At 42.0% G+C, this 144,179-nt stretch overlaps 3 protein-coding genes across 9 annotated transcripts in view; all 3 read right to left on the reverse strand.

Moving 5' to 3' along the window:
• SC5D (sterol-C5-desaturase) overlaps positions 1-6,314 on the reverse strand; it is a 17,256-nt gene extending 10,942 nt beyond the window's left edge. The window contains exons 1-2 of one of the 5 annotated variants that reach the window (XM_066365310.1): positions 5,751-6,314; positions 5,439-5,554 (exon numbers count right to left, since the gene is read on the reverse strand). The gene's annotated coding sequence lies outside the window, so the exon portion shown is untranslated. Of the gene's footprint in view, positions 1-4,915; positions 4,979-5,140; positions 5,225-5,434 lie in introns of those variants that run through there. The other 4 variants (XM_066365311.1, XM_066365313.1, XM_066365309.1 and 1 more) reach the window with 4 other exon arrangements.
• A 15,683-nt stretch (positions 6,315-21,997) lies between these two features.
• On the reverse strand, positions 21,998-89,592 carry TECTA (tectorin alpha). The gene is made up of 23 exons (XM_066365315.1): positions 89,529-89,592; positions 86,306-86,439; positions 83,578-83,865; positions 79,814-79,951; positions 79,306-79,471; positions 75,839-76,251; positions 70,719-71,289; positions 67,832-68,424; positions 65,579-66,152; positions 61,577-62,178; positions 54,492-55,053; positions 46,974-47,173; positions 39,713-40,096; positions 36,772-37,058; positions 34,931-35,226; positions 33,011-33,121; positions 31,040-31,242; positions 29,597-29,760; positions 28,914-29,162; positions 24,193-24,355; positions 23,018-23,105; positions 22,611-22,727; positions 21,998-22,098 (listed from the first exon to the last, which is right to left on the reverse strand). Exons 1-23 carry the CDS (start codon positions 89,590-89,592, stop codon positions 21,998-22,000), a joined length of 6,468 nt encoding a protein of 2,155 aa, XP_066221412.1.
• An 11,294-nt stretch (positions 89,593-100,886) lies between these two features.
• TBCEL (tubulin folding cofactor E like) overlaps positions 100,887-144,179 on the reverse strand; it is a 59,038-nt gene continuing 15,745 nt past the window's right edge. For 2 of the 3 annotated variants that reach the window (XM_066365317.1, XM_066365316.1), the window contains 7 exons: positions 144,172-144,179; positions 142,626-142,765; positions 135,300-135,481; positions 133,771-134,027; positions 131,003-131,129; positions 129,395-129,511; positions 100,887-104,790 (listed from right to left, as the gene is read on the reverse strand). The exon at positions 144,172-144,179 is cut by the window's right edge and continues 142 nt beyond it. In XM_066365317.1, the coding sequence (XP_066221414.1) occupies positions 104,472-104,790; positions 129,395-129,511; positions 131,003-131,129; positions 133,771-134,027; positions 135,300-135,481; positions 142,626-142,765; positions 144,172-144,179 (1,150 nt within the window). In that variant the 3' untranslated portion in view covers positions 100,887-104,471. The remainder of the gene's footprint in view (positions 104,791-129,394; positions 129,512-131,002; positions 131,130-133,770; positions 134,028-135,299; positions 135,482-142,625; positions 142,766-144,171) is intronic. The other variant, XR_010748980.1, reaches the window with a different exon arrangement.

Here is a 144,179-nt window from a genome sequence, read left to right on the forward strand (position 1 = left end):
CAAGCAGCATAGATGTTATTGAGTTAGCGTGAAGATTTCTGCTTGGGTATTTTGTAAGACCCATTCAAACACTTTAGATGCTGGCTTTTTCTAATCATTGCCAAATGTCTGAAGCACTGGTGTTTCTCCTGTGGTCTAAAGTTTTGTAAGGACATGAAACAGGTATAGAACTATCTCAACACCGCTGCAAGTTTTTCCAGCACTTAGGTTTTCACCAAATATTATCTTACCAAATTCATCAAGGCAATGTTTAGCTACCTCAAGATCAGCAAAATTTTCACCAGACTTTCAGATATATATATTTTTTGTTCACCACACTGCTTCTTAAATTTCCTAATCCTGCTTTCTTAAATTCTAGCTTTCATCTTCTGTAGCAGTTCTTCATGATATAGTCTAGCTTGTTTCATGATCACCAAAGCAACCAGTCGCACTTATTTACTTCCTATTGTCAAGTCCACCTAGTCAAGATAGGGTTAGGATCTCCTTTCTGTCTGGTGCAATGCTTTCTTATTCTGCGTCAGTTCTGTCCTCACTGCCAGTGTAACTTCAGCGATCTGTCTTCCTATTCTTTAAGTCACATATGGTGGTAGTTTCCACACTGTCTTCTTGAGTACGATGCTTCAGACACACCATTCACAAGCTCCAAAAACGGCTCCATGTTCTGTGCTATTACTCATCACAGACGTTTCCCCTCATTCTGTTACTCACAGGGCTAGCTTTAACTACTTTTTAATATTTTCACATGCAATTAAACCAAAGAAACAAAACCGTACAAACAAAAAGTGGAGGCAGGATGCGGGAGATGCACCAAGGCACAATGGGCACCTGGATCAGCTGGAGTCAGGCATTAAATGAGTTTGAGTGCCACATTTTATTATTTTAAAAACCAAAACTAACTTTTGGTTTTCAGGGTTTTCTGGACTTTGGAACTGTGGCTAAGGGACTGTGGGTCTACGTTCCTTTGTGTGACTTCACTGTTGCTTATTCAACCTAAGTACAGATATTTGGATAGAATCTAACCTTTTGCTACTAATAGCAATGCTACAATGACTAACCCTGTTGTTAAACTGCTACAGGAGGAAGAGCTAGGGCAAAGAGAAAAAGCACTGATAACTTTAGTAAATATTGCTAAATCGCTCCTCAGAGGGGTTGTGCTACTTTGCAAGTCCACAGGAATGTAGGCTAGTGACTATTTCCCTACAACTTTAACAGCAGAGAACATCACCAAACTTTTGGGTATTCATCAACCTGATAGCAAAGAAATGATATCTTGGTGCATATTTACTTTAAACTTACCTTATGATGAGTAACACTGAACATCATTTTATCTATCTAGGATAATTTATATTTTTTTGTGACTTGATGAGAAGCAGGGAGACTAGTTTGGTTGCTCTGTAGTAGACTAAACCAAAGAAGATGAGAGAACAGACATATCCATCCAAGACATAGCAAATAAAAAATCCAGTAAGGTTTGATAACTGATTAGATAACTGAAATGTGAGAGAGAGAAAAATCTAAGATGCCTGAGTGGATGATAGTGTCATTATAATGTTATATAGGAGTAGATATACACAAAGCTGACTCCATCTTTGTGTGCCTCTGTGTCTCTCTAGTTTACATGTTCTGAACCCTGACCTAACTGGTCTCAGCCAGCACCGAAGCCTCATAGTTAATAATTAGTTGTGTCCTGCAACCTTATATGATACAATGCAGCCATAAAGATTTCTGTCAGTTAAAAAAAAAAAAAAAAGCCAGCAAGTAAAAGCCAGAATGACATAGCAACAAATAAATATCAAACTAGGTGCTGACGTTAATTGTAAGCAGTTCCCGTCCCATCCTACCTTCTTTGTCCTTTTGTCTTGTCAGTCATTGGTAGTTTAGCTATACTATAAAATATTTACTGTAACAACTGTCTAGCAGCAGAGAATAAATAATTTGTACAATGTGCTGGTTGTCTGTCTGCTCCCCCCAAATCTTCCCGCAATTAAATCACCCTACAATAAATTCTGTTATAATCAATAGAGTTGCCTGCTTCATTCTGCAGTCTTAACATACCTTCTTAGTTCAGTGGTGACTGTACCTTCACTCCATCGTCAAACGGAAACAAGGACTATCGGGAGAGCCAGTAGACTCGGTTTAATAGGAATAGGGAGCGTGGGAGGAATGATGGGTTTGGCTTGGGTCTTAAATCTAATCGCCTGTGGCTCATCTGGGCTACTAGACATAAGCAGTAAACTACATACAAATATGAATCTGAAGTTCAACAGTGATCCCACTAGTTGAAGTTTAACTTATGAAAGGTAGAGATGGTCAAGAAGACAATGTAGCAGGGGAAGTACACTAAGTAAGAAATACCAGGAGACATAAACATCAAAGAAAAACCTAACAATTAAAAAGACTATTGCTACCCCACAAAAAGTTGGCAAGGGTTGATGGACTAATCTGCATGTTACCTACAGTGCCACACAGCCCTAAAGCAACACAGCACCTGAGACAGTACAATGCTGCCAGAAAAAGCTCAGATATTGACCAAGAATCTTCTTTACTCAATCTTTAATATCAGATGTAAGTAAAAACTTTCGTAAGATTTCAATCCTTAACTTGAAAAAATTCTTGAATAAGAGCATGCTAATTGCATTCATTGTATCTATTCCCTGTATGTAATTGCTATTGTAGTAAACCAATGCCTTGAAGGGAGGAGGAAATGTACCTCAGTCAACCTACAGGTAATGTAGACACTGTGACATTAAACTGTTTCAAGTAGTTTTAGAATTTTGGTTTCAATTCATTCTATTTGTTGAATATAGTAAGTAGGTATTTATGAATATATTACCGTAATTTCGACATCTAATATAAAATCTTCTGAAATTAATAGCAATATGATTACAAAACTGCAATTCAATTTTGAAGTTTAGATTCAAATCCAACTCTATAAATTGCATATCACATATCTATATTAAAGAATATTGTAAGAGCCTGACCTGTGGTGGCGCAGTGGATAAAGTGTCGACCTGGAAATGCGGAGGTCGCTGGTTCGAAACCCTGAGCTTGCCTGGTCAAGACACATATGGGAGTTGATGCTTCCAGCTCCTCCCCCCTCTCTCTCTCCTCTCTCTCCCTCTCTATCTCTCTCTCTCTCCTCTCTAAAAATGAATTTAAAAAAAAAAGAATATTGTAAGAGTTAGAGACTAAGTACATAATTTTGGGGCAGTCTCTGACACATAGAAAGTAGTTAAGAAACAGGAGCTATTATTATTACTGTAACGGGAGCCAAAACTATCTTAACCTAAAGTAAGAAAAAGGTGCCATTTGATTTTTAAAACATAATTAATAGCCAATTGATCATAGGTAATAATAGAAATATTAATATTTGTTATATACTAGGTACTGTAAATCTTAACTCATTTAACCCTTATAGGAAACCGCACGAGTTAGATACTAATATTATTCTTATTTTACAAATGAAACTGGAAAGAGAAAATTAAAGAAACTTGTTCAGGGCCATGAGGTAAATATATGCTGGAGTTGGATTCAAACACATGAAGTTTGGTTTCAAAATCCATGACTTTAACCAAGTTCTACTGCCTCTTTGTTACTTTCAACTCTTCAGCTCAATTTTTAATATTCTCAGTGATGACCCTACAAGCTCATATAATTTTGCATATAATTTTAAGGGGCTGAACTCAAGAGCTCCACAAACCCTCGGTTAAGGACCCCTTTCTGAAATAGAAGCTTACAGTAAATATTACTTTACCTTTACAAAAACAAAGGAAACTTCTCTTAAAACAGTTTTCAAAAGAACACAATTAGACGGTTAGAATGACTTGTGTCTTCAATTACCTTTTTAAAATTCCTTTGATTGTTTTTAATTACCTTTTTGCTTTACCTTAAAAGTATAGTCAATAGCTAACATTGATTAAGGACCACTTAAAGTAATTTTTTTGTATTCCTTTGCTTAATTCTCATAACCCTATGAGGTAGATACTTCTATAACCCCCATTTCACAGATAGGGAAACTGAGGTCAGGAGTATCTAAATAACTTGCTCAGTAACAACAGTAACAAGTAACAGCTGGATGTATATTCCAGAGCTTGTTCACTTAGCTATTACTCTATATTATCTCTCAAGATCTTATACAGGCAGATGGGGAATTGAGTATCCCATGTTAATTACAATACATAATGAATGTAAAAGCACTCTTTAAATAAAGATCAAGGATCGTGTACTTATTATTGGTAGGTGTCTATCATTACAAAGTTAAGAAAAAAATGAAAGGAAGGTGAAATAAAGACAGATGAGCTACCACGTTTTGGCTAAAAACACCCAGCTACCACAAACTTTCCATTTTGAAAACTTTACCTTCCGAGGTAATTTTTTCTTCTCTGCCATCTCCAAATTTACTCTGCTGTTACTAGGAATGCTAGTAGATATGATTTGTCCTTGTACTTTCGTAATCGATTATTTCCCTTCTCTTGTAATCTTCTCAAACCACGGACTGTTGCCCCACCCCACTACTTGGGCTCACACTAGTCACAGATAATGAACTAAGTTCTTCAGCCTAATTCCTTTGCTCCCTAAAAAATAAACTAAAGTATGTCCCTCCAAGAACACAGGAAAATCCGTCTCAAAGTAACGTAGGAATATTCCGTGGGCAGACTTCCCTTGGATCAGAGATCCGCAACATTTAACAAAAAGTATTTCACTGTCTTCGCGCCTGTCCATGTGTCAATTTCCTTCACGTCCAGGCCACCTGGGCGCCCTGAGATACCTCCGGCCGGACAGCGGCCGGGAACTAGAAGTCTCTGGCCGCAGCCCTCCTCCCTCTCAGCCGGGGCAGCTTGCGCCCCCTGCGCCCCGCACTCGCCCCATCACAGCCCTCGTGGCCTGTGTTTTCAGTCTGTCCACATCTGTATACCTGCCAGTTTCTGCAACCAGTCGGGGCAGCAGTCCTCAGGTCAGTTTCAGCCTATCCCCCCGCGCCTGCCCAGTGCCTGGCATCTAGAAGACATTCAATAAATGCCCGCGGCATGGTGGGAAAGGGCGGGCCAGGTGGGGTCTCAACTTCCCCACCTGGGCCTAACCTTGCTGTTGCTGGTCCGGCTCTGGTCTGCCTCCTTCCCTGCCCTCCCGCCATCCCTACCTAGTGTGGGTCCGCCGCGGATCGAGCTGCTGCCGCGACTCCGAACGCACGGGCTGGCTGATCGCCGCGGCCGACTAGCGGGCGCTGCCGGGAGGGGCGGAGCCAGACCCCAAGCTCAGAGCTGCCGAAGCCGCCAGCCAATCAGGGGCCGGAGTCATAAGCTGATATGACGGCGAATCGCGCGACCCGGCAACGTGAGACCGGGTAGCTGCCCTCCCCGCGGTCACGTGGACGCCGCGCGCTCGGCCACACCCCCTCTCTGCTGACAGAAAGAAGGACGGGTATCGGACTTACGTACTGAGGCAGCGAAGGGTCGAGTCTCCGGCTTTTCGTTTCTTTGCTTTTTAAATGGCACTGCCGTCTATGGCTCGGAGTCTTGTACGAAACACGTTTACTGTAGTTATGGAACCTTTCCTAAAAAATAAAAGAAATAGATGGCATTTCCTTTGAGACGAACGTCGGGGACATTTCGCCTTTCAAGTGATGGAGGCTCAAACATCTGCCCGACAGCTGCTAATGTTTCCCAACCCCGAGCCCGCCCTTCTCGCAGAGCGCCGGATGGCCGGCATCCAACTCAGCCAGTCTACGTAGGTGTGTGAATGGCAGAAACCTCTTCCTGGCACCAGTACAGCCAAACTGCAAGCTCGACGGGAATGCTATTGATTCCTAGAGGTTTGCTTTCCGTGCGAGCGTGCCGGTTCCGTTTCTGCTTTGCCAAACACGGACTGCGCCGGCCACACCTGTGAATCGACCTTCCTGGAAGCCTCGGCGTAGTGATTCTTCACGTCAGACCTGCAGCGTCACATCACCTGACAATCTGCTGGAAATACAAATTCCCCGGAGCCACCCCAGACCTGCTGGATCGGAAACTGTGGGAGGGCACCGGGAATCCGTGTCAGAGTGATTCTAACGTTAGATAAAATTGAAGAACCGCTGTTGTAGTAAACTTGACCAATCAGAACAACATCTGCCTAGTCGTTTAATTTTGCTCCCTCCAGAATGATAAGTAGAAGAAAATACATGAAAATGGAAGATGACTAAATTTAGGAGAAATCATTTCTGATTCCTTGTATGACTGTAAGAAGTGCTACAATGTAAGGGGGAAACTGTTAGACCCTAATCAAAACCTTCTCTATCAGTATTGTTTTAAATATCTGTAGCTTGCCTTCCACTTTTTTAAAAAATTGCCATATAACAAATTAATAATGCCAGATGTACAAAATTTATACTTGTGTACATTGTAAAATTACCTCCTACTTTCTAAATAACATTTCTTCTTTCTTTCTTTCCTTTGCTATTCTTATTTCATTCTTTAATTTTTTAGATAAAGATTTTTATATTAATATCTGGGGATAGTAGAACTGTGGTTTAAAAGATATTTACATAGCACCAAGTTTCCAAATGTCTGTCTGCTCTAAGTGTAAATCTTGTCTATGGGGTTTGTTTAGTCCACAAATATATATTTTCCCTTTACTTGAATTAATTTCATATTAAAAAATAACAGACCTCTTGAAAGATTGGGAACTCTGACATGAAATTATAAGCAACCTTCAAATATATTCTGAATAGAGAGAATTTTATCATTGACTATGTACTGGTGGTTTTTTATTCTTGAAATGAGAAGTTCTCAAGGTTTGAAAATATGCAACCTCCTCCTGGCACCCTGAAGTAGTAATAAGTTAAACCCAAAAGAATAGTCTTTTAGGCCCTGGCTGGTTGGCTCAGTGGTAGAGTGTCGGCCTGGTGTGTGGGAGTCCCGGTTGGATTCCGGGCCAGAGCACACAGGAGAAGCGCCCATCTGCTTCTTCACCCCTCCCCCTCTCTTTCCTCTCTGTCTCTCTCTTCCCCTCCCGCAGTCAAGGCTCCATTGGAGCAAAGTTGGCCAGGGCACTGAGGATGGCTCTGTGGTCTCTGCCTCAGGCGCTAGAATGGCTCTGGCCGCAACAGAGCAACACCCCAGATGGGCAGAGCATCGCCCCCTGGTGGGCATGCCGGGTGGATCCCGGTCGGGCGCATGCGGGAGTCTGTCTGACTGCCTCCCCGTTTCCAACTTTGGAAAAATACAAAAAAGAAAAAAAAGAATAGTCTTTTTTTAAAAAAAATTAATCTTCAATGTGTCAATAGAGCATTCTAGGATGCAGCTTTTCCAGGTACTTTCTCTGTCCAGGAACAAAGATAATTTATTCATTAAAGTTCCGTACTAGCTAGCCACTGCCAAGGAATTTAGAGATAACCTATAATGCCTGCTTACATTTCTTGTTGGAAGTTAAGCATGTTAACAAGCCACTGAACCATGTATTTAATAAATAGTTATGCGATGGCTGGTAAGTGCCAGCCACTGTTCTATGCCTATGAGATATGCTGGGGATCAAGATAAGTAAAAGCTCTGCCTCATGAAGTTTATAAACTAGTGAAGAGACAGGAAACAAACAAATAAATGTATAATACAATGTCAGGTAGTGATAAATGCTATGAAGAAAAAAGAAAAAGGATAAAAGTCAAAATTGATGAGAGCTATTCCTATAGACAGCCTGGTCAGAGTCAGCTTCTCTAAGGGCGGGGGTGGGGGGAACATTGACCTGAATGGAGTAAGGGGGACTCATTCATTTGGAAAATTCTAAACTGAGATACAGAGTCTGAATATTTGTGGGGAACTATGGGACCACTGGCTCACAAATATTTATTTGCATCAATTTATTTTTTAGGAGGAAAGTAGTATTCAAGAAAGTTTGGTACATAAGTATCCTTAAGCAGGTGGTAGGAAGAGAAGAAGGTATTTATCCCTCTACCTGCCCACATGGATTGGGTTTTAATTTATAGTATGGTACTTAACGTTTTAGACATCAGAAATCCCTCTGAAAAGTAAATGAAAGCTATAGTCTAGTTTGCCAGAAAAGTACACATTTGCAAACTGTAGAAGGGAAATGCTTGTAGTTTTTGCCCATTGAGTGTCATGTTGGCTGTGGGTTTCTCATATATGGTCTTCATTATGTTGAGATATGTTCCCACTATTCCCACTTGGCTGAGATTTTTTTTAACATAAATGGGTATGGGATTTTATCACATGCTTTTTCTGCATCTATTGATATGATCATATGATTCATATCCTTTATTTTCTTCATTTTGTTTATGTGGTATATCATGTTTCTTGATTTGCAGATGTTGTACCAACCTTGCATTCCTGGAATAAATTCCACTTGATCATGGTGTATGATCTTCTTAACGTATTGCTATCTCATTTGCTAATATTTTATTGAGGATTTTTAACATCTATGTTCATCAGAGATATTGGCCTTTAATTTTCTTTTTTTGTAGTGCCCTTGTCTCATTTTGAAATTAGGATAATGCTGATCTTGTGAAATAATCTTGGGAGTCTTTCCTCTTCTTGAATTTTTGGGAATAGTTTAAGAAGTGTAGGTGTTAGTTCTTTGAATGTCTGGTAAAATTCATCAGTGAAGCATTGTGATCCAGCTGCCATCTTGACTGGAAGTTCCTAAAATGTATTATAAATTTATATGATTCCCGTATGTGGTTTATCACCATAGCAGACTAGTCTGATGAGCTCCTGTCACGTATCTTACTGCCTACATGGCACCCTTATTTGGTCTTTTTTTTTTTTTTTTTTTTTGTATTTTTTCTGAAGTTGGAAATGGGGAGGCAGTCGAACAGACTCCAGCATGCGCCCGACCAGGATCCACCCGGCACGCCCACCAGGGGGCGGTGCTCTGCCCATCTGGGGCATTGCTCTGTTGCAACCAGAGCCATTCTAGCACCTGAGGCAGAGGCCATAGAGTCATCCTCAGCCCCCGGGCCAACTTTGCTCCAGTGGAGCCCTGGCTGCGGGAGGGGAAGAGAAAGACAGAGAGGAAGGAGAGGGGGAGGGGTGGAGAAGCAGATGGGCGCTTCTCCTGTGTGCCCTAGCCGGGAATCAAACCTGGGGCTCCTGCACGCCAGGCTGACACTCTACCACTGAGCCAACCGGCCAGGGCTTATTTGGATCTTTTATAGACACTTGATACTCCACATGTATAAAATTGAACTCGTGATTCTTTTCCTTGAAACTATTTCTCACTAAAATTTTCTATCTCAGTAAATGACATTATCATCTACCCAGTTGTACAAATCAGAAACATTTTACATTCCCACCTTTTCCTTATCTTCAAATCCAATAGATCACTTTAGTTCCATAGATTCTTCCTCCAAAATACAGCTCAGAGCCATTAATTTACTTTCATATCCTCTGTCCTGGGCTTTTGCCAACACATCACCCCTTGTTCTTCCTGCTTCCTCTCTTTCTCTCTACAAATCCATTCTCTAGATAGTATTTGAAATTATTTTTTCAATGAAAATTGGGAGAGACAAATAGGCAGGCACAGAGGATATTTAGGGCAGTAAAACTATTCTGTATGATAGCATAATGGGGGTACATGTCTTCATACATTTGTCAAAACCTATGTGCAACACCAAGAGTGGACCCTAATGTGTACTGTTGACTTTGAGTGATAATATGTCAATGTAGATTCGTGGGTTGTAACAAGTGTATTCTCTGGTGTGGGATGTCAGTAGTGAGGGACGCCATGCATATGTGTGGACAAGGGGGTATATGGAAACTCTTTATAACTTGTGCTTGATTTTGCTGTGAGCACAAAACTGTTCTAAAATATAGATTAAAAATAAATTGGATAATACCGCTCTGCTACAGACAATCATATAGTGGCTTACAATTGCCACTGGCTGATAAGGCCTGAGCGCATTCCGGCCTAGAAAATTCCACCCACACTTGCTCTTTCTCATCCCTGCCAACATGCCAGTCTCAAGTCTTAGAGTCTAGCGCCTGCTTTCTTCCTTCTTTCCCCTCAAACATGAGCTGAAATGATGCCACCTGCGAAGGCCTGCTTGACCACTGTACTGAAATGAGCGCTCACTCGCATTTTTTTTCATAATACCCTATTTGTTTTCTTCGGAAGACTTTTCTCCATTGGTAATTACATCTTTATCAGTTTGTTAACCTGCTTACTAGTGCTCTGCCCCACCAAACTATAAATTCTATAAGTGCAGGAACTACATCTGTTTTTATTGACCACTGTAAACCTGTATGCAGTAGTCAATCTAGTATTTCATGAGGAAATGAATAAAGTGCATCTGGCTTAAGTGGTGAAACAAGGATTCACACCCAGATCTGTTCAACTCCAAAATCTGTGTTCTGAACTATTTATTATGCTACTTGCAAAATTACTCCATTTCCAGTGGAATTTAAGTGTGAAATTAATTTTAGTATAAAAATATAAAATTATTTTAAATTCTTTTTTTATTATTAAGTGAGAGGTGGGGAGGCAGACAGACAGGCTCTAGCATGCGCCCTGACCAGAATTCACCCAGCAAGCCCCCTGCCAGGGACTGCTCTGCCCATCTGGGGCTGCTGCTCCACTGCTCGACAACCAAGCTATTTTAATGCCTAAGGTGGAGGCCATGGAGCCATCTTCAACACCTGGGGCCAATTTGCTCAAACCATTTGAGCCATGGCTTCAGAAGAAGAATAGAGAAGGGGAGGAGTGGAGAAGTAGATGGTCACTTCTCCTGTGTTTCCTGATTGGGAATCGAACCCAGGACTTCTATACACTGAGCTGATGCTCTACTGCTAAGCAAAATCGCCAGGGCCTAAATTCTTTTAAAATTTAATAGTCCATATGATAACGCTCCAATGTCAATACTCAATTGACCTCTATCTTCCAATAAACAGTGATGCTGGATAACATAAAGTATATAGTATTTGGCATTTTGTTTACTGAGATGCCCAGACTCAATCTTTTACAATGATTCTTTCAACTCTATCAAATAGTCGGTGAATACATATCAAATGACTTTGGACAAGTTACTTAGCCCTTTTAGACCATTGTTTCCCTATCTACAAAATAAGGAAATAACTGTTTCCTAAGCTTATTAAGGGGGAACAAAAGGAATAATAGATGGAAAGCCCTCATCATAGGCAAGTGAATAATAACTATAGTTAAAAAAAAAGTTTTAATTCCTCTGTTGACTGAAAAACTAATCGGTTAACTACTTAGGGATTCTTTTGAAAAACTATTTCTAAATGGTTTGGATGAGCTGGATTGATACAAGGCATCAAAGACTAATGAAAAGGAAGGAAATAGGCAGAGATTTCCTCAGCAGAGAAATCTTGCAAATACATAGGCAGGCTCTCAAATGGCTTCGAGCAAGTTACTTAACCTCTTTTGCAATGATTCTTTTTTTAATTGATTTTAATTTATTGTGTTTACATAGATTCTAGTGTTGCCCTAATGCATCCCCCCTCTCCTGTATTTCCCTCAACGTCTCCCTTGTCCCCTCCCCATGGCGCCCTGCCCCCTTCCCTTCAGGTTTATCCCATTCTATCATCCCCTTTCCCTCTGTTCTCTTTTCCTCTGGTCCCGTTGATCCCTCCTCTGTCTCAATTCCGTTCCTCAGTTCACATTGTTCATTGGATTCCTCAAATGAGTGAGGTAATATGATCTTTTTCTTTCTCTGCCTGGCTTATTTCACTTAACATAATAGTTTCCAGGTCCATCCACGTTGTCGCAAAAGGTACGATTTCCTTCTTTTTCATGGCCCCATAGTATTCCATAGTGTATTTGTACCAAAGCTTTTTAATCCACTCGTCCACTGACGGACACTTGGGCTGTCTCCAGATCTTCGCTATTGTGAACAATGCTGCCATAAACATGGGGGTGCATTTCTCCTTTTGGAACAGTGCTATGGTATTCTTGGGGTATATTCCTAAAAGTGGGATAGCTGGGTCAAAAGGCAGTTTGATTTTTAATTTTTTTTTTAGGAATCTCCATACTGTTTTCTACAGTGGCTGCACCAGTCTGCATTCCCACCAGCAGTGCAGGAGGGTTCCCTTTTCTCCACATCCTCACCAGCACTTATTCTGTGTTGTTTTGTTCATGAGCGCCATTCTGACTGGTGTGAGGTGATATCTCATTGTGGTTTTAATTTGCATTTCGCTAATGATTAGTGATGTTGAACATTTTTTCATATGCCTTTTGGCCATCTGTATGTCCTCTTTCTGGAAGTGTCTATTTATTTCTTTTGCCTATTTTTGGACTGGATTGTTTATCTTCCTGGTGTTGAGTTTTACAAGTTCTTTGTAAATTTTGGTTATTAACCCCTTATCTGATATATTGTCAAATATATTCTCCCATTGTGAAGTTTGTCTTTTTATTCTGTTCTTATTGTCTTTAGGTATGCAAAAGCTTTTTAGTTTGATATAGTCCCATTTGTTTATCCTGTCTTTTATTTCACTTGCCCGTGGAGATAAACCAACAAATATATTGCTCCAAGAGATGTCAGAGAACTTACTGCCTATGTTTCCTTTTAAGATGCTTATGGTTTCATGACTTACATTTAAGTCTTTTATCCATTTTGAGTTTATTTTTGTGAATGATGTAAGTTGGTGGTCTAGTTTCATTTTCTTGCAGGTAGCTGTCCAATTTTCCCAACACCATTTGTTGAAGAGGCTGTCTTTACTCCATTGTATGCTCTTACCTCCTTTGTCAAATATCAGTTGTCCATAAAGGTGTGGGTTTATTTCTGGGTTCTCTGTTCTGTTCCATTGATCTATATACCTATTCTTATGCTAGTACCAGGCTGTTTTGAGTACAATGGCCTTGTAGTATAGCTGATATCAGGAAGTGTGATACCTCACACTTTATTCTTCCTTTTCAAGATTGCTGAGGCTATTCGTGTTCTTTTTTGGTTCCATATAAATTTTTGGAATATGTGTTCTATATCTTTGAAGTATGTCATTGGTATTTTAATTGGTATTGCATTGAATTTATAGATTGCTTTGGGTAATATAGACATTTTAATGATGTTTATTCTTCCTAACCATGAACACGGTATATACTTCCACTTGTTTGTATCTTCCTTGATTTCTTTTATCAATGTTTTATAATTTTCTGAGTACAAGTCTTTAATCTTCTTGGTTAAATTTACTCCTAGGTACTTTATTTTTTGGATTGCAATAGTGAAGGGAATTGTTTCCTTAATTTCTCTTTCTGACAGTTCATTGTTGGTGTATATATTCTGCCACCTTACTGAATTCATTTATCAGGTCCAGTAGTTTTTGACTGAGACTTTAGGGTTTTCTATATACACTATTATATCATCTGCAAATAATGATAGTTTTACTTCTTCTTTTCCAACTTGAATGCCTTTTATTTCTTTTTCTTGTCTGATTGCTGTGGCTAGGACTTCCAGAACTATGTTGAATAAGAGTGGTGAAAGGGGGCACCCCTGCCTTGTTCCTGATCGTAAGGGGATTGCTTTTAATTTTTACCCATTGAGTATGATGTTGGCTGTGGGTTGGTCATAGATGGCCTTTATTATGTTGAGGTGTGTTCCCTGTATTCCCACTTTGCTGAGAGTTTTGATCATGAATGGGTGCTGGATTTTATCAAATGCTTTTTCTGCATCTATTGAAATTATCATGTGGTTTTTCTTCTTCATTTTGTTAACTCAACATTTTATTCCCATGCCTGGCCTGTGGTGGCACAGTGGATAAAGCATTGACCAAGAATGCTAAAGTCACTGGTTTGAAACCCAGACTAGTCAATGCACATACAAAAATCAACTACAATACTATGAGTTGATGCTTCCCACTCCCCCCCCCCTCGTCCTTCTTTCTAAAAAAAAAAAAATCAATAAATGAAATCTTTAAAATATTTATATATTTTTTATCCCTGTGAATAAAATAGTAGATAACCCAGAGACCACATGCAAATAGAAACACAACTAGATATATAGTGAACATTCTTCCTCCACTTGTTTCCTTAGCCGGTAGAATTTGATTGCCAAGTTCTTCATGGAACCATGGGTCTTTGCATTTTATTTTTATCTGTAGCACAGAAATATGTCCCTCTGTCATGGCAATGTTGTCTTACATGAGAGTTTATTCAGCAAACATAGTTAAACCATCACAAACAGAGCCTTCTGTTAGACCAGAGGTATTGCTGTTGAGATTTAATGTATATAAAAGTTAATCAACTTCTGCTAGGGTAAAAAAAAAAAGACTGCTAAATGTTTTATGATTTTTTTTTATCAGACTGTTTCTCAATGTTCTAAAGAGATACTTAGTCTTTTTTTCAACAGCTCTTTTTGGCAACACATTAGAAAAATAGATATAAAGGGTAAAATTTGCATGGGATGCCAAGAACTGGTATTTTCCTGGAACGTGTGCATAAAAATCTCGCACTCTTCTTCAGAAAATGTCCTTGGCATTTGATGTGTTCTCTACGGCTATAGTCTGGCCTTGTTCTGCACCTGAGGTTTCAAGGAGGGAATGAAATGCTCAATATGCCTTTGAATTTCATGCAAAAGTAAAAAAGAACACTAGAGGGTGCTGTTAGATTTTCTTTTTCACGGTTTTCCCACAGGTGACAGTGCCATGGGCTCTAAAAAATGCTGGGACCAAATTGCAATGAAATACAAGGTGTGTAAATACTGAGTTCTAGAAGAGATGCCAGGTTCAGAAGCGGAGTTGATGCTTAATTCTGAATTAGTAAAAAAAAGTAAGTTTTTGTTAGCCGAAACCTGCATGATTATCATCTTTTGATAATTAATTCATTTCTTTGGTGAAACAATTTTTATTAGACTTCATTCAAGCTCTCACTGTGTCAAATAGCTAGAATATTAGACAATGTGAAACAGTGCTTTCAAGTTTTGCCATTAAGATTAGGAATAGAGCACATACCTACTTCTAAAAATAATTTCAGAAAATAATCATAGAATTTCCAATTATCAGAAATACCAGGTCCCAAGGTGTTGCTTCTTTTGCTACCAGACAAATACTAAGTTAATGAGATTTCCAATTAACTTCCTTTTAAACCTTTCCTAAGCATGTGCTCCTCCAACCCTTCCTTGAGGCAAACATTTTTGAGTGACAGATAAAAGAAAATGTTCTGGAATTACCTAAATATATATTATCATGTGGCTTACATTGGTATAGTGTCATTTTAAAACATAAGAATATTTTAAAAGAAGCTTAATGTTATCATTTTAAAGAGAGCAAAGTTAAGGTTTTGTGACATTAAATGATTTGTTTCAGGCAGAGAGGTAACAGAAAAATGAGGCTCACCTTCCAGTTCTGTCTTCCACATAGTCAGCTAAGGGGTCTGTTTGTTTTTAGTCTGTGGATGTATTTCTCTTTCATAGGAATAGGAGTGATTGGCTCAATGACAATGTGTTCTTCTCCCTCCCAGGCTCATGGGAAGTTCAAAATTCCCTGCTCTTTAAATATTAGTTGCAACTATGTAACTTGTTTTTGCCAATGAAATGGTAACAGAAATGACATATGTCTCTTGCAGAGCCTGATCCCTTCATACTCTCTTCCTTGCCAGAGTGAACCCCAAAGCTTTGTGTTGAGGTGGCAGCATTAAAAGATAATGAAGTCTTGACTCTGGCTGGTAGCTCAGTGGATAGAGTGCTGGCCCGGGGTATGGACATCCCAGGTTTGATTCCTGGTCAGGGCACACAGGAGAAGTGACCATCTGCTTCTCCCCTCCTCCCTCTCCCCTTTCTCTCCCTCTTCTTTTCCCACAGCCAGTGTTTCAATTTGTTTGAGCACGACCCTGACCCTGGCTGGGGATAGCTCTGTCAGAGTGTGAAAGCCTCAGGTATTAAAAATAGCTCAGCACTCGAGCATTGGCCCCAGATGGGGTTGCCAGGTAGATCCCAGTCAGGGCGCATGTGGGAATCTGCCTTATTATCTCCCCTCCTTTCATCTTAAAAAAAAAAAAAAGATAATGAAGTCCTAAGAAAGAACCAGTGTTTGTCAGAATGTGAAGAAGAGGGAACCCTCAGGCACCATTGATGGGAATGTAAATTGTTGCCACCACTATGAAAAACCTTATGGAGTTTCTTCAAAAAATTCAAAATAGAATGACCTACAACAGAGCAATTTCACTTCTGGGTATTTATCCAAAGGAAATGAAAACACTCACTCAGAAACATACCTGCCCTTGCATGTTCACTATAGCGTTATTTAAAATAGGCATGATATGCAAACAACCTAAGTGACTGTCAATAGGGGCAGAGTAGGTTAACACCCTGCTTGCCTCCTCCAATGATCACTTCAAAATTACAACTAAATTTTGGAGAATGAACCTGGAGAATCATCTGAAGACTCACTGAACAGAGGTTCTATACTTAAAGATACAAACAAGAAACCACATCAAGACTAGGAGGAAGGGTGGAGATACAAAACCAGGTGACCCCCCCCCCCATGCACGTGTGGCTGTTGAGACCCCAGAGGGGTATCTCAGCTGTAGAGGTCCCCCTCGGAGGGGTAAGGGGGTTCCAGCCCCACACTAGGCCCCGAGCCTGCAGCACCAGTCCTGGGAAGAGGAGACCCCAGTGCATGTGGCTGTGGTTTTCCATCCAGGTGAAAGAAGAGGCTACTGGAAACCAGGGTTCCTCTTAGAGAGCCTGGGCACAGGCTCACTTGCGTGCAGGCTCTTAGCCTGGGCTCTGGTGTAGGGACAGTGGCTTGAGAGGCGTACAGGGAGGCATACAGGGAGTGGCTTGAGAGGCATACAGAGTTGGGTGGCTTCAGGGCGAGGGCTGGAGGGACAGCCGCCATTGTCTGTGTGTTGAGCTCTGCTCCCACAAAGCTGGCTGGTGGATGCCATCTTTCCTGGGTTGAGCCCTCATCCCACATGGACAAACCTGAATATCATTTAGCACAGTGAACCCCACTCACTCCACACTGAGGACTTCCTGAGAGTCCACCTCACTCAGACTGTACACTGCTGGAGGCTGTTATGGCAGCAGGAAGCAGGCTTTGGCCCACACTGCAATCTTTCATAAAAAAATCTCTCAAGGTTCACAGGCTCCAGGTAGGTGGCAGCTGGCTTCAGTGTGCCCTGGGCCTCTTACTAAATGGACCTAGTTTCAGCACTGGTGCCAAATCAGACTCTGTATGAACCTGGTGAACATCGCTGGCCCCACCCTGGTGCCACCCTGAGACCCTGCCTCCCCTAGCTTGTATACTGCCTGAGGCTCTTCCAGCTGTGGAGCATCATGGGAAACCCGCAGGCAGCAGCAGACCTCGGGGTGCCCTGTGCACTTTGCTGAGCTGCCTCAGGTCTGGAATTGGTGGAGCTGGAGTGGATTCACCGCATGGCCTCTTTCATGTGCCTCTGGGTCCAGGACAGGGAGCTAACAACCATGGAAAGGTTAGTAGCCCTTACCGTGTGACCCCAGGGCAGTCATAGACAGAAAGATCTCTGACATGTCTCATAGCAATATTTTTTTCTGACATATCCCCTTGGGCAAGGAAAACAAAAGAAAACATAAACAAATGGGACAACATCACATTACAGAGTTTTTGCACAGCAAAAGAAACCATCAACAAAATGAAAAGACAACCCACTGAATGGGAGAAGATATTCGCCAATGATACATCTAACAAAGGCTTACTATCCAAAATTTATAAGGAACTTATTAGCACTAAAAAAATCACAAACAATAAAAATAAGAAATGGGCAAAGGACCTGAATAGACGCTTCTCCAAAGAGGACATACAGATGGCCAATAGACATATGAAAAGATAGTCAAAGTCACTAATCATCAGAGAGATGCAAATTAAAACCACAATTAAATATCATCTCATAACTGTCAGAATGGCTATCGGCAATAAATCAACAAACAACAAGTGTTAGCCAGAGATGTGGAGAGAGAGAAGCCCTTGTGCACTGTTTGTGGGATTTCAGATTGGTGCAGCCACTATAAAAAACAATACGGAGTTCCCTCAAAAAATTAAAAATGAAACTACCATATGACTCAGCAATTCCACTTCTGAATTTTTACCTAAATAAAAGCAAAAACACTAATTTGGAAAGATATATGCACCCCTCTGTTCACTGAAACATTATTTACAATAGCCGAGATATGGAAGGAACCTGTGTCCTTTGACAGATGTGTGGATAAAAGAGTGGTGGCACCTACATATATGCAATGGAATATTACTCATACATAAAAAAGAATGAAATCTTACCATTTGTGACAGTATGGGTGGACCTGGAGGGTATTACAGTAAGCAAAATAAGTCAGACAGAAGCAGAAGAATACCATGTGATTTCACTTATATGTAGAATCTAAAGAAATGAACAAGGAAAACAGAAAGAGACTCATAGATACAGAGAACAATCTGATGGTGGCCAGATGGGAAGGGGATTTGGGGGCTGAGTAAAAAAGGGGAAGGGATTAAGAAGCACAATTTGGTAGTTACAAAATAGTCCTGAGAATGTAAAGGATAGCATAGGGAATCAAGTCAGTAATATTGAAATAAGTGTATATATGATGTCAGGTTGGTTCTGGACTTATCGGGGGATCACTTTGTAAATTATATAAATGTCTAATCATTACACTGGACACCTAAAACTAGCATAAAATAATATTGAATGTCAATTGTAATTGAAAAATAAAAATAAAATAGACAAATGGGTCATATTGGCTATACACACATTAGAATTTTATTCAGCCATATAAAGGAATAAAATCGTGCCTTTTGCAACAACATGGATGGACCTTCAGGGCATTATGCTAAAATAAGTCTGACAGAGAAGTACAAATATTGCATGATCTTACTTATATGTGGAATCTAAACAAAAATTCATGGATTCATGGAGAACACATTGGTGGTTGCTAGAGGGAGGGGGTGGGAGTGGGTGAAATGAATGAAGATGGTTGAAAGATATGACGATATGAACTTCTAGTTATAAAATAAATAAGTCCTGGGGTGTGTAATACAAAGCATGGTGACTATAGTTAATAATGCCATGTTGTATACTTGAAAATTGCCAAGAGAATGGATTTTTTTTGGTCAAATTAATCACTTTTTATTATATAGAAAGGCAAGATATTAATGTTTGGTCCATGATTTGAAATATCTACATCAACTAATTTGAACATGTTGTCACGGTTATTAGAAAATGTTAGTGGTTGTGTGATCCACATAGAATCTTGAAACCAATTTGCACACCTACTTTCTTGCTAAATATTAAGACAATGTCTTCACGTAACATTTTTCAAGACCATCCTTTTTTTAAAAAAAGGGTTTTGAACAAAACCCAAAATTTTAGAAAATCATGTTTGTTTGTTATCTTACTAGAAGTTAAGAGAATAGATCTTAAAAATTGTAACTGAGAGGTGATGGATATTAACTGAACTTATTGTGGTGATTATTTTCCTAAAATATGCATACATCAAATCATGAATCTGTGCACCTGGAACTAATATATGTCAATTATATCTCAATTTTAAGTGTGTAGTCCTGACAAAGGAACAGCAAAATAAACCAATGGAAAAGAATCAGGGCTCACAAACAGAAGCACAGGGATTAAAACATGATGTATGATGAAGGTGGTACTAACGTCTATGGGGAAGGGATACATTGTTCAATAAATTCTGTTGAGGAAAAAAAAAAGATATGAATTCTCCATCAGTCACTGTCCCAGGTGAGTATAAGGATCAGATACCCCTGGCACAAACAAAGTTTCTTCCTCAGGAACCTTTGTTGTTTAACACTGAGATTCTGGGGTTTTCTGTTATGGGACCACCTCAGTTGTCCTGATGGTAGACAAGTTAAGGATGTGAACCAAGTGAGAAATTCAAAGGCCAAGAATAAAAGTGTGCCAAGAAAGCTTTTAATTAAAAAGCTTTTTTTACAAAACCCCAATAGTCTTTAATATAAAAAATTGTAATGACTTTGACATGAAAATTAATAAAGAGGAGTTATTAAATACAAAAACACTTCCTCCTTGTATGTTTTCAGTTCAACTTCATCTAAGAAAGTCAAGTAAAAAAATAAATGAGACATTACTGTGTTCATTTCAGATTCTGTCTGATCGTGAAAACCTAACTCTTAAACTGTGTAAATGAGTGTAGTGCATTAGCTCATTTGAATCTTCTGATCTTGAAGTGGGAGACACTCTAGAGATTTCCATGTGAAATTTCTATATAAAAAAGAAAAAGAACATGTGTATAACATCAACTTCTACCATAGTAAAGATTTATTATGTCTCATGCAGAATAGTTGGTTTGGTTATTTAATTCATCTCTTTCTTTTCTTCCTTCCTTCTTCTTTTTTTTTTTTTTTTTTTTTTTTTTTGAGAGAGAGAGATAGACAGGGACAGACAGGAAGGGAGAGAGATGAGAAGCATCAACTCGTAGTTGCGACACCTTATTTGTTCATTGATTGCTTTCTCATATGTGCCTTGACCAGGGGGCTACAGCAGAGCCAGTGACTCCTTGCTCAGGCCAGCCGCCTTGGGCTCAAGCCAGCGACCATGGGGGTCATGTCTATGATCCTACACTCAAGCCAGTGACCCTGTGCTCAAGCAGGTGAAGCTGCACTTATGCTGGCGACATCAGTATTTTGAACCTGGGTCCTCTGCATCCCAGGACGATTCTCTATCCACTGTGCCACCGCCTGGTTAAACTATTCAATCTATCTCAATGCACAGTTTCCTAAAAGATCTTAAGATGCGCCAGTTGAAGCACGTGTATATTTTTCTCCATCCATACAGTTGTCCTTTTCGATACATAGCATATTTGACTAAGACAAGCTACAGTTTGTTGACATTCCCAGGGCTGGGAGAACAAAGCGGCTCATTGCAGACTCAGAGACAGCACAATGTGATGCCTTTACGTGTAAGGCAACAGCACTGGTGCCCACACTCACCGTTAGGGATGCTGATGATTTCTGCTCAGCTTTTCACAGGGTTCCCAGGACAATTCAAAATTGCCATCAGTTTAAATCCAAAACAACTTTAAAGTTAGCTTGGGATGGGTTTTACCTTGTGTTCAACCTTCAAAAGAGAGGCATTTCAGGGATATATGTAGTAGGCCCTCCACTTGGTAGTTAATTATAATAAATGTGTGTTCGTGTACTACTTAAAAAGAGGGCATCGCCCGCTTCTCTTATTCACAGCTACCTTAATGCCCTGCTAATTACCCACACACAGTCATAACAAAACACATTACAGCTCACCTGGTCCCTCTGCTGCTGCTCCTGCATCGCCTCTTAAATCAGGACATGCTATTTAGTGTGCAAGGCTTAAATTAACATCAGTAAGAATGGTTTCAGCCAACAAGTCATGAGAATACTTGAACACAAAGTTTATTTAAGCATAAAACACATTACAAATTATTTGGTTGATTTGTAAAAGAGAAGGAATTGGGTCTGAAGGGATGGGAATGGGGGGTGGGGTTACCAAAGGTCTGCAAACAATATACCCAGTGACCAAGCTGCCCGGCAAGGTTGAAGGACACGAGGTGGGGCAGGAATTCACCACGAAGAGAAGGGAGCGACGCTTGCACATCCGAGCTCAGACACTTCCACAGCGCGGAAGGATTCCTCAGAGGGCATCAGGCCTGCCCGGCACTGCTTCTCAGGACTGTTCCACCGGCCCCTCTTCGTAAAAGCTGTGATCCAGAAACAGCCCCGGTTTGACACAGATCTCTGATCAGATTTCCAGTCTGCCTTTTCTAACCAGATTTTTTATTTTTTCCTGTACTGGTTATTTCTGTGAATCAAAGTTTTTAGGGACGACTATTTGGAAATTTAAGGCAAGATATATGCGTTCCACAACCGGCTTTAGAAGCCTTGTTGCGTATTTTGAAAAAGGAGCTTGGAATCTCACTCATTTCCAGGTCTCTGGCCGTCTGAGGCAGGTGGCACTGTGTAGAGATTCTGGACACGTTCAAATAGGTCTGGACTTAAGGGCACACACCTTTTATCCTACAGGGAGTCGAAAAAAGTAAATTACAGTACTTTATATAGCAACCTTGAGTTAATTATGAGGTCATGACTGATTTATACACAAAATGCCATAATGAAATCTGAGTCACGATGAGAAGGAGCGTCCAAACTTGAAGTTCCATGGAAGAATTGGAGGCTGTGAAGGGAAAGGAACAGAGTAAATGCCTGGTGGACAGAGATCAGACATTCTTGCAGTTCTCCACTACTGTAAATAAAGGAAATGGCATCGCCAAAACCCCACTTTATCCAAATGGCCGCAAAGGAGCAGAATTAACACAACTTTCGGAAGACTCCTGCTAATCTCCATGGGCACCACGGAAACCACGAGCCCAGGTTACTGCAGGAAATCTTGTTTGTTGAATCACACCGTCCAATCCCAACCACAGCCCAAGTAGACTTGGCGGCCAGACGTCAGGCTAATATTTGGTCCTTAAATGGTTGGATAACTTATTTTGAAATCACTTTCATCTTTTCGATAAAAGAACAGGGACCCCAAGCTTTAAATAAAATGTTAGAATTTCTTGAGAGTTTCCCAGTCTTGTCTACTTTGTATCTGAATTGCTATAGGTCAGTTGCTGACTGGCTGGGACTCAGTCATGAATGAGGTCCCCGGGCCCCGCTGCCGGCCCGGACGGGAGGGGTGTCTACCTCTGCAGCTCTTGCCGTCCTCCTGCAAGGTTCCCGTCACACAGCTACACAGGGGCCCGTCTACCCGGCTCGTGCAAATCTGCTCACACCCTCCATTGTCCTCACACCAGTCCAGCCCTAAAAAAAGGAGTAGATAGTCAAATGAACTGCAGACAGTCTAACTCTTCAACTCACGGCCAAGGGCAAGGCTTTCACAAGAGGAGAGGAAAATGAAAAGCCCAGTGTGGCTGTGAGTTTTTAGTAAGAAAAAGATTTCATTGTGCAAGTGGGTAGTCTTCTCAAACGAGTATCTTCAACCCCCTCATTCAGCCGGATGCACATTATAGGGAAACAGAGGCAAGCGTTTCCTCAGCCTTCCAACCCCATTGTTTTCCTACTTGATAGTGTGTTTTAGGAAACATACATACTTTTTCTCCTAATAGGTCCCACCGAAATGATCTGTTCTTTAGGTTCTTTCGTATAATCTGTGGCAATCCTGGAATTTTGTGGGCAGTTCTGAAAGACAGAACACCAGAGGGAACATTTCACACAACAAGGCCAGTAACTATGTTCCCCACCATGTTTCCACCTCCAAAGCGGGAGTGGTTCCAGCCTCGGACACGACTGCTACTCAGATTCTTTAGGACCAATGTCGTCTTGATCATCGAGCCCACTGGGACTCCAGGCTTTAGGTTGAAGAGAATGGAATATATGCTCCCCACTAGAATTAGATGCTAACAGGTTCCCTTCCTTGGAATAAGGATTGCTGTATCTCATCAGACAATAACATATGCAGCAGCATGTGTAAGTAGCTCTGACTATAACTCACATCTCAATTTTGCAAATGGGGAAAGCAGAGGGCTGAAATATTAAAAGTTAGGGAGCAGGGACCAGTGCAATAAACTCTTAGTGTCATTAGCCACACCTGGCGGGGATGGGCACCTGCCGCCTCATCCCACCAGCCCTTGCAGAGCCGCAGGCCCCGGGAGGGCTCTGCACGAGCTGCAGGACAATCCTGCGTGAAGACCAGCTGGCTCACGTGCTTCCTGAGCCCAGGAGGTTGCTTCTCCAGTGGAGTGGCGCTGGGCCCCACTATCCACTTCAGATTCAGATGACTTGGCTCCTGAGACCCTAGCGCAGTTGTGCTCAAACAGGCCGCTTTGAGCCTCCAAGGCACAACTGTCAGGAGACATTTTCAGGTGTTGCAACTGTGGGGGACGAGTGCGCCTGACATCTATTGGGCAGAGGCCAGGGAAGCTGCTAAACGTCCTAGAGTGCACAGAAGAGTCCCCACACAACGAATGATTTGGTCCAAAATGTCAATAGTGCCGAGGTTTGAGAAACCCTAATCTAGTGCTACACCAATGACAGATGACCTTTCAGAGATAGAGAAGCACATACGGACATCATTCCACTGTGTTCTCTTTCTACTGTCCCGCCAAAGACGCGTGCCGCTTCTGAGCACCTGAGGACACTCCCCTCCAGCCCCTTCCAGGTGCTGCGAGACCTAAGGAACTCTCCAGGTCATTTGTGATTCCCACGCTGGGAAACGCGAGGCAGCGAGAAACAAGGCCAAACGTTTACTTTCCACACGCTCACTTACGATTTTACAGGAGTACTTTTCTGAATCACAGAGTGACACGGCGCAGTGAAGATGCACTTCATCATAATCCCCAATGAACTTGAAGACTGTGACGTGAAAGCGACAGGTTAGGGAGACACCGTTCTCCTCGATGCCAATGGTGTTATCTTTAATGTTCTGACACCTATTCAGAAAAAAATATCTTTGCTTCTTACTTTCATATTTCATATAAGAACCACCGTAAATGGTAAAAATGCCTTTGCATTTGAAAGTGACCTCTGGTACTGTGTGTGCTTGTCACTTGTTACCACGCCCTTATAGTCACATAGTTTGTTTCAAAAGCACCAAATAGCACCTCCAGTTAGTACCCTAACTGCAACTGAAAACAATGACTGTGGGGACGGAACTGAATTCCCCCAAGTTCAGTTTCTCATTCTGTTTCCTCAGAATGCTGTGTGTTACTGCTATCAATTGAACAAATGCAAGATTACTTCTTCTGTACTTAAACTATCAAGTTTGGGAGGGGTCCCTGATTCAAACCCTGCTGAGAAATCCTCCCATGTGTTGAAAAAGCCGGGGAGTGGAGGAACAGAAAAAGCTATCAAGGAGGAGCGGAGGAATTGTTTGAAAGCAGATGACAGCTTCTCCTCTCACCTGCCTCTCCCGTGGTATCGAGCCAATAAGCAATGACAACTCCAGCCCTCCCTCGGGCACAGATATCTTGCCTCCACCACTTACAGTTCCCCAAATGTATCAGTTTCTTATGCCCCAGGATCTTTCCACACAATGTGTCCCCACCGGAAAGTCTTTCTGCAGCTCACAGGCATGACTCCTGCTCTTTCTCCAACACCAGTCTCTGGCTCCCCTTCCTTTATAAATATTTCCTGGTCCTGCCCTGGCCAGGTAGGACTAAGCAGCTTTTCCTGAATTTGCCAACAGCACCCTATTGAACCTCGAGAGTACAAGAATCAACTCAATCCTCACTGTGTCTCCAACACACTGCAGGGCACGGTGAGACTTTGTTGAATGCATGAATTAGTGAATGAATGAATGAATAAATAAATAAATGAATGGTGCTGCCATGGTCAAGGGTGGCTCATAGGAGCTAAGAAGTTCTTTAAAATAATAAAGATAAAAGGTGACTCTTTTTCTTATGTTCCTTCTCCTAGCCCACTGACTTAAATAGCTTAGTTAATAGGAAAATTATAAATGGAAGTAAGCCTTCCGCATTCCCACACCAGTAAGTCTTGTAATTCATCTTCAAAGCAATAGTCTCTTAAACGCTTTGAAACAAAAGCCTCACTGTTTCTCGTCACTGTTACTCAGTTGAGTAATCTGCATTGGCTCAGAGAGTCTAAAATATTTCTGGCCCTTGATCTTCAAGCCCTTCTCTCCTAACCAGACCCCCAGTGACTGGAGAGATTGCTTTCAGGTTTAGGTACCAGAAAAACATAGAGCAGAAGGAAGGGGCCCCGGGAAGCAGAGACAGGCTTTCTGAAAGCCTGCCTTCGTGGGAGCAAACAAGCCAAGCACTGGAATGTTTTGTCCACTCTCAGAGGAAAACTGTCTTTTCCTCTGTCTAGGCACAGGAGGAGGAAAGAGAAGTGACTTGCATGTTTCCAAGCTTCTGTGTCACTAATAGATGCTGGTGCTGTCTCTGCCCTCTACAGAGCTGAAGAGAAACAATGGTCCCATGTGGACCCATTTTGCTGCTCAGTCATTCAGCACTGAGCATCATTTTTCCTGTAAGTTCGCTGGAAGAAAAACAATTTCCGCCTGCCTCCAAGGTCAGAGGGACTCATGAGTTAAAACTCTCCCCCATGACAAAAATTGGTTTGCACCTAATAACAGTTTAATTTGAAGGCCTTTATTCAGACCCTGAAGGAAGCCGAGATTTATGAACATGCTCACTTTGCTAGCTCTCCCTCTTGGGGTTAAGTCTATTAACTACTATTTTAAAAATGCTCAATGCCACAGCGACCTTCAAGGGAGGCACGAGTCGTGTTGTTATCCCCTGGGTTTGCATCTGGCAGTGGCTCAGATCTTAGTCCTTTCGTTTTGGGAAAGGACCATGACAGGGGAGAGAAGACACATGGAGAAAAGGAGAATGGTGATGATAGCTCAAGCGGCTGGGCCTGCGAGACACCAAGTCCTTTCCTTTGCCCCTGAAGAAGTTAAAAACCCGTTCAGAAAAATCAAAGGCCTTAGTGAGATCTTTGCTGAAACTTCCACAGTGTGCCTCAGAGACCCATGCCACAGGCTCCACCTGGCCAGCTGGGGAGTCTATGGGTCTTGACACCTGGAAGGGTCTTTCCTCCTTCCCTTGCTGGTCGGGTAGCCTTGGGTTAGCTGTGTACCGACCCTCTCTCAGCCCGCTGCATCTGCAAGGTAGGAGCCTTTTATTGTCTGCCTGCCTGGACCACACCCTTCTGCAGAAGCATTCCCAACCGTAAAGCTAATCACAGTATACACAGCACTTTCTGACCACCATACGGTGCTAACCCCAAATGTGGCACCTTGGCATATTGACAATTTTAAGGTGAATGAATGAGTGTGAGAAAATGGCAGAAGCAGGAAGGTCATCCTGACTTTCTCCCTGACCCTTTTCACCTGAAACAGGTCATGAAACCTTCATGGGAGAGGTATCCCCCTGTACCCCAAGGAGAGAGCATCCTAACCCCCAAAGACAAAGGGACTCAGAGAAGCACCTGATGCCAAGTGTCCCCAGGCCACTACAATCACTTCCTACTCTTTGACTTATCACCCTGTTCTGTGACTGTTCACATTTCCTCAAACTTAGCATGAAACACTCACATTTAACCAGTTCTTTGGGCCTTCAGTTCCCTGTGAAGTCTCCCGTGTCACATAAAACTTGTATTAAATAGATGGGGATGTTTTTCTTCGGTTAATCTGTCTTTGTACATTTCCAGACCCAGTCAGGGACCCTAAGAGGGCTGAGGAGAACTCTGACCTCCTCAGCACCAGCAATTTCATGTTGCATCCCCTCCAATCAAAGGAGGAGCAATGATCTAAGGAGGGTGACCGCATTCCTTCCTGGGGAGTCCCTGAAGGAATGCTCGCTCTTTCGTGGTTATGACAATGCCATGAGAATGTGAGTTCAGGATAGCCAATGTCTAACAAGCACATAGAAACAGACAGAGACAGGGATAGAGGGAGGGAGGGAGAGCTTCGACTGCTTCTGGCCCCTTGGATACAATCATCCCTGAAGCCTCATCCACTCCTGTGATTCGTTTTGTAATCATTACATGCCTTGTTTTTTGCATGAGCTGCTTTGAATTGGTCTCTACAACATCTAATAGGAATTTTGATTAATCAGTTGTCTGCTTTAAGAATTATTGTATCAGAGTGATGGAAATGTTCTAAAATTAGGTTATGCTGATGGTTGCACTCCTCCTGTAAATTTACTAAAAATCATTGGATTTTACACTTAAGGCAAGTACATTTCATTACATATAAGTTAGGTATGCAATAAAGCTGCTAAAAAAAAGAATTGTTGTTGCTTGGTACAACCAGTGCTTTTTAAAAAATAAAGATACTTATCACTATTGTTGTTTGATCTATAGTCTTTTTTTCTTTTTCATTTATTCATTCATTCATGCAATAAATTTTATTTCATAGCCACTATATTTCAGAAAATATACTAGGTGCTAGGCATGCAGTGGTGAGGAAAAAGAACTTCTTTGACTTCTATCGGCTATAATTCTATTCTTTAAAAATTTTAATAGATGTCCTAGTCACCTTTAGTTATTCATGTTACATTCTTTCATTTGTAGATGACCCACATTTCTCTCAAATGGGAATTTAAAGTAGGCAGGATAGAATGCCCTCTTTGATCACATTGAGAATATTATGTGTAGCTAATGCCATAGGGACTGAGAGACCTACCACTGAATTGCTGTGTGACTTTAAGCAAGTTGTTTGCTCTCACTAAGCCTAAGCCTTCTCTCTCTCTTTCTCTTTCTCCCTCTTTTTGTGAGAGAGAGAGAGGGAGAGAAAGAAAGAGAGAGAGAGAGAGAGAGAGAAAGAAAGAAAGAAAGGAAGGAAGGAAGAAAGAAAGAAAGAAAGAAAGAAAGAAAGAAAGAAAGAAAGAAAGAAAGAAAGAAAGAAAGAAAGAAAGAGAGAGAGAGAAAGAAAGAAAGAAAGGGACAGGCAGACAGGAAAGGAGAGACATGAGAAGCATCAACTTGTTGTTGTGGCACCTTAGTTGTTCATTGACTGCTTTCTCATATGTGCCTTGACCAGGGGCTTGAGCTGAGCCAGTGACTTCTTACTCAAGTCAGCGACCTTGGGCTCAAGCCAGTGACCTTAGGCTCAAGCCAGAAACCTTGGGCTTCAAGCCAGCAACCTTTGGGCTCAAGCTGATGATCATGGAGTCATGTCTATGAACCCACACTCAAGCCAATGAACCCACGCTCTAGCTGGTAAGCCCCTGTTCAAGCCAGCAACTTCAGGGTTTCGAATCTGGGTCTTCAGTATCCCTGGATGACGCTCTATCCACTATGCTACTGCCTGGTCAGGCAAGCCTAAGCCTTCTCATCTATCAGATGAAGCTTCTAACATCTCCCCTATAGGTTGTAATGAGAATTTGATAATACATGGATGCAAGATGTCAGCCCTGCAGATAGTCAACAAATACTAGTTCCTATTCCCTTCGCTAAAATATGTGTAGACTCCTATTACACGAAAGGCTCTGAGCTTGTTCTGAATAAGAGGCCACGCACCCTTCTTCAATGATGAAGTATCGAAGCTTGTCATTGCTGTCGCGGGAGGGCGTCGCATAGCATTTGTTCAGCGTCAGGATCAAATGCGTGGCATCGGCTCCCACCACAAAGACCCCTACGTACAGCACGTCACGCGTTGTCAGCACCACTTCCCCCTGGCGATAAGGATGCTTGTAGGAGGCATTTTTGTAGAGGGCCATCTTGGTGGTGAAGCTGCCTTCCTGGGTTGGCACTGTCAAGTTAATGACACTAAAAGGGAAAAAAATCATGGGGCAGGGAAACCCAAACAATTATATTTATTCAATCGCTTACTGTTTTCCAAGCTGAAAATGAAGAGGGAAGGTGAAGCAGATCATAGTCAAGTCTAAGGCAGCACAGTCCAAAATGGGACCCACTAGCCACACATGGCAATTACAATTACTGTAAATTAAAATTTTAATTCCTCAGCAACCCCAGCCATACTTCAAGTGCTCGATAACCATATAGAGCTATGATACTGGACAGTATAGATACAGAACACTTCCATCATTAAAGAAACTTTTATCAAACAGGCATTTAGATGCGGAAATATGAATTCTTTTTTCCCTAGTGCTTCAAAGAGAAAAGCTAGCGATGTTGATTATGCTAAGCTTAACCACCAACAAAGAGGCAAAGCCATGTGCACAGCCCGTGAGATGCTTTACCTTAACATGGGTTTCACAACAGAGTCTAAGGAGATCTTGATGTCCAGCTCATACGCACACGAAAATTCCACATTGATCGTCCGGTCCCTGGTGATGATGTTGCCAGTATTGTTGGCACTTTCTATCCAGATTGTGTTCTTATACATGATATGAGTGCCATTGGACTGCAGAGCAAAGGGAGGTCAGATATCATTAAACCTGACAGTGAGGATGTGGCTTGCATTGCAAATCCAAGCCCTGAAAGTAGAGAAATGGCTTCATTTCATACATAACTTGGAGGCCGGTGTAAATCAGTGTGGAGCTACCCTCAGGACTTAGTTTAAAAAAAAATTATTACAATAGATGTCAACAGTTGGAATGCCGAGGTCGCCGGTTCGAAACCCTGGGCTTGCCTGGTCAAGGCACATATGGAAGTTGATATTTTCTGCTCCTCCCCTCCTTCTCTCTCTCTCTCTCTCCCCCCCCTCTCTCTCTAAAAGTAAATAAATGAAATATTAAAAAAGAAAAAAAATATGGCAATAGCACCCTTCAGTATGACAACCTTGGATGCCCACAGAAGGCGATTCTACAACCAGCATCCAGGTATCTCTGGGACATGGCGTATTGCTATCACAAGGGACTATAAGTTGTCATTTCAAATTCCTAATTAAAAATCTCTCCTCCACCAAATCTCCTTCTTTTTAAAAATGTTTATTTAATTGATTTTAGAGAAATAAAGGGAGAAAGCATGAGATAGACAGTAATAACATCTATTCTTCTATGTGCTCCGACTGCGGACCAAACCGGCAACCTCTGCACTTCAGGATGATGCTCTAAGCAACCTGAGCCATCGGCCAGGGCATCCTCACCAAATCTTTTACCAGACTTGCTCACAAGTACCAAGATGAACAAATTCAGTTTCACCTTCTTACTCCTTTTACTTCCTGATAAAAGTGTTAATAAAAACAGTTAAAACACACAGAGAGAGAGAGAGAGACAGACAGACAGCAGGAAGGAACAGGAGGAAGAGATGCGGCAAGAGGCTTTGCTAACCTATAAATTGGATAATCTGACACCAAAAGATGGGACCTCGCTGTCTTTCTCTTCAGTGATGCCTGGATCACCCTGATCACCTGAAATAGCTAATCCCAGCTGCATTTCCCTGGAAGAACAACAGAAGGGTAACAGAGGTAACATTTCGCCAATGTGCAGGGCAAAGGATGACAGCAGACAGAGAGAGCCAAGGAAAGAAGCCTGTTACCTGTTGTGTTTTTTTAGTTCAATCAACCATTTGGTGCTAAATGATCATTCTCCTTGATATCTTTCATTCTGCATGTCTTTTTCTGTTTTCCAAGGAGGATGTTTCTAACTAAACCACCCCGACATTGCTTTGAGGACAATCAATGTGCAAACACCCAGATAGGTACTACCTCTGCCAGGTGCTCTGTCCGGCCCGTTTCTCACCTGTACAATGTTTCCACAATTGCCTTTGGTGTTGTTGATCTGAAAGGAGATAAAATCTTCCCCTTCAATGCCGGTGCATTGTCTGTCATTGACTCTCACGCCCTCTCTCTCAAAGCCGAGCTGGAAGAGTTTGCACTTGGAGATGGACACTTCCATCTGGGATGCCTTGCAGGTCACCTCTGCATCAATGATGTCATGCGAGTCTGTGGGAAACAAGTCAGTGGGAGTTGGTCTTGCAGCAGAGGGCAGGGTGAGGCATCCGTGACATTTTCCTTTAGGAAAGGCTAATCATCTGCACACAGACTGAGGTACTTCAAAGCTTTGATCGAACTAAATGAATAAATGAATTCATTCAAAGGAGTAACTGGGACATTATAGAACCTTTTTTATTTTTATTTTATTATTATTATTATTATTTTTTTGTATTTTTCTGAAGCTGGAAACGGGGAGAGACAGTCAGACAGACTCCCGCATGCGCCCGACCGGGATCCACCCGGCACGCCCACCAGGGGCAACGCTCTGCCCACCAGGGGGCGATGCTCTGCCCCTCCGGGGCGTCGCTCTGCCGAGACCAGAGCCTCTCTAGCGCCTGGGGCAGAGGCCAAGGAGCCATCCCCAGCGCCCAGGCCATCTTTGCTCCAATGGAGCCTCGGCTGCGGGAGGGGAAGAGAGAGACAGAGAGGAAGGAGGGGAGGTGGGGGGTGGAGAAGCAAATGGGCGCTTCTCCTATGTGCCCTGGCCGGGAATCGAACCCGGGTCCTCCACATGCCAGGCCGACGCTCTACCGCTGAGCCAACTGGCCAGGGCCTATAGAACCTTTTTTAAAAGATGCAAATACTAATCAAGTGTCTTTCCTTTCTCAACACAGGACTTTCCCCCCACTTTGGCGGCAGCTGCTTTTCTGTACGCTACATAGTACATCTGGCTCGTTGTGGAGAGGCTACAGAGCCTGTCCCAAGTGAGAGCATCAGTGGCCAGGCCACCCCAAAGCCCTAGCTTGTGCCCAGGTGAGCACTAGGAGCTCTTGTTTTTTGACAGTGATACCCCACTTGACATTCTCTGTGAGTACACGAATGCGAGCTATAGAGACATAAACATTTTTATCTGCTTCGGGGAAGCACTTGAACAACACATGTTGTCTCCTCCTACAGAGCCTCTTAGTCGATTGGGCTTTCGCTGTCTAATAATGTTCAGTTTAGCACAAGCCTTCTGCATAGTTTGGTTCAGCCGAGGGCGGGGAGCTGGGAGGCAAAGCAGCTCCTCTTTAGTAACATCATGGGTGCACCCCTACTGTAAGGAGACTGGGGTGAGGAGCCGGACTAGTTGTTTACTGTTTGTTTCAAACATTTCCGTTGTTTGGGACTCACCTAAAACCGCGGCCAGATAAAGCAGCTCTAGACAAGTCTGAAAGCACCCGGCTCTCTCACCCTGATTCTACCACGGTTTCACCAAACCACCTTATTCCCCTCTAATCTCAAAGATCAAGGTGGATCGCTCTAATGTTGAATGTGGCCTCAGACGGAACTGGCCGATTCCATTCATGGACAGATTTTTTTTTAATTAATTTTAATGGGGTGACATTGATAACTCAGGGTACATATGTTCAGAGAAAACATCTCTAGGTTATTTTGACATTTGATTATGCTACATTCCCATCACCCAAAGTTCAATTGTCTTCTGTCACCTTCTAACTGGTTTTCTTTGTGCCCCTCCTCTCCCATGGACAGATTTTGATGTTATAATTTATTGCAGAAAAGGGTGTAGCTATGAGCAAATAAACATCAGCCTACGTTGAAGTGGTCAGATTGCTTCCTTGTTCTGATGAAATGATCATTACAGCTTTGCTGTTTGAGTTTGTAGCCTGCAATGTGAGACATACGGGTTCTAGTCCTGGAGCTTTGCTACGGGGCTGCCGGGCCTCTCCCGTGGGCGTGGCTGGGTGGTGGGGGCGGGGTGGCAGGCGTCACTCACTGTTTCCGTAGGGGGGCGGCTCGATGCAACCACACAGCTCTCCTCCGTTGTCTAGCTCACAGGTTCGGTTGGGACAGTCTGCCCCCACACAGGGATCTTCAACCACTCCTGCTAAAAAGCAAAACAAACGGAAACACGCACAACTTGATTTTCACACCAACGCACAGTCGCATGTGGTTACACTCTAGATTTGCTGCTTTCATGGTCTCGGTGATGGTCAGATAACAACCACAGATGAACACATAGGGCAACTTTCCAGAAAATAATGACAGCTAGTTCATTAGGCCCTTGCCATGGGCCCGACACGATGCTTCATGCTTTACTTCCTTATCTCCGCCAACCCTCACAAATGCTCTGTAAGTATTGTGATCCCCATTTCACAGCTACAACTTGCCCACGGTCACACACAGGTGAAGCCACGTGGTGAAGATGGAATGCACAGACAGTCTGAATGGCCGAGATACACCACGATTATTACCCTTACTACACTGCACTACAACGATGTGCATTTGTATCTTTATAAAGAGTAAGATACAAGTCATTCATTTCTATGTTCCCAACACCCAGCCACCTCATAGTAGGCGCTCAATGAGTATTTGTCAAGAAAGAAAATTTTAGGGCCAGGTCCCTTAAACCAGGACTTCTTAGTCGTTTTGATTCATGGTTCATCACCTTCCCCAGAAACTTCTACTTAATTTTAGAAAAACAGATAAGCCCAAACCTACACACAACTCACACGCATCAACTTAGATTAATGGTACTGTTTTGCCAAAACAGTAAAACTATAAGTAAAATATAAATGTCTGTGAACTGCCACCATCATAATACTATGAAAACTATTCCTGTGGCATTGGAGACCACAGACCACCTTCAAGACCATCAACAATTCAGTCTGAAATTGTTCACTGAGATAATTTTCTTTGAGACACTCACTTCTTTAGTTAGAGACTCTTTCCCCTTACCCAGATGTAAGAATTCTTCTATTGGTCATGGTGTATAATGGTAAGAACTAAAGGAACAACAACCATTCCATCCCAGCATGCATTTAAAAATGAAACCAAAGAACGAAGCTGTCTCACAGCTGTCATGCTCTCATACATATACATACATGACATATTTATGTATGCTTATATGCATATTTTCACCATGTATTTGATCAACATAGCAAGAAAATGAACAAACAGAATAATGGATATATACATCAAATAATGTTCCTAGTAGAGAAAAATATAAGAATCCATAGATCTTTATCACTAATTTAAAATATCTACCTGTACTCCCTTTACACACCCAACCACAGCTTCCTTTCAGCCCAGGCAGATACAACCAGCTCAATTCCAACCCAACTTGTCATTTGCCACATGGATGCCCTTTCTGCTTTGGGCTCTGAGCCACATTAAGGGAGCTGAGTTTGGGAAGTGAAGTTGATCAGGAGGCCTATACTCTGTTCCTCCACCTCATAAGTCACTGAATTGGTTCTCATCCAACCCAGAAAGCCTCATCTTCCCAAGTTGGTGTTCCAAGTTCCAGCACTGGAACAGAACGACAGAGGAGTCAAGCTCTGCTGAAAATGCCCCTCATCAAATCTCCACGGCAATTCATGACTCGCAATTTTCTAATCCTGGAAAAGACGAAGACCAGCCAGCCAAAAAAGACAAAGCAATGCCATCAGCAAAGCTATCCTTTTAAATTCTTAGAAATATAGCCCTGGCTGGATAGCTCGGTTGGTTTAAAGCATCATCCTGAACCACAGAGTTTACTGGTTCAATCCTCGGTCAGGACACATACAGGAATAGATCGATGCTCCTGTTTCTCTCTCTCTCTCTCTCTATCTCCCTTCCTCTCTTGCTAAAATCAATTAAAAAATTTAAAAATGTAATCCTTAGAAAATAATCTGCAGAAATAAAATAATTCTCTTACAGCAATTCTCCTTCTCAATCCACTCAGTGCTGAGGATCCCGAAGGAACGACAGGACTCTCCATAGGCGGCCAGGGAGCCGCACAGCTGGAACTTCTTGTGGTTGTAGCAGCCATCCAGGTAGCAGGACTCGTAGAAGGGGAGGGGGTCCAGGAGCCCATAGCAGGGCTGGAAGAAGCCCTTCATCTCTGTGAGCTTCAGGCAATAGCCATCGCCCTGCATCATCTGGATGTGCACATTGTCGCATGTGGCTGCGTACTGGGAGAACTGTAACTCGTTACAGCTGGGGGCGAGAAGTCTGGTCAGACTAAGTGAAGCAAAAACAATGGTCTGAGCTCTCCAGCGGAAGGGAAGACCACGGCTGCTCCCTCTTTTGCTAACCCATAAGTCAATGCAGTAGGTCTGATGCCAACACTAATTGGCCATCTGACCTTAGAAAACTTAGGTAATTCCTATTGTCGATGTCACTGAGCTAACTGAGCATAAAATAAAGTAAGGAATTGGTAGCCAAATGTCAGATAAAAGATAGATATTGACATAATAACCATTAACCTTTGACAAAATTGACTGATCTCATCGATACAATAACCGTTACCAGGTATGGTTATAACAAATAATAATAATCATCACTATAATTTTAATGACAGTGGGTAGAATGAAAGATTTGGAAGGCAGTGCAGCAGCTTCTAAAGCAGTTCCAGTTTAGCTATCAGAGACCAGAAGAAAACCTTAATGAGAAAATTGATGTCAGGCTGAAATCGTTTCTAGAAGAAGGAAGGAAGGAAGAGACAGAAGTTCAGACAGAACCATAATTCCTCAAGAGGAACTGAACCTCGCTCATCTTTGGAAGCCTCGGGACAGCTTAAATGTCCAAAGTTGTCACTTTTATAACTGTGGGCTGAATAAATGACATTTTAGAGAAAGCATCCGATTAGGAATTATGGAAGGTGATCCTGGCTCTTAGAGGGCCTCCTCCTGTAAATCATTCTACACCAGCCTCCACTTTACCCAGAAAAGAAAGAGATTGAACTGGACTAGAGTTGCCCAAAGTTCTGTCTAGGTCTGGGCCCCATAATTCACAAAATTGTCTACTTCAGTTTACCTGCAGAAGGGTCAAAAAAGGTTTGAAGTTTCATTTCCACATCTGGGTATTTAGCTGATGTTTGGCATGTTGAAGCACAGGGTAATTGAGCCATTGTACAAAAAAAAAAAAAAAATAGTACCAGGAAAGAGAATCATATCTATAGATCCAGAAAGATATGACTATAATTTAGCAGCCCAGAGGGGCCCTAAATCAAATGCTTTTGAAATAACTTGTATAGCTCATTCTATCTAAGTTGGATAGCCAAGAACCTGATAATAATCTTGATGACTTCTATATTAAAAAAGGCTTTTTGACTCCTACCAACTTCTACCTGCATAACCACAACTCAGCCTTCTGGTAAGAGTCACAAATGTACAATGAGACCCCGTACTTGGGGGCAAGGGGTATCCTTTTCCCCGTGGGTCAACTTTGAACCCCACCCACACAAGGGTGTTCAGGTCCCTGTTGGGCAGCTGGTGAAGGCTCCAGAGTTTTAACCCTGGGCAGACTCTGCTGCTTAGCCTCCGCTGTGTAGCCCAAGGATGAATGACATGAAAATTTAAGCCCAGTTTCTTCCTTTGCCATTCAAGAAATTCTTGAGACCTCTCCTGTGTCTCTTTGTGTCATGAAAACTCCATAGACCTTTGGCTCAGCTCTGCAGGAGAGAAAAATGATGCTAAGGGAAGTACCATTTTTATGACCAGCTCCCGTGGATGTGGGATGATTTGGGCCACTGGGTCCAGTGGCTAGAATTCTCACCTCTTCTGCATGCCATTTGTCTTCCAACTCTGGGCCAGGACCACGCTGCTTACCACTGGTTTTCCCCTCAACGTCACATAATCATCAGTTAAATCCCCATTGAAGTTGCCACAGAGACCACACACTTTGTTCTGCAGCCTCTCACTGATGCTGATTTTTATGACATTGTATCCATTGTAGTATATCTGGATGTCAGGACTGGTGTCAATCACCAGGAAGCCCTCACTACTGTAGATTTTGGTTGCCAATCCGGTTATAAATGGAACATTCACTTGTGTGCCATTGACCTAGTGAAGAAAAGAAAAGTAAATGACTCTAGAGCAGAGGTTAGCAAATGTTTACTGTCAAGGGCCAGAGTAAATATTTTATGATCACTATTGCTACTCAACTCTAACCTCAGCAGGAAAGCAGTCTGTAGACAATATGTCACTAAATGAGAGGGATTGTGTTTCAATAAAGTTTTATTTACAAAAACAGGAAGCAAGTAAATTTGGCTAGATCTTGTAGTTTGTTGACTCCTCCTCCACAGTTCAAGGACATTCAACAATCTCACTGCCTACAGTTCCCCCCAAAGAAGCAAAATACAGTGTGTCCATAAAGTCATGTGCACTTTTGACCGGTCACAGGAAAGCAACAAAAAATGATAGAAATGTGAAATCTGCACCAAATTAAAGGAAAACCCTCCCAGTTTCTGTAGGATGATGTGGAAGCATGTGCACATGCGCAGATGATGACGTAACACCGTGTATACAGCGGAGGAGCCCATGGTCATGCTGTCGAGATGTGGACAGTACAGAGGAAAGTTCAGTGTGTTCTGTGGCTTGCTAAATTCGAATCCATGACCAAAGTGCAACGTAAATATCTGCGCATTTATAATGAAGCGCCACCACATAGGAATAACATTACTCGGTGGGATAAGCAGTTGAAGGAAACCAGCAGTTTGGTAGAGAAACCCCATTCTGGTAGGCCATCAGTCAGTGACGAGTCTGTAGAGGCTATACGGGATAGCTACCTAAGGAGCCCTAAAAAATGTGTGCGTGAGCCCACATCGAACTGCACTGAATAGGTATGAAACTGGGAGAGTTTTCCTTTTATTTGGTGCAGATTTCACATTTCTATCATCTTTTGTTGCTTTCCCGTGACCGGTCAAAAGTGCACCATGACTTAACGGACACACTGTATAAAGGCAGACAGATAAGAAAACATTAGAAAAACATAACCCATAGCAAATGGCTGGATTTTTGTATAAAACTTTCCCAAGCACAAAGCAATTACTGAAAATGAAATCCAATCTTGTGCTGAGGAGAGTCTAACATGGTTAAAATGAATCTGAGAATTATTGCTATGCTTATTGTTTTCATGCTTATAGTGTTCAAACAGGAGGTTCACTTCAGAGAGCCTATAGGCACAGTATTTTCTGCATTCATCAATAATAGCTTTTTTTCTTAGCCCTTAGGACAGAACATAACATGCTTTGCTTATACTTACAAAATAAAGTGGGTTTTTTTCCCCCTCACAGGTTACTAGTAAATTTTGTTGCTTAAAAAATCTTCTAAAAAAATGATTCTTTACTATTTTTGGTAGCTTGGGGTATTGTATTTAGCAACAACGTCAATTTTGCTGTGTTAGGTGGTCATTTTCACTTTCTGAATTTAAAATGGGATGTAAGAAACAGTAGAAGCTTGCACTGAAGCTAAAAACCAGTATTATAATTTAAACTTCCTTTTAAGCTTGCAAAATACTGCCAGTCTTTGCATAACTCTGGATACTAAGCTATTCGACGACTGTTCAAATAAAGATAATCTGAACCAAGGATGGAAAGCAGATACATGCAATAATACTCAATTCCAAAATAATGTTAATGTGTATGTCCTGGCTCTAGCTCTGTCCCTCCCTCTCTGTAATCAGAGTATTGAGGTCTGACTCCATCCTTCGGACCTGCTGCTGTGAGCAGCCTGGTTTAACTGAGAGGCTGGGAGTCACTCTCCATAGTTCATCAGAGGAGATTACCTTCTTCAATGGAAAAGGAGGGAGGAACCCAAAGTGGGAACCTCCATTAGTAATGGGGGTGGGCTGGAGATTCATTCATTTATTTATATACACGTCTAACATTCACAAGAAACCAGGCAGCTATCCTAAGGAAGAATCAACCTATGAGAAATTCACCATATTCAGCCTGTTTCTTTCATTGGGTATGACATCATGGGGCCCTCTAATAGTGGGGTTGCTCCATCGGGTTTTTATTTAGGTAGTTGTTTTCTTAGGACAATGTTTGCCTTCTCTTGGCTTCCAGAAGAGATGACAGAGATGAAAGAGTGTGGCTTGGTAGAGGTGGGCAGAGCCAAGAGTAATTTAAAAGGCTCTTGAAAGCAAATGAGATGCTTTTTGGAAATTAATCCAGAGTAAAAGCTGGCTTACCTGCCATTTTATCACCTGAAGCTCTATTAGCACCCATGCTAATAAATTGGGTGGTTTTTTGTTTTTGTTTTTAGCAACGGGTGACCTCAAGGTTTCAAACCTGGGTCCTCAGTGTCCCAGGTTGATGCTTTATCCACTGTACCACTACCAATCAGGCAGCACTGATTTTTTGCCATTAAGATGTTCTGTATAGAACATCACCCAAACTCTGTTCTGTGAAATGTCTTTCTGTATTACTCATGATGGCCCTGTGACACTGTACCTTCCCTTCAAACCTTTGGAGTTGTCAGTAAAGGACTAAATGGGATCCATTCTTACACTTGGAGAATCTTTATACTTTCATTATTTAAAACCTGGTTATCTGTGTATGGTACATATGCAGCAACAACCTCTTAGCCTCAAACTGGGTCACCTGGGAAAACCACAATGAACAGCCCTCTAGCCATGCCTTCCCCAGGCACGTTTCTTAAGAATCAATGACAGAAAGAAAAAAGAAATAAAGAATCAATGACAGGCTTGTCACCTTGACAGTGTTCCGGTCGTTGATGAGAATCTGCTCTTCGTTAATGTAGAAATAGACGGGCGAAATGATGGTGAGGTTGGGGGACGACCACTTGTCGAAGTTAATGATGAGCTGGAAGGAGATGTCGGGCAGTTTCTGGCAGATGGTGGACAGCACGAAGGCGCAGTTGGCTGGGAAGCGGAGGAAGGCACCGTCGAAGGTGCGGAAGACACCCCCGCCGGCCGCCAGGCAGTAGGAGGTCTTGGTGCTGAAGCAGCCGCGCACCCCGTTGCGCAGGGCGCACTCCTCGTCCGACTTGCACTGGCGCGGGTCGCACTGGATCAGGTTGCGCCGGAAGCAGCGGCAGCGCCTGGTGCAGTCACTGTTCCAGAACAGCTGCTTGGGCTGGAAGAGAGGTGCCATTGCCATTAAACTCAGGCTATAGGCAGGTTTGGGGACCGCAAAGCCCAGTCCCTCTGGACCCTTCTGCGGAAGGGGCTAGCCCTTCTTTCATGGAACTGAGCTTAGCAACAGGGAACAGCAGTAAAAAAGCTGCTTTAGTTCACATGGTACATCAGTTCGACACAACTCGGATCTCAAACAATATGCAATTCAGTCTATTGGTTTCAATCAAGAATTTGGGGATCTTTCCAGCTGAATTGTAGAACTACTCATTGCCAAGCTGAATATCCAGCTGCTAGAGAAACATAGTGAAAACGCAACCCATATATTTGGTAAAAAAAAAAAAAAAATTATTCTAACAAGTACCACTTCCACTTCGGAGATGACATTTAAATTTACTCAGGAATAATAAAAACTGGCCCTTCAAATATTAAGTGGGTAAAAAGAAAGTGATAACCAACTCTCATGATGAACCATTTCAATATTTCATAATACAGGCAGTCCCCAGGTTACAAACAAAATAGTTCTAGAAGTTTATTTTTAAGTTGAATTTGTATGTAAGTGAGAACAAGTAGATTTACTTATTAAATGCAACTTAGATGTCTGTCTTAACATAGTATTTATTTGTACCTTTCTATGCATATAAATACTTAAACATTTTCAAACCTATAAAACTAACAAAATATTATAGAGAGCTCCAGAGACTCTACCAAAAAACTATTAAAATTGGTAAATGAATTCAGTAAAGCAGCAGGATGCATCATTAATATTTAGAAATCAGTTGCAATTTTATACACCAACAACAAACTAACAGAAGGGGAAATTAAAAAAACAGTCCTATTTGCAACTGCATCAGAAATAAAAGAAAAATTCTAGATATAAATTTAACCAAGGAGGTAAAAGATCTATATTCAGAAAATGATATGCATTGTACCCGGGGGTTGAGTGGAGGAGAGGATAGGGAGGCTAAATGGTAATGGATAGACTTGACTCGGAGATGGTGAACACACAATATGGTGTACAGAAATGTGTTGTAGAATGGGCACCTAAAACTTGTCTAATTATGTTAACCAGTGTCACTCTAATAAAGTCAATTAAAAAAAAAGCAACTGAAGAAGATACAAATAAATTGAAGGCTACACTGCCCTCATGGATAGAAAGAATTAAAACCATAGCGGCTGTTATCACAGGAAAAGATCTAGTCATCTTCTTTCAGACGATGAGGATTTATGGCACATTATATAAAATACCCACAACACAGGTTATCTGTAGGTGGGGACAGCTTTTATTTTGTACCCTCCCCCAAATGAGCAACACTCTGTAGATACAACTTTATTTGGTAGTGTTTTGTGCTCTTCATCTGGTGCTTTTTTTAGACTAAGAATTCCAGGGAACTGTTGGAAATGGGTCATGATCGGTCAATTGGGGGTGGTCCTGACAAGCAAACTACAGAGACGGGGCGCTCAGCGTGCTAACTCACTTTACCCTGAACAGTGCTATCCGAGATGTCTGAAGTGCACAGGTAGGCCTGTGCTTCTGCCTGGTCACGGCTTTCTGAAAATTTATCAAAATGCTGGAAATGGACTACAGATTGGACTCAGATTTAAAGGTAAACAGATACAGGATGGGACCTTCCAAGATTATTTTCCTCAATGTAATAATACACTTCAAGGTGTCACTGCTGATAACTTTAATCCTCCCAGTGAAGTCGTCCCTGGAACCAAGTCGTCCCTCCTTCTGGAGCTGTAAATATTCTGGGTGCCAGCAGCCTCAGATTGCAGGATAATTGAGTGGGTGATCTGGGCTCTTTCTTATACAAAGTCAGACATCACATGGGTAGAAAGGGGAAATGAACCTGAGGTATGTGGGTATGATCAAGGGGAAGTAACTCATCCTACCGGAGAACTCCATTTGCAGCCAGCACCACAGCGAAGTGACAGAGCCCAAGGCTGCTTTCTTTACCTTGATTAGACACGACAACAGCAGCTGGGTGATTACCCTACATGCTGATGGCTAGATGTGCTCCTTATTTCCAAAGAAATTTGTTGTATTAACAAGCCCCGGAGCTTGTTTAAATTGCGGCAAGTAGATGTGGATTATTTGCTCTGTTAGTTAGCAGGTATAAGTTATTGTCACCCCCCCCCCCCCCCGACTTTCTGATGAAAAGCTGGTAGCAATGTTTAGAGTTCTAATGGCTGCCCAGAGCTGTATTGTGCCTTTCCTGAGTGCTCCATGGTCTTTTATATGCATCATTTTATGAACACAGCTGGGCTTTTTATTTAAAAATGCTTTTCAGGAGAATATCAACAATAGTAACTACCAATTAGTGAACTACTAGGTGCCCCATACTAAGCAGGGCACCCGGCATAGATTATTTATATAAGAACCATACTGAGTTGGTGTTATTAGTCCCATTTCACAGACAGGGCAACTGAAGCTCAGAGAAATGACACGAGTTATTCAATGTCACACCACAAACCATGGTTTAGCTGGGATCAAACCCAAGTCTCATTCCATTATGCCACAGACGGCCAGGATTTCTGCTGAGGGGTGCATGACTCAGTAGCTATAGACTTCCATCACTTGCTACAAAGCAGGATCAGAAGAGTGCTTTTCTTCTTCTAGATCAGCGGTTCTCAACCTGTGGGTCGTGACCCCGGTGGGGGTCACGACCCACAGGTTGAGAACCGCTGTTCTAGATTGTAAGAAAGCAGGATTTATTATTATTACTATCTACCATGGGTTCTGCCTTTTCCTTTCAAATTATCGGTATTTCTAAGAGCTAACTCCAAAACCCACCTCTCCCAAGAAGTCTTCTTTGATTAGCTCTACTATTTAACTCTACTTTTCCTTGTCTTTCTCATATAACATTTAAGCAAATTTCCCACTGAGAGTAAAATTGAGAGTAACGTCAACATTTCTTTTCTTCCCCTTATTCTCAAAGTAAAGTCAACTTAATTGTTCTTTTCTTTCCCTTATTCTCAAAGTAACGTCAACTTAATTGTTCTTGGACAAGTCAACACATCTTTACAAAAAGGAGATAATAGTTATGTTTGCCTAGTTTATTTCCAATTCAGACATTTTAATTCAGTCTTTTGAATGCTGCTATTTTTTCCATTTAAAATGGATTAGTTCTGTGGGGTATTATATTTTACTCGTTATTTTGTAATTGTTTTCTTGTTCTTTAAAGTGGATTCTTTTCTCTTTCTGAAATAGATTTTTAAACTCCTTAAGGCAGGAAACGTGTGTTATCATCCCCATCAATACCATTAGCACAGTGATCTGCAAATAGCAGCTCCTTGTTATTTGCTGTTTTCAGCTGTCTGCTCACCAATGTAAGGTATTGATGTTGTTTAAAGAGAGAATGGGCTTGAGACGGAAGCATAGACCAAATACCTCCAGGCAAGAACCTTCACGCACAGTATAATGGCACATAAAGACTTTACATGGACCAAGATGGTGGTGTAGGTAAATGCTATACTTGCATCCTCCCACAACCATGTCAAAATTACAACTGAACTACAGAACATCATTCAGAACCACTGGAAATCCAGCTGAACAGAGGTCTTACAACTGAAAAAGGATGTACTGAGGAAACCACATGGAGACTGGCAGGAGAGGCAGAGAGATCAAATAGGCTGGTCCCACATCCACAAGTGGCGGATAAAAATAGAGAGGGATAGCTCAGCTCAGGAGGGTCCCCTGAGGAGTGAAGGATCTCAGCTCCACACCAGGCCCCACAGCCAGGTTCCAGGGCCAAGAAGAGAAGTCCCCATAGCTTCTGATGGTAAAAACCAATGGGGATTGTGGCTGAGTGAGACAGAGGGTTGTAGGAGGCCCAGACAGTTTCTCTTAAAGGGCCCACACAGCCTTATTAGGACTCATTTGCTCCGAGCTCCATTGTTTGGGCAGCAGTTTGGAAAGTACCAGGGGCACATGGGGAGGAATGGAATTGTTAGGCATCAGGGCAAGAGCTGGAGGGGTAGCTTTCTTCCAGACAGAAGAGCTGGCAGAGGCCATTGTTCCTTTGCTGAGCACTCTCCCCACAAAGCCAGCAGGCAGGTGCCATATCTGAATCTCTATCAACCTAGCTGTCTCTGTTTGCTCTGCCCTGAGACCCCACCCCACCCAATTTATGGACCCACCCAAATGGTTTCCACTGGCTTTTCATAGGAACAACCTGTCTTGGCTCATGCTGCAGACTTTCCTAAGAAGTACGTGGCCTCCAGGCACCACATACTTCTTGCTAAGTGGCCCCAGGCTCAGCACTAGTGGCAGCCAGCTTTGGTTCTCAGCTTTCCCTGTCTTGGGCACCTCCAAGCCCAGCACAAGTAGCAGCCATCTGCAGATCATTTTGAATCTCATGCCAGGTGGCCCCCTACTGAACCCAGGTGGTGGCTGACCTTGACCTGCCCTCCCAGGAGGCCCCAGAGCCAGTGTACCCAGTGGAAAGCTTAAGACCACACCAAAACACCACCCAACTACCCTCACAAGTGACACATTCAAGGGGAAAACTCAGCGGGCACCAGAGCCCTGCTGAAGGAAGTCCTGCTCTTTGGGATGGGCCCCTGCACAGCAGACCCACCAAGATGACTGATGGCCAGAACCAGTCCTTGCAGTGGACCGGCCTGGGGTAAATTCCTCCCATGGCATGTCAACAGCAATCAAGACTTGTGTACAACAGGAGGGTGTACACAGCTCACATAGGAGGATGGGGCACACCTAGAGTGCCCAGCAAGGGTGGTCAGGGAAGCAGCGCTGCAGACCCTATCAGACACCTATTACATAAGGCCACTCTATCAAGCATGGGAGATATAGCAGCTCTGCCTAATACACAGAAACAAACAGAGGGAGGCTGCCAAAACAAGAAGACAAAACTCATGACCCAAATGAAAGAATAGACAAAACTCCTGAAAAAGAACTAAACAAAATGGAGACAAGTAATCTACTGGATTCAGAGTTCAAAACATTGGTTATAATGATGCTCAATGGACTTAGAACTTCAACGAAGAGATGGGAAACATAAAAACGAAAGTAGAAAATATAAAAAAGAACCAGTCAGGAATGAAGAAAACATGAACTGAAATGAAGAATACATTACAGAGAAACAATAGTGTAGCAGATAAAGCAGAGGATCCAATCAGAGATTTGGAAACTAAAAAAGCAGAAAACACCCAATCAAAATAGTCAAAAGAAAAAGTAATCTAAAAAATGAGGATAGTATAAGGAGCCTCTGGGACAACTTCAAGTTACCAACATTCACATCAGGGGGGTACCGGAAGGAGAAGAGAGAGAGCAAGAAATTAAAAACCTATGTGAAAAAATAATGATGAAAACCTTTCATAACCTGGTGAGGGAAATAGACATACAAGTCCAGGAAGCAGAGAGAGTCCCAAACAAGATGAACCCAAAGAGGCCCACACCAAGACACATCATCATTAAAGTGCAAAATATTAAGACAAAGAGAGAATCTTAAAGCTAGCAAGAGAAAACCAGTTAGTTACCTCCAGGGACCTCCCATAAAACTGTCAACTGATTTCTCAACAGAAACTTGGCAGGCCAGAAGGGATTGGCAAGAACTATTCAAAGTGATGAAAAGCAAGGGCCTACAACCACCATTACTCCAGCCAGCAAAGCTATCATTTAGAATCAAAGAACATATGAAGAGCTTCCCAGACAAGAAAAAGCTGAAGGAGTTCATCATCTCCAAACTAGTATTACCTGAAATGTTAAGGGACTTCTTTAAGAAGAAGAAAAATAATATCAAAAATATGAATAACAAAATGGCAATAAATATATATCTATCTACAATTAACTCTATAAAACAAAACAAATGAATAAGCAGAACAGAAACAGACTCATAGATACAGAGAACATTTCAATGGTGGCCAGGTGGGAGGGGGTTTGGGGGACTGGCTGAAAAAGTGACAGGATCAGAAGTACAAACTGGTTGCTACAGAATAGTCACAGGGATGTAAAGTGCAGCCTAGGGAAGATCGTCAGTACTATTCTAATAACTATGTGTGGTGTCAGATGGGTAGGAGACTTACCAAGGTGATCACTTAGTGAATTACATAATGTCTGATCACTGAGTTGTACCCCCTGAAACTAATATAATATTATATGTCAACTGTAATTGAAACATAAAAGAATATTTAAAGTCAAAATAAATAAAACTTAAAAAGTACAAAAAGTAAACAACTTAGTGAGCTAATACGTTTTACTAAGCGAGATTTCCAAAAGACATTTTCATTAGCTCGATGTTTAAGTTCCTATATAGGGAAGGAAAGAGTAGGATGTGGGAGCATAGCATTAATTAGTTCAGATAGAAGTCTCTGGGGACAGTGTGGACAGATGTGACAGATGGCCACACTTCCACTTGCTCCCACAGAGCCTCAATAGCCAGAAGAGAAAGAGCTATTCCTCCCGGCCTCAAGCCCCATAATTACCAGTTAGAAATGTCCTCAGCTATGACAGCTACAACTGTCAGATTCATAGCCTCTGTATTTCCCAACAATAGCCATATCAGAAGCTTTCAAACTAAGATTAACAAGAGACGCAACCAGAAAGGTTCTAGAGATGGGCATGGTGGAGAGAGGAACGCAGGTGCTAGGGAAGAGGGGAGGCGGAGTGCTGGAGACCTTGCTCAGGCCGAGGAAGGAGCAGAGGGAGGCCCGAATGTGTTCCCAAATCCAAAACTCAGTTAGCAAGAGCCTCTACTGACCTGTCCTTAACCTCTTTGTCCTTCCACTTCCCTGCAAATCGGCACCGTAATCTTCATAAGAAAGTGGGAGGATTGGTCACCTGTGAGGAACCTCTTGGAGCTGGAGAGAAATCTGGAGATGGGCAAGGAGGGAAAGGCAGGGCTGGGCTCCCCTACCTCGTAATATTTGCCATCCGAGTAGCAGCCACAGCTGTGGGGCAGGATGCAGCTCTTGCCATTGAGGACGTAGCCCGTGTCGCACTGACAGCCCTCCACGCAGTAGTGGTTGCAGTCGCTCTTCAGGCGGATGGCGGCACAGCGGGGCTGGCAGACGCTCACGCAGCTCTCATAGTGGCTGTTGGGAGGGCAGGTGACGGCTGCAACAGAAGACACAAGTCAGAACTCGTGCAGGTGCAAGAAGCGTAAGCGGTCTCCTGAGGCCATCGCTCACCCACTCAGGGAGATGGAGGGTGTGCGTGTTGGGGAGGGGGTGGGAGAACTTTACCACCTTTCCTGATCATGACCTGCTCTGCTGATTCAGAGCCCTTGACTTATTAATGCTTAAATAATGGACCAAAGAGCAGATGAAGATAACCAGAGGTTCCTCACACAATCTTTGTCTTCTCTTCAGCTTGTTTTTGAGGTCCTGTAATTGGCTGCCTTTAAACCCCCCTCCCAGCAAGCATCTCGACTTCAGTTAGGCACCCATGCTCATTCCTGCCTTTAGGTCCCCACTCACATGGATCTCCCCAGGCATGCCTTTCTCTCTCCTCTTGGCCCATCCAGATGCCCCAGTCTTCAAGTCCTAGGTGGAGTCCCATCTTACTCATAATGTTCCCCACTCCTGTGCCAGTACTAACAACACCCCTTCATCTCAGAACTTCCACAGAACCATTTTCTAAGCCAGTGGTGTATAAATGGTAGGCTCCTGAGCCCCTTGATGTTTGACAAGGCTAATATGCTGTGTGTGTGTGTGTGTGTGTGTGTGTGTGTGTGTGTGTGTGTGTGTGTTTAGACTGACCCATGTCAACTATGTTCAATGGGTTTCAAATGACCCTGGCCGGTTGGCTCAGAGGTGGAGCATTGGCCCAGCATGTAGATGTCCCGGGTTTGATTCCCAGTCAGGGCACACAGGAGAAGTGCCCATCTGCTTCTCCACCCCTTCCCCTCTCTTTTCTCTCTCTTTTTATCTCTCTCTTCCCCTTCCACAACCATGGCTCGATTGGAGCAAGTTGGCCCTGGGCACAGAGGATGGCTCCATAACCTCATTTCCAGCACTCAAAATAGCTCTGTTGCTGGGCAACAGAGCAGTGGCCCCAAACGGGCAGAGATGGGAGTATACACCCCAAATGGGATGTATGTGGGAGTATGTCCATCTGCCTCCCCACTTCTCACTTAAGAAAAAAAAATTTTTTAACAGGTTTCAAATGTACGCAGATGCTTTTATGGAAAGCAGTTTGGGTCCTAGAAGAGAGTGTGGGCTCTAGGACCAGATGGAAGAGACCAGAGCCCATTTTGTAGCCTCTCTGGTTCTCAGCTCCTCAATCTATAAAGTGCGGAAACCTGTAACACCTACTTCATGACTTGTTGGGAAGGACTGAGTGAGTCTGTGTGCTCAGAGCAGCGCTCAGCACATAAGTGTTCAGGTAAATGCTAGCCAATCATTAGACAGGTTCACTTGAAAGTTTTATGGGAAGTTATTTTAGTAGGTGTATCTAAAAAGCGTAACTACTAATATGTGAAGATGTCTACTCAACACCATATAGCTTTGAATTATTGCTTTTGTAATGCTGCATGATATAGTTTATATGTTATTAATGGTGCTGTTGTGAGTATCCTGTTACATTATCTTTGCCCTCATGAGTAAGTGAAATCTGTACAATAAATTCCTGAAAGGGCATTAGTGGGTCAAAGGATGTGCTTGTTTAAGCTCTTGATAGATGCAACCGAAACGCCCTAGAAAGAGGCTGTGTCAATTTATCCCCCTACCAGGCTATTGGAGGAGGTTTATTTTCTCACATCCTCACTGATTGTTATCAACATACTTTATAATCCTTGGAAATAGGAAAAGTTAAATGCAGTAGCTACCAGGGACTACTACCTAGAATATATGGAGAACTTTATTTTTTTTAAGATTTTTAAAATTTATTCATTTTAGAGAGGAGAGAGAGGGAGAGAGAGAGAGAGAGAGAGCGAGAGAGAGAGAAAGGGGGAGGAGCAGGAAGCATCAACTCCCATATGTGCATTGACCAGGCAAGCCCAGAGTTTAGAACCAGCGACCTCAATGTTCCAGGTCAATGCTTTATCCACTGTGCCACCACAGGTCAGGCTATACAGAGAACTTTAAAAAGAAAAAAACCTGATGAAAAAATGGGCAAAGGACTTGAATACACATTTCTCCAAAGAAGATATGTGAATGACCAATAAGCACGTGACAATATGCTCCATAGCATTAATCATCAGAGAAATGCAAATGGAACTACAATGAGACCTTGTACCCATTAGAATGGCTGCTATTGAAAAACAGGAAAATGACAAGTGTCAGCAAAAAGGCAGAGCAATTAGGACCCTTGTGCACCACTGACAAATGGCAAAATGGTATGATGGCTGTGGAAAACACTAAGGCAGTTCCTCAGAGACATCCCTGTGATATCCCTGCTCACTGCCGCTGGAAGCAGGGGTCTGGTGCACATCTATCCCAGCCATCCTACAGAGCAGTTCAGCCGCACAACCTGGCTACAGCAAAAGAGGGGACCCTTGTAGTAGGTCTCACGAGGAAGCAGGCAGAGTGTCCTTCTTAAAACTCTTTCCTATCCTGCGCCATTCCAAGGCCCCTGGGTCCACAACCTGGTTTTTTGTTTGAAGAAAGGTAAGTTCACTGTCCAGACTGTGCTGACCCTGCTGCACTCAGGGGAGCTCTGGGGATTTATCCAGACCTTGACTTTCTTTATAGGCGTATTTATTTTACTGAAGTCATCAGAGGCCCATTAGTCCAGGCAGTCACCCCTACTGGCATCATTACTCCAATCCCTCACTCAGGGACCGAGCCTGGATGAAACGGTGTCAGCATCTTTCTCTCCCTCTCCCCATTTCCTCCCACGATCTACATGAACACAGTTAGGGGGCATGCAAATGAACTGTGTGAACATTAAACTACAACATTTTCTGGTTTTTCATCCAAATATCCTTTTTCCAGGATGCAAAGGGAGTGTATTCCCTGGGACCACCTGCTGTATCACTTGTTTAGAGCTCCATGCATTTGGCATCAATTTGTAGCCTTTTTATACACTTAGGTCTAAAAAGAAATTTACTATAGCTAATGAGCTTGAGATGGCAAAACAGACTAAGGCCAAAGACCAATAGTGGTTTCTCCTCCCAGTTTTTTCCTGTTGTGACATGCTGAGCGTGGGCCAATTATTTCAGCACGCAGTATAGAGGGTAGGAGTTGAGAACATAAGCTTCGGAGTTGGAAAATCAAATTCAGACCTTGCGAGGAGATCCTATGTCTTTAAGCAAGTTACATAACTCCTCTGAGTCTCAGGTTCTCTCTAACTAATTGCATTATTGAAGAGAATAAGTGAGATAATGTTAATGGAGTGTTCAGCACTGAGATTGGCCCAGAGCAAGCCATTAATGTAACAAGAATACAATTTAGCATGCATAGGATGTGCCGTGTGCTTTCGGCTACCTAATTTTATCCACCTCATGTTGCTGCAGCATAAAGGGTGTACATAGACAATAACATTATCACAGCATTATGGTGGGGGTTGGGGGGAGACAGACTAAGAACCAGGGAGGAAAAGTGTAATGCTCCAAGGTTACACTAATCCTGGTCTAATCCTGATAGATAGAGCCAGCCTGAAATCCAGGGGCTCTAATTCTGTTTCTGATGCTCTTGACATCTTGTTCAGCTTCCTAAGTGTGAAGTCTAATCCATGACGTATGTGAATTAAATAGAATAACACACTTAGAGAAAGCCCATACATCACCGGTACCGTGATGGGCCCAAGAGGTTTTAGAACGAACTAACTCACTCACTCTTGCCCTATCAGTTCTTTGTTAGAATTTTATTGTGTACTTGCTGAGTCCGAATGCCATGGATGGTGCTCTGTGTTTACATAAATGATGGGCTCAAGATGGTGGAGTAAGTAAACACTATGTTCACTGTCTCTCGTGACCACATCACAATTACACGTGAACTACAGAACAACCATTACTGAGAACTGCCTGAAGCCCAGTCCTATAAGTAAGAATATACTGAAGAAGGCACATCGAGACTGGTAGAAGGGGTGGAGAGGTGAAACAAGCTGGTCCCACATCCCCGTCTGGCAGATAAAAGTGAGGAGGGATCTCTCAGCTGCAGAGGTTCCCCTTGAGGAGTGAAGGGTTCCAGCCCCATACCATGTTTCCCAGGCCAGGGTTTCAGGGTTGGAAAGAGGAGTCCCCATAACTTCAGGCTGTGAAAACCAGCAGGGATTGTGGCTGAGGGAGATGGAGGGAGTCCCAGGCATTCACCTTAAAGGGCCCACACATTGACTTACTCACTGATGGACTCACTTGCTCTGAGCTCCAGCTCAGAGGCAGTAGCCTGACAAGTGCCAGGGACACATGGGGAGGAACTGAACTATCTGGTTTCAGGGCAAGGGCTGGAGGAGCAGTTTTCTCCCAGACATCAGAGCTGGCAGAAGTCGTTGTTCCTTTGCTGATCCCTCTCCCCACCCAGCCTGCACACACAGCTGGGCACCATATTTGAGTCTCCATCAACCTAGCTAAAACCTTGGTGATACCCCAAGACCCTGCCTCACCCAACTTGTAAGCCCATCCACGCTGCTTTCGGTGGCTTTTCCATACCAACAGCCTGTCTTGGCTCATGCTGTGAACTTTCCTACAATCTCTCAAAGTTTCACAAACCCCAAACAAGCAACATCTGGCCTCAGCATGTCCCATACCTCTTGCTGAGCAAGTGCCTGAAGCCTGCACTCACGGCAGCCAGCCTCAGTCTGCTGCAGCTTCCGTCTCCAGGCACTTACAAGCCCAACACTGTGGCAACAATCTGCAAATCACTTTGTAGCTCACAACAAGTAGCTGCAGGCAGGGCATAGGGAGCAACTGACATTGGCCTGCATCAAAGTCCCTCCTGAAAGACCCCAGAACCAACACACCTGACGGTCAGCTTTAAACCACACCAGGGCACCACCCAAACACCTCCACAAACAACACACCCATAGGGCAGGCACCAGAGCCCTGCTAAAGTGAATTCTGGTCCACAAGATTATCTCCTGGACAACAGCTCTTCTGCTATAGTCACGGTCAGTCCTTACAATCATCCTGAGCAATCAGCCAACAATGATCAAGCATTAGTTACAACAGAAGGCACACACAACCCACACCAGGGACACATCTGAAACACCCAGCTCAGGTGGCCAAGGAGGCTTTGCCACTGGGCCCCACAGGACACCTACTGTGGAAGGCCACCCTATCAAGACCAGGAGATGTTGCAGCTCTGCCTAATACACAGAAACAAACACAGGGAGTAACCAAAATGAGGAGACAAAGAAACATGCCCCAAATGAAAAAATAGAACAAAACTCCAGAAAAAGATACCAACTAAAATGGAGACAAGTGATCTACCAGACACAGAGTTCAAAACACTGGTTATAGCAGTGCTCAGTGATCTCAGCGAGAGGTTCAACAATGAAGAGACGGTAAACATGATAGTAAATATACACACATACACACACATACATATATATATATATGTATATATATATACATATATATATATATGAACAGTCATAAATGAATACAATAACTAAAATGAAGACTATACTAGAGGGAATCAATAATAGAGTAGATGAAGCAGAGGACTGAGTCAGCAATTTGGAAGATAAGGCAGCAGAAAACCCCAATCAGAACAATAAAAAGAAAAGAGAATAAAAAAGGATGAGGATAGTTTAAGGGGCCGCTGGGACAACATCAGTTGTACCAACATTTGCATCACAGGAGTATCAGAAGGAGAAGAGAGAGAGCAAGGAATTATAAACCTATTTGAAGAAATAATGATGAAAATCTTCCCTAATCTGATGAAGGAAATAGACATATAAGCCCAAGAAGCTCAGAGAGTCCCAAACAAGATGAACCCAAAAGAGGCCTACACCAAGACAAGTAATTAAAATGCCAAACGTTAAAGACAAAGACAGAATCTTTAAAAATCACATAGAAGAAAAAAAAGAATAAAAATATGAATAATAAAATGGCAATAACTACATATCTATAAACAACTACTTTAAATGTCAAGATTAAATGCTCTAATCCAGTGGTAGTCAACCTGGTCTCTACCGCCCACTAGTGGGCGTTCCAGCTTTCATGGTGGGTGGTAGCAGAACAACCAAAGTATAAATAAAAAGACAGATTTAACTATAGTAAGTTGTTTTATAGATTTATTCTGCCAAACTTAGTGAAAATCCAACATAATGTACTTGATAAATAATTATTATTATATGCTTTAGCTTGCTGTAACTCTGCTTTATAAATTTTGGAAAGTAAAGTTACTTCCCCACTTTATAAATCACCATTACTGTGGAACCGGTGGGCGGTTAGAAAATTTTACTACTAACAGAGATACAAAAGTGGGCGGTAGGTATAAAAGATTGACTACCCCTGCTCTAATCAAAAGACATATGGTGGCTGAATGGATAAGAAAACAAGACCCTTAAATATGCTGCTTACAACAGTTTCACTTCAGATCAGAAAACACACACACACTGACAGTCAAATGATGGAAAAATATTTTTCATGCAAATGGAAACAAACAAAAAGAGCTGTGGTAGCAATACTTACATCAGCCAAAACAGACTTTACAACAACATCTATAACAAGAGACAAGGAGGACCCAGCAATTTCTTTCCGGGGTATTTACTCAAAGAAACCCAAAAGACATATACATCATATGTTCATTGCAGTATTATTTACAATAGCCAAGATATGGAAACAACCTAAGTGTCTATCAATAGCTGAATGGATAAAGAAGTAGTGAATATATGCAATGGACTATGACTCCACCATAAACAATAAGGAAATCTTGCCATTTGCAACATGAATGGCCCTAGAGTGCATTATGTTGAGTAAAATAAATCAGACAAAGACAAATGCCATATGATTTTACTTACATATGGAATCTAAACAACAGAATAAATGAGCCAACAAAGCAGAGCCAAAAGCGGAGGAACAGAGAACATCTTGATGTTTGCCAGATGGGAAGAGGGTTAGAGGGGATAGGTAAAATAGGTGAAAGAGTTAAGAAGCACAAATTGGTAGTTACAGAACAGTCATAGGGATGTAAATTACAGAGTAAGGAATATAGTCAATAATGCTGTAATAACCATGTATGGTGTCAGATGGGTAATAGATTTATTGGGTTGATCACTTTAACCTCTATGTTGTACAACGAAAAGTAATATAATATTATATGTCAACTGTGTTTAAAAAATAAAAAATTAAGAAGTAATAAAATATAATTTAAAAGGTTTTTCAAAAGAAAAAATAAATAGTATTAACTCAACTTTATAGGTAAATAAATTGAGGCTCTGGGAGGTTACACATGTTGTGTAAGACAACAAGCTCAATCTGTGGAAATGGAAGACTGACCTGCCCACACCAATCAAGACACAAGGCAAGATAAGGGGGAGGACTCACAGCATGACGTGTAATTCCTCCAGCCAGTCACAGCTATCCCCTGAGTCTGGCAGGTGCTGGCGTAGTTCTGTAGCCAGCTGCAGGCTGTCTGCACTGCGCCCCCATCGATGCAAGAGTCAAACAGGCAGTTCTTGTAGAAAAAGGAAGGGTTAACTTTGCTGTGACACTTGGTGAAGCCAGCATTCTGGTTGGGGATCAGGCTGCACAGCTGCTGCACCTTTGAGAAGCCTTCCACTTTGGTACAGGAAGGGCAGCGGTCCCCACAGCCAACCTGGCAGAAGGTGTCTCTCTTCACCCAGCTCTGTCCAAACTCGTTGACGCTGGAAGCGAGCAGACCCATCGGCATCTCCAGATCATCATCAGGGTTGCCGTTGTAGCGGCCACACAAGCCATAGGTGCTGTTCTGCATGTTCCGCGGGACAGTGATCGACAGGAAGGTCTTCCAGTCATATACTACCTTCAGGCCAAAATCAGTTTCCACCACCACATGGAAGCCAAAGGAAAAGATATTTATCTTCCCTTGTCCCAATTTCAGGGGTAGATACAGCCGTTCATTATTGACCTGCAAGAGAAAGATGAAGAGAAAGTCCAGCGATCTCCCGGATCTTCTCCTAATGATTAGTCTTTAGAGAGATAGTCCCAGAGGGTGATTTGAGCATGTTGAATACAATCTTTGTATTTAGTGTTGTTTATGCCAGTCAACTACCATTATTAAGATTTGAATAGGCTTAATTGACTATCCTTTGTACACTAATATACCCATTTATTTCAGAGACTTCTGTTTACATAGCATTATTTCCCCCGGGAGTTCAGAATATTTCCTCCGATGTAATGAGAGAGTAGTGAGAATTCAATTAAAGCTTAGACTAAAAAACCCAAACCTGGAATGCCTGTGTTTGTATTTCCAGCTCTACTGTAGAATTATTTTAGATAAAGCCCAATTTATTAATTCCTTTGGGATATATATACCTTTTCTCCTGAAGAATTACTTAATTGCTGGTTCCTCTGCCTAGAATACAATTCTTCATCTGTCAACATCCCTCTCATCCTCCAGACCCTGTTCAAATGTCATATCTTCTATTAAGCAAGCTTAATAGAGCCTGTGGTCAGAATTAATCACTCCCTCACGTGGGCAACCAGACCACGCTATTTATACTTCTCCTGTGTTCTTCTCTGCCTTCAGCCCAGATCAAGCATATGTACTCTGTTATTGAAGTACACATCACACTCTGCCTTATATTATAGCTGGTTGTCTACATTTCTAGCTCACCTACAAGATTATGAGCAACTTGAGGGTAAGACCCATACTTTACTGATCTTTATAACCATCGTCCCCTGACTTGACTACATGCTGGGAAGCCAGTACAAAGCCTTACAGAGTGGGCACCTAACACGTTTCCTCCCGGAGACTTTTAAATTCAGAAAACAAGGAAATCTCTTCATGTAACACTCCAGAACTGCACTCCCCTTGAACTATTTTTATTCAGATGAGACAAACCCTATAACTCTAGGTGAGCTAGGTGAGCCAATGATGGAAAACTGAGTCGACTTTGAGGGCTAAGAGGGAGCTGATCTTCCCAGGGGAAGAGGTAGGTGCTGCTACTGTGGGGTGTTCTGAATTGCTCTCCAATCAGAAATACCTTCTCTCCTGACTATTTAATCTCTCTCTTATCTGACATCTCTCCCCCACCCCCACCCCCTTGCTCAAGCCAGAGACCTTGGGCTCAAGCCAGAGACCTTGGGCTTCAAGCCAGTGACCTGTGGGATCAAGCCAATAACCACGGTGGTCATGTCTATGATCTCAAGCTCAAACCAGTGACTGCGCGCTCAGGCTGGTGAGCCCATGCTCAAGCCAGATGAGCCTGTGCTCAAGCCAGTGACTTCAGGATTTTGAACCTGGGTCTTTCACATCCTAGTCCAACACTCTATCCGCTGTGCCACCACCTGGTAAGTCTTCATTTTTTTAATTGAATTCATTGGGGTGACATTGGTTAATAATTATTTAGAATAAGAATGTGTATTGGTTAAAGGCACAGGAGGGAGAGGAGATGACAGATGGGCAAGGTGCCTGGAAGGGAGGAGTGAAGGGGTCTGTGATGGGTCATTTCGGTGCCAGGGCCCAGGAGAGTGGATGGAGAAGGGAGATCACACCTGGTGAACAAGGCTTTCCCTGTGGGAGACCCAGCAATGGAATGACTTGTGCTGTGTGTAAACACAGAACAAACATATGATGGTCACTGAAGGAAGCGAAGGCCGTGGGGACTGGCACCTGCCTCGAAAACTCACACTAACATCCTAAGTGCTCTGTACCCAGAGGCTCCCACGTGCTTCTCCTCCCAAGCCTTCCCTTCTATGTTCTTGGCTACTGGGTGTCAAGCAGGAGGCGCACCTTAGGGAGACAATCTAATGGGATTCATGCTAAGGGCTTGTGGAGGCTGCCACTGCCCAGGAGAACCCTGAGAAAGACACACCTCTGAAGTCCCATAAATGCCACCTTCATCCTGTCGTCACTGCTCCATCTCTCTGTGAGTGAGAAATGGAGAGGAAGGGGGAACAGAGAGAGGAGGCAGAGAAAGGAAGGGGTCGGTACAGAAGCAAAGCCTTGTGGATGGAGGAGGGAGGCGTGGAGAGGAGAAGAGGGCCTGGGAATGAGTGTGGGAAAATGTATTTTAAATATTTAACTGTTGTAAATAAGGCCGCATATTAGACTTTTTTTTTTTTTTTCATTTTTCTGAAGCTGGAAACAGGGAGAGACAGTCAGACAGACTCCCGCATGCGCCTGACCGGGATCCACCCAGCACGCCCACCATGGGGTGACGCTCTGCCCACCAGGGGGCGATGCTCTGCCCATCCTGGGCGTCGCCATGTTGCGACCAGAGCCACTCTAGCGCCTGAGGCAGAGGCCACAGAGCCATCCCCAGCGCCCGGGCCATCTTTGCTCCAATGGAGCCTTGGCTGCGGGAGGGGAAGAGAGAGACAGAGAGGAAAGCGCGGCGGAGGGGTGGAGAAGCAAATGGGCGCTTCTCCTGTGTGCCCTGGCCGGGAATCGAACCCGGGTCCTCCGCACGCTAGGCCAACGCTCTACATATTAGACTTTTAGTGGAGAACTTCCCTTTAAACAGCTGGTCCTGATTAGCCTGCTCTGGTGTCTGAAGTCCCCTCGTACCCCACACTTTGCTCTTACTCTGGGCCTTCACTGATGCTTCCCTTTTGTGGCAAACCCTTACGCCATTCCTGGCCCAGCTAACGTACTCCTTTGGGGCTCTGTTCTGGGTCATCTTTCCCAGATGGCATCCCCTGAAGCCCTGCCAGCTTAGACAACCTATTCCCTGTGCTCCCGGGACCCTCCATTTTTGTAGCACATGACACGACATCCACATTCCCTGGGAATACATTTGTCTTTCCCACAAGACCCTGAATTCCCTTAGGACAAAAGCCATATTTTATTCATTTTTTCTTTTTCCTAGCAAAACTCGGCACCAATATAATAAGCATCAATATAACCTCCTCAAACTAATTAGAGCTAGAGTAATGGCCAAAACCTCATTCTTCTCGGATGGCTACAGGTTTGGCAATCTGACAAAAACCTGCACTCCGGCTGGACCATGCTGGACTCGGCTAAGAGGTCATCTCTACTGAGCTCTGGCTGAGGCTGGCCAAAATGGGGGCTGCTTCTGTGCCCCCAGACTGACTCACCTTCTGTTGCTCATCCCCAGAACCCTATTTAGTACACAGATAGCATATTTATTTCTAGTTTTTCTTGGCTTAGTGCATTTTCCCATGTCCTCTACTACTGCTAAATTCAGAGAAAGGTCAGAGTCATAGAGCGACCCTGTGTCCCAAAGAATCACTCCTATGTCACTTCTACTTCTGACAGTACAAGCAATGACCCAGGGCTCTGCATATTTTGCTTGGAACTCCACTGCACACTGTCAGTGTGATGGCCATTATTCTTCTCTTAGGGGGAGAAGGTGACTAATAATGGCATGGGAAAAACAAATGGAAATCATTGAACAAGCAGATCCTGTAATGCGTATTAATAATTCAAAGGAAATGCTAAATCTATCTCCCATGCCCCTGAAGAAGAGGAACTTCAATGCATCCTGAACGTGGTCTTATTGTCACAGATTTAAAAGCTATATGCTCTATTCCCAGCTTTGGTGTTTAGTATGCCTGGGTGACTTAGAAAGTTGAGCCCTGGCAAGGAGTCCCCTTATCCATTTAATCAATTTCTCCTTGATGAATAATCCTTCCTCATTATTCTCTAATTACCCCTGTAGTGCGTTAAATTATGTCCACCAAAAGATACATTCACATCTTAACCCCCAGTACCTGTAAATGTGACCTTATTTGAAAGTGGGGTCTTTGTAGATGTAATTGAGTTTAGATAAGATCATATTAGATTAGAGTGGGCTCTAAATCCAATGACTAGTGTCTCAAAAAAGAGAGAGAGAGATTTGTCATAGAGAAACAGAAGACAGAGAAAAAAAATCCATATAAAGACAGAGGCAAGGGACTGGAGTTAGACAAGCCAAGGCTCACCTACAACCACCGCATTCTCGGAAAGAGGCCTGGAACAGAATTTTCCCTAGACTCTTAGAGGAAGTATGGCCCTCCTAACACACTGATTTTGTACCCCTTGCCTCCAGAACTTGAAGAGAATAAGTTTCTGTTGTTTTAAGCCACCTAGCCTGTGATACTTTACGAAGGCAGCCCGAAGAAACTTAGACGCCCTTCCCTTTCAACTCTTTTTGGAGAAAACTTCCTTAACCTGGTGAAAGAAAAAGACACATAGATCCAGGAAGCACAGAGAGTCCCAAACAAGAAGAATCCAAAGTGGCCCACACCAAGACACATCACAATTAAAATGGCAATGTTTAAAGACAAAGAGAGAAGCTTAATGCAGTAACAAAAATACAGTTATCTACAAGGGAGCTCCCATAAGACTGTCAGCTGATTTCTCAATAGAAACATTTCAGGCCAGAAAGGATTGGCATGAAATATTCAAAGTGATGATAAGAAAGACTGCTCTACCCAGCAAATCTATCATTTAAAATTAAATGTGTAATAAAGAGCTTCCCAGACAAAGAAAATCTAAAAGAATTTATTACCACCAAACCAGTATTCCAAGAAATATTAAAGAGACTTCTTTAAGAAAAAGAAAGGAAAAAAAAGGAACATAGTTATAAAGCATAAAATGACAAAAAATACAAACCTACCAATAATCACTTTAAATAGAATGTCAAAAATGCTCCAAGCACAATACTTAGGGTAACTGAATGGATAAGAAAACAAACATGCTGTTTAAAAGTGACTATCTCGGAATGAAAGACAAAGACAGAAAGTAAAAAGATGTAAAAACATTTCATGCAAATGGAAATTTTTCAAAAGCTGGGGTAGCAATACCTCCATCAGACCAAATAGACTTAAAAAAAATGTTTTAAAGAGACAAAGAGGGACACTACGTAATGACAAAGGGGTCAATCCAACAAGAGGATATAACTGTAGTGAACGCTTATGCACCCACCATAACAGCACTAGATACAGGTGGGGCAGAGTCGGTTGGCAGTTGTTTGTATGGAAGATAATACAATAATAAATAAATACCAATACAAGAATAAACTCTGTTTCACATACTCTCAACCATAAACCTACTTCTGCCCCGTTGTGTATATACAGCAAATACTGAGGGACAGGAGAGCAGAGATCAGCGGTGTAGAGGACTTTAACATCTGGCCTCAATGGATAGACCCTCCAGACAGAACACCAGCCAGCAATCAGCAGCCTTAAATGACATGCTAGACCAGAAGGATTCAATTGACATTTTCAGAGCATTTCACCCCAAAGCAGCAGAATATATTATACATCCTTTTCAAGTGCACATGCAACATTTTCAAGGATAGACCACGTTAGGACACAAAACAAGTCTCAGTAAATTTAAGATTAAAATCGTATCAAGCATCTTCTCTAGCCACAAAGATATGAAGCTGGAAATCAATTATAAGAAAAAAACCCACACACAAACACATGGAGACTAAATAACATCTTGTTAAACAATGAATGGATTATCGATGAGATCAACAAAATAGTAAAAAGCTCCCTTGAGACAAATAAAAACGAACACACAACAACCCAAGATCTATGGGCCACAACAAAAGCAGTCCTAAAGGGAAAAAGTGTAACATAACAATAGCCCCACCTCAAAAAAGAAGTGAAATCTCAAATAAACCATCTAACATTACACTTCAGGAAACCAGAAAAAGAACGACAAGTACCAAAGTGAGTAGAAGAAAGAAAATAATGAAAATCAGAGCGGAAGTAAGTGACAGAGAGACTAAAAAGAAGTATATGGAAGATCAGTGAAACCAAAAACTGATTCTTTGAAAAGATAAACAAAATTGACAAGACTATAACCAGACTAATCAAGAAAAAAAAGAGAGAAGGCACATATAAATAAAATCAGAGATGAAAGAGGTGAAGTAAAACTGACAACACAGAAATAAAAAAGATTATGAGAAAATATTCCAAACAACAATATGCCAACAAATTGGACACTGTGGTAAAAGTGGATACATTTTTAGAAAAATAGTATCTTCCAAAACTGAATCAAGAAGAATAAAAAAATGTGAATAGATCAATTATCATTTATAATCCCCAAAGTGGGAAGAAGATGAATTAGACAATAGAACCACCTTAGATGCCTGCTCTTCTCTGGGCACTGCTTTCTTTGACAGATGGAGTGACTGCCCCAGGCCACACAGCGAGAGCCAAGCTGGGATTTGAATCTAGGACTGTGGTCTCTCCAACCTACTCTGCTACAATATGAAAGCTACCATTTTTTAGAGCTGGTGCTTAAATTGCTGCCTGTGACTTGGGAAGATCATTTTTCTCTCTAAGGCTCAGTTTCCTTATCTGTAAGATAAAGAGACAAACTCTCCAGGGACCCTCTGTGCTCCAACATTCTATCTGTTTTTCCTTAGATTCTGAACCAGCCTGATTCAGCTGCGGCCTGGCTTGCTGACCCAGGACCCTTGTCCACATGTCCCCACGACTCCCTCCCTGGGGACTGGCCCGTGACTACTCACCAGCACGGTGTGCTTATAAGCCCTGTGAATCACTATGCTGTAGCCATACACGGTCACATCCACCTGCTTGACCCACAAGGCCAGCGACGGGTCCCGATCTTCATTCTTGGCTGTGACGATGAACTTGGGGAAAGTGTCTGAGCTTGGCCTGTTTCCTGTGGTGCACAGGATGAGCGGGCAGCTGGTCTGGAAGTCGAATGGGTAGCCGTCAAAGGTCAGGTAGTGGCCGTAGCCCGAGACAATGCAGGAGGCGTCGGTGCGGGCCTGGCAGTAGTACAGGCCACCCTCCTCCATACAGTACTCGTCATCCTTGCAGGGGATGGACTCACAGTGGACGCTGTTGTCTGTGCCGTTGCAATAGCAGAAGATCTGGCAGTCCAGGTCCACCCAGAAGGTCTCATTGGTGGCCAGTTGGTGCCCCTCAAAGTTGCAGCCGCACTCGCTCCGGGTGACGCACTGGCTGCCTTGCAGGGCATAGCCCTCGTCGCACTGACACCCCTCAGAGCAGGTGTCCACACAGATGGGGCCCAGGGCCAGCGTCTCGCAGGTCTCCGTACACGTCATGCACTCCTCAAAATGGCTGTTCTCTGGGCATTCCAGAGCTGAGGGTGAGCAAGGAAAAGACAGGCTTGAGAAAGGGGCAGAGGTCACAAGCACTGTGTGGGTGCACTCATTAGCATGCAAGTGTGTACGTGTATGTGCGCCTGTGGGTGTACCGTGTGTATACTCTTACTTGACAGCACAGTGAGCTCGATATATGCCATGTCACCCTCATTTGGGTCATCAAAGGCCCAGTGAACCCCTCACTCATGTGCCCCTCCAGTGCCCTTAGCTTTCAGTGCAGAAGATTCCAAGACTGTAAGCCTGTATGGAGCTCCTGCTACATGCCAGACACTGTTCTAGGCACTTCAGTGTAACTTTGCAATGACCTAGAAAGGAAGGAAAGTCTTATCATCCCTATCTTATAGATGAGGAGACTGAAGTTCAGTGACTTAACTTAATCCTGCTAATAAATCCTGGAGCGAGATCTGAACCCGGATCTCCTGACTCTACGTTTCCTGACTCAAAAACCCCGGAGAGACCACGTCCTGTCAAGAACAAATGCTGTGGATACCATCTCTGAGCTTCAGTTTCTTCTTTTATTAAATAGGGACAATACTTCCGTCGCCCGGCTGCTCTGAGCATCAGAAGCTCATAATAAGTCCACAGTAGAGTCTGAATGCCCTCACCCTTCACACTTTCTTCTTTGACGGATGGGCTTTCTGCAGGGTACTTTTACTCTACAAACTGGTCTTTCCCTTTGACTCTCATTTCTCTCATCAGCTGTGTTCTGGCCTCTTCCACCTCCACACTACCTGCTGTATACGGTCACCTCTGCCGCCTTTGCACACACTCTCCCCCACCTGGACGGTCCTCACAAAGCCACATCCCACCTGTTCTTCAAGTGTCACTTCAAATTGCACTTCTGCCCAGACGCCTTCCTTGAGAGACGGAGTCTCTGCGTCACAGAGCACGGCACGTACAATAATGCCAGCACATGCTGCTCACTGCGGAGCTCTGGGAATCTTCCCATCCTTTGTATTATTTTAGTTTGTCCAAATTTGACACAGGCAGAGAAGAATCCAGGAGCACAGAAGAAATCTACCTACAGGTCTGTGTAGTCTAAAGCCGTGCAAATGTCCCCACCATCTCCCGGGAGGATAAACTCTTGTCTTTAACATTTTTTTTTTTTTTTTTTTAGCTCTTGGGCATACTGTTACTCCTTCATAGTGTTTCCGAATCCAAGGACACAAGGGATGATACAGAGAATGAAACTGCGTGGCAAATAGCTCTGCCCACAAGTGCTGGCTCAACGGTCCTGCTCTGGGTACTGAAAGCAATCATTTTCCCCTGGGCTGAAGGACTACCTCCACCCCCACTGACAACACCACCATACCACACTGGAGTTGAAGGCGAGTTCAGCACTGATTAAATATGTCTGTATGGAGGGATTTTCACATTTGTCTCTAAATTATGAATGTTGTAGCACTGACTGCTGGTTTGCAGTGATAGCAAACAACATGACTTACTTAAATAGCTCTCGCTTCACGACATATTGTGTTGTCTGAGTTTGTCGGAAAGTCTGGGACATACAGCTGTAGGTAATAAACAGCCCCTGGTCCCTGAAATGTCTCTGTGAAATTATTTTAATTGGGTGTCCTGGCTCTGCCAACAAGAGGGCTGGCTCAATATATCTACGCAGAAGCAGTGGTTGTCTCTAAGTTCAAAGAAGACTGTGTTCCTGCTTTGCAACTTGTTGTCCAGTCTCCCCCACCATGCTGCAAGACCCCGTCCATGCACATCAACTCCGTAGCACCCGGTGAGTTGATTAATCAAGTGTGCACGATCCAGTTTTTCTCTCCAGACCCATGTGCAGAAGGTCTGGACAAGACATCCCAGAGGATATCTCACATTTGAGCCCTGGCCCTTCGCCATAAGAAGCCCTGCTTCTGCCTGCATGTCTCTCTATGTAAAAGGCACTTACAAGAGCTTCTTCCAGCTCTGTGGTCCAGATAAGGGGTGGTGAGATGCTATTCTCAGAGGCCACCTCTTCCAGGAAAAGAGGGGCTCATCACCATCCCAGTGCACTTACTTCATACAAACAATGCCACCAAACTATGTTCCAGGCAGTACAGAAAACAATCTAGGGACACTTCCTGCTGGGCAGGGGATCAGAGTCTTAACAGACTGGCACAGACACAGCCTGGCCACAGAATGGATTCGGTATGGGGCAGACAGAGTAATTCCATGCCGTGACTGAGCTCTGCACAGAAGGCTGAGAGCCGGAGCAGGAACAGAGAGCACAGGAGATAAACTGGAGGCGGCACAAAGGAGTAGGAGGGACGTGAATTAAAGGGAAGGCTTTAGGGAAACTCTGTGAGGTCCAACTAGATGCCGTGGTCAGGAGGAGCCTTGGAAACTCTCTCCCTGTAGGTGACTTCGTGGGAAGAGCATGCTCCCAGAATGCCAGCTTTCGGATTCACAGCATCTTCTATTAATTCTTCCCAAGTGTGGTTATTAAGGTTCACCGGGTATATGACTGCCTGTTTTTGAGGTAACAGCCACCAAACACTCCATGTGTACCTCAAACTTCCAGGTTCAGAAGCCAGATTTAAAAAGATGTGTGTGTGTGTGTGTGTGTGTGTGTGTGTGTGTGTGTGTGTGAAACAGAGAGAGAGAGAGAGAGAGAGAGAAAGTTCTTCGCTCTAAGTTGTTTCTTTTGAAAAGGCTTAGAGGTAAAGCAAGAATACTCTAGTAGCAATGGTTAAGCCTCACACAGACCTTGGTTTGTAACACTTTTCCCACCAGAAGGAGTCCAGGCTTCTTGGAGTAATGGCTGATTTTAGTCTGGGACTGGGGAAGGTTAAGAGATGAGTGCAAAACATTTTTTCTTTAATGCTAGAAAGTAAGAAAGTAACAGGCATGTCAAAAGCCCACATAGGAGGCTCCTAGAACTACCACTGCCCTGCTGAGAGGGGTTAGATATTCTGGTACTCTGGGAACAAAATAAAAAACCAGCAATATGAGATTCTTTCGATAGCCATTGTCAAGTTTGCCCCAGGGAGCAGTGCTAATCTCTATGCCATGAAAGGCACCGACTGATCCACTTCCATTCAAATGAATGGGGACTTCTTTGCCAAGAGAGAAGGCACCAAGGGAGGCATCGCAGAGATTTCTAGTCCTTTGACGTGATATGTGTTAGATAAAAGCACCAGTCAAAAGGATGACTAATTGTTCTACAATGAAGAGATATCGTGTAATTAGAAATAAAAACAAAGGGGAGAAACAGTTTGGTGTAGGGTAATAGAAACTTCCAGCAGACACATCAGACGAGGGAAGGTGTGCACAGGTATGAGATTGTCCTTAAGCTCCATTCTTCAGGAAGAGAAGTCCTGAGAATAGTCACTGTCCCATCTAGTCCCACCCCCAGTTGGCCTCCCGCATAATGTAGCCCCAACTTACGGCAGAAGTCATAGGTTCGCCAGGGGCCCACCTCCACGTCGGCATTCTTGCAAGCGCTTGCATACCGAGCCACAGAGTCACAGAGCTCCGACTCGTTGCCTCCGCTCTGGCAGAGGCGAAAAAGGCAGGTGCGGTAGTAGGCGGTGACATTGACCACCCCGTGGCACTCCAGAAAGGAGCTGTTGGAGGGGTCGTTGATGATGCCACACCTGGAGCGGCTCCGATAAAACTTGAGCAGCTCTGAGTCGTTGTTGCAGGCCTTCAGCAGGTCCCCACACTCCCCATTGCAGATCTCCTCGAAAGTTGTCCAGCTTTCCAGGAACACTGCCAGGTTGTCCGTGCACTTGCCGTTGGGGAGACAGAACTCGTCGCTGGCGTTGGCATTGAAGAAGCCACACAAGCCCCCGGTGCAATTGAAGTAGGTGGTGGAGAGCCGGATGTAGAGCAGACCTGTGTCTGAGTACTGGACGCTCACGATGCCCTTGGACTCCACTGTCGTGCTGTTTTTGCTTCGGTAGATTTCCAGCTTCCCCGAAAGATGGAAAAAAGGTAATTCCACTTCCTGACCATTCAACTGAAAAAGCAAATCACGACCATCAGTTCCAGCTACACACAGGGGGCTCACAATTCTCCAGGCTGGGAACAAAGGCACGACTCTGCCCAAGGACTGGCGCTTTGAGAAGTGTCAAGAAGCTGACGGTCTGTAGAATCCACCCAGACAGACACCAACTGTTTTTCCCCCCCGGCACCTCTGTTTTTTTTTACTTCTAGACTCCTCTGATTCAACACATTTGCTGTTTATTTCCATATGCACAAGACTGTAGGCTAGCCCCAAACCAAACTGAAGTGTGAGCAAGTTGTCTTCCATATGTGGCTTCCTCCTACTGCCTGACACTTCTTCACAGACTGAGCCCCTTCCCCCCATGTTTCTGGCTCCTTTCTTTTCCTTTAAATCTTACTTTGCCTGTGTCCGAGCCCCTTGGGGACATAGCATGTACATCTCATTATTCAGCTGCCCATCCTCATATCTATCTCCTACGATTCTTTTAAAAAATTGATCTTTGCCAGTGTGTCAACAGAAAGGAAAACACAGCCCTTACAGTTTGCAAATGTGTGTTTTATTTTGTCCTTGTACAGTGCTGCTTTGATTTTTGTTTTCTAAATTAATCTTCATCCTGGCCCACTGGCTCAGTGGATAGAGCATCATCGGCCTGGTGTGCGGACATCCTGGGTTCGATTCCTTATCAGGGCACACATGAGAAGTAACCATCTGCTTCTCTTCTTCTCCCTCTCCCCTTCTCTCCCTCTCCTCCTCCCACAGCCAGTGGCTTGAATAGTTCAAGCGTGGCCCCAGGCGCTGAGGATAGTTCGGTTGGTCCAAGTGTCGGCCTCAGGCACTGAGGATAGCTGAGGGGTTTCCAGGTGGAGCCTACTCAGAGCAATTGCGGAGGTCTATCTATCTCTCCTCCTCCCACTTAAAAAATATTTAAACTTCATGTGATACTATGAAAAGCATGTTAACCTGGGACAAGGAAGGTCCCCTCGCTCTGTCATCCCAGCTGTACGATGACTTAGCTCTGAGGTCCGCATTCCTAAGGTAGCATACTGTGATCATCATGTGAAGACAAGAAATTGCACTAGATTATTCTTAAGATTCTTTCTAGAGCTAATGATCTATGAGTTTAGATGTGTGATAGTGGGCATTTTAGACCAGGTCAGAGGGGCAGAGGGCACTGTAGTAGGCACCCTTTGCATTACCTTATAAGGATTCCCATTACAGGTGGGAGAGTGGGTATACTACAGGGTGGAGAGCATGGACACTGGAGCCAGCCCACCGGGACCCGACTCCCATTTTATGACTGTGTGTCCCTGAGGTAGTGGCCAAACCTCTCTGTGCCTCAGTGTTCTCTTATTTAAAAGGAGAATAATACTACATATCTGGTAGGATTAGATGCAATATAGAACAGTGCTGGGCTCATAGTAAACGTCCCATGAGTATTTACCATTGTGGAGAGCTAGTCCTGTTATATCTATCCAATTCGAGAAATTTTAGCTTCACTCCATTTCTCCACCCTTTTGGACTCTTATTTGGTGCCTACAGTTAGAGGATGCTCCCATTTTGGAGTTGTTGCCTTTCTAGAATTCATTCATGGTCAGAGGCAAAAAGAGCCTGAAGAATATAGCTTCTTCACCTGAGGGACTCATCAGAACCCCCACCCCCACTCCAGGGCAGCAGGAAAGCAGGGGTCTTACCTTGACTTCAGAAGCCCCAACTCCTCCTATCTTGACTTCCTGGTTAGCCACCAGGATCCGAAGACCTCGTAGCCAGGCAGGCCCCCCATCAGGCTTCTTCTTGTTGATGTCGATTTCCAAGTACTCCGGATGCTCGGGGCAGGTCTTGAGCAGCGTGTAGGAGAACTCAGAGGGGAAGGCGTAGGCGGCCCCGTCGAAGGTGTGTAGCACCTGGTTCTGGCTGAGCAGGCACACGGTCTCCCGCTTGGGGAAGCAGCCGCGGTAGCCGTCCTCCACCGTGCACACCTCCCCACCCCGGCAGGTCTTATTGAAGCAGTACACGTCACCGCCCTCCTCGCACAGGCACTGCACCGTGCAGTTGGCTGTGGCCCAGAAGAACTCCCCCATGGTGTAGTAGTGGCCGTCAAAGTCACAGCCACACTTGTGCAGCGGGACGCACTGGCTGGTGCTGAGGACAAAGCCTTCGTTGCACTCACAGCCCTCCGTGCAGGGCGTGGCGCAGTTCTGAGAGGCCGTGAGGTCTGAGCAGGTGTCGGGGCAGCTGCTGGTGCACACGGAGTAGTGGCTGAAGTTTGGACACTGTACCGTGGACACTGGTGTGGGGGAGAGAAGAGAGCATGACAACACCGTCAATGACCCAGGTGCTAATGGCCGGAAGCCACCATGCATGGGGCCTGGAGGAAATGAGCATCTTCCATTTAGCTCCTAGAGCGAGGGCCAAGTGGCCACTCCTCCGGGAAAGAGGGACTTGAGGTTGTGTCTGTGGAAACAAGCTCAACTGCTTTCCTAAAAACTGTTGAGACACATGATTGACTTGGGAACTTTGACTGTCATGCGACCGTTAAACTCCAGGTTGCTTTCCTAACTAGACAATAGATTGTTCAATATAGAGTTAACTGTTTGGTGATCTACAGCCATTATGATGTTTTAAGATCCTCAAGCAATGACATGTAAGTTGTTCTGATTTTAAAGGGGGTGGCCCATTCTTAGGAGGAAATAAATTCAACTTGCAGGAGAAATGAAAAATGTAACCGTGAAAGGAGGAATTTGAAAATACAAAATTTCTAACAAGTAGGTACTGAAAAATACCTGAGTAACCAAAGAACATTGCAAAAATGAATTCACTGGAACATTACAAATAAGAAAGAATCTGGCTATCTGGAAAGAATTGCATGCCCGTTCTTCCAGGAGACTGGATTTGTATAAGAACCATGTGCCTCCGACGGCCTTCTTGCCTAAGAAACCTGTGATTCTTATTTTAAGAACATCCAAGTTTACGTAAAATATTTGGATCTGGTTAAATTCAAAAGGCAAGGGCTCATGGGCCTGGTAAACCAGTTCTCTTAATTACATATGACTCATCTCACTGACGCTAGAGGGAGGGAGAGGGGGGAGAGAGAGGAATGGGGAAGATAGGAAAGCAGTTTAACACTGGGGGAAAAATAGCCACTATAGGCGAGAATTTAGTTAGGCAATTTGGATGCTTTTGGATTATAAAAAAATCAAAGAAAAGTCATATTTAATTTAAACTTGAATCAGAATTTGGATGCTCCAGACATTATAGAGGATGGTCAGTTTCAAGGAGATAAAATAAATACGCCATCTCTTAGTTTGACCAGTACTCTTAGAATTGAATCTGATATGTGATCAGTTATGTGAATGCACCCTATACTGATCAGATAAAAATCTCCCTCTGACCTTGGAACTTAAAGAAATTATTAAGTCTTCTCAACTCTATAACACTCTCAAAAGCGTGGATTATAATTTTCTGTTTACTCATATGGAGAAAACCAAGGACCAGGAAAGAAACAAAATTCCAAGTAGCTGTTTTTTATTTGCTTATTTTAAAATTTTGCATAGCGGCCCTGGTTATTGGTTCAGTGGATGGAGCATTGGCACAGTGTGAGGACATCCCAGGTTCAAACCCCAGTCAGAGCACACATGAGAAATGTCCATCTGCTTCTCTTCCTCTCCCTCTCTCCCTTCTCTCTCTCTTCCCTTCTTGCAGCCAGGGCTTGATTGGTTTGAATGTCAGCCCCAGGCGCTGAGGACAGCTCAGTGGATTCGAGCATCAGCCCTAGACAGGGGTGGGGGGCAGCCAGGTGAATTCCGGTTGGGGTGCATGTCTTACTATCTCCTGTCCTCTCACTTAAAAATAAAAAAAAAATAAAAATGTGCATATCTAAGAAAAAAAAGACAGGTTGAAGTGGGCTAGAAGGAAAAAATGATGAGCTGACTAAATGGGATAAAATGCTGAATCCAAAAGTATAATCCAAAAGAAAGTGGATTTCCCCACGCTGTTGGGGCTTTTCCAAAACACTCAGCATTTCAGAGAAAGGGCTCCTTCCCTGGGCTGCCGCACTCCCTGTCTGCAGCCCCAGCAGCGAGCGGGTCAGTGAAAATGCACAGGACACAAAACCTACAGGGGCTGAAAGTGGAGAAGAGCGATCCAAGGAGCAAATGTTGCTGGTTCCACAGAGAGGTGATTGGCTTGACTAAAGGCTGGTTGTGACGACCCGGGCCAATGTCTGCGTTTACTCAGCCACAAAGATAGCCACCTGCACCCCTGAGAACCCCCCTCCTGGCTCAGCTCTGGCACTGCTTTCCTGTGATAGGGCCATCCTCCGGGCACACGTTTCCCGCCACACGTTCATGTTTTTAGACCACTTCTGCTCATCAGTGGTTTCTTGTTTTCTGGCTAGAATATCAAGTGGGGGATACAAGTAATGGTGCTTTTACGGATCATTTGTTATAATTTGTGATATTTCAGCCTCACCTCCACTGTCGGACAATTTATCCTAACAAGGAGGATTCTGAGGAGCCCGAAACCCTCTCCCTGCCCCCCTGCACAAGAACAGCCTCTCATTTGGATGGGATGTCAGCTTACCACACCCAATCTGGACTCGCCAGTCACCAATCGGAATGCCTAGGGCTTGGCACACAAGGGCATAGGCCTGGATGGCTTGACAGAGGAGTGTCCCATTGTCCCTCACGCTGCACAGGTCATACACACAGCTGTGCACAAAGGCGGTGGGGTCCACGACAGTACCACACTCCCACAGGGGGCCGTCCGTCTTGTTGAGGAAGCCACAGTAGTCAGAGCCGAAGTAGAGGGCCTCGGTGGCAGCATCGCATTGGGTGCAGTTGTCCACGCAGCCTGAGTCACACTTCCACTCGGCATGGTAGACCCGCCAGCTCTCTCCCAGGTCCAGAACAGACATGGCTGGCCTGCCGTCCGGGCGGAGGAAGTCGTCCAGGGGGTTTTTATTGTAGTTCCCGCAGAGCCCACACGTGGAGTTTATATAGGAGCCCGGGATGGAAATGGAGGCATAGTGCTGGCCGTCAAACGTCACTAAGAGCCCAAAATCCGTTTCCACGGCAGTAGACACGCCACTCTGGTAGATTTTCACCGCCCCCAAGTCTAAGGTGACGGGCAAAGAAGTCACTAGATCATTAACCTGCCAACAACAATAATAGTAAAAGGCAGGTAAGCAGGGGCCAGGACAATGGTTCCAGCCAACGTCAGAAAAGGGAGGCAATGCAACTCAGTGCTCCAGAGAGAACAGTGCCCCGCACTGCCGGGGCTCCAGTGGGCTTCCTGCTATTCAGGCAGAGGCCTGGGAACCTCAGGGTCAAGCTGGTGTGGGCCCTCAGAGCTCTGTGTGTGAGAGACGTAGATTGCTGGTGCCACTCTGGACTCCTCTGGGGACCAGGTGGTTGTGAACTCTTCCTGCTGGCTCTTGGGCGAGCCAGCTTCTTGTCTCTTCTGAAAAGTCTAATTACCTTGCTTTTCCTCTTTACTCCTCTAAACCCATTCTTTAAGTCCCAGCTACCCTCGATGCCTTTAGCACTCCCTGACACCTGTTCTCAGCTGAAGTGTGTGCTATAAACTGTTCCCCCACAACTTAGCACTTAGCACAGAGGCTGCCCCGGTATTATTCTCTGAGTGTTTCACCCTGTCACTTCTGATAACAGACCAATGTCATGGAATCATTCAACCACAAATTTGAACTCCTGCTGGGTACCAAGCACTATGGTAGGTGCCGAGAAATAAGGAATAAAAAAATCATTTCTTCTGCCCCTCCTGACCGCTCAGTCTACTGAGGAAGGGGGCCACAAATGATACTGACGATATACTGTGTGCCCCTGGTGTTCATCGGTGATGCAATGGGAAAATGAGGAACGAGCACTCAATCCAATCCAGCCTGGGAAAGTCACATAAAGCTTGTTAGAGGGAATTAAGTCTGACCTGGGTCTTTCAAGATCAACAGAAGAAGCAAAAGGAGGAGTGGGGGGCAAGGAATTCCAGGAGAGAAGAATAGAGGCAGTGTGGGACAGGGTCACTGTGCCGCAGAGAGAAGGCCTGGACAGACGAGTTGCGGACAGGGGCCAGGCCCACCCGTTCAACAAGTACTGATGTGGCCTTTCCTGGATGTTAGGCACTGTTCTCAGAGCCAGGGATTAGTAACAGATAAAAATCCCTGCATCATGGATCTCATATTTTAATTGAGGAGACCAACAGCAAACAAAATAAAGAGGTAAAATATCTAAGCATGTTAGAAAAATAAAGCAGAGAATGTGGACCAAGCATACTAGGAAAGAGGGTTTCTAATTCCAAATAGGATAGTCAGGGAAGACTTCACCGGGAAGGGGACATTGGAGACGAGGGCGCAAACCGTGCTGTTATCGGGGACAGAGTGTCTCAGGAGGAGCCTGCCAGGGAACTCCCGGGACCTCAAGAAGCCAGAGCTTCGGTCACAGAGAGAGCAAGGCAGTGCTAGATGATGTCAGAGAGATAAGAGCAGCCACAACAGGCAGAGCCTTTTAGCCACTGTGAAGACTTTGGCTTTGCCTGAGCCAGATAGTGTGCCAAGAGGGTGTCTAGAGGAAATATTAACGTGATCTGACTTCTATTTTTTAGAAAATTGTGTGGGCTTCTGTGTTGGGAACAGGCCTTGGAGGGCTTTTAAAGCCATGTTTTAAAACAAGACAAAACAAAATCCTACCAAAACAAAAACAAAAACAAAACCCTTTGGATTTCTCTTCTGTAGGGTGAACCCTAAAAGGTTTCAAAAAAGGAAATAACCTAGACAGACTTGCATTCTAGAAAGGCCCGTCTGGCCAGCAAGAAAGACTCATTGAAGTATGTCAAAATTAGAAGCAGAGAACCGGACAGGTAACTGCTGCTAGAATCCAGGAGTGAGGGAGGAGGAAGGCCTAAGTTACATACATAATGACACGGAGGGGACAAATATACGGGGTGCACTCAGCAGGACCTGGTGGGATTCCGCAGTGGACAGTGGGAAATGCGGGGAGAATCCAAAGTGAAGCCCAAGGTCTGGCTCAGTTGAGTAGGTGGCTTGATCAGCCTCCAAAAGAGAGAGTTAATTGTCTTCCTTTTCACACTTAACATGCCTAGCACCCACAGATATCACATTTGTGGGCTGAGGTAGAATGGTTAGTCCTTGGTGGCACTGCCTACAGGACACATAGCAATACTGCACCCACACTGATGTCTGGCACATGAGAAGGACAAGGGACTTTAGTGCCGTTATTATTGCTACTTTCTGAGTCATCTAGGGCCCTGGTCGGCAAACTGCAGCTCGCGAGCCACATGAGGCTCTTTGGCCCCTTGAGTGTGGCTCTTCCACAAAATACCACGTGTGGGCGCTACCTTGATAAGAAATGTACCTTCCTATATAGTTTAAGTTTTTAAAAATTGGCTCTCAAAAGAAATTTCAATCATTGTACTGTTGATATTTGGCTCTGTTGACTAATGAGTTTGCCAACCACTGATCTAGGGAGTGAGATAATAGACTGTGCAAGCATTGCTCCCAAGGTTTACCGTGGCAGATACCATGTGCAAATCTCTGTCTCTAAAGACTGGTAGGACTGAAGGGGGGGAAGCAGGCAAGAAGAATATGCCTGAGCAATAAGCCATCCTGAGATCCAAGAGGAGCTCTTATCGCCATATGCTAATTGGCCTCAGAGCATACTAAATCATTCAGGTTTACTGGGGGAGAAATGTAAAAACTGGTAAGTATTAGCTAGAAGGCTGTGTTACAACATATATATTTTAGCTGGCTTTTGTTGGTCCCCATTGGCATATATAATCCTATCTTGTCTATTTTGTTTCTTGAGAACAGTTCAAAGGGGAAAAATCCATAGACAGAACCCAGTCCCTCCACCTAGCACATGAGGAAGGAGGTCTCTAGTGCAAGAACATATATGAGGGGCCATTCCCATCCTGGCCCAGAGTGTCTGAAGAAGTCAGCTGCCTCGCAGGTATATCAGACTCTCTCCTGTTTCCCAGCCCTCTCCCTGCCTGTCCCCACTTCACCCTGGGTAGGAACCCTGCCATCCCCCTAGTCAACCCCCTCCTCAGAAGAGCAGGTCGATTCAGAGAAACTTGGAAGCCTTTTGGCCAAAGGAAAAGGAAGCCATTGTTAGCCTGCAGTTGGAGTCACAGAACCTTTTCTTTCTGAGACATTTACATTCACGTCCACGTCTCCTTGTTGCTACGGAGCATTGAGGAATCTATGCCCTGCACTTGGGCGATGGGAAAGAGCCACACAGAGTCAGCAGGGCTACAGGGCCTGAAAGGAATGTCCGGGCCCCTTCCTCCCTAAAGGAAAAGCCTGACTGTGAGTGAGAAAAGAATTTCCGTCAAAATGGAAAGTAGGAATAAAGCATGAAGTTTTCTTTTTCAACCACAATTATTATATACACCCCCACAACACAGGAAGTACAGGAAAGCTAGTGAACATTTTTCGAGCTTGAAAATGTTAGTATCTTCAGGGATAAATAAGTATAGTGCTCCATGGCATGATATAAATTTAAAGGGGGAAAGTCTCTGACCTTCTGTGCCTAAACTTCTACCTTTGATTTGATATACAGAACTGTCCCGAGAGAGACTAACCAAATAACAACCAAATTGGAATTTCAACCTCAGTAATAGCTCACCTTTCTCATTATGACACTGAGAAGCTATAGACCCAGGAAGGGCAGAACCAGAGAAAGTGGAATTAGCTCCTCAATCCTGTCTTGTGTTGAACGTGCTGCATCAGTGAAAATGACAACACATTTAAACAGTAAGAAATCCCTGTGTTGGCATCAGGTCTACTTTGCAATCTCTGTGATGAACGTCATACTTGGGGATTAAGGACCGCATGGGCTTGCAGCAATCAACCCCTTGGGGGCCTTGGTTATCACTGCTTGAATAAACACATGGTTGCAATAAGGTCTTCATTCACATTGTGAAAACTGGAGCCTCCAGGTGTTAAGTAACTGCTAGTGGCTTTCTGCTCTGCCTGTTTTCGTCAATGTCCCTACTTGAAGCCAGGTGGACAGTGACAAGGATTATTTGCACATCTGAAACAGAGCATTGGAGAGCCTTATTTCAAAACAGGAGCGAGGGATTCTGTTTGAGGGGGACTGGGGCAAAGCTCTTATAAGCTCTTCCAACCCAGACTTCACTAAAAATGCCACCAAGCCTTCCCCAGGTGCTCCTGAAGACACCAATTGATTTGGGGGTTTCTCTGAGAATTAAGCGGCTGCTCTTGGGAAAACTGGGTGGTGGTTGGGGTAAGCAGGGTGAGAATTGTTCATCAAAGGCTGAACTGAATTATGGGTTTGCACTATCTCCAGGGCCTGGCCATGTGGCTACCACTCTTTCAAGCCATGAGAAACTAAACTTATCTCTTCCCAGTTACTTCTGAGTTTGAACTGTGTGTGTGTGTGTGTATGTGTGAGTATTTGTATGGGAACCAAGAAGATCAATGCACTTTAAGATAAACAGCATGTTAAAGAGCGAGCTTAGGTCAGCTCTAATACCAAGGAAATGTTGCTGAGCAAAGAATTTTACAAAGTATTTGCAAGGCAGGAAGAGTCATGCATCCCTTTGGTTCAAACAGCACCTAGCAGAACCAGTGGGTCTAGGAAAGTCTTCCCCAGGCAGAAGAAGCACCAGTTTCTCCATCTCCCTGTGAAGGATGGAGGGTGTCTCACCTTGACTTTTCCATAGCTTCCTTTGGGAATGAGAATCTTGTAGCCATTCACTTCCACCGAGAGCTCCTTCACCCAGGAGACAGCCGAGCCCCCCCGGTGTTCATTCTTAGCTTCCACACTGAAGAAGGGGAGGCTGGAAGTCTGCAGACACTGCCGGGCCAACAGGTAGGCACAAGAGCCTTGGAAGTGAAAGAGGAAGCCGTCGAAAGTGTGATAGTGTGGCTCCCCAAACACCACGCACGTGCTGGTCTCCACTGGGCTGCAGTAGAAGAATTTGCCTCTGGGTTCACACACTTCGTATGGACTACAAGAGGCCTCCTGGCAGTAGATCTCATTGTTGAAATCCAGACAGCGGCACTTGATGGTACAGTTCAGGTCATCCCAAAACACCTCCCCTCGCCGAAGGAACTGTCCTGGGGAATAACGACATTAGAGCCAGCATTTATTGAGCACTTACCCTCTGGGCCAGGCACTGGGCTAAATGCTTGACTTGCCCTCTACCATTTAATCCACAAAAGAACATTATGAGGGAAGTATTGTCACCCTCACTTGATAAGTGAGGAACTGAGGCTTAAGGGAAATTGAGTAACTAACTCCTCCAAGATCACTCAGGAACTCAGTGGTGGAGTCAGGATTCCAAGCCAGTCTGTCTGAATCCAGCCTGAGCTCTTGGCATGATCCTTTCCATGTTGGTGAGCACACTCTCATTCAAGGGAAGACACGTTGTCTTAATCCATGGGAGAGGCTATGACCCACAGGAGTTATATCCTTCCTGTAAGCCAGAAGAGGGAAGGAATTCCCCAAGAAGGCCCGGCTTACCCAAGTAACTCAGCAACATTGTTCAGTTGTCCATTCATCCACTCACTCAACAAACATTTGTGGGGGACCCAGCATATACCAGAAAAGGCCAACTACATGAACCAGGAGTCAGATGTATTCATTTAAACCCCAGTCTTCCTGGGAAGATTCTAGAAAAGGCTGACCTCCGTCTTGGCACCTTCCAGTGCTCAATAATCCTGCAGACGCTGCTTAGGCAAAACTTACAACTACACTGGTTGTCCTCTCTCACTCTTGGCCCTGTCAAAGTTTCCTACTCTTCTCCCTTTATCTGCTGGGCAGAACTTCTCAACAGGATCTCGGTCAGGAGGAGCAGGAGGTGGAGGGGAAGGGTACTGGTTTGAAGGGATGTGCTAATTTTGAAAGTATTTGCTACTATTTATTTGGCTGACGATCCGTCTTTAAAATCATTTCCCTAAGTCAATGATCTCCCCTCTCAATAATTTTGAAGTTTGCCAGTTGTTAATATCAACCTTCAATGGGAATGGGAGCATCTTGGGGCTGAGGGCTGTGGTCGGCCTTGGTAGGGGGTCGGAGTCAAGAGAGCTGGGCGAAGGTCCCAGCCCTGCAGCCAGCTTTTACAACTACTGACGTCACTTCACCTGTCCCTGCTTTTCCGGGCTTCAGTACATGAGGGGCTATGGCCTCTGCATGGAGGAGGTTAGCCCAAAACAGAAATGCTCTCAGATCATTTTCTTTACAAAATGATGATACAGTAAACCACCTCCATTCAACATCTCCCCTGCTGTCGCCCCGGCCAAACCCCAGCGTCATGACATTGCCGTACGTCCAGTGGCACGTCAAAGGCACTGCCGTCTGTAGGAGGATGCTGAGTGTGTCCTGTAGGTGAGACCCGAACCCGTCACTCAGGAGGAAGAGAATGAGGCCAGAGCGGGGGCCTGGGACACGGCCGGCATCTAACCACCAGAGCTCCACAGGCCGTTTCCCACGACCCCCGTACGTCACTCCCAGGACGCAGCCGAGGGGCTGTCACTGGACACTCAGGCTGCACAGTCAGTTATCTCTGCTGCGGGGACAAAGCGGGGGAGGCTGGGTGGATCTCTAGTCCAGATCAGAAAGGGAGAGGGTGAGGGATAAGGGGTGCTGGTGGGGTCTTTCCCGTGGGCCTTGGGTGCAGCTGCAGGTGCACTAAGGGAGGAGTGGGCGAGCTCTGAAAGTCTGGTGAGCCTTGGCCCAGAGTCTTGTCTGTCTGGTTAATACCAGCCCAGCTCTAAAGCATTTAGCTGGTATTCTGAACATGGAGGACTTTACAGGGTCAGCCGAGGCAAAGGTGTCCAGGCAGATCGTCTTCACAAATGACCTCTCCTTAGAGCAAAGGCAGAGGTTGCTAAGCCTGACCACGGTGCAAGGACCGGGGGCAGAGCGTGTGGGAATGTCAGAGCAGGTGAGTATGGCTTTCTTGTATATTGTACAACTCAAAGAAGTTGAGCCACAAGAGAAAACTGAGGTCCCCTGGGGTGGCCGAGACATGCCGGTCACCAGGCCAGGCTTTCCATCTAAGGAGGGCAGGAGACCTCCTGAAAACTCCACCCCGATTCAAAACTTTTTTATAGATCTGAAAACATTTTCCCGAGAGTCATCCTCTGCACTCCCACAGTACCCTGCGCTCACGTCTATCATAACACATCTTAAACTGTAACATCACCGGTTCTGTGGCTGACTTCTCTACCATAGTGGTGCCATAGGAGGCTCCCTCTTCCTCAGAACCTAAGAGAGTGGCTCGCACCTCACTGGGGCTCTCCAAATACTCTTTAGAAAGACGCAATGGCTGGATGGCGGAATGGATGGGTCGGTAGGTGGCTTGCTAATTCTAGTTGCTATAGCCTCCACTCCTAGGAACAGAAATATCAACAGAAACGCTGTCTTCAGAATACTTTTAGACACATGAGAAGCAGGTATCTATATATCAGGATGTTTCTGTGAGACTCCTGGGCTGTTATGCCCATCAAAAGAGGTTTTGACAGTTCAAAAAAGACCCCAAACCTGGGGTGCCAGAGTAAGGAAACCCACGGGGGTTCATCCACAACTTGTTCTCACAGCCCTAAAGCCGGCTTTGCTTCTCCCCAAATTCTTGTACATTTTGCTACTGCGGGGAGGAGTTTAGGAGAAGCTACCCTCCAGACTCTGACACTATTATTATTTTTTTATTTTTTGCTTTCTTTCTAATCATATGGTCTAATACTGATTTACTATTGTAGAGACTGGGCAATGCTCCAAGTCCGCCCACTCCTGAGGCTCTACAAAGTGCAGCTGGCAGAGCAGGAGTGAAGACGGGAAGAGAAATGTGAAGGGGGGGGGGGTGATAACAATGATAATATTAAATAGAAGGGCTCCCGTCTGTCCTCCGGCTGAGAAATTACTCAAGATCGCCGTCTGTTTCGCAGTTATTCCCAACAAGGAAATGTGTTCACACCTCAGGCGAGAACTTCAGAAACCACAGTGTAGCAAATGCGGGATTTTAGGTCTTGGTCCCATAGATCTCCATTACCCAGCAGAGAGATGTCAAAAGAGTGTATTGACCTGACATATCTGCCCTTGGGGCTTAAAAGCCTGCCTGTCAATCTAAAAACGAAGCAAACTCGGCTGTAGAGAAGAGGAAAAGCCTTTACCTCTGGAGGTGCAGCCGTTGGCTGGGTCGATTTCTTTCCCATCCACTTTAAATGCCCAGCGGCCCGGAACATTGACATTTGTGGTCTCCTGGATGTTCACAATGTCAGGGGTTCTTGACCCCGGGAGGCTGAAGAAATTGGTGAGGTTTCCGCCATTAAATCCTGCCTACAGCACAAAAGGAAGACAGGACTTTTGAGCATGAACACTTACCGCCAGTGGGTCACTTGCCCAAATACCTGATTTTTAGAATCTAGCACACCTGACATCAAGAGACCCTGCAGTCTCTGGGTCACCATTTCAGGTGAGACAGGCCTGCCTATTATGAACTAGGCACCCAGATCAAGGTATCAAAGATGGCCAAGACTGGCCTCTCCGTGTACCTGGAAGATCAGACATACTGCTCTAGTTAAAAGCTGGGGGCAGGACTCCCTCTAGGATGCTGAGGAGCATAAGCAGAGAGTGCAGGGCTTCAGAACGTGCAGAAGGGTAAAATGGAGAGCCACGTACCTGTGCCATCACTCCCCCAAGACCCGTCAGGGGATCGCCACCGCTTGCTGTCCCAGTGGTCCAGTTGATTTCATAATAATTGAAGAGCGTGAATGTATAGGAGCCATCCGACACCAGGACAGCCTGGAAGGTGTTCACCTGCAGGACGAGGATGAACGGGCTCATGGCTCGCACTCCCCGAGCTCCTGTCCCCAGCTGCAGCTAGGTCCCTTTGCTCTGCACCATCCTGGCCTCCAGGCAGCTCAGAGCTGCTGCACGCCAGCCCACACACCCTGCCTCCTCTCTGGATTTGTTCTCGCCTCCAGTGGGAAAAGCCAGCTATATGGGCTAGTACACCTAAAAGAAAGATCGCCTGAGCGTAACCTGGAGGGGGACTCAGCAGCGCCCCACTCATGTCTCTGACCTGCACCAGACAGCAAGTCCAGAGGCTCCGCTCAGCTTGTGATGCTACACAAGCACCTATAGATGGCGGCATGAGAATAAACTATAGGATGTCGTCCGAACAGGGCAAGGGCTGCAAGCACCTGTTCCCACAGCAGATTGGGAGGCGTGTGGGCAGGCGGAGAGAGGACTGGGGTGGTGATGTAGAATGTGCTCTCTTACTTCCCAGAAAACACTGCTAACCTGGGTGACACCTCCCACCTTTATAAAATGATAGCTGAAAAGTGATTTTTATAGAGCACTCTATGGGGGGGGGGGAATTGCTCCTCTAATTGAGCATGTATGCATCACTTTATATCTGCAAGATTCTTACCACCCATCTGTGCCTCAGACCGATACTAAATACTAAGAAGAGCAGTTCTGTGGGGTGGGGGTCATTCTCATCTTATAGCTTAAAAAACTGGGAGCTAAGGGAAGTGAATTGCTGGAGATCTCACAATGACCAAGCAACAGAAACTGGGATTCAAGCCAGAGCTCCTTGTCTCTCTTAGTGCATTGTCTTGGCGGTCAACTTTTTAGAGCAGAGATGTTATACACATTCAGACAAGCCTGGCAAACAGTTCCTGGAAACAAGCTATAGCAAACACTGTTCTTTACAATTTCCCTTTGCAAATCTCTACCACTTGACACATGTTTTCAGGAAATTAAAAGAAAAACAGAGTTAGGAGGAGAGGCTGCTTTGACCTTTTCCATTCAAACCTCGACTTTTCCCCAGCTACCTGATACTATCCCGGTTAACCATCTGCCAGGTGCAGAGGAAGACCCACATCCTTATCCTGTGTAATCAAACTGGGGTAGAGGATCTTGGAAGCCCCAAATCTGCCCATCCTAGATGGTCCCAGGGAGAAACACAAGGTGCAAGGGAAGAAAAGCCCCTTTTGTAAACGAGAGCTTTCTCCTCCAGCTCCGTGGTTGCCGCTGTTGATGGCGTTGAGGATAGAGTCACCCAGGTATACACCTCCATTATTTGGCCTTGCTTGGCCAGACAGGAAAGTGGGACAAAGAGATGAGTGAGCAGCCAGCTCAAGATTGTTATAAGGTCACTGCAAGAGCAGGGGCAAGAGACAGGCACAAAGCCAAGGTCATCCAAGGACTAAAGCTAAACCCTCCTTTAGGATTCTCCTTCAGGAACTAAATTCCTTTTCCTGCAACGAAGTTGGAGATATGTTGGGTCCAAGCAGGTCATGAGAGGAACCCACGTCTGACTCCAGAAGTCACCTCAAAACTAACTGGCCATCACCGAACGACACTGCCGACACTCCCTGGCCCTCACGCACATCCTCGCTGGCTCTCACACACCTCTGCACAGGCACCTCTTCCACATCAGCTTTAAGACCCGTCTGGATATGTTTTGGTAAAACCATGTTTTCAATACTTTAAAAACAAACAAACAAAACACAAATAAACCTCTCTCATAGTCCAGAAGACTTCTAATGATAACTGGAGGAGGCGGCTGAGACAAAAGGTTCAGGATGCAGCGTTAGGGGACCTCCGTTTGAACCCTGCTCTGCCTTCCTCAAGGTCTCCTTTCTGGCTACTTGGGTGAGTTATTAAAGCTCTCTGGGCCTGTCCCTCCGCAGTAAGTGGAGAGAGTGGGTATAGCAGCACGTTCCTGAGGGCTGAATGATACGCAAAAATAGCCCATCAGGGAACTGGGCTCACAGTAAGTCTTCAATAGATATTAGTGTTTTTTTTTTCCTTAAAGTGGACACATCCCCAACCCCCTCACTTTCTGTCGGGCTTGCACGAGACCTTCGGCCTCTTAGAGATCTCTCCTGCCCAGTGTTTGGTTGGCCTGCTGATATATGGATTCCTGTGGAGAAGGGGAGGCTGGAAAGAATGGGCAGATGGGGGTGCCAATTTCAAGATAGGGATGGAAGACAGTTCTATAGCTCTGGGGGATTGTATTATCTTTTTCTTCAAGGCGATCAAAACATTCATCCTTGTTGAAAGAGTTCTCACCTAGTCCAGAAATTTACTTCAAAGTACAAGCCAGAGAGTATCTAAATTATCTTGCCATTTTTATTGCCAATGGGAGTTATATTTTTAAGGGGAAAAAATGGTGGTCAGCATTTGATGGGCATTTTTTCTCTCTCCTTTTTTTCTTTACAGACACTAAAATTTATCAACTGCTGGCATCTTACCTTCTAATGCTGTAAATATGAGACTTAAAGGACACAAACCATCACCCCAGGAGTCGTTAGCAATCCATAACATGACAGAGGAAAATGGAGGCTTCTTTAGAGGTTATTTCTAGCCATAGAATCCACTGTTTAAACTGTGTCTTTCTGCTGTCCAAAACCTCCCAGCGATAAAGTGCATCTCGATGCTCTGGTCAGAAGGTACGAAAGCACAGTGCTCACTGCCTGGCTGCGACTCGCTGGCCCAGCACTTTCTACCTCTGTCTCTAACTCAGGAGTTTCTGCTCCACCCCCAAACAGCTGACTCATTGCCAAGGAAACGGGATAATAGATGGGGTTGGGAATAACCCTAAGAAAGTAGAGGGCAGATTTCTGAGTATCTTTGCTTACTGAAAATTCTACAGAGGAAGACACATCTGCCACTTGAAAAATCTCCACTGCGAAAGTCACCCAAATGAGCCGCGGGCTTTCGTGAAAAGTATGTTCTGTCCCTTCATGCAGGAAGTTGGCCATCGCTACCATAATGCCAGTGATAATCTTTCTTATCTAACTTTTTATTTGACTGCTCATTTGGGATTTCAGAGCAGATGTTAAAACTGGTTTCTTGAAACGCTTGAACTGCCCACTCCAATTAGCATCAAATATGAATGCTAACCCCAGTCACAATAAAAAATATCATAACATAATAAAATGAGTCAGGTCATTTGTGTTCAAAGCCAGCACCTATTTTTCTTGTCTTACCAGGTTTTGTGAAGAAAGACAAAAACAAAAAAAACATTAGCTGATGAAGAAAGGTATTTGTGCCTCTGGTAAGAGAAAAAGACCTTTGGGTTCCTGATGGGTCTCTAACCATGTGGCCTGGGTCGGGTCTCAGTGCCTCAATCTCTCTCCTGCAAAGTAGAAATGCTACCAACTACAAGAAAATTGTGGAGGGTTTCCCCCCACATTTGTAATGATTAGTGCTAAGAATTGAACATGTTCTGAGATGTTATGGCTGACTGCACTGGTTAAGTATAGTAGCTCCCTCTGTTTCCTGGAAAACAGGTAGCAAGACACACTGGTTTAACTCAAGGAAATGGATGGGCCTCCTCTCTAACAAGGAGACTCCTTCACAGCCGTAGAGATAGACAAGAACTAGATGTCAGGATGGAAAAATGGAAAACGGAAAATTTGAATTATTACAGGTGTGGTGCTGCTCCCTCCATAAAACGTGACTTCCTCCCATGTCACAATGAAAACCCAAGTGGCAGAGAAGGTTGCCATGTCTTTGAAGTACTTCCTGATGTCCTTGGTGGCTCTTTTCAAGATGACAGGGTCCATGGTCTCTCTGTAATAGATCTCGCCTCGAATTCCATTGTGCACATCTGCCCAAAATGGAGCAATGAAGGCCCTCCCATCCGTCAGGGGAAAGGATTCCGGCGTGAACTGGCTCACTAGCACATTGAAGGACACAACTCCATTGTTATTGACCTACAAAAATAAGAGAGGTTTTGCACAGTGGATCTGAAACCGTGACAACTTGAGAGCCCTACGCCAAGACAGACATTCGCCCAATCGTATGAATGGGAACAGCTTTCCCTGAATTAGATCTTGCAAACATTGCTCAACCAGGAGGTTTCTTTGCTTGCAGACAAGCTCATTGGTTGTCGTTCACTTTCAATTTGTAGTCAGCTGCATTTCTTATTAATAATCAGTCTCATTTCCATGTTCTTTACCCATCTCTATTTACATGTATCTAATGCCACTCGGTTGTAGTGTGTGTGATGTGTGTGTGTGTGTGTCAGGGGGCTAGACAGGGAATAATGTGGACAATAAAGAAGATCTAGAGTCACAGATGCAGAACAGACAGGAAAAATAAAACATGAAAGCAAAAGGTTAAATTAAAAAATTAAGGAACTCTACAGACTAGACCTAGATTCCTACTACATGACAAGAGAGGACTGTCAGAAAAAGAAGGTTCAAATACTTTGTCATCAAACTCAGATCTCAGGATGAACCATACCCTGCTCTGGATGAGACATTTAAAGAACGCTTATTGATGTTACAACCACTCTACTCTCTTTCGTGGTGATTATTCTCATGATTGGCAAATGGTTTAGTAAACTTGTTAAAGTACAAAACCTTATGGCAACTCATGAGCCAGTGTGTACTGAGCTGACACCGGCTCCGTGAACAGGGTGCCTCTGCCCGAGTCTGCAGCTCTCTGGGTTGGTGGGTGAGGCTGACTTAGCCCTGGGGCTTGTCCGACTTCCGCAGGAGACAAGCTGATGGAGATACCTGCCATTTCTTGACACAGAAAACTTGGAGATGGAGATCACTTTTCTATACATTCTAGTTTTATGTTCATATTAATCATTAATACTATCGCACTAACAAGGACACGGATCCCAGCAGTAAGTTATCAGTACCTGAGTCAAGGGTATATTGATCTGTTTTGGAAGCCAGGGCGTGGCGTTTGGAAAAGAAGCTGCACACCCAGCTACAGGACACCAAGAGTCTACTGTCTGTAAGTTACAGTGAACAATGCAGATGCTTGCAAAAGACTGCACTGCTCAAAGTGCTGGCAACTCTTGAGACCAATTTGCTCTCCAATAAGTTTGCCCCAAATTAGGACCCTGCTTTTGCAAGGACAAGAATATTTTAGACTCTATGTCATGTAGCACATGGGAGAAAAAAAGGAGCTGAACTAAATACATGTACTCTAGCTCTGTGAGACCAAGGCTTCCAGAATGGAAGTCCTGCGCGCCTTGCTCATCTCCCAAATCAGGTCAACACATTCTGAAATTTACAACCAGCTCCTCCCGACTAAGAAAACTCTACTGTGAATAAAGCAGAAAAGCCATTTCAGGGTGCCAGACAAATGTCTTTGCCAGGGAATAATGGGTGCAGTGAAAACACAGGGACTAACAGAGGAAGTGGTGATGACCCAGTTGTGTCTTGATTATAGTCTATATAGTTAAGATCAGTCACTCTCAATCTTTTGTAGGCACCAGAATCACATGGAGGGCTTGTTAAACACGCAGATTGGTGGGTTCTGCTCCTGGAATTTCTGATTCAGAAGGCCTGGAGGGGGTAGGTGTGAGAAGTGATATTTTTAATAAGTGCCCCGGTGATACTGATTAAGTAATGGAACAGGAAACTATTTGCTAATGGGAGTCAGCCCTGAGCTATAAATCAAAAATTGGGGAAAACAGAGGTTCCAGATTCAGAAGTGACCAGAAGTTATAGGTGCTTGGAGTTTCATTTCTTCCTCCAGTGCAGGACACAGAATAGAATAGGATGTGATATAATCTACAAATGCCACACCCAATCCTTAGCCACAACGAATGGATCAAATAAATAACATGAGGACACAGGTGCTCAGGAGGGTTCTGACAGCAAACAGTACCATTTCTTTATGCATGTGTGGGACCCTATGGCATATCTCAGACCGAGTTCTGTGACTGACTTTTCTAAACTAGTTGATTACCCGCCCCTCTACTATGCCTTGACTCTGCTTCAAATTGGTAAGAAGCTGAAGAACAACAAATACTTAAACTTTTCACATCCCCAGTGGAGAAAGAAAAATGATACTTGCTCCTATTGTGCTGTTTATTGCATCTTTTTATCTTATCGAGAAGCAGAAATAATGTTGATGGTGCTGGGGCCCCTGCCTCATGTTTGTGTTTAAATCACCCACCAAAGAACAGATTGTCCTGTACACGATGAACATTAGCCATTCAATATACCTTTGACTTCCTTAATCATAAAATCTATCAGTTCATGATATCTCAGAGCCTGTCATTTGGGCTGCCAAGAAATCCCCCCTCCTCCATTCCTGGAGCCCTGGAAGAAGGTATTTCAAATGTTTTCCTTAATGACAAACACAGGGAAGAGCCACAGACAACAGCTAGGCCGCCTCTCCACTTACGTAGACAGTGCGGTACGGGACGCCAAAGAAGAAGACGGGGATGGCCAGCTTAATCTCCGACGAGCTTCCGTCGTCTACTTTAGGGGTTTTGGTGTCATTCTGCCAGAATGGATACATGAGCTCCCTGGGCTGAACTGTCAAGAGAGACGGTGGTGGTTAGAGCGATGGCAGACCCTTCTTCCGCTGGGCAAGCCGCTTCCCTCCCGCCCACAAAAGCCAGCTTCTCTCTGTAGGCCTTTCAAACTAAACGCCAGCCGGACTCCGTGTTTCCCCTACCCCTGCACTGTCCCTGGTGCGCATGCTCTTCTGCCTCTGGAAAGGGGATAACAGGAACGGTGTCACCTCTCTTTAGGAAGAGTCAGTGCATGCTTCGTTTCCATGCTTTCATACATTTTGGAGAGAGCAATGGTTAAAACAGGCTGGAATTTGTGAAATCGCTCCTGTCTGGACGTGGCCAGCACTGACGTGGCCTCTACGTCCAGCATGGCCTAGACGCGTGCTTCCTGACCAGAAAGCAAGGTGCCGAGAAGGTGGCGTGTGGTGATGAAGCGCCTTCCTATCTCAGACATTTTCCTCTCCTGTCTTTTCCTGAAAAGCATCTTGTCCCTCCTGCTGCATAACAGGAGCAGACACCAGATCCCCAAAGGAGAGGAACAGCCCTTGGAAGTGGGACAAAGTGGGAGGAGAGGGTTTGTCGTAACTGGCCTGTGAACGACCTTGACCGAGTTCCGGCCCTGAGGGAAGGCTCTTTGCCCAGTGCCTGTTTACAGAGAGGGCGTGGGGTCCTCCTGGGTGAGGGCCTTGGGCCTTGGAGAACTCCCAGGAGAGGAGGTTCAGGGCTCTCACTCATCACCCGGGTCAGTGGTGACAGTCAACACACTGACACACAGCTCCCCTCACGTCACTGTGTCACCCCTTCTCCTGGTAACCGCCTTGTTTCTTCTCCAAACTCTTGCAGGGGGTGACCCCGCTTAGCCTCATAGGAATGAGACAGATTCCTGAGGGTCTACATTACTGATGACCAGGTCCAATGCTATCCATGACAATATCTACATTTGAGTGTCACTTTCCCTGCTTCTGTCCTCTCTCCTCTTGAACGAAAAGTGAACATCATCCTTTCTTCCATTTTTTCTTAATTGTTCATTTTCAGGGGCAGTGGCAAAGTCACTTGGGGCTTTAGCTTTAGTTCTTGTGGTACCTGTCTGCAGTCAGATGCTAACACCCCTTCCGCGGGCCGGGCCCTGTGCTTGGGAAAGTCCCTCTGTGCTGATGGAGCTGATAGGCGGCCAGCACCCGGCCGGGACTGGGGACCTTTTAGTGAGCAGACAGCGGCTCTCTACGGGAGAATGCGGAGTGCCAGAAGCGGCACAGAAGCTCCGGGCCAGGTGCCAGCTCTCTCTTTCTGGAGCAAGGAACGAGAGGTGATCTGCCTAGGCAGACATCTCATCTGTTTCCAAGGGCTCACATCAGAGGACAGCAGGAAAACTAGCCCGGTCATTAGCACATACGCATTGTTCCCCAAGCCCCACAAGTCTCTGTGAAGCCAACCACATCTCAACCTTTAGGAGGTGCTGTTGCTCACTTAATCACAGGAGCACTCCGCTGACATGTATTTAATGTCACAATCGGCAGGGAGGGGTGGTTCTTGACGTTCGTATTTACATAAAAGTAACAATTTGAAATTCTTAGAAGGTAGGAATTTTTTAAAAAATCTTTAGAATCCTTATTGTAGCATTATACGCAGTTACTTATTAAGCTTGGAAGGTGTTAAACTTTCTCAAATTCAGAATAATAAATTAAATCATGTCATGGGTTTATCCTTCATGAGGAACTATTTAGAAGTGATGTCTAAGTATGGATAAGGGCTCATATTCCCACTGAAGTGTAATCATTATAATGGAAAGATTCATTGGTGTCTTGGGCAGAGTTGCTCAATCTGCCTAGGAAATGAATAATTCATACACTTCATGGAGGAGACAGGAAACTATGGTCATGAAAATGGTCCCTAACTTCTCTCACTGTCCCAACAGGGAGGTAAATGTGCAAGATTATTCCCTTCAGGAGTGATCCTGACTAGCACATGATTTTGAACAAGAATAAATGGACAGTTAAAATTTTGTTTTTCAATGTGGAGGAGAATACAAAACAGATAGCTAATATTATAAATAGTTAACAAATATTTATGGAATAAAAGCAGGTCCTTAATAAAAGGAAGTAAATTTAAACTACAGTAATTTCCATTATATAAGCCATTAGTGTTATAAAAAATATAACATATTAACAGTGTGGCCTATTTAATACCATTAGAGTTAATAAAAGAAAGAATATCCCTGCCTATGCTAGCTTTGGGTTGGGAATTTCATAATAAACATAACTATGCTCCCTGGGCCAAATAAAGCATACTTCCTTAGAGCAGGGGTAGGAGATTGGAGTCAGTGGGACTCTCATTATTGTGGGGATTCACACCATAGTTTGCATGCTATGAATATTTAAATTGCCTCAACCATAGAAAAATGTTAGGGCTACACACGCCTTATAGATCTGTTCACTCAGACTTGTAATCATGTGCCAGTGAACAAAACAAACAAAGATGCTGTAGCATTTTAGCCATAAAAGTTTCAAAGACATGTAGACCTTCCCACCTCTCTTAAAACCCGAAAACAGTAGAAAGCAATGTTTATGGTTTCTCACCCACCCTGGGCAATGCTACAGAGAGAGAAAGAAGGAATCATTGAGTGATATGATTTTTTTTTTAATGTCACTTATAGTTTCTGATTTTTGTAAAAGGCCACTGACACACAAGTCACCCACACCAGTGCCATTGGAACTCCCTGGTTTGGGATAAGGCAAGTGGATTCTTTAAAGTCTATGCCACGAGTTAAATGCCTTAATAGGAATCAGTAGGCTGCACACACACTTACCCTCTATACTTTGAATGAAAATAATTTGCATTATTTTAAAGACCCAGTCTATTAACACAGGGGCATTCTGGTCTATACAAGTTGTGTTTGCAGTTAAATAAGACAAAGTAGGAATGTAAATAAACATTATTTAAAGTTAATGTTATTTTTGCCCTTGACAACAACATTTAATTTACGTCTTTCTTGTTGTATCTGTAGACACATGCACACCTGCCCTGACAATTATGGTTCCAACAGAAGTGTCTCTTTACAAATTCAAGAGTATGCTAATCAAGAGTTTTACAAAATTCTGTAGTACTCACCTCGGTTCTGTACAAGCGCGAAGATGAAAGAGACCAAAATTCTAAGTAATGATGAATAATTCATCCTGGAATTTTAAAAAGAAAAAGGAAAAAAAAATATCCTCAGCTTGCCAGAGTAAATAGAACACCAGGTGTGTTTAGTGGCGAATCCCATGACACAACACAACCATCATAGAACAAAGTCACAAAGCGACACAAACAGGGTTCTGAATCAGATTGAAACTCCCCGGACGCTTGACAGGTCCTCTTAAGTTCAACATTTCGTGAACAAATTAGACTTCCCTGGGAGAAGCCAGTTGAGAAGTGCAGTGAGAGCATTCAAATGATCAGTAAATGAAACAGAATCAGGGAGAACAGCAAGGAGTCAGGGAAAGCCATCTACTATGCGGCTACTAAAAGGCACAGAAAAGTCGGACCCAGCTTTAAGATGCAGGTCTCACGTCGTGTCTCTAGGACGGACCTGCATCCTCTGTGAGACCTGGATCTTCCGACATCCACAACAGCTTTCGGTGAGGTTCAAATAAAGTCAGTCAAAGCACACGCGTTTCTACAGGTGGGAAAATTAAGAGTTTTCCATCACCTTCTCTGAAGTATGGAGCCAATCCACCATTTTGAAGTTCTGGCCAGTGACTTTCCATAGTGAAATGAATGATAGATACATTGGTTAAAAAAAAAAAAGAATAAAAATTTTTTAAAAAAGAAAAGAAACATGCCAGGGTTGTTCCTTGGAATTACAATAAAAATAGAACCCAGCACACAAGCAAGTAATCAGTCCCAGCACAAATTAGTTGAGGAACATCACAAAAGTGGACTTGTTTTCATTCAGTGACAACCAGCTGAACCGGCTGCTTTACCCTCCGCGAGGAGGATGGACAGTCTGTGTCGCTCCATAAAGCTGAGAGGCGAACACATATGCGAGCCCCAAATTATACATACACCTGCCTAGGAACCCAGTGCGTGGGAAGATTGTGAAGTTTGCTTCTGACAGTATTCTTAAATACGAAAACCCTCCTCTTATTGTTTGAAGCGCTCACCATTCTTCAGCCAAAATGTCGTGGAGAAATCAGTGCATCCACCCAGGGAGGGTCTTATTGTAAATCTTCCGTTGTCAAAGCATGCACATTGAAAGCTCAAGCACATAATAAATACTAGTTTTGCTGCAAAGGGTGCTAAGGCTTTCGCAGAGATCACACGGCTTTAGCAGAAGGAGAAGCCGTGAGCGTGGAAGGCTTGAGCCCTTAGGGAAACAGTTCAGAGAGCAATAAGGAGAATTCGTTTAAATATCTGTATTTATGAAAAAAATGTCACTAACCTGTTCTGTAGAGACTGGAGGAATTGAGTTCAGAAATATTAAGCCAAATCTTGGTAAACCAGGCAAAAATTAGGCAAAACAAGAATTCATGTCAGTTCTCCCCCTCTTGCTGCCAATTATTTCTGATTCCTGAAATGATGTCTGAATCCCTACTCTTAAAACCAAAAATTCAGTTAGTCCCGCGCTAGAGGCAGATAAGTGTTGAGTTGCAATCAAGTTTTTTTCAATTGATTAAGGAAAAGTAAATCTAAAGATCAGTTTCAGGATTGTGTAGAGAGGTTCTTTTCCTGAAAAACTAGACCTTCCCCCCTCCCTTAAAAAAAAAAGTAGATTCAGATGGAAATGTCAGGTACTTGGAGCTGAAACCTTGAGCTTTTCTGATCGGAATCACTTTGCACTGAAAAACACAAAAGAACCCCCCCTTTCTACCTTTGTACCAAAAAAAAAAAAAAAGGCAACTGTATAATGTTACAGAATTAGCATCCACTAGCATGGGATTAAAACGCCAAACAAAGCTGCTGCCTCCAACATTTAAATGCAGTTGGTTTTCTACTTCTAGTCTTGTTGTTTCTCTGATTCTGAACAGCTGCCGCGGATAGGCTCGGCTCAGTTTTTTCACAGGTGTTCATGAAGTATTTAAAGAAACCTTCTCAAACTTTTCTCCGTTGCATTTTTCCCCTTCCCTCTCCGACCCTCCCCCTGCACAGTGGGGTAGTCCAGGGAACTTTCTGGCAAAGCGGAAGCAGGTAAACAGTGCAGGGCAGGATCCCTGGCAAGGGGAAAGGCTAGCCGCACTCTGGAAACCTCCACGGATGCTCAGGCAGGGTCCTCAGAGGCAGATGAGGGAGATAGACTCGTTCTGATGAAATTTACAGTAAGTAGATCATTTAAAAGGTATTGTAAACAAGGGGGAAACCACGGTAGGACAGATGAAGGATGAGAAAATTTGGCTGAGGCATAAATTAAGTTTAGTATTTAAAATATTTAGAGTGAAAAATGTGTTTAAAATGAAATCATTTCAGTGTAGCAGGTGGTGGTGGTGGGGGCTCTATATAAATCAGTGGGAAGATTAAAATTACTCTGAATTTGTCTCTGACCAGACATTAAAATGGCAATTGTACAAAAACAACATCATTCCAGTTTCAAGTAAGTTGTCCTAAAATGGACAAGAGCATTTGGGGAACTAATTTTTTAGTGTAAATTATTGAACATTTTCCTAACAACCCATGGCAAGTCAGTAGGTTTTGCACATTAAACTTATTCTCTCACTAGTAGCGTGACTAGTATCCTGGGTGTCAAATGGTGATTTTGCTCCAAAAGCACATATTCATGTGACAGAAAATCTAAATTTTTGAGTGTCTGATCAATAGAAAATTAACCTTAGACTCACCGAGCAAAACATTCTCCTTGCCCAGTCTTTAGTAAGGTTTTAGTCCCATGGTCAACCATCATGTCTTGAAGCAGAATAGTTGGTTTTATTTAAAAACCTGCTAGGGGCACAGTGATTGCTTTGGTCTTCTTTCTCATGCTCCTGAGGGTGTTTGTATCTCAGCCCTTTGACCCATATTACATGCCCCATCTTCCTTGAAGAAGGACTCCCCGTGAGATGAACTTCACCCGTGCTTAGCCAGGCATGCAAGATGGTGGCATAACTGCATCAGAATCGCCTTGAGAATCCTGGTGCGAGGCATGCCAGGTGCTTGGGGACAGACTGGTCTGGTCGGGCAGGGAAGCCAGTCCGTGACTGTGCGTTGCAGGTGTTCACTCAGTGGTCACAGATGGAGAAATGACAAAAATCTTTTTTTTTTTGCCATTTTTATAATTTCTTTTTTAGATTATTTTTAAATTTTATTTTCAGTTATAGCTGACATGCACTATTATATTCATTTCGGGTATCTAACATAATGATTAGACATGTCTATACCTAACGTGATAATCTGATACATCTACTATCCATCTGGCACTTCACATTACTATTATTATGATGTTATTGACTATATTTCCAGTGCCATCTATTACATTTTTGGGACGATTTTTATAACTGGCAATTTGTGCTTCTTAATCCCTTGCACCCATCCCCCCAACCCCTTCCCAACTGGTGACCATCAGTTTGCTCGCTCTCTCTCTAAGAGTTTGGACAAGAATCTTTCTATGACGTGTTGGCAGGAGGGCTTATTTTGTGGAAGATGCAAAGGGAGCAAAGATTTCTGATGAGACTGAGACCGAAGGTGGTGTGGGGGTGGCTTGAAGCTAGTAACCCAAGAAGCGTGTGCATAGATTGAGGCTGCTTTTAAGGCAGGAGCAAAGGACACCTGAAACAAAACCAAAGCAAACAGAAATGTATAATTCCCTAAAAACAGGTAAGTGGGCTTACACGCTGATGGGTTTTGTTTTATTTGCTTATGTTTCACACACCTTTTCTGTGGGAGAGATTTTGAGCTCAGCAGAGACCCTGCAGTGAGAGGAGTCTTTGGCCAACAGCCTGAGCTGTGAGTTCCTGCAGGCTTGGCTCAGCCTCGGAGCCCAGGGTACACTCTTCTCAGGGCAGCCCTGAGCTGAGGACTGGGCACCGTGACAAGACAATGGCCAAAAACTTTCCAGCCAAAGCAGGACTTCTCAGATGAGCCGCTGATACAACTATGCCAAGTGACCAACTGAGGCAGATCTATTATCCTTAAATCAGGAACTAATTGGGCAAACTATTTATATTTATATTTATATTTATTTTCATATTCATATTTATATATATGTAATTTTATGTATAAAATGTATCATATACACACATGTACATACATACATACATACATATGTGTATGTGATGGCATCATTTGGGTAAATGCCCCTTAAGTTTTTTACTCTTTAAATTTCTCAAGACTACCTCATTAAGAGCTAAAATTTCTCTCAGAACAGGAAGAGAGAGAAAGGACTTTTGTTTCCTACGGCAACAGTCCCCACCCACCTCGGAAGCTGCTCCCACCTCCTCTCCTAGCTGCTAGGCTTACAGTCAGGGTTAAGTTGCATTGTTACCCATCAGGGACCTGCCGGGCTTGATGAGGAAGGAAGGGGGCCAGCTTTGGTGGCTAAGCCGAGCTCTCCCATGGAACACCATCATCAGGTGGTTCTTCCAGAACTACACAATATAGCTGATCCAGATACAAGTGACAGGTGTCTAGAAATTCCCATCCTTGTGTGTGTGTGTGTGTGTGTGTGTGTGTGTGTTTATGACAGAGATAGACAGAGAGAGGGACAGATAGGGACAGACAGACAGGAAGGGAGAGAGATGAGAAGCATCAATTCTTCATTGTGGGACTTGAGTTGTTCATTGATTACTTTCTCATATGTGCCTTGACCTGAGGGGTTACAGCAGAGCGACAGACCCCTTGCTCAAGCCAGTGACCTTGGGCTTCAAGCCAGTGACCTTTAGGCTCAAGTCAGTGACAATGGGGTCATGCCTATGATCCCACACTCAAGCCAGAGACCCCACACTCAAGCTGGATGAACCAGTGCTCAAGCCAGCAACCTTGGGGTATCAAACCTGGGTCCTCTGCGTCCCAATCCTATACTCTATCCACTGTGCCATTGCCTGGTCAGGCTAGAAATTCCCATGTTAAGCTGGGCCCCATTGGACCCATTAAGTCATAAAGTCAGGTGGGCCTAGTAGCAACCTATTATAAGATGGTGATGATGTATCCGGCACTGGCAATGAGCAAGCTGCTTGACTCGGTAGCCTAGACTCTGTCACCTTTCATAGTTGCACCAGTACCCCACCCCCAACCCAGATCACACATAGGGCCATATGAGGGTTGGGAAGGGGTACACATGACAAGGACAAGAAAAATGCCTAGGCTTGGTGTATAGCTGGACCATCTCGGTCCTAAGCCTAAAGCATACGGTGGCTATTATTACAGCCTCAGAGAGTGATAAGGTAGAATCTTCCCAATGTATGGAGCTTTGGGCAATATATCTTGTCATGTATTCTGTGTCAGAGTGGAAGTGTTCTGAGGTTAGAACATGTACAAACTTGTAGGCAGTGGTAGATCACATAGCCATCCGGACAAGGGGCAGGAAAGGAAAAGGGCTGGGAAATCTGTGGCGAGAAAGCTAGGAGTAGACATGTGGATAGACAGATGGGAACAGACACAGAGTGTGAAGCTCTTCATATCATACGTTAACACCCATAAGAAAGCACCCACTACAGAAGAGGGACTAAACAACGAGCGGACCAAATGACATGTGAGGCAGTCTTTGTCCATGTTGGTACTACATGCATATGTATGAAGTGGCCACAGAAGCAGCGACAGAGGTTATGCATAAACCCTAGAGCACACACTCCCATTTAGCAAGGCTGACCTAGTTACCATGACTTCTGAACGTTCAATCTGCCAATAACAGAGACCGGAACTAAGCCCTCAGCATGGAGGAGTCCAGGATGCCAGATCCATAGGCATAGAATTCCATGCAAAGTAGCATCTGACACGGGAACCCACTTTTTAAAAAACGAGATGTGGTTGTTGTCCCAACTATAGTAGGACCTACTGGTTAGAGCACAGTTACGACTCAGAAAATGCCAGCCTGATGCTTCTCTACTGCCTTGGACTCTTTATTGCTGGACATCTATACTAACTCTCACAAAATGGGATGCCCATCATTCTTTTAGCTTTTCATTCTTAAAATCAGATTTTTTAAAAACCTGATGCAATGTTTCTAAAATTTTTCACATTTATTAGTATCATCGTAATAACATTTAAACAGCAAGCTGCAAGCATCAGTTTAAATTTGTGCACAAATGTTCTAGAACCTGTCTTTTTAAAGAATTAATATTATTTGCCTGTATGTTTATTTTTGTGTTGGCCTTAATCTAAACACTGGGCTTGGACTAAGCTCATAAATATGGCTCAACTGTGAGAAAAGTGGCATTGGTGCTCCAAAAATCACATTGATGATACTTTTAAATGTTTATTACTTAGTCAGCAACATTTTCTGGATCTAAGATCTCAATAATAAATATGTTCATCTCTAAAATTTAAACAAGGACTCAAAGGTATTTTCCTATCTACCTCTAGCCAAGGAGTTTGTAATAGCTATTTCTAAGTAGATCAAATAACCAAACAAACCAAACCAAATAGAAAACCTCACAATTAGCTTTAGTCTAACATCATTGCTGGCACACTAGCAATAAAGGTGAAGAAAGAGACTGTGGGGTAGACGCATTATATTGTGTGTGTGACAGAGACAGAGAGAGGGACTGATGGGACAAACACGCAGAGAGAGATATGAAAGCATCAATTCTTCGTTGCGACACCTTAGTTGTTCATTGATTGCTTTCTCATATGTGCCTTGACCTAGGTGCTACAGCAGAGTGAGTGACCCCTTGCACAAGCCAGCAACCTTGGGCTTCAAGCCAGTGACTTTTGGGCTCAAGCCAGGGACCATGATGTCATGTCTGTGATCCCACACTCAAGCCAGCGACCCCGCACTCAAGCTGGTGAGCCCATGCTCAAGCTAGTGACCTCAGGGCCTTGAACTTGGGTCCTCTGCGTCCCAGTCTGATGCTCCATCTACTATACCCACCACTGCCTGGGTCAGGAGACATATTATTATTATTATTATTATTATTATTTTGTGGCAGAGACAGAGAGGAACAGATAGGGATAGACAGACAGGAAGGGAGAGAGATGAGAAACATCAATTCTTCGTTGCGGTTCCTTAGTTGTTCATTGATTGCTCATATGTGCCTTGACCAGGGAGCTACAGCAGACCAAGTGACCCCGTGTTCGAGCCAGCGACCTTGGGCTCAAGCTGGTGAGCATTGCTCAAACCAGATAAGCCCGTGCTCTAGCTGGCAACGTCAGGATCTCGAACCTGGGTCCTCGGCATCCCAGTCCAACACTCTATCCACTGCGCCACCGCCTAATCAGGTGACACATTATATTCTTTTATTTTATTTTATTTTATTTTATTTATTTTTTTCCTCTTTCTGAAGCTGGAAACGGGGAGAGACAAGTCAGACAGACTCCCGCATGCGCCCGACCGGGATCCACCCGGCATGCCCACCAGGGGCGAAGCTCTGCCCACCAGGGGGCCATGCTCTGCCCCTCTGGGGTGTCGCTCTGCCGTGACCAGAGCCACTCTAGCACCTGGGGCAGAGGCCAAGGAGCCATCCCCAGTGCCCGGGCCATCTTTGCTGCAATGGAGCCTTGGCTGCGGGAAGGGAAGAGAGAGACAGAGAGGAAGGAGGGGGGGTGGGGAAGCAAATGGGCGCTTCTCCTATGTGCCCTGGCTGGGAATTGAACCCGGGTCCCCCGCACGCCAGGCCGACGCTCTACCGCTGAGCCAACCAGCCAGGGCGACACATTATATTCTTTATTCACCATGTAGCACCCAGTGGTTCCCCCAGAAAAATTTCCCTGGTTGGTCAGAAGCAGCTCTGATTACTGTGGACAATAGTGGAGAGATTTAGGGCTATTAATCTATCATTTTCCAAGGGCACATTTATCTTCTCCTGCAGGGGTGTAATCTCACTCACCAATGATTAGAAATGACAGATTCCCTAGGAAAGATGGCTCATAAGATCGACGACATGGCTGGCTCATGCGAATCTGTGATGTGTTGAATTCAAATGCATGGCTTTGTGTGCCTAACTGGAAAGAACACTGTCTTGGTTGCACTAACCAGGAATAATATATCAAGCCCAAGATAATAAAGTCTTTGACTTTGCACAGATGTGACAAGTCATAAAACCATAAAAGTTTTTTTTTATATATAACTCCAAAGGAGAATAACTTGACATTAGCAACCAAAATTGAAAACTTTGTTTGACCTTTTGATCCAGCAATCCCAATTCTGGGGAAGTACTCCACAGATTTATTTCAAACATGTAAAAGAATTTGTGTGTGTGTGTGACAGAGACAGAGAGACAGAGAGAGGGCTAGGGACAGACAAGAAGTATCAATTCTTTGTTGCAGCACCTTAGTTGTTCATTGATTGCCTTTTCATATGTGCCTTGACAGGGGGGGGGGGGGCTACAGCAGAGCAAGTGGCCCCTTGCTCAAGCCAATAACCTTGGGCTCAAGACATGACCATGGGGTCATGTCTATGATCCCATGCTCAAGCCAGCGACCCTGTGCTTAAGGTGGCATCCTCAGGGTTTTGCTTTTTTTTTTTTTTTTTTTTTTTTTGCATTTTTCTGAAGCTGGAAACAGGGAGAGACAGTCAGACAGACTCCCGCATGCGCCCGACCGGGATCCACCCGGCACGCCCACCATGGGGCAATGCTCTGCCCACCAGGGGGCGATGCTCTGCCCATCCTGGGCGTCGCCATGTTGCGACCAGAGCCACTCTAGCGCCTGAGGCAGAGGCCACAGAGCCATCCCCAGCGCCCGGGCCATCTTTGCTCCAATGGAGCCTTGGCTGCAGGAGGGGAAGAGAGAGACAGAGAGGAAAGCGCGGCGGAGGGGTGGAGAAGCAAATGGGCGCTTCTCCTGTGTGCCCTGGCTGGGAATCGAACCCGGGTCCTCCGCACGCTAGGCCGACACTCTACCGCTGAGCCAACCGGCCAGGGCATCCTCAGGGTTTTGAACCTGGGTCCTCTGCGTCCCAGTCCAACGCTCTATCCACTGTACCACCGCCTGTCAGGCAAGAACATGTTTTTTATTGCAGCAAATTGAAGTGAGAATGGAATTTTTAAATATATATTTTAAGTTTTGAATTATGTTTTCAATTTAAAATTAAAATTTTAAAGACTTCTTTTTGTAAACAAATTGAAATTTAAATCAAAAACTCTTAGCACAACCAAAGCAATTCAAAACATCCTACTTGCATTTTCTAATCATGGAGTAAAGCTTACATCTGCCCTCAAATGGTGCAGGCATATCAAAAGACATTTTTTTCTCTGCAGTTTTTCTCTGTCTTCCTCCTCTTATTCCCATTCTTATTTATCTAATACCTTAACTGTATTACTTATATTGCCTAAGAAGCATTCAGGGATGAAAAGTCGATGATAGATTGAAACAAACTGCAGTATCAGTTTTTGGCAGCTTTAGATCTTGCTGGTCATAATAGATAACCTGTTTCTTCTATTTTGTCAACAATATTTATATTCTTCTTGAGGCTTTCTCTTGAAGTTTAAAGAGAAACAATAGCAGTAACAACCTCATCCCTTAACAAAGCCTTTAATACAGGCTTCAGTAGATCCTAAACTTATTTTTTCTTCATAAATACCCATTTTATGTTTACCTGAACACGATACCTCCGTGATAAAAGTCTGAGCTGGAACTGAATGACCTCTCTCACTCTTGCTTGTTTACTGAAACAAAGTTTTAAGGCTCTAGAATGTTCTCAGGTTAAACACCAACTTGTTCGTTTTCTTGCATCATGTTACTGGCTCATTTATTCTTGTCAATAGCACCCAAGCGTCCAATGTGGCATTTCAGAGACGTGAAGGATAATAGATACCTGACACAATTTCACAGTCTGGAAACAGCACGAGGGCGAATTGCAATTTGGATTTAGAGCCATCAGACATATCAGTGGTTTTTTATAGAGCGAATCAATTTAGTAAATGGATATTGAGGAACATCTCGTTTTAGGGTTTTAGCGAAACATAAAGACGCACAATAAATGAATGAGGAGCAGAGCGGAGAACTTGAGCAGCAAGTACTGCACAGGGTGGCTGTCAAGTGCTCGCGTTCTCCAGCCAAATGGAAGCAGGAAACAGCTATTAGCAATTCTTATTTTACCTGTTTAAAGAGGGCTTATTTCCTTTATTCTAGTTTGCTATCTGTTAGGCTGAATTATGATTTAGGTCAGTTTCAGTGTTTTGAAATAAAGTGAAAACACCACTGACTCAGCGGAATAATGCCGAACCCTAATGATATGTTGTTTTCTTTAGTTCAGAGTACGATGGAGGAGATATAAGACTGTTCAAGTATATTATATTCATATATGCAGATGTGAGTTCATATATATGAACATTTTAGTAGAGCAGTTTGTTAAAAAAAAACTAAACATTTATAGTATTAACACTCAAACTTTGGAAGGACTCAGAAATACATTATATTTTAAGGAGATACAATATGGGATGTTTTTTCCTTCGTGGATTTACCCAATCCCTAATTCTCAGTTTCATGAAAAACTTGAAGACAAAATTACTAAACTAACGTTAACATCTATAATGACCTATATATGTTTTAAAAGTCATCTGGCTAAATTTGAACTCTAAAGTTCTAAGTTGGAGAACACAGTTATTTCTTTTCCAGAAAAGGTTTGGAAAGAAAAAGGTAACTTCAAAGGTTAACCTTGTTTTATAAGCGTTCCAATGTGGAAGACACAGCATTTTTCAATCCAGTGTGTACTGATGTCTTGACATACATTTACCTTGCAAATACTTAGAGAAGCTAATAATAAATACAAACTAAATCGAATTTACCAAGAAGTTAAAATTACAGTTGTCTGAAATTCGGACGACGTAGAAGTGATTTTTAAATTGAAAGAGATTGTGATACTTATGCAAAGACTCCTCTCTCTGAAGCACCGAGAGAAGTCAACACTCTTTTACATCAAGACATTCAGTACAGTTCTCGGACCTAAATTCATGGCACAAGGTTAATTCCTAAGTTTACCAAGAAATTAATGATAAGCAGGTAGAGGTCAAGTGTCAAAAACTCGAATTCTTATAGAAAATTCCCTCTGAAAGGAAAAAAGAGTGGCACAAATTTCTAAACCACCAAAAGGAGATTTCCATTCTCATTCAAAAAAAGGGGATGCCAAATAGCCCAAGAAAGGAAGAGTGTGGGAAGAGCATGTTAGAAGTATAAAACTTGGTCACAAACCAGTAACACATTTCCTGTGAACTTGGTTTTGCAGTTTTCATTTCTAACTTTAACAAAGTTCCAATTAAGTTCGTTAAAATGGTGATACTCCTACCAGCTTCAGCCAGTTCCCCAGGGAACTCAATCACAGCGCTGAAGTCAATGTTCAGCTATAAGAAAATAAATATACACCGTAATCACATGCCTTCAGAAAAGAACCAGAACACAGAGAGAAAGTGGACTTAGATTTTTAATTTTTTTAAAGATTAACTCTCTCTATATATATTAATAAAAAGTGCAAAGAACATGTTTAAATGATATTCTAAAATAAAATATATATATATATATATTTCCATTAACTGCAGGAGACAACTGGCACGTGAGGCGCCTGAGAGTCTAGTCCCTCTCCGTCACCACAATGGACATATATTTTTAGGAAGCACCTATGGAAAATCAAGTGTTCACAACACTTTCGGTAACACAGAGAGCTTCTGGGTGTTCTTGAAAGCAGGTTGCTTGTATTTTCCACCTAACATGAAATAAAAGGAAAAGCAAATTCATAAGCAGAAATGGCACTGCTCTGAACTGTACTCCTGTTTTATACGTAGCAAGCCAGTCCCACGTGCATTAGTAAAAGCATTACCAGCAAGCCTCCAACGGCGACCCGTTCCTGGGCAAGTGGTCTTTGCTCACAAAACTGCTGGTTTAGCAACACAGCTGAAACAAGTGGTTGAAACGGACCTTTCATTTTGTTAAGGAAACAAAATTTTAAAGCACAGCATAATAACATTAGGGTCTGTTACACATAGCTGATGTTCTGGGTTTTCATCAACAAGTTTTAAAGAAACAAGAGGTTATATTATCTGTTGCTTTCTTATGTATTTATGGCAATGGTGACAACAGGTTGCAGAAACAATATAAACTTTTAATAAAGACACATGACTCTTAACTTTCTTTCCTGTAGAACATTCTGAGATAGTTCAGTAATTCAAGTGCGAAAACTGATTTACATCGTGGCTTTAGTAGCTACCTGCTCACACGTAGGAAGGATCCCCTGGTTTTGACTTGGCTTTTTCTCTCCTTTCCTTTCTCATAACTGAAAAGAATTTCTGTTTTGGAAAGGATATGTTTTGTACACTGTGCGGTAGCAGCAACTCTGTAATACGGGGTATGACAGCATTTTGACTCGTTAAGTGTCAGTAATATGCTTTTACTGAACCTAGATGGAATCAATATTAAAACAGATAAGCAGCAGCAACCAACTATGCATAACGTGTAGACTCAAAGGTCCGTGGTGTCTTCTCTCCTTTTTTGGCCTGTTATAAAAATAATTTTGGTGACAAGTGTCTACACAGCACCAATTTCATTTCAGAAGAAGCCTCTTAGCTCAGCCCCCCCAAATAAATCTACAAGGACACATGCTCAGATAGCTTTTCTCATTTACTTCTGTAACTCTAAAAGATGGGTGATTGTATTAGATGTTGTCTCAACAATTATTCAGTAATTATTAAAACCATCAATTACAATGCCCTAAAAATACCCATGTCCACAGAATTAAATGAGAAGTCCCCCTGACACACAAATGTATACACAGAAGAGTTATACCTGCAGTTGATGGACACTGTGTTCTGTAGTACCAGAAGCAACAGGCCTCAAATAGTAAAAGAGCATTTCATAAAACTTTGTCATATATAAAATATCTTATTAATTGTGACCATTCCACTTTTGATTAAAGCCTTTTGCTGTGGGACAGTCAGGGGTCATACAACCTCAAAAAATAAGAGCACATCTATTTCCCAGGCTGACAAAAGCAAACGGCTCAATTATACTGTTTCTCTCTCAAACTCACCTGCACGCGTGCGCACATTCACAAAGCACCCACAGTTTTCATCTTCACGACACTGTAGCCACACTTTTTTCCCACTTCCAAAAATATGTCAGGAAGTTGTGATTGCAAAATAATTATTCTGGTCTGTATCCAGCCCAGGTCACCACAGCTCATTTTTATGATTTTTAAAGATCAAGTCTGTAGCGGAAGGAGAATAGGCCTCATTCATCTTTCTCAAACCCTTTGGTTTCCACCTTTAATGTTACAGTGAATGTAGATTTGACTCAGTAGGCCTGGGTCAAAGGCTTTACAAATACTGAACCTGAAGTGCATTAAGAGAATAAACATCTGCTATTATGGCATAGGAAAGTTTAAAAAGTAGCAATAATAAACAGAACACCATATACATAAAGAATTTACAAGCCACCTAAAAATTTCCTAAGATATTTGTAGGAGCGGTGGAATCATGTAAAATGGTCCCAACATCAAAAACAATCATAATGATTACATTCTTTGAAAAACACCCCATGTGCATACCTTCTGTCCATTACACTAGGTCCTTCTCAAGTCTCCCATGAATAACACGGTGGACCAAGAAAGACACACATTAAACAGAGGGACTACATTACTGACAAAGGAATAGATGAACAAATAAAAAGATTTCAGAGCAGGTGAGGAACTAGCTTTCAAAACAAAGTACTTTCAGTATGCTAAAACATATGATTTGGAGGCAATTCGGAAGTTTGGACACTTACACTTTACTCACAAACTAGAGTTGATCTTCTGTAGGGGCAACTAAATTAAAATGTAAAGCAAAAAGAATTGTTGCTTACGACATCACAAAATCCCAGGAAAGAAGTGGGAGTCAAAGTTCCCTTTGATGAAAGGTTCCCTCGTTAAATGCAAAATGCAGGAGCAAGGCCTTTGAATGATGACACAGGCAGGAAAGTCACAACACTGCTTACCCCACACTCTCCCCACATGACCCCTCCCACACATGACAGTTCATGAGCTCACTCCCAACTCTCCTGCATGCATATGCATTGCACTACTGGCTTCTTTAAAAAGTCAGGCCTCCATTCCTAATAGTTCAAAGTATTGAAAAAGAAGGAAAGATGTGAGGAAATACATTCAATAAGCAAAAAAAACAAAAAACACTCTGGAATCTGACACATTTTATGTTATGAGAGAATGGTTGCTAGAATATGGGAAGAACATTCAAACTGGGATAGCTACATACAAAGCAGTCAGACTGCTCTGCCAGGCTTTGCAGAATGACAGCCAGTTTTCTTGGAGTTAATTTTAACTCCTCGTCTCCGCTTCTTCAAGATCCTAACAGAGTCATAGGTTCTAACTGAGTACCTGAGATAAGAATCAGGTTGAAAAATGCTTAAAACACTTTAAATTATTTCCAAAGGGAGAGATGGAGAAAGAAAATCACCCAGGTTGAGAAGTAAGTTAATTAGAGACAGAAGAAAACTATTAGTAACTCATGCTGACACAAGTCAGAATGAAAAACTGAACCAAGAAAAGAAAAAGAGGGAGAGGGAGGAAAAGGGGGAGCTGGGAGAGAGAATGCTGGCCCTTCCTGTAAAGACTCTTGTTTCCTGACTTCAGTGCTGTCACACGCCCTTCTGAGGGGTGTGCTGTTCACGCTACCTTCACGAGTACACCTACGTGGTAACGATAACGAAGCGATAGGCAAGACCCAGTGAACACAGTAGGACGGTGATCTCTTAGTCCTCCGTCCATGAAGGAGGACACACGGACTGGAGGTGTGGCCAATGCTGCTGGCTGGGCCCAAGAAATCGTGGTAAAAAATACCCCAAACTGCCCTCTACCCATTCTGGGGGGAGATATACACCCCCCAAAACCTAAATAAAACCGAACAAAACAAAACACAAACAATCTTCTCCCTCCTAAAGAAAATCACATAAAAACAAATGCCCTGCAAGAAGTCCTTATGTGTGTGTGTTTTACAAGTCTGGTAGAGGTTATTTTGTTTTGGATTCCACATAAATTTTATCTCCATCCCTAATGCCAAAGGAATGCAACGCCCGAGAGCTGAATTTCATTTCCTCTGGTCCAAAGGGCGCTTCATGGTCAAAATAGTAGAGAAGCATGTTGCTTGTGGGTAACTGCACTAGAGTTTTTAATTGTTTCTTTAGTTCTGCAACGGTTTGGTCCAGACGAATACTCATTTCTTCCACCTGATCATTAAAGTGGACTTCCACTTTCGCACTGCTCTGGGGCCTTAGATCCACTTCTGCCAAAGGCTCCAACTTGCCATATTTTGTGATCAGTTCATGATACCTAGAAGGATAAAAAACAGTGTCAGCTTAAGCCACTAGCAACTGAAGTTCAAACTCTTTCGGAAATACTGGTAAATCACACTGTTATACTCAACATCTCTCTAACATCCTATTCTATCCATCCGTCTGATGATTACCGTGGAATCTGTGATCTAATATGGTATCCCTTTTTTTTTTTTTTTTTAATTTATTTTATTTTATCTATTTATTTTAGAGAGGAGAGGGAGAGACAGTGAGAGAGGGAGGAGAGACAGAGAGAGAGAAGGGGGGAGGAGCTGGAAGCATCAACTCCCACATGTGCCTTGACCAGGCAAGCCCAGGGTTTCGAACCGGTGACCTCAGCGTTTCCAGGTCGATGCTTTATCCACTGTGCCACCACAGGTCAGGCGCATGGTATCCCTTTTGAGATGACAGTAAAACCATGTCCTTATGGATAGTTTCTCCTACAGACGGTCACCATGCCTGCTGTTAATCACTATGTAAGAGTGGGCTTAGATAGGAAAATAGAACCTAGAAAAGTAGACAACCCAAAAACAAAGAGAAGTCGAATTTGTAAATCTTGTTTTTGGGGGTACTGCTATGAAGAAGGGCAGAGATCTAAGCACACGTTCCGTGGAGGAAGTGGGCCAGCAGTTCCTGAGCCCTGGAGAAGTCATAACTTACAAACAAAAACATCTAGCTGTATATTTAGCTGTTAGTTAACCCCGCTTTTTAAGTGATGCCTGGTTTGAATGCTCCCATCTCGTCTCACTGGTTACAATACAAGGGATTTGTGGAAGATTCAAGAATAAATTATTGTAAAAAAGTGGTAAATGAGGGATACAAGTTCCTTGATTAAGGCAGAGATAAAGATCCAAAGACACCAGGAGGAAAGTGAATTACAGAGGTGAGACTACGGACCCACAGGGTCAAGTTTCCCATGTGGAAAATCGTCTCCACTATCAGCCTTGGAGGATCTAGGTCTGATTTTAATGGAGGAAGCTGAGCAGTGTCCTACAAACCAGAGAGGAAAAATGCTGAAAAGGTCTGAAATCAGCTTTATTATACCCAAGACACACAAGGTTAATTACAATGGACACATAAGATTATTCCCCCACCTCTCCCACCCTACTTTTGGTTAGGGCTCAGTTAGATCAGCATGTAAGGTTGGCAGGAATATTAGAGACATAGTAAGATGTCTGTGGTCAGCGATGGAGGTAATTCTTTCCATTACAGGAAATAACAGGGCATGGTAGAATAGCATGGGCCTCAGAGTCAGAAGATCTGACTTCAGACTCTCGATTCTAACTATGGGACTGGGAACTCACTCAATGCTTTTGGATCTCTGTTTCTTTACTAGTAAAATTGGGATAGTAAATTCTGCCCTTCTTACCTTATAAAGAGTCATAAGAATTATATAGAGGTGAGTAGCACTTTGTAAATTATAATTTCATATACAAATAAAAAAATATCACCATTACATTCCTGCTGTTCTGAAACTTACATTATTAAAACACACACAATCCTTAGAAAATATATAATTAAAATATATTTAGGTAAAAATTCTTCAAAGAGGTGGTGGCATGATGAAGCAGATTATAGAATCTTTCTTCTCCCAGAACTTGAGCCAAAAATAGTAATTTTTAAAAGGATAAAGAAATCACTAGCAGCAACTAACAAAAGAAGAGAGGAATCAACCAAAGGTTGCTGTCACCAATTCAATGCCAACAGGAGTTCCCAATTTTTGGTGTGGCTAAGGGGGAGACTTTATTCAGTGAAAACAGCTCAGTGTGAAAAGGTCAGCTGTAGAACAGCATGGCTGAAGCAGCTCAAGTGTAAAACAGCTGGGCCGTGAGACAGCACAGGCATGAAGCGGGTCAGGTGAAGCGGATGTGGAGAACACAGTCTTGATGGAAACTGAAAGTGTACTTACTACTCCATTAAGACAGAGATAACACTGGCTTATATAGAGAAGAGTGTCTGCATTCAGTCCCTGATTGCTCCATTTCTATGAAAATAATAATTCCAAATCTTTATATTTGTCCAAATAACACTGTCCTGATTGGTTGGAATGGGGCTGCTCTGATTGGAGAGTGAAGATGCAAATGAGGATACAGCTGCACAGCTCTAACTGGACAAGAAAAGTCTCAGTCCTACTGGTTGAATTTCAACCCTAGGCACTCTTTTATAAGGGTCAGACAGCAGGGGCACAGTACAGGAAGCCTAGCAGCCCAGTCTGTGGCTTTTTCCTGAAATGCAGTGTGCATAAGAGGCCTCTGTACACAATGGCTGCTAGACTCTGAATTTGAGTACACAAGGACTACTATTTGGCAGGTATATTCTTCTCAGGTCAATAGAGAGAATAACCTTACTGCCATAATCTTTTAAAAGGAACCAAAGATCTGAACTAGTGGTAACCTGTGGATGCATAAACTGGATGAGCTTCTTCATTATTCTGTTCCAACCTCTTTCTGGAATACCTTCCTGAACTGCAAAGACTAGAACTGAAAATTACATTTCTCACACTCCTTTGCAGGTGATATTTAGCCTCTATCAATTTTATTCAATAGCCCCAGGGAGGAAAAGAATGGCTTTAGCAGGAACAATTTGGGTAGAGGATTCCTAATGACCAGACTTCAGTTCAAGCAGTGCATTCCTGATGTCCAGGAAGCTTGCTGCTCTCCTGATCTTAGCTAAGGTGGTGGGATCCAGACCCAGGACACCAGCTTCCTGAGTCTCTCCTTATATGACTCTAGTGGAGGGAGCAGTGCCCTTGGCTGGCCAGTTCTGTGGTACCACTATAGAGGCAGGGCAATCCCGGGTCAGGACACATACAAGAATCAAGCAATGAATGCATAAATGAAGTGGAACAACAAATTGATGTCTCTCTCTCTCTCTAATCTATATATATTCTAAACACCTGATTGTTACTATTTAATTTCTCTTGCTATAGTATGCTTCTCCCATTATGATATGGTATCATATCATGGCATATAAAAGAAATCTCAACATTCTACAAGTGGGGTTTTACATTCTACTCAGTTTTCTCAAGGTCACCAATACCCTATTTATTACAACATGTAACCCTATTTATTGAAACACATAAACATCACATTTCAGAGGCAGAAACACCTGAGAGATCATCTATTATATATTTTAGAGATGCAGTGTTGAGGGCCAGTTTGTAAGCCCAAAGTCTAATAGCTGGAAAACGGAAAGAGCTCAGGTCTTGCTCTCAGACCCTCATTCTTTCTTTGTTGCAATAACAAATACTGTCCTAGAAATTCTCTTCCCACATGTATATTTCAAATGCCCCCCTTGAATCTCTTCTTATGGGCTCTCATCACTCTCTTTACCATCTACACTTGGGTGGACCTCAAAATTGGCTCTTGCATTTTCCTCCGTGACCTCTTTAGGCTCCTTGATCACAGACCTAATTCTCTTCCTTAGCTGATGCCCCAGAAGCTTCCCACTTGCCTTCCTCAAGCTTCTGTTTCCCCCCTACTTTCAGAATTATTTATTTTCACCATTCATACACAGCAAAGTATCCTAAACTGAACTTAATATTTTCCACAAAGGCTTTTAAGTTATGGAATTTTGTTTCAACTCACTATTTCTTAAATTCAACTCCTCTCAAAATTGCCTAGTGAATGGATAAACAAAATGTGACTATTCAATGGTGGAATACTATGCAGCAGTTAAAAGAATGATTTGGGCCTACAATTATCAAGATGATTAAGGCTTTGGTCAAAATAGTTTCATAAATTCACATTTAAATGCATTTCTGATCCAAACACAGAGTAAAAATGAATTAAATGTGAAAGATTAAATTCCAAGAAGACACAGCCCAGGCTCAAAAATAATAAACATATCTCCATGGACCAGAAATTGTCCAGAAATACAAAGCATATATAACAAAAAACCACAGGACCAGTGGACACCAAATTCAAAGCAGGCAGTGGCAGTCAGGAGTTAAGGTCCTATGAGGCAAAGGAGATTAAAGCATTCCATGGGAGAGACAAGAACCCAAGCCAGGTTCACTGATTAAACCAGGGGTAAGGGTGGGATGGGGGTGATGTGAGGCTGGGCATAAAACATGCAAGAAACTGCTGCAGACCCACAGTCTAGGGCTACCTCTTTACAGCAAAGGGTCTAAGTAAAAGAAGTAATAAGATAGCTCTACAACCAGGAATGGGGTCAAATCACTAGCTGCCCAGGTAATTAGATCTGCACTAACTCTGTAATTCTTATGAGACAGGTTCTCCAAAATCCATCATAAGAGCTTGCTCTGGATCAGGTGTTCAGGGAGTTGATTAGAGAAAATTGCAAAATCATTAGACAGGGAGAGGTAAGCTCAAACAGGAAGACACAGCAATCCTCCATGTATATCTATCTAAGAGCTGTGCTTCAAGATAATGGAGCAAAAACTCACAAAACTAAAAGTAAAACTAGGACAAATCCACAATTATAGTTGGAGACTTCAATACTCCTTTCTCTGTAATTGACAGAACAAGTAGATTAAAAATGTTAACAGTATAAAATACATGAACAACACTGAAAACTTGACCTAATTGACATTTACAAATCACACTTCCCAACAACATCAAAATACACATTTCTTTCTAGTGTATATGGAATAATGACAAACATAGAACATATTCTAGGCCAAAAAATATCTCAACAGGTTTTAAAGAATGAAATAACACAAAGTATGCTTTCTGACTATAATGAAATTAAACTAAAAATCTTTAACAGAAAAATAAATGGAAAATCAGAAAGATAAATAAAAAATCCCCCTAGTATTTGGAAATACACTATGCACTTTTAAATAACCCAAGGGTCAAAGAAGAAGTCACAAGGGAAATTAGAAAATATTCTGAATTTAATGAAATGAAAATAAATATATTAAAAATTATAGAATGCAGCTAAAACAGAGCATAACAAGAAATAGATAGAATTAAATGTTTAGAAGAGAAAAAGACTAAAATCAGTGACCTAAACTTCCACTTAAAGAAACCACACAAGATGAACAAATTACACTCAAAGCAAGAAGAAAGGAACTAATAAAGATATGAATGAAAATCAATGAACTAGAAATCCAAAAAACAAGAGAAAACTCACAAAAACCAAATGATCACCAATAAAGGTGCCAAGACCATTCAATAGGGAAAGGGCAGTTACCTCAACAAATGGTGCTGAGAAAACTGAATATCCTCCACAGGAAAAAAAAGTAAAGGTGGACCTTACCTTATACCATATTTTAAAAAATTAATTTAAAATACACTGAAAACTGAAATGTAAGATCCAAAACTATAAAACTCCTAGAAGCATGGGAAAAGCTTCATGGCACTGAATTTGGCAATAATTTCTTAGATATTACACCAAAAGCACAACAAAAGCATAAACAAATGAGACTTCATCAAACTTAAAAATTTTATTCATAAAAGGATACAAAAAAGAGCAAAAAGGCAGCCTACAAAAGAGAGAAAATATTTGCAAATTAGACATCTGATAAGAGGTTAATGCCCAGGACTTATAAAGAAACCTGACAACTCAACAACAAAAACTTAGTTAATAATGGGCAAAGGACTTGAATAGATATTTTTCCAAAGATGACATACAAATAGCCAACAGGCATATAAAAAGATGTTCAACATCATTAATTATCAAAGAAATACAAATCAAACCCACAACAAGGCACTATCTCAATATCAAAAAGATATATGGCTACTATAAAAAAAATACCAAGCCTTGGTTGGTGAAAAACTGGAACCCTTTTGCACTACTGGTGTGACTGTAAAAGGATGCAACTGGCATGGAAACCAGCATGGCAGTTCTTCAAAAATTAAAAACAGAATTACCATATTACCCAGCAATTCCACTACTGAGATTCAAAATAATTGAAAAGCTGAGTCTTGAGGAGATATCTGCTCACTCTAGTTCCTAAGAACACTATTTATGATAGCCAAGAGGTAGAAGCAACCCAAATGTCTACTGATGGATAAATGGATAAATAAAATGTGGTATACACATACAATGGAATATTATTCAGTCTTAAAAAGAAGGAAATCTATCCTATGCTACAATATGGATGAACCTCGAGAAAATTAAGTGAAATTAACCTGTCACAAAAAGAATAATGTATGAATCCATTTATACAAGGTGCCAAATTCACAGAGACACAGGTAGAATGATGGTTGCCAAGTGGTTTTAGGGGGCTGCAGAGAGGGGTATTGGGGAGTTGACGATTAATGGATCTAGAGTTTCAATTTTGTCAGATGGAAAATGTTCTGGAGATTTGTTGTACAATAATGTGAATGAACTTCACTACTTCTGAACTACACACTTAGAAATGAATGATAAATTTTATGTTATGCATATTTTACCACAATTAAAAATGATTAAGATGGTAAATTTTATATATTTTTTATAATATTAATGTAAATAATAAAAAGTGGAATTAATAGCAATTTTACACAATCTTGTCCAGAAAACAGAAGAGGGAACACTTACCAACTCATTTTATAAAGCCAGTGTTATCTTCACACCAGAAGCACATAAAATAGTTATTAAAAAAAAAATACTACATTCCTATATCTCCCATGACCTTAAACACAAAAATCTTAAAAAGAACATTAAACTAAATCTAACAACATATAAAAAGAAACATACACCATAACTGAGTGAAAATTATTCTAGGTATGCAAGAAAGGTTCAATTTAAAAATCAACCAATATAGCATCCCTGACAACAAGGTAAAGAAGAAAAATCACACCATAGTAATTCACACAAAAAAAGAATTTGAGAAAAAACGTATATCCATTTATTATAAAAATTCTCAGTATATTAGAAATCGAGAGGAACTACTTCAACTTGATAAAGAGCACCTACAAAAAAACCTTGTAGCTAACATTATACTTAGTGGTAAATGACTAAATGCTTTTCCCTAAGATTAGGAGCAAAACAAAAATGTCCGGTCTTACCACTCTTATGCAACATAGTACTGGAAGTTGTAGCCACTGTAACAAGGCATGAAAACAAAATAGGGTCATACAGATTGGAAACACAGAAATAAAATTTTTTGTGTTTGCAAATGACATGAAATACTCAGGTGCAAATGTATCAAAAGATTATAAGACTTAGATGTTGAAAATTACAAAACACTGACAGAAGAAATGGCCTAAATAAATAAAGAGACATACTGTGTTCATGCATTGGAAGATCCTATATAGTAAATATGTCAATCTTCCCCCAAATCATCTATAGCATTAATAAAATTACTGTAAAAATCCCAGCAAGATTTTTTGTAGACAGACAAGCTTAGTCTAAAATTTATATAGAAGGCAAAGGACCTAGAACAGCTAAAATAATATTGAAGAATAAAGTGGGAAGAATCATCCTACATGACATTGAAACTTATCATATACCTACAGTATTCTGACAGAGTGATAGAAGAGAGACAATAGATCAGCAGAACAGAAGAAAACACCCAGAAATATACCCACACAAATATACCATCCTAACTTTTAAAAAAGTTGCAAAAGCAATGCAATAGGAAAAGACAGCTTTTTAGCAAATAATCCTAGAGCAATTACACAACCATAGGCCAAAAAGAAATCCTCAACCTAATTGCACAAACATTAAACAAATTATGAACTTAAATGTACAATGTAAAACTATAAAACTTTTAGAAAACAAGAAAATCTTTAAGACCTTTGGCTAGGCAAAGAGTTCTTGACACTAAAAGCACAATTCATAAAAGGAAAAAATGATAAATTGAATACTCATCAAAATTAAAAACATGAGCTATCAAAATTAATGCTAAAAATAAAAAGACAAGCTACATATTAACAGAAAATATCTGTAAATCATATAGCCAACAAAGGACTAGTGTCTAGAATATAGAAAGAGTTCTCAAACTCAACAGTAAAGAAACAATCCATTTAAAAAATGGGCAAAAACCATGAAGAGATATTTTACTGAAGAGGCTTTAGAAATGGTAAATAAGCACATGAAAAGATGTTCAACATATTTAGACATCATGGAAATGAAAATTAAAATAATGAGGTATTATTATTCATCTATCAGGATGGCTAAAATATAAAAATAGTGACAACACCAAATGCTAGCAAGAATGCAGAAAAGTTGATCGTTTATTGTTGGTGGGAACATAAAATGGTACAGCTGTTCTAGAAATCAGTATGGGAGTTTCTTATAAAACAAAACATGTTAATGATACCACTCAGCAATTATACTAGGCATTTATACCAAAAGAATAAAAATTTATGTTCACAGAGAACCCTACACAAGAATATTCATAGATTATCTTATTTGTAACAATCAAAAACTGTAATGAATCCAAATATCCTAAACTGTGGTATATACATATACCACAGAATATTACTCATCAATAAAAAGGCACAAACCAGTGATACATGAAATAATTTGGGCAATCTCCAAGGAATTACGCTAAGTAGGGAAAAAATACCAATTATAAAAGGCTATATACTGTGTAATTATATTTATGTAACATTTTCAACCCAATTCATTTTATGAAGCTAATATAACCTTCATAACAAAACCAGAAAGGAACAGAAAAAAAAATTTCAGACCAATTTTAGATGGAAACATCCCAAAATAACATTATAAAATCAAATTCTATAGCATTGTAAAGAACACTTAATATTTTACAACTAAGTTAAATATTCCAGAAATATAAATATAATTCAATATCTGAAAATGTTTCATTAAACTTAAGATTAACAGAACAAAACAACATGCTCTCCTGAATATACAAAGAACATTTTATTTTAAAAAATCAATATTCATTAAAAATAAAAGAAACTGTTCAAAAAACAAAAATAGTGACTACCTTAACTTGATGAAGGGCACCTATCAAAAACCTACAGCAAAAGTCATATTTCATATCAAAATATTTCACAGAAACTTTTAAAGTAGTCACTTTAAAGTGAGAAACAAGATAAAGTTGGTCTCTTTTAATGTTCATTTTTATTATACTGGAGAAGTTCCGACCCAAGAAACCAAAAAAAGAGAGGGATAAAAATTATCTGCAGATATAACTGCCTACATCAGTGGTAGTCAACCTGGTCCCTACCGCCCACTAGTGGGCATTCCAGCTTTCATGGTGGGCGGTAGCAGAGCAACCAAAGTATAAATAAAAAGATAGATTTAACTATAGTAAGTTGTTTTATAAAGATTTATTCTGCCAAACTTAGCGAAAATCCAACATAAAGTACTTGGTAAGTAATTATTATTATATGCTTTAACTTGCTGTAACTCTGCTTTATAAATTTGATAAAGTAAAGTTACTTCCCTACTTTATAAATCACCATTAGTGTGGAACCGGTGGGCAGTTAGAAAATTTTACTACTAACAGAGATACAAAAGTGGGTGGTAGGTATAAAAAGGTTGACTACCCCTGGTCTACATGGATCTGAAAGAAAAGATGAATTATTCTAAACATCAGCAAAACTGATATATGATCACACAAAAATAAATAGCATGTTTATACACTGATAGTAACCCATTAGAGGAAGTGGTGAACAAAAAAAAAAAGACTGCATTTAAAATAGCAACAAAACGTAGAAGATGCTTAGAAATAAATTTAAGAAAAATGTGCAAGTCCTTTGTGAGAGAATTAGAAACAGTGCTAAAGGGCAAAAAAGATACTGTGAATTAAATGGAGAGATACCCTGTGTTCACAGATAAGAAGACATAATAGTGTCAAGATGTCAATTCTCCCAAATTAGTGAATTTAATGAAATCAGAATCCAAATTACAGCAGGATTTTTGTGGGATTTAGTTAGCCAATCGTAAAATTCATAGGAAAAATGGCCTACAATAACTAAGATATTCTGAGAGCAACAATTATGTGGGGAAACTTACCCTAATTAGGACTTCAGACTTATAATTTAGCAATATAATATAATTTTGTAATGGTACAAGGATTGACAAATACACCAACAGAACAGAACAGAACCCTGAAACAAACCAGGGATGTATATAGAAACAAGATCTATGAGAGAGCTGGCATGACAGGTCAGCGGTGAATACCAATTATCAACATACAGTGGAGGGAAAAAAACTGTTACATCTCAATTTGACACTAGACATAAAAACAGATTCCAGGTAGGTCAAAGACATAAATGTGAAAATACTTCAAGATAAAAACCCAGGAGATTATCTTAAGTGATCTTTGGAAAGGAAAAGATTCATTTAATAAGATGAAATAAGAATAAACCATATAGGATTGATACATTTGATACTAAATTTTTAAAACTTCTTTTCAAAAAACACAAAGTGAAAAGACCAGATTAAAAAGCTACAGACTGAGAGAAGAAATTGCAATGCATGTTGACAAAAAATGATAAAATCTTTCTTTATATTTTAATGGATATATAAAATACCATAGAATAAATAGACACCAAGGATACACATGCAATTTTCACCAGGGGTTACTTCTGGGAGTAAGGAGGAGAACTGATCATAGAGGCAAAAAGATACTCTAATCTTATCTACAATATTATTTATATTAATTAAAAAATAAACTTGAGTAAAATATTAACAATAATTGGTCTGAATAGTATATGAATATTTGTTTTATCATTCTCAGTATTTTTCAGGATTTTTTTTAAATTCTGAAAAGCAAATAAAAAATATATATTTTTATAAAACTTGCCCCTTGCCCCCAACAAAACACAAGTTCAGACGCTAAAGATAATATCCCTCAAGACGATGATTTGGGAGGACTGGTTCTTACTCTTTCTTTCCTGCGCAGGTACATTCAAATTCTCATATATAATCCCAATCAAGATTAGGAAGGTAGCCTATCTTCTGCTGGGCTGGGAAAGTGGCAAGAAGTCAAAATCAAGTCCAAGGTAATTGGAATGACAAAGGCTGTGAGCAACAGGGGAAGCTAACATTTCAGAGGTTCTCCGTGGTGCGTGAAGGAGAAAGCCCCTTTTGTTTCTCGTCAGACTCACAGCTGAATGTGAGGGGTGCTGTGTCACGGCCCTTGTCAGAGGATGATGGAGCCTGGCAACATGGAGAAGCCCAGGAGACTCATGTCCTGTGTAGGAATGTTTCTTCACAACAGCAGGTCCTCTGTCTGCAAGGAATATGAGGTAACGGAACCAGCACACTAGGATTTCTCCAGCATCCAAGACAAAATAAGCCTTCATTGAGGTGGTGTCCAAATACAGGCTGCTGCCCTGCTCTCACAATAACAGGAAGATACAATCAGTTCTATTTAGAAAAGCCATTAGTCTCAAGCAGGAAAAAACATATTCTCCATATTCTAAAAAGCATACCACTAATGTCTACCAAATAAACATTTGAGGAATGCCTAAAATAATCCTTGACATCATAAATAAGAATCACCCGTAGTTTAGTAATTCCTTGGGACAAACCCCAAGTAGTACCAAAGGACAGTAAAAGCTGAGAAAAGCCTCTAAGAAAACCTATTTCTGGCTTTGCCACTCTGTCTCTGACAACAGCATGTCCGATCAAATAATTGTGCACAGGAGCTATGCCTTTTATAATTCCTCTTTATGAACAACAAAATGTTAAAGACTGAAAAGAGACACCCCAAACCAATGAATTCACTGTCCCCCACTATCCTCAAAAACAGAAAGAAACCATTGAACCCCAAAAGATACATGATACTTCGATTTCTAAAAGAAATGTTACATAGTTTTCCTCTTTGTCTCTCTTTAAAACTATGGGTATCAGTTAAGTGCTAAATAAGCAATTTAAATTCAAACTCTCAGAGGAAATTAAGAGATATAAAACAAACACAAAATAAAGAAAAAACTGATAACCGACAATATGGACAGGTATCTGATAAAGGGCAGGGGAAAAATAAGAAACATGTATACGTGAACACGCACCAGAGTCATAAACGTGGACCTTCTTCTTCTCTAAGTGGTATTTTTAATACCACATGAGAAATCAGGGCTATAAATATCAGAAAAAAGAGTAAAGCTTCACAATATGTCCTCTAAGGACTACTTCACACTGTGGTGAAATTCAGTTCTAACACGTACTTCTGTAAGAGACATACGCAACCTCCAGCACACATATCCTACTTTGCTACAGTCTCAGCTATGTGTGAGGTCTCTGGGTCTCTCTCAGCTTCTTCTTCTAAATATAAACTAAAATCTGCCCATGTTAATTTCCCTACTGAAACCTTTCAATGATTTTTCACTGCCTACAATAAATTAAAAAAAAAATCCTGGTCTCTCGGCACATCATCACAAGGTCTTTAATGGACTGCTCTGAGCCCCAACCTCCCTCCCCAGAAATATCCGCCATACTTCCCACTTACTCCTGTTCACCAAGAAACACAGAACTATTGTAGTTCACACATAAAGAGTTGTTTCATACTTGTGTGCTTCTACTCCTGATGTACTCAAAGCTGTCTGGAATATTCTCTCCGAACCTTCACCAGATCGACGCACTTTCTAGGAAGTACCACTTCTTCTGGCAGAGCTAAGCAGCCCTCCTTAATGCTCCCAGAGCATGATGTGAACATTACATTGTCAGGCACTGCTCTAAGCGCTGAGTACAAAACAGAAGTTCTTGTTTTTACAGAGCAGATAAGACAGTGGGGGCAAGACCTTGGTGCATTCCAAACAGAAGAAAAAATTCAAAGGCCTGAGGGAGAGTGTGCTTGATGTATTTGAGGAATATCAAGGAGGGTGGTTTTGTTTTTATTTTATTTTATTTTTTTTAAATAAACGAGTTCTTATAAAGTGGTGTTCATGTGGAGAATAAGTTAGAGAGGGCAAGGGTGGATTCAGGGAGCCCAAATAGAAGGCTTCTATAATAACATGGATAAGGGATGATTAAGGCTTGAAATAAAATTAATGGTAAGAAGTAGATTACACGTTTTTGATAGAACTGAAAGAAAAAAAAACAAATGGACTAAACACAGGATGGAGAAATATCAAGAATGATGCCAAAGTTTTGTTCTGAGCAACTGGAAAAATGGAGAGTTGGAGGAACACTTGCAGAGCAGCAACTGGTGGAGGCAGAGGTGGGCCACAGAAAGGTAAGGCAGGGTGCATCAAAAGTTTGTTTTTGGCCCTGGCCGGTTGGCTCAGTGGTAGAGCGTCGGCCTGGTGTGCAGAGGTCCCGGGTTCGATTCCCAGCCAGGGCACACAGGGGAGGCGTCCATCTGCTTCTCCACCCCTCCCCCTCTCCTTCCTCTCTGTCTCTCTCTTCCCCTCCCTCAGCCAAGGCTCCACTGGAGCAAAGATGGCCCGGGCGCTGGGGATGGCTCCTTGGCCTCTGCCCCAGGCGCTAGAGTGGCTCTGGTCACAACAGAGCAATGCCCCGGAGGGGCAGAGCATCGCCCCCTGGTGGGCAGAGCGTCACCCCTGGTGGGCGTGCCGGGTGGATCCCTCGGGCGCATGCAGGAGTCTGTCTGACTGTCTCTCCCCGTTTCTAGCTTCAGAAAAATACAAAAAAAAAAAAAAAAGTTTGTTTTTGAACATCACATTGCATTTAAACATCCACCTAGGTCAGTGGTTCTAAGTGGGCACCAGAGCGCACTGGTGCGCCCTAGAAGATTTCCAGGTGCGCCGTATAGTATTCCAGAGAGATATATGCCTGTTGGGGACTAAAAATCCAATAGGGTTTTTGGAGTTTAGATTTTTGGGGAACAGAGGTATGGGGAATTGGCTGTAAGCTGACAGTCTGCCCAACCCCCCACCTCACTTGCTTGATTAGGCGGCAAAAGGCTGTTAATCTGTGGTGCTGGATTGTTTACACTACCCCCCATGTTCCCTGGAAAGACTGGAGGCAAGTTTCTTCTATCCTTTGGTGTCAAGTTAAGATGATATATATGGTGGGGGTTTTCTGCACTCAACACAAGAGTAAAAAGAGAGGAATTCTTCAATGTATTGACAAGGAAATGAGAGTCTGCCTTTCAAATATATGCCCAAACATTGAAGGAATCTCTAGGACACATCAGGCTCATGTTTCTCATAAACACAAGTATGAAAAAACTTAACACATTTGTGCCGGGACCTGCCGAATTTACTAAATCTTACTAAGAATGTATCTATATATATAAAAAGATAAACTTTTTTGTCGTTTTTTTTTATTTTTTAACCCCTTTTTTATGAATCCTAAAAAGCATAACTCAAAAAAATGTAACATAAAAATGTTTTTTAATGTCAGAATAAATTTAATTTTGTTGTATTTATTTCATTTACCATAAAAGCACACTTGGACTTTATATATTTTTTCTTTAATATTTGACTTAATTATTATAACATATTTCTCAGAAATCTGTATATAGTGCGCCTACAATTATTTGTAGGATTTTAAATATGCCCGACTTCAAAAAGTTTGAGAACCACTGACCTTAGGGGATGAGTACAACATAGAAGAGGTCCAAGAACCAAATCTAGGGGATAACTCAATCTTTAGAAGTTGGAAACATGAGAAGAATCTAGCAAAAGAAATATATCTCAAGCCTAGCCCAGGTGGCAAACATCCTGATAGGAGACATTACTTTTTTTATCTTATTTCCAACTTCTGGCCCAGCGCCTCTTGGTTCACAGTATGTACTCAGCAAATAAACTGTCCTTTAAACACAGCTAGAATCTAGTTATTTCCTAGAATCCCTCCTGGATGAACGTGAGAGTCCAGTAATTGAAATATGACCAGCTCAGTGAGGACAACTTTCCTGCATTACATACTGAACATATGTGGAAATAGCACACCACTGCTACACACACCATGAAGAGACAGGACACAGATGAAAGTTTTAAAACCAAGTCCATTGATTGAAAAAGCAAACACTGTGTACAGTTTAAAGGCCAAGAATCAAGAAATGGAGATTTTTCACTTTCTATTGTTTCACAAGGTAAATAAACACATGCGTGATTGCTAAGGTTTTTTGTATTAGTCCATTATCACCATGAACAGCTACAGTCGAGAGGCCAAACTTCCAGCTCCACCTACCAGTACAACGCAAGGAGAAGGGTAACTGAGCCCCTACAGGAAATCACAACATCGTAATAAGGATGTCTGCTTTCGGCTCTCTAATCATTTTATTCTGTTCACCATAAAAAAGTGAAACAATTAAGGTAACTGGCACTTCTATTTTATTCTGAGAGGAAAACAGAATATGTAAATTTTGAATAATCTTTAAAGTCTTCTGTAATCAAAATGACTAAGCACATGAAAACAGATGTGTGTGAATAATCCACATGACTCACAAAATAACCTTGCTACCATTAAAAAAAAAGATTAAACTGATCATAATGGCTTTTTATTTATGTCCTCAGAGACATTTTGGCGAACTTTTTCTATTTACGTCTAAATTGAGTAGAGGTGTTTCATGTTTAAGGACACAGGACATGAAAAGGAAAGGAGGAAAAGCTCAGAAGACCTAACAAGTATGGGACGGGTGTTGTAGAAGTTAGAATTTGCAGGAACATCAAGTTAAATCCTGATTTTAAAAAAAAATCATGGCCAAATGAAAAGGAATGTTTTTTTCCCCAAAATAAACGGGCATCTTCAACCTACTTGGAAACAAAAGCTCAAATGTCATTCTGTATGAAACACAATTTATCCAAGGCCTCCAAATGTTCACCTTTTACTAACTACGCACTGTGCTATTTTACGGAGAGAAAATGCACATAATTTGGAAGAGATAAGTATGGTACTAAAACCCTGTTTATATATCACTATTCTTTTTTTTTTTTTTTTTTTTTTTTTGTATTTTTCTGAAGCTAGAAACAGGGAGAGACAGTCAGACAGACTCCCGCATGCGCCCGACCGGGATCCACCTGGCACGCCCATCAGGGGACGAGGCTCTGCCCACCAGGGGGCGATGCTCTGCCCCTCCGGGGCATCGCGTCGCTCTGTTGTGACCAGAGCCACTCTAGCGCCTGGGGCAAAGGCCAAGGAGCCATCCCCAGCGCCCGGGCCATCTTTGCTCCAATGGAGCCTTGGTTGCGGGAGGGGAAGAGAGACACAGAGAGGAAGGAGAGGGGGAGGGGTGGAGAAGCAGATGGGCGCTTCTCCTGTGTGCCCTGGCCGGGAATCGAACCTGGGACTTCTGCACGCCAGGCCGACGCTCTACCACTGAGCCAATAGGCCAGGGCCTATCACTATTCTTAACTCATTTAATACAAATTCCACTGCACTTATTCACCATTCCATTTTGCATCAATATGAATGCTATTATAGTTCTTTTTGAAATGCCTTCTAGATCCTGGCACATCAAAATAAGTTTTATAAGAAATACTATTAGGGCATGACCAGGCGGTGGTGCAGTGGATAAAGCATCAAATTGGGATGCAGAGGACCCAAGTTTGAAACCCCGAGGTTGCCAGCTTGAGTACAGGTTCATCAGACTTGAGCGCAGGCTCAACAGCTTGAGTGCAGGGTTGCTGGCTTGAGCGTGACATCATAGACATGAGCCCGTGGTCACTGGCTTGAGCCCAAGGTTGCTGGCTTAAGCAAGGGGTCACTCACTGTGCGGTAGCCCCCCCCCCCATCAGGGCACATACGAGAAGGCAATCAATGAACAACTAAGGTGCTGCAACAAAGAATTGATGTTTCTCATCTCTCTTCCTTCCTATCTGTCTGACTCTATCTATCCCTTTCTCTCTCTCTCTCTCTGTCTCTGTCACAAAAATACATACATACATACATACATACATACATACATACATACTACTAGGGAATAGGTACGATAATGGATGCATGTTGACTCTGGCTGTCCAGCATCTGCATGCCCTTCTGATTTGAGGGAAACCCGAGACAGATGCTAAAGAGGAATACTGTCTGATTCCATTCCTTGAAAGCTAGAACAGGAAGGTGACATATACCTGGCCTGTGTAGCTGCAATGTTATATCTCAAGATGTAATGCAAAGATACAAGATCTAATACATGATTATTCACAGCAGATGAATAACAGTCAAGAATTCAAAGGCATAACTGCAATGCCTTTGGGCAATGAGGTCTAGCAGCTTGCTGATGACTGTCCACTGGCTGGTGTAACATGCTGCTTGTATAGTGAGACACAGAAATCTTGGCGGAACGGCTTGCTTCCCATCAATCCTACCTGAGTCTAATTCTCTAATCTTGTCAACTGTGAGCTAAATTTCTAACCTACATCAGTGGGCCAGAGCTTATTTCTGTTCTGTGCACTAAGAAGTGGCTCTACCACCATCAGATCACAGCATGCTCTGTGGGCTTAATTACAAACAAAACAAAAAAAAAACAAAAAAAAAAGAAAAGAAAATTTCAAGACTTTAGTCATTTATATGAACAAAAATGTAGAACATAAGAATAGTAATCAATTCAGAGTATGTTGACCAAGGAAGGAAAAGCAGTTTTAGTCAAAAAGCTAGTTTCAGTGGTTTAGAACCAGTTAGAGAAGTTCTAAATTTTTATGTAGTTGGCTGATTTGAAACTGGACTCAATGGTCGTCTATTTTTTAAAAAGTTGCAATGCCATAAATCCTTTGGGATAATATGAAAGGAGGAATACAAAACTTTCAGGACACAGGAATGATGAAAATCATTGTTACCCATGTTAATCCTTCACCCATTCTCCATCTATGAACACTAAGAGGACCTAGAAGACACTCCGTTTTTCAAGGCCTTAAAAAACACACTAGTGCCTGATCAGGCGGTGGCACAGTGGATAGAGCGTCAGACTGGGATGCGGAGGACCCAGGTTCAAGACCCCAAGGTCGCCAGCTTGAGCACAGGCTCATCTGGTTTGAGCAAAAACTCACCAGCTTGGACCCAAGGTCGCTGGCTTGAGCAAGGGGTTACTCGGTCTGCTGTAGCCCCACGGTCAAGGCACATATGACAAAGCAATCAATGAACAACTAAGGTGTTGCAACGAAAAACTAATGATTGATGCTTCTTATCTTTCTCCATTCCTGTCTGTCCCTATCTATCCCTTTCTCTGACTCTCTCTGTCTCTGTAAAAAAAACAAACAAACAAAAAACACTAGTAAAGCACTTACGTCTTTGAAAAACATATTATTGGCCAGAGATGCTGGTAGGACACACTGAAATCAGGTTGCCCATTTCAATTTCAAGAAGCAAGGAAGACATCAAACCATGGAATCTAACCACTGGTGAGTGAGAAAGTAGGCATAATTACATAAATAGGCAGCAAGGCCACAGTGGTAATTTTTATATTTTGTTTTAAAGTTAGTTAATATTTGATATTATTCTGTATTAGTTTCAGGTGTTCGGCACAGTGATTAGACAATCACATACTTTACAGTGTCCCCCAGATATTTCCAGTCCCTACCAGATACCATACACAGATACTACAACAGAATGGACTCTTTCCTGGTGGCTATACTGTAACTACCAATCTGTACTTCTTAATCTCACCTATTCCACCCAGTCCCCCTACCGTCCCCACTGGCAACCATTAGTCTGTCCTGCGTAGTTCTGAGTCTGTTTCTGTTTTGTTGTTCTTTAGATTCCACATATGAGTGAAATCATATGGCAGCTATCTTTCTCTGATTGACTTATTTCACTTGCTATAAAATAACCTCTAGGTCTATCCAGACTGTCATAAGTGATAAGATTTCCTTCTTTTTATGGTCAAGTAATACTCCATGGTACATATGTACCACTACTTTTATATCCACTCATCTACCAATGAGTACTCGGATTACTTCCTTATCTTAGCAACTGTCAACAATGCTGCAACAAACATAGGGGTGTCTCTTTCCAATTAGTGTTTTGGGTTTCTTCAGATATACAGTCAAAAGTGGGTTTTCTGGGTCATAAAGCAATTTCATTTTTTAAAAATGTCATACTGTTTGCCATTAATGGCTGCACCAGTCTGCAGTCCCACCAACAGTGCACAGAGGGTTCTCTTTTCTCCACATCCCAGACCAGCACTTGTTGTTTGTGGATTTATTGATGGTAGCAATTCTAGAGGTGTGAGGTGGTATTTCATTGTGGTTTTAATTTGCATTTCTCTGTTGATTAGTAACACTGAGCATCTTTTCATGTCTTAGTCATTTCTATGTCCTCTTTGGAGAAGTGTCTATTCTGGTCCTCTGCCGCTTTTTTAATTGAATTGTTTGGTATTTTGGTGATGAGCTGTATGAGTTCTTTATAAATTTTGGATATTAACCCCTTATCAGACGTATCTGATAATATCTTCCCCCAATCAGTAGGCTGTCTTTTCGTTTCCTTGATGGTTTCCTTTGCTGTGCAAAAACTTTTAAATTTGATGTAGCCCCATTATTTGTTTAGTTGTTGTTCCCTTGCCCAAGAAGATAAATCAGGAAAAATATTATTAAGAGAAATGTCAGAGATTTTACTGCTTATCTTTCCTTCTAGGGCTTTTATGGTTTTGAGTCTTATATTTATGTCTTTAATCCACTTAGAGCAGTGGTTCTCAACCTGTGGGTCGCGACCCCGGCGGGGGTCGAACGACCAAAACACAGGGGTCGCCTAAAGCCATCGGAAAATACATACTCTGAGAACCACTGACTTAAGAGTTCCTTATATACGTATTGTGTAATAAGGTCCCGTGTCAATTTTTTTGCATGTATCTGTCCAATATTCTCAACTACATTTACTGAATAGACGGTCTTTACCCCAATTGTATATCCTTGCCTCCTTTGTCAAATATTAATGGGCCATAAAGGCATGGGTTGATTTCTAGGCTCTCTATTCTGTTCCATTGATTTATATGTCTGATTTTATGTCAGTACCATGCTACAGTATTTTGGTTAGTATGGCCTTGTAGTATAGTTTGATATCAGGAAGTGTGATTCCTCCACTGTTCTTCTTTCTCAAAACTGTTGTAACTATTCAAGGTATTTTGTAGTTCCGTATGAATTCTGGAATATTTGTTCTAATTCTATGAATACACCATTGGTATCTTGATAGGAATTGCATTGAATCTATAGATTGCTTTGGGTAATATGAGCATATTGATATTAATTCTTCCCTTCCATGAACATGGTATATGTTTCCATTTATCTGTATCTTCTTCAATTTCTTTCTTCGGTGTCTTATACTTTCGGAGTATAGGTCTTCTACATCCTTGGTTAAATTTATTTGTAGGTATTTTATTCTTTATGAAGTAATTGTGAATGGTATTTTCCTCTTACTTTCCCCTTCTGATAGATCATTACTGGTGTGTAGAACTGCAACTGATTTTTAGATATTCATTTTGTATCCTGCCATTTTACTGAATTTATCAGTACTAGTTTTTTTTTTTTTAGTAGAATCTTTAGTTTTCTATATACATGTCATCTGCAAATAATGACAGTTTTACTTCTTTTGTTCCAATTTGGATATCTTTTATTATTTCTTCTTGTCTGATTGCTGTGGCTAGACATTCCAGTACTATAATGAATAAGAGGTGATAGTGGACATCCCTGTCTTGTTCCTGATCATAAGGGAAATGCTTCTAGTTTTTGTCTTTTGAGTAGGATGCTGGCTGTGGGTTTGTGATATATGGCCTTTATTATGTTGTGTAATGTTCCCTCTATATCCACTTAGTTGAGAGTTTTTAACATAAATGGGTACTGAGTTTTCTCAAATGCTTTCTGAATCTATTGATGTGATCACGTGATTTTTATCCTTCATTTTGTCTATGTAGTGTGCCACATTTGATTTGCAATGTTGAACCAACCTTGCATCCCAGAATAAATCCCACTTGATCATGGTGTATGACTTTTTTAATAGACTGCGGGATCCAGTTTGCTAATATTTTGTTGAGAATTTTAGCATCTGTGTTCATCAGGGATATTGGCATATAATTATTTTCTTTGTAGTGTCTTTATCTGGTTTTGGAATTAGGATAATGCTGGTTTTATGAAATAAGCTTGCGAGTCTTCCCCCCTCTTGAATTTTCTGGAATGATTTGAGAAAGATAAGGTGTTAATTCTTCTTTAAATGTTTGATAACATTCTCCCATGAGGCTATCCAGACCAGAACTTTTGTTTGCTGGGAGTTTTTTGATTGCTTCAATTTCACTGGCTGTAATCTGTCTATTCAGATTCTCTCATTCATCCTGATTCATTTTGGAAAATTTTATATTTCTAGAAATTTATTTCATATAGATTGTCCAATTTGTTGGCATAATAGTTGTTCATATGTTTTCTTTCACTGTTTTATATTTCTTTGGTGTCGTTATTTCTCCTCTTTCATCTATGATTTCATTTATTTGGGTCTTCTCTCTTTTTGTGACAGAGACAGAGCGAGACAGGGAGAGGGACAGATAGGGACAGACAGACAGGAAGGGAGAGAGATGAGAAGCATCAATTCTTTGTTGCGGCTCCTTAGTTGTTCATTGACTGCTTTCTCTATGTGCCTTGACCAGGGGGCTACAACAAAGCGAGTGACCCCTTGCTCAAGCCAGCAATCTTAGGTTCAAGCCAGTGACCTTGAGCTTTAAGCTAGTAACATCTGGGCTCAAGCCAGGGACCACGAGTCATGTCTATGATCCCACACTCAAGCCACCAACCCTGCGTTCAAGCTGGTAAGCCTGCACTCAAGCCTGCAACCTTGGGGTTTCGTACCTGGGTCTTCTGCATCCCAGTCCAATGTTCTATCCTCTGCACCACTGCCTGGTCAGGTCTCTCTTTTTTTCTTGATGAGTCTGGTTAAAGGTTTGTCAAGCTTATTTATTTTTTCAAAGAACCGACTCTTGGTTTCACTGATCTTTTATATTGATTTTTTTAGTCTCTATTTATTTCTGTTCTGATATTTATTATTTCCCTCCTTTTGCTTACTTCGGGACTTGTTTATTATTATTTTCAAGTTCCTTTAAATGTAGGGTGAGATTGTTCATTTGAGATTTTTCTGGTTTCTTGAGGTAGGCCTGAAATGCTGGAAATTTCCCTCTTAGGACTGCTTTCACTATATCCCACCTATTTGAGGTTGTGGTATTCTCATTATCATTTGTGTCAAGGTACCTTTTGAATTGTCCCTTGATCTCATTGTTAACCAACTCATTGTTTAGTAACATGTCATTTAACCTCTATGTCTTCATTCATGTGCTTTTTGGGATTTTTCTTGTGACTGATTTCTAGTTTTATACCATTATGGTTAGAGAAGATGCTTAACATGATTTTAATCTTCTTCAATTTACTGAGGCTTGTTTTATGCCCTAACATGTATTCTATCTTAGAAAATGTTCCATGTGAATCTGTAAAGAATGTATATTTTGCTGCTTTGGGGTGAAATGCTCTGAAGATATTGATTACATTCAGCTGATCTAATGTGTCATTTAAGGCCACCTTTTCCTTGATTTTGTGTCTGGATGATCTATTCACTGATGTCAGTCGATCTCTCCCTTCATGTCCATCAAGATTTGCTTTACATATTTAAGTGCTCCCACATTTGCTGCATGAATATTTACAAGGGATATATCCTGTCATTGGATTGCTCCCTTTATCATTATGTAATGTTCTCCCTTATCTCTAACTACATACACCCTTTGTTTGAAACTCTATTTAGTTAGATATAAGTATTGCTACCCCAGTTTTTTTTTTTCCATTTCCATGAAATATCTCTCTGTATCCCTTTACTTTTAATCTGTGTGTATCTTTCATTTTGAGGTAGGTCTCTTGTAGACAGCATATATGGGTTTTGCTTTCTTATCCATTGAGCTATCCTATGTCTTTTGATTGGAGCATTTAAGCCATTTGCATTTAAAGTGATTACTGATAGGTACATATTTCTTACCATTGTATTCTTTTAACTACATTCCTTTCTTTCCCTTCTTTTTCTTTTTTTAAAGCAGGTTGTTTATTACTTGCAATACTGGCTTGTTGGTAACAAATGCTTTTAGCTTTTTCTTTTTCCTTTTTGCATCTCTGACCTTCCTACCAGTCTCCATGTGTCTTCTACTGTGAATATTTTAATATTTCTTATAATATTAGTTTGATGGTAATAAACTCCTTTAGCTTTTCTTTGTCTGGAGAGCTCTTTATTTATTTTTTTCTTTTATTTAATTTTTTTTAAGTTAATTTTTAGAGAGGAGAGAGAGTGAGAGAGGGGGGGGGGGGAGGAGCAGGAAGCATCAACTCCCATATGTGCCTTGACCAGGCAAGCCCAGGGTTTTGAACCGGCGATCTCAGCGTTTCCAGGTCGACGCTTTATCCACTGCACCACCACAGGTCAGGCCTGGAGAGCTCTTTAATTCACCTTACATTTTAAATCATAGCTTTGCTGGATAGAGTGGTCTTGGTTACAAGTCCTTGGTTTTCATTACTTTGAATATTTCATGCCAATCCCTTCTGGCCTGAATTATTTCTGTTGAGAATCCAGCTGACAGTCTTAAGGGAGATCCCTTGTAGATACCTGTCTTTCTCTTGCTCCTTTTAAGGTTCTCTTTGTCTTTAATGTGTGTCATTTAATTATGATGTATCTAGGTGTGGGCCTCCTTGGGTTCATCTTGACTGGGACCCTCTGTGCTTCCTGGATTTGTGTGCATTTTTCCTTTACTACATTAGAGAAGTTTTTAGTCATTCTCTCTTCAAATAGGTTCTTGATCCCTTGATCATTCTCTTTTCTTTTTCATATCCCTATGATGTGACTTGTTCATTTTTATGGTTTCTATGTCTTTTTACATTATTACTAGTTCTTTAAGTTCTTAGTTCATCCATTCGTCCCCTAAATTCCTTGAGCATCCTTATAACCATTGTTTTGAACTCTGTATCTGGTAGATTGCTTGCTTCAATTTCAGTTAGCTATTTTTCTGGGGATTTCCACTGCTCTTTTATTTGGGCTTTGTTCCTTTATCTCCCCATTTTCACTACCCCTCTGTTTTTGTTTCTGTGTATTAGGAGAATCTTAGAAAATTGTAACCAGAAGGACCAAGTAATTTCACCCATTCAGTCCTAACCTGTATTTTATTTGTCTGGAACTCCTCATATTAAATAGGATTTCATCATATTCTTAAAGTCATTAAGGAAAGTATATAACTTTTGGGGCAACTGAATATAGTTACCGACACCTAGAAACCTGTCTGAAATATTTTTTCTTTTGTATTTATTTATATCATACCTGCTGTATTTCCTTTCATATTTACACAGCATCAAAGGTAGTTCTTCACCAAACAATATATATGACTCTTCATATACTTAAAGGTAATTACTAATCTAACCCTCAACATTTCTCTTCATATTCAACCACGCCAAACCCTGTATTACTTCCTGGAGTCTGCTACCCAGTCATTTTCCATACTCTCTAACCTAATATAACCCAATACACATCAGCCAAATCTTCCAAATTGCAGAACTTAGTACATCCTAAAAGCAGATGCACTGTGAAAGAAGAGTTCAATTCGGGGCACAGGGAAAACATGCCCCTGCAGAAGAGCATGAAAAATGAATCAATGATATGGAATATGGAGTGGGAATTACTAGAAGTAGTTCAATACTCACCCAGTGTAAGGTAGCAGAAACACACTGTGGAAAATGAGATAAAATTCGTTTGCTTTTGTGTTTATTTTTTAACCTATCACCAATATCCTCTAAGAGGGTCCAATGACAAATATTCAATTTTGCTTTAAACAAATGGTTTTTAAGTTGCCTCAATACTTGCTAAAGTGTTGCTAAACTACGGAGGAATTTTACCTGAATGGCACTTCCTCCTGTGGAACATCCACGTAGTAACGAATAAAAAATCTCTCAGAATCTTCTCTCTCACCATCACTCACAACGCTGCCATTGAGTTTGGAAACTGATGGCAATCTGAAAGTAAAAGCCAAAATAAAGGCATTTTAAGATATTAAAAATATTTGGTTTTGGAAATAAAATTATCGGTATAAGGCCCAGTCTTATTCTCCTAAAAAGACACAGTTGATGTAGTCTGCTTGTGTATAACTGACATAAACTAAAGTGGTATAAAATAAAAACATCAAAAATATTTTTAATTTCAGTTTTGGATGAGACACTGACCTTTTATAATCATAACTCACTTTTCAAAATAAGATTCTAGCAGCACTGTCTAATTTAAACATAATGCAACCTACATATGTAATTTTAAATTCTCTGCCATATTTTAAAAAGTAAAAATAAAACAGATGTAATTAATTTTAATAATATATTTTAATTAACTTAACATACACAGAATAAAATCATTTCAACCTGACTTTAATACTAATGCATAAGTAATGAGACACTTTACATTCTCTTTTTCATATAAAGCATTTGAAATCTAGGGTTTATTTTATGCTTAATGTACATTTCAATTCAGACTAGTCATATTTCAAGTGCTCAAAAGTCACACATGGTGAATGGTACCAAACTAGACAGCATTAAGTCTATAGAGTAGTCAGTACAATTTGGTTATATACTTCAGGAATTAATTTATTATATTTACAAAAGAACTTTGTAAAAAGAAAACATATAAGGCCTACTACAAGACTTCTTCTTAGATGCAAAATATGCTGAAACTTATTTTTATTTCTTCAGTGAGATAGTAATGTGTATGTCAACAGCTGGAAAGCAGCAAAGATTTGCTCAATATTAGTTGATCAGAAAGATAATACCCTGTTTAAATAACTATTCTTCTTTAGAACCTTAAAGTCTACTGTTCCCTTTTCAAAACTACTGTGTATAGTACACAAAGAGAAAAAATCAAAGTTCCGTGGCCTTTCCATCTTAGCCGAATATAACTGCTGCTAAAGGCACATTCAGAAATAGACTCATGGGTCATTTCATAATCTATGGGAGTCTGAGTCAGGAAAGGGAGGGAGTCAAAGGAAGAAGATAACAAAACAGTAGTCATATCTACGTCGGTCTACATAATAAGAAGAATATAGATTCAGCTCTCTTAAGTTCTATACTTGAAACAACCTGATTAGTAGGTGTTTACACTATAAATGACCACAATGTTAACAGAGAAAATAAGGACAACTGATTCCCTATTGTACCAACTTTTGCTTCATGAGCCAAAACAGAACTTCGAATATTATGAAAACCAAAAAATATAAAAACAGAATAGTATGTGAGAAAAATTTACAATGGTTTTGGCAGACCAATTACATGCCATGTTTTCCTCATCATATTGCATTCCTTTCCTTCCAGGATGTCAAGCTACACAAGCAGCTCCTTCAAGCACAGTCTGTTCATGCGTTGGATCAGTTTATAAGGCATTCCCTCCTAAGTAGTGCATCATTCCTTTAGTGAAATAACAAGGCCCCCAAGGGGGAGGGGAGCAGAAGAGTCAGGACAACAGACCTGGCTATTACCAATTTCCTGCGCTCCTCAGTGGTATATGGCTGCAGAAGAGGGATTCCTAACAATCTCACTTCCTCAAGCTTGGGGAATGAATTTAGTTTGTCAATGTCTTCCCACGACTGCAAACCTAAGTTGAGAAACATATTGTTTAAGTAAATCCATGAGTATACAAATCAGAAGATAAACATAGCAAATAAATTACTTCATTAATAATATGTGAAATATAAAATTATCGTAAACTAGTTAGAGATCCTGATTTTTCATTTTTTAATCCAAGGAAAGAATGAACTACATTTAAATACCATACCAGCTTCCCTAAAGCCTCTCCAATCCCTGTGATCTCAATGATCAAAAAGAGACCTTTACTCTCTACCATCCACTCATCCACTAATTCTCCACCCACACGGCTCATAAAGGGAGTCACTAGTGGTTTCAATAAGCTGGATGTATGTCATGATTATATAAGTGATGTAATTGACTCTGTCATCAAATATGGATTCATGGAACATTACTACTGATCAGAGTTGATAATGTTAGACTCAAATTTTTACCTAACAAATTCTAAAATAGGGCAAGGTCAATAGAACCAGAAACTAAATATTATCTCTCTTTTATCCTGTCCTCATTTGGGGGACAGGAAAAACAGATTCAAAATTTCAAACCAATGAAAACAAAACACCTGAACTTTTGGGAAAGAACATGCAACAAATGAAATTCATTTAGTCCTAAAACAAAACTCTTCCTATGGCTGTGAGCAAATGTCTCATCCAAGTCAATACTTGGCACTGGTAGGAAAACTATCCTCGTAATAATGAAGCTGGCTAATTTTACAACACATTAAGTCCATGTGAGAAAACTTAGTTCCTTCCTGTTTCTATCAACCTTCAGCAACAGTAAAGGCAGAGGAGCAATTTATGAGGACGCTGGTGTATAACTATCCCAAGTCACAACCATCCTCTTCCCTTCAGAATGGTATTTCCATCTAGGAGGAAGAATAGAGTTAGCTCAAGGGGTATGGAGTTAGGAAACAAATAGCTTCCTTATGCAAAATACTAGTTTTTAAAACTTAATTCCTACCCTTACAGCAAATTCAACTCTTTATGTTTTTTCAGTTACAGGTTAGTTATTTTAAGTTATGTAATTGTTTTTAAAACTAGGTTAAAAGACAATGTCAGGAGAATAAGAAAAGGCACACACTGGGAGAATATATGTGCTAAAGACATATCTGGTAAAGGATTAGCATCCAAAATACACAAAGAACTCTTAAAACTCCACAGTAAAAAAATAAACAACCTGATTCAAAAATGGGCAAAGGACTCCAACAGACTCACCAAAGGAGATATATAAGTGGCAAGTAAGTATATGAAAAACTACCCTGCATCATATGCTAATGAAGACTTGCAAATTAAAACAACAATGAGATTCCACTACACACCTATTAGAATGGCCAAAACACAAAACACTGACAACACCAAATGCTGGTGAGGATGTGGAACAACAGGAACTTTCATTCATTGCCAATGGGAATGCAAAATGGTACAGCCACTTTGGAAGACAGCTTGGCAGATTCTCCTAAAACTAAACATACTCTTACCACATGTTCTAGCAATTACTCTCCTAGGTATTGACCCGAATGAAAATTTATGTCTACACAAAAACCTGCACACAGAGGTTACAGCAGCTTTACTAATAATTGCCAAAACTTGGAAGCAATCAAGATGTGCTTCAGCTTGTAAGTGGATAAGTAAACTGCGGTATATCCAGACAATGGGCTAGCACTGGTTGAGCCTTACAGAATGTAAGTGCTAAAAAGAAATAAGCAATCAAGCCATAAGAAGAAGGAAAGTTAAATGCGTATTATTAAGTGAAAGGAACTAATCTGAAAAGGCTACATGCAGCATGATTCTAACTACATGACGTTCTGGAAAAGGCAAAACTATGGAGAGAGTAAAAAGCTCAGTGGTCGCGAGGGACTGGGAAGGAAGGAGGGTAAACAGGCGAAACACAGAAAATTATTACAGCAGTGAAACTATTATGTATTATGCTACAATGGTAGATATGTGTCATTACTAATTTTTTCAAACCTGTAAAATGTACACCAAGAAAGGAACCCTAATGTAAACTATAGACTGGGCGATGACGATGTGTCAGTGCAAGGTCACTACTGTTATCACCTCGGGACCCGGATGCTGACAGTGGGGGAGGTCGGCATGCATGAAGGCAGGGGGTATAGCTACCTGGCCAGGGCTGCGGAACTTTCTGTACTTTCTGCTCAATTTTGCTGTAAATCTAAAACTGCTCTAAAAAAGTCAAGTTTATTAATTTTTTAAAACAGGCTAAAAATATTCACTCCTGTGTTACACAGAATTAGATGGTAAAAAATTGGCAATCAATTACATATAAGTACTAGAAAAGAGAGCATTTGAAAGACACAGGAAAATTCCCAAACCTAAATTCAGACAAAATAGTCTAGTTTGTAATTCCTTATGTTCTTTTTGCTCTGCCTTTTACTATACAATTCATTAATTTCACTTCATTTGTGACATGACCCCTTTGATATCTAAAATGTAAGTAGCTAATATAATGCTATGCCACTTGATTTATGAAGAATGCCTTCAATTTAGCTAATCAATAGGTATCCGCATGTTGCTCTTGAAAATGTGTCCTATCAGAAGGCAGAGCTATGACTGAAAGAAATATACTTTCACTGTTTCATGCATAGACTCAAATTGATTGGTGTGTAGAATGAGAACAAGCCTATAGCTCACCTGATTTGTGGAGGCTGATGGAGCGCAGATTAGGGAACAACCTGGCCAATGAATCATCAGGCTCCTCAATAGCATTCAAATGATTGTTGGCCAGGACCAGAGTATCCAGTGCAGGAAACATAACCCCTAACTTGCGGATCTCAGTCCAGTCTTGGAGGTTGTTGTCTGTTATATGTAGTAGCTTAAGAGAATGACAGCAAATAGAAGGACAAGACACTGTTTTGTAGTCATTAAGGCACAGGAAAAGCTCCTCCAAACTGCAGAGAAAGAAAGGAAATACTTCATTGTTTAAAGCAGTTACTTTTCTACTTTGCACCTATTTTCATTCATTCAAGAAATAAGTAAATGCCTACTATGTGTGAGACTCTGCCAGGTGTTGTAGAGAAAATATAAAGATGTCTTCCCAAAGCTAAAACTACAGCTGGGAATACAGCAGAGAAAGATATAACCCAGTATTAATTTTATTTGGGACTTAATTAAGTAGTATAACTTCTAAGTTCAACAGTACTCATCTAGAAATGGAATTAGAATTGTAGTTGGAATAATCAGGAAAGGATGCATAACCTTGAAGGAGGGTAGACCTGCACAAGTTGAGAGAAGATGGAAGAAAATCCAGTAGCATCACAAGCAAATGTTTAGAACAGAAACAATAACTACCATTTATTGAATTCCTACTCTGTGTCAGGCCCTGCCAGGGGCTTTATAGACTGTACTTCTGTTTCTGCAAGGTGGATATAATTATGCCCATTTTATAAACAAGGAAATAGAGCTCAAAGAAGTTATTTAGCTTGTCAAAGGACATGATTAGAAGTAGAACTGGGGCATAAAAGCTCATTGCATGTTATGCTAGATGTTGCAGGCCATGAGGAAACCAATCTCATCATTGAGAGTGAGACCCTAAGATGGGATAAGTGGGGAGAGGCCAAATTCTGAAAGGCTTTGATAATTTCCATATTTATATCGTCAAAGAAACTACAGCTTCATCTATTTCTTTAAACTCCTTCCTCTGAATATGTATATTCAAAGATAGATAAACAAATATAATGGAGCATTTCTAGACTAACAAGAGCATAATTTCTTGCTTAAATTATTGAAAAGAACACCAGGTTCAATTCCAATTAGGTCAGCTATGTACTTAATCATCTGACTGTTAATATATTTCAGAGATACTGTGATTTTTTTTCTCCTCCTAAAGAAAAGGGGTGAGGCAAAATTCTGAAATCAGGTAATCAGAAGATTAACATGGAGAAAGGTTAGGTAGATCTAGAAATGATAAGTGCTTCTCAGGGATATTTTCTAGCCAAAGAATGACATATCCTGTGGCATGGTGTTACTCAACACTGAACAAGCATTCTAATAAAAATGGTACCAAGTTACACTCACAGCCTCATTGTAATGACTCATTTTCATAACCTCATTCGCCATTGTATCTGCGGGTCTAGGATTTCTGCGGTGGGAGATCAGCAGTATTCTATGTGCTAACACAGGTGACAGCTCAGCCCCCTCTCCACCGCGCTCTCTGGGCTTACTCTGGTAACTCCTGCAGGATCGTGTGCACTGTCTCCCAGGAAGCTTTGCTGTTATTGAGGACAAGCTTGCGAACCCCAGAGAAGGACCCAGCACATGTTCTTTCTAAAACCGACAAATTCAGAGGGTTGGAACTCAGGTTTAGAAACTCCAACTGGGGAACATTTGACACAATTTTACTGACCTAGGGAGAAAAAAGAAAAGCATATCAGGCAGGAATCAGAGTTTCTAAATAGCAATCACGCTCCAAAACGCCTAAGCGAGTGGGTCTCCAGGCAAAGGGCCATTCACATTATGTACGCACAGAGGGGCATAAATAATTTCAACAAATTTTGACAAATAACTTCATCTCTTTCTATAAAACACTGTCACCACTGAAAAGTAATGGTACAAACAAAAAGATTTCCCATGTTGCCTTTGGCAAGGCTTTTGATTGTTATATATGACATTCTCTTTGATAAATGGGAGAAAAGACAGTTTAGATGATGACATTTGAGGCTACGACTTTCTAAAGAGCTGAGATTGGGTCATGTAATCCTCTCTGAATATCTCCTTCCCTCTATCCTCATTACAATATTAATTCAAACTTTATTGAAGACCACAAAGTGATAATTCAGGTATTCAAAATTGACTACATAGCCATCATCACTCAGAAAACAGTTCTAGCTTGGTTCAAAGATGTATAAAACTATCCATAACTATATAATAAAAGAGAAAATATCACTAATTTAATGATTTACCTAGAAACTTGGTAGGAAAAAAAGTTTAAAAAAGGAACTGAGCATTACTGACCTTTAACTATTTGCTTTGATAGTACTAGTGTCTTTGATATAACTATTTCACTACATTCTCAGAACAACTTGTAAGATGACTGATACTTTCTCATTTTAAAAAAATAAAACTGAGCCCTGGCTGGTTGGCTCAGCGGTAGAGCGTCGGCCTGGCGAGCGGAGGACCCAGGTTCGATTCCCGGCCAGGGCACATAGGAGAAGCGCCCATTTGCTTCTCCACCCCCGCCCCCTCCTTCCTCTCTGTCTCTCTCTTCCCCTCCCGCAGCCAAGGCTCCATTGGAGCAAAGATGGCCCGGGCACTGGGGATGGCTCCTTGGCCTCTGCCCCAGGCGCTAGAGTGGCTCTGGTCGCGGCAGAGCGACGCCCCGGAGGGGCAGAGCGTCGCCCCCTGGTGGGCGTGCCGGGTGGATCCCAGTCGGGCGCATGCGGGAGTCTGTCTGACTGTCTCTCCCCGTTTCCAGCTTCAAAAAATACAAAAAAAAACCCCAAAAAACAAAAAACTGAGACTCAGAGATGTTGAATAATTAACATCTTATATTAAATAAGGTCTCTGCGTCACAAAAGCCAAATCTAGAACTTAAAAATCAGAGCCATGTTCTTTCCAGTATACAGTAGTCCCCTCGCCTATCTGCAGTTTTGCTTTCCATGGTTTCAGTTTCCTATATCAAGCATGGCCTGAAAATATTAAATGGAAAATTCCAGAAATAAACAAGTCATAAGTTTTAAATCAGGCGCCCCTGCAAGTAGCATGATGAAATCCTGCTGTGTCCCACTCCTTCCCACCATGACATGAATCATCCCTTGTCCGTGTATCCAGGCTGTATATGCTACCTGCTTCCATCCATACATTAGTCACTTAGTAGCCACTTTGGTTATCAGACCAACTGTTGTTCAAGTAATCCTTCTTAACTTAATAATAACGCCAAAGTACAAGAGTACTGATGCTGGCAATGTGGATATGCCAGAGAGCTATAGAATATATATGCATGTATGTATAGACAAAAGACATAGTATATAGAGGGTTTGGCACTATCAGTGACTTCAGACACTAATTGGGGAGTCTTAGAATTTATACCTGGGGATAAGGGGGGACTATTGTACGACAGCTAATAAAATATAGATATAACCAGAAAAAAATGAGAACTAAGCTTAAAGTTCTGTAAAATAAACGCTAGAAGCCCAGTAAACACATTCAACATCACCCAGCCAGGCAGTGTGGTAACTACCAGCTATGAGAAAAGGAGTGCAGCTTTTGGAGTTAGGAAACCTGTACTCAAACCAGGTCCCAACACTTCCTAGTTGTGTGGTTTGACACAGATCTTAACCTTTCCAAATGTGTTTTCTCAATCAAAACATAAAAAAAATAGTACCCACCTATTTTACAGGATTATTGGTAGAATTAAATGAGATGCATGTGTAAAGCACTTAATGTAGTGTTTGGAACACCTTTTAGAAACTTGTTTCCTTCTACTCCCTAAAAGAATGTAAGCTGCCTGAAAGCAGGAACAGTACTCACTCAGTTCATTACTGCCTAGGGGGCACTTCATGTTTGTTAAATAAATTAATGACACAGAATAATTCAATAAATGTAACAATTACTACTGTAAGTTTAGTAAGAACCAGTATCTCCACCCTGGCTATATGTCACAGCATATTTATTTTATTTGAATGTCATAGTTACAATCATTGGTAGAATTTCAAAAATAAACTGATTCTCAGGATCCACCCTAAACACAGGTAAGACAAGCTTCATGGTTGAGACCTGGATATCCTGTTTCTCTTCAGAGCTCCATAGGAAATGTCAAAAAGGTACCCCAGGCTGAGAACTATGGGTAGAAATAAAGTGGAATCTGTATACATCAGATTTACTGTGTATTGTGCAGGTCAGGAGCTCTGAAATCAGTGAGAAGTAGATTAATTCCAAAAAGGTTCAGAGAAGCATGTCAGAGGAAATGGTCCTCACATGCACTATCACATCTATTCTTCACACTAACACTCTGAAGTGATACCATTTATATCCTGACTTTACAAATAAAAAAAATTGGACATCATTTACAGAAAATACACTAGGCTTCAGTTTAAGAGGTAAGGAATTTGCCCTAGTCTGAGCACATTCTCCGGCTTGATCAAGCACTGGTGTGACATTTGGCTAGGAAAGGGGGTTTAGTTTGTGGCCACAACACAGCTGAGCAGTCCACACAGGGAACAATCTGCACCCTACCACCTGAACACCAACGAAATAAAGGACTTCCACACAGAAAATAATGACCATCTATGTTTATCTCTTTTAAGGGTAAAAAGAATGAAAAAGAATTCTGCTTCAACAACAGCATGAAGAATAACTGCTCATTATAGCACAGCTCCAGCTAAATAAAAAGAAAACATAAACCCTTTAAACTATCACCCCTCATATTTTATTTTTGTAAACAAGAGGAAAATAACTTAAAAAACTGATAATTTATGGGGTTTTGGAAGAACTCCAAAAGCTAACAGATATTGATACAATCTTTCTCATAGTCTGCATAAACACGGCTGTACAATGAGAATAAAGATTTAGAATGACTTATTAGTCCTGAAATATCCCAAAAAGACTCTAGTGTAATAATTAAAGCAGGAAAAAGAATACATGTTAAAAATAAATAAATAAATATTTTCTTTAAAAGGCTAAAATTAGAAACTGTTTTAGGGTACTTTTAAATTAATGGTAAGATTCTGAAAAATATAATATTCATTACACAGGTAAACTTATTTATGACACAAAAATGTCCTAATAGCAAAGACTGACATTCAATAACTTTCTAGGCAGTATATTGACTTCTCTTTTTTAAATTCTAAAAATAAAAAACAAACTCCTCTAGCTTGAGTGAGTTGAGGATACTCATGTGCAGGAACATGGAGATGAACAAACTGAGGTCTCCTTTCAAGTCTCCACAACTCTGTGATTTAATAGGGGACCCTCTACTGTGGCTTCTAAAAAGAAAGAAATTACAGTTTAAGAAAGATGGGAAAAGTACTGTAAGACAATAACCTGTAACTTATATACAAGCTATTCTCTATCGCACCTGAGTACCTAATCCCTCCCTCCTCTCAACTACTTTGTCTAATTTCTTTTATAAACTGATTTTGATAAGAAAAGGAGGAAAAAGGAGATACCTTGGGAAAGGTCAGACTAAAATCTATTTAGACTAAAATTCAAGTCAAAAGCTAAAAAAAAATGCATCTTTCTTTTTAACACAAAGATACCCAATTTTAGAAGGATACTGACAAATCTTTGTTCCCTCCAAAGTATTATACTTCTTATGCATATTTATCTTAGTCTCAGGATACACAAGAACCAGTAGTTTAAACTACAAAAGAAGTTATCCACAGCATTAGTGATCACTTGAAACACTAAAAGAACAAGTGATATTATTTTGCTCCATATTGCTATATCAAATACTGTCTGAATAAACCTAGTTAATGGACAGAGACAAATGATCGTTTTGGTAATCAGATATATGGGCTGCAATGGGGCTGAAATGTAATTGTCTTAAAACCATGACCTCTGAGGCTTTCATTTAATCAATCCTAAAAATCAATATTCTTTGCTGTCAGTATTTCTCCCGTCTCTCTGTGTTCTGACTGATATTCTAGAAGATTGGGATCAACTGCATACATTTAAGGCTAAGGACAAAAATATAAAGCAATGATGAAAACAAAAATAAACTGCAAAATATATAGAAAACTAAAGGGTAGCAATAACAAATATTTATTTGAAAACAAACTGTAGAGCACACGGATATAAGAATATACAAACTAAGCAGAGTATAAATAAACATGTGACCCTCTAGCTATCTATGTCATTGTGATCTGAAGAATACTTCGTGTAGATCACTGTCTAAGCAGAGAAAAGGCTGAATTACTTAGTGTAAATTGTGTTCTGATCCATACTGATGTAAATCGTTCTTCTGAGTAGCAACCCCATCACTTTTAAACTGTTCCCATCAGTTAGCAAAAACTTATGTACGTGGTCAAAGCATAGGTCAAAGCACAACACCTCTGTGAAATTTTACTCCCAAAGAAACAAATTTAGGAGAATCAGCCTGTGAAGACAGCCACTGAAATGATGCAGAGGAAGATGTGGTCTGACGTGTCACCCGTGCAGGACAAAAATCTCACCAGAGGTTCAGCAGGACCACGAGGGAAATCGTGGAGGAGGAGGCTACCAACAAAGTTTTGTCTGCATCTGTGCAGTATGGACAGAGCGTGCATGTCAGTTAAGCATCTCAAAGGACAAAGAAGGCGCAGACTGTAATTTGTTGAATACTGAACTATACTAGTTGTTTAGGTAAGTACATCAATCAATCAATCAATGTAAAAATAGAGATTTTTTTTTTTCCGAAATGGCCTAATAAATCTGCATATATTGACAAATTACTTAGAAATCACATGGCATGCATCTCAAAGAATTCTGGTAAACATCTTAATAGGAACTATAATTGGGAGCAGCTAAGAGATCAAAAAGACTATGAAATAAATAAATAAAGGGATATAAGAAAAGCTGAAGAAAACTAGGTTATGATAGATTTTTCTTAAAGAAGAAAGCCGTCTTAAAATTTGTATATGGCATTTAACATGTACAAAGTCCTCAGTGATTAATTTCACCAGCAGCCCTGTCTTACAGATGAGCGAGCCGCAGCAGCAAAACATTAAGTGAGGTTCTTAAGATCACAAGAAAGTTGGAACGGTGGTCTGGCTCAATCCTTAAGATACAATCATGTATTCATTAATGAATTCAACAAACATCTGAGCGCCTAGTCTGCTGGCTGCTGATGATAAAAAGACAAAAATCTCTACTTCGAATAAGCTGAGTCTAGGAGGAAAATGCCAGGTAAGCAAGTCACTGCAGGACGTTGTGATAAATCCTTTCACAGCAGCGTGACAAAGGCACTGGGACAATCTGACCCTGCCTGCATGACAGCCAGGGGAACTTTCACAGAGAAATAGCAAGTTGGGCCAAGTTCTGAAAGAACATAGGAAGAGAGCAGTAGATTCAGAATTAATTAAAAGCGAGAAAGCCTTTCAAAGAGTTTATCAGGACCTGGAAGAAAAAGCATTTGGCTGAAGATGAAGATAGCGAGCGCTCTAGAAACAGCAAAGGGCCATGTGACAGAGGGCCACACTCATCAGTTTCCAGGCAGGAAAAAACAACTACAGGACTTCAAACAGGATGGTATCATAATCATATATTATTCACTGTAGAAGATAGCTTAGAGTAGAGGTCGGGAACCCTGGCTGCATCTGACTCACAGACAAATCTTTAATCAAAAAAAGACTAACGTTAAAAATATAAAACATTCTCACCCTGGCCGGTTGGCTCAGTGGTAGAGCGTCGGCCTGGCGTGCAGAAGTCCCAGGTTCGATTCTCGGCCAGGGCACACAGGAGAAGCGCCCATCTGCTTCTCCACCTCTCCCCCTCTCCTTCCTCTCTGTCTCTCTCTTCCCCTCCCACAGCGAGGCTCCATTGGAGCAAAGATGGCCTGGGCGCTGGGGATGGCTCCTTGGCCTCTGCCCCAGACGCTGGAGTGGCTCTGGTTGTGACAGAGTGATGCCCCGGAGGGGCAGAGCATCGCCCCCTGGTGGGCAGAGTGTCCCCTGGTGGGCATGCCGGGTGGATCCCGGTCGGGCGCATGCGGGAGTCTGTCTGTCTCTCCCTGTTTCCAGCTTCAGAAAAATACAAAAACAAACAAACAAACAAAAAAATATAAAACATTCTCATGTATTACAATTCATTTATTTCCTACCGCTCATGTTCATGGTTGCGGGTGGCTGGAGCCAATCACAGCTGTCCTCCGGGACAACACCAAATTTTTATTGGATAATGTGTAACGTACACGGGTTGTTGTATGGCTCTCACGGAATTACATTTTAAAATATGCGGCGTTCATGGCTGTCTCAGCCAGAAAGGTTCCCGATCCCTGGCTTAGAGGAAGCAGAATAAAACTGATGCAGGATAACTCATTAGCAAGCTTTTCCAAGCAAAGATATTAGCTAAATGAAGGCAGGAGAACAGATCAAGCAGGGCAGCTTCTATTGGGTAATGATGTAATCAGATAGCTAATGATATGTATAATAATAAGAAAGAATGTTCTAATACTTTTATTTGGGTACTTGGTTTAGAGTTACTCAGACAACAGGTCAAACCTAAGAGACTTCATAAAATAAGAAAAAGTTCTAAAATATTTGTAATAAATTTCAGTAACAAGAATATTTTTATAATCTCAGTTTCAGCCTCAAGCAAATTTTATGTCAATTTGTAGGAAGAAATGGTGAAGTAGCAAAGAATAAGTACAGGATGTGTAAGCTAGTGAAACAGTAGAAAATTTAATGCATTGCTAGCAGTCTAAACTTCTATAGTCTTCTTAGCCTTTTGACACCTCGAATAAAGTTCCTCAGTGCCTTTCACATTAATGAAAAACCAATTATATACTTAATATAAACAACAGTACAGTGATCACTGCTACACTGCACCAAGAGGCAGCACTATAGAAGCTTTACCTCATGCCAGTCTTTGAGTTTGTTGTCAGAAAGGTCTAGTTCTGACACGTGAGCGCAGAAGGCAGCAATTTCTCTTTCGTCTCCCGCACAGGTTATCCCACAGCTGTTCAACACCAGCACACTCGGGAGGTTGAGGCGATCTGAGTCACGGGGGAAACACAACACGTTCTGCATCAGCCTTGCTCTCATCTACAGACGTGCAGCCCCCAGGAATCAAAATTCAACTGTGTGAAATTACACAAGGACCTAGAAAATACAGGCTCTGACAGCCAAACAGGAACCAGGCGATAGTTTGATTCAAAAATGAACCAGGAGGAGATGAGAAAAACTGGACCGGTGCCATTAAAACGTCCTGTAGGCTTTACCTCCCAGCAGGATTATTTATCCACCACCATCCAAACACTAGACCCCTGTAATTCATGTCTCACTATCATTGTCTTCTTATTGGCCCAATTTATTCCTTTGAAAGTATCATTCTGGATAGCTCTTTTCTCTCGGTCTGGTATGTATTTTCACTTTTTGCTGCCTTTTAGAATTAGCTTAAACCATTAAAGATAGTATCTGCTAACCTACCTCTACTCTTCTACATGTGTCAATAAAATCACTTACTATCTCTACTAAAAAGGATAAAGATGAGAATTCAACCCCACTTTCCCTATTTGGTATAAAACAAGGATTCACAAAGATAATATTTTATTAATGGAGGTCTCAAATTACATGATTTTTCAACTTAGAATTTATCAGTACAAATTTTTCAGAATGGGAATGGACTGTGAAAAAATGACCAAATAAGAAATCCACTTCTTTGCCATTACAGTTTACATGGGGTGATAAAATAGTTGTATCGAGCAATAACAAATGCTCAGTATCCTTTGGTCATAGAACTAAAACACTGTTCAATAATAATCTCCCATAATTACAAAGAACTAATTCTAAGAACTGTTCCTTACGACATGAAGCTAAAAGGTAAGCAGAGAACACAACCCACACAGTTCTATTGTAGATCTTTCTCATATCGTGACCCGCCTTCTAGAATGTCATCTCCTCTCTAACCCAATTCCACATTCCTGAAGGGTTAGTTCAACTCTCACAGCTTTGGACCCTTTTCTGATCAGATTAATTAACTCTCTTCTAAACGTCTTTCCCAGTCACTGTGCCACTCATTGGGCTCAACATAAACTACCTCATGTTATATTGTTGTAAATGTGACTAGCTTGTCGTCTGATCAGGCTATCAGGTTGTTGAGGGCACAGTGTAGTCTGTAGTATCTTGCACCCTCCAAGTTCCTTGAAAGAATACACATTTGAAATATTATCACTTAAATATTGTTCTTGCGCTATGAGTACAACTAAAATGCCTTTGGGCCAATCAGGAGCAAACCAAGGCCTTTTATGGTTTTCAAAAAAACTGAAACCACAGCAAGGGAGAAAGACTATTGGACTAAAAATTCAAAATAAAGAAAGTCATTTGCAAACAAGGCAATATTCTGGTTTAATGTCTCAAGTAAGCTCCAGAGAATAAACGTTTGAAGTACCATCTTTCTTACCTTTCATA

The sequence above is a fragment of the Saccopteryx leptura genome, chromosome 2 (genome assembly GCF_036850995.1).
Source record: "Saccopteryx leptura isolate mSacLep1 chromosome 2, mSacLep1_pri_phased_curated, whole genome shotgun sequence".
Taxonomy (NCBI): Eukaryota; Metazoa; Chordata; class Mammalia; order Chiroptera; family Emballonuridae; genus Saccopteryx; species Saccopteryx leptura.

Coding starts and splice junctions, on each gene's coding strand:
- TECTA (XM_066365315.1), bottom strand. CDS start 89,592: ATGAATTATTCATCATTACTTAGAATTTTGGTCTCTTTCATCTTCGCG. Junction 76,252..79,305: donor CAACGGCTGCACCTCCAGAG/GTAAAGGCTTTT, acceptor GTTATTCCCCAG/GACAGTTCCTTCGGCGAGGG. Junction 31,243..33,010: donor GCCGCCCCCCTACGGAAACA/GTGAGTGACGCC, acceptor TGTTTCCCACAG/ACTCGCATGACATCATTGAT.